General features: G+C 36.1%; 5 protein-coding genes and 3 pseudogenes across 8 annotated transcripts; 5 read left to right on the top strand and 3 right to left on the bottom strand.

Annotated features, from left to right (window-relative positions):
• Nucleotides 1-11,000: 11,000 nt before the first annotated feature.
• Nucleotides 11,001-14,824, bottom strand: LOC111805210 (beta-amyrin synthase 1-like). The gene is given in 14 exon segments (XM_087128450.1): nucleotides 11,001-11,247; nucleotides 11,341-11,424; nucleotides 11,500-11,902; nucleotides 12,020-12,066; nucleotides 12,180-12,239; nucleotides 12,330-12,428; nucleotides 12,517-12,639; nucleotides 13,016-13,129; nucleotides 13,224-13,412; nucleotides 13,581-13,832; nucleotides 13,904-14,182; nucleotides 14,250-14,386; nucleotides 14,389-14,431; nucleotides 14,593-14,824. Coding segments are annotated over 14 exon segments (2,142 nt in total). The 5' UTR covers nucleotides 14,794-14,824; the 3' UTR covers nucleotides 11,001-11,136.
• A 6,504-nt stretch (nucleotides 14,825-21,328) lies between these two features.
• On the bottom strand, nucleotides 21,329-25,220 carry LOC111783856 (beta-amyrin synthase 1-like; annotated as a pseudogene). Its single transcript, XR_015422970.1, has 12 exons — nucleotides 24,972-25,220; nucleotides 24,631-24,882; nucleotides 24,273-24,461; nucleotides 24,065-24,178; nucleotides 23,766-23,885; nucleotides 23,578-23,700; nucleotides 23,333-23,431; nucleotides 23,182-23,241; nucleotides 23,026-23,072; nucleotides 22,526-22,922; nucleotides 22,357-22,440; nucleotides 21,329-21,584 (listed from the first exon to the last, which is right to left on the bottom strand). The product of XR_015422970.1 is annotated as a beta-amyrin synthase 1-like (transcript).
• A 13,154-nt stretch (nucleotides 25,221-38,374) lies between these two features.
• Nucleotides 38,375-102,289, bottom strand: LOC111783853 (lupeol synthase-like; annotated as a pseudogene).
• On the top strand, nucleotides 52,762-57,793 carry LOC111783854 (beta-amyrin synthase 1-like; annotated as a pseudogene). The gene is made up of 13 exons (XR_015422904.1): nucleotides 52,762-52,990; nucleotides 54,570-54,766; nucleotides 54,834-55,111; nucleotides 55,185-55,436; nucleotides 55,605-55,793; nucleotides 55,901-56,014; nucleotides 56,194-56,313; nucleotides 56,379-56,501; nucleotides 56,648-56,745; nucleotides 56,845-56,904; nucleotides 57,004-57,050; nucleotides 57,167-57,570; nucleotides 57,661-57,793. The product of XR_015422904.1 is annotated as a beta-amyrin synthase 1-like (transcript).
• Nucleotides 75,917-80,348, top strand: LOC111783869 (beta-amyrin synthase-like). The gene is made up of 14 exons (XM_023664702.2): nucleotides 75,917-76,255; nucleotides 77,024-77,230; nucleotides 77,299-77,577; nucleotides 77,667-77,918; nucleotides 78,106-78,294; nucleotides 78,389-78,502; nucleotides 78,680-78,799; nucleotides 78,864-78,986; nucleotides 79,070-79,168; nucleotides 79,259-79,318; nucleotides 79,414-79,460; nucleotides 79,557-79,959; nucleotides 80,035-80,118; nucleotides 80,194-80,348. Exons 1-14 carry the CDS (start codon nucleotides 76,055-76,057, stop codon nucleotides 80,302-80,304), a joined length of 2,289 nt encoding a protein of 762 aa, XP_023520470.2. The 5' UTR covers nucleotides 75,917-76,054; the 3' UTR covers nucleotides 80,305-80,348.
• A 4,130-nt stretch (nucleotides 102,290-106,419) lies between the features above and the next one.
• Nucleotides 106,420-110,950, top strand: LOC111783870 (lupeol synthase OSC3-like). The gene is given in 15 exon segments (XM_087128516.1): nucleotides 106,420-106,635; nucleotides 107,805-107,984; nucleotides 108,058-108,336; nucleotides 108,408-108,659; nucleotides 108,802-108,922; nucleotides 108,925-108,986; nucleotides 109,093-109,206; nucleotides 109,292-109,411; nucleotides 109,477-109,599; nucleotides 109,688-109,786; nucleotides 109,876-109,935; nucleotides 110,024-110,070; nucleotides 110,176-110,578; nucleotides 110,659-110,742; nucleotides 110,819-110,950. Coding segments are annotated over 15 exon segments (2,256 nt in total). The 5' UTR covers nucleotides 106,420-106,434; the 3' UTR covers nucleotides 110,930-110,950.
• A 5,277-nt stretch (nucleotides 110,951-116,227) lies between these two features.
• Nucleotides 116,228-120,286, top strand: LOC111783868 (beta-amyrin synthase-like). Of its 2 annotated transcripts, XM_087128514.1 has the most exons (14): nucleotides 116,292-116,524; nucleotides 117,052-117,231; nucleotides 117,305-117,583; nucleotides 117,677-117,928; nucleotides 118,103-118,291; nucleotides 118,386-118,499; nucleotides 118,584-118,703; nucleotides 118,768-118,890; nucleotides 118,969-119,067; nucleotides 119,157-119,216; nucleotides 119,302-119,348; nucleotides 119,444-119,846; nucleotides 119,939-120,022; nucleotides 120,100-120,286. In XM_087128514.1, the coding sequence occupies exons 1-14, from the start codon at nucleotides 116,324-116,326 to the stop codon at nucleotides 120,208-120,210; spliced, it is 2,262 nt and encodes a 753-aa protein (XP_086984640.1). In that variant the 5' UTR covers nucleotides 116,292-116,323; the 3' UTR covers nucleotides 120,211-120,286. The 2 variants fall into 2 exon arrangements, with proteins under 2 accessions (XP_086984641.1, XP_086984640.1); XM_087128515.1 differs by lacking the exons at nucleotides 119,939-120,022; nucleotides 120,100-120,286 and having other exon boundaries at nucleotides 116,228-116,524; nucleotides 119,009-119,067; nucleotides 119,444-119,546.
• A 17,549-nt stretch (nucleotides 120,287-137,835) lies between these two features.
• On the top strand, nucleotides 137,836-138,519 carry LOC147790373 (uncharacterized). Its single transcript, XM_087128662.1, has one exon. It carries the CDS (start codon nucleotides 137,836-137,838, stop codon nucleotides 138,517-138,519), a length of 684 nt encoding a protein of 227 aa, XP_086984788.1.
• Nucleotides 138,520-144,179: the final 5,660 nt, after the last annotated feature.

Genomic DNA, 144,179 nt, shown 5'->3' with positions numbered 1-144,179 from the left:
TCATTTAATTTCTAATCAAAAACTAAATAATTGTAACCAATTTAATTCCTTTAATAAAATAAAAGGAAGATGTAATCTCTTCAGATGGCATATCTATGGAGGCTTATTTATAGTTTGGTCAACGTTATACATACTAAATCTATATATATGGTAAATGACATATAAAGTAAATAGTTATGTATAGCAAAAAGTTATATCCGGTATAGTTATATATAGTAGATGGTTACATCTGGTAAACCTATATGTATAATAAGTTGAACCATATATATCCTGTCAGGCAGAGCTTTGAAAATGAACTTTTCTGTATTCTCTATATTCTCTCTTACGGTACATGCCTGAAGCCATCAATACAAACCTTTAACCATATTCTACTTGCATTTTCTTTATCCTATTCTTTGTGTTCATCTAGATCGAGTGTGTGTTGTTGTGCGATCCTAACAACGGGTATCAGAGCTAAGCGAAATTCACCACGATCTGTGAAGATGGAAAGCTTAAAGATTGGAATTGAGAAGTTCGATGGATCCGATTTCGGTTTCTGGAAGATGTAGATTAAAGATTATCTGGACCAGAAAGATTTTCACGAACCCCTATTGGGGGTGAAGCCGAATACCATGACCATAGATGTAACGACCCTAAATTTCCACATATCTAGAGTCGCCACTAACGTCTCATGCTCATCCCTAATGCAGAATAAAAATCTAAGCATGCTCATCTTTATTAGCGGAAAAATTTAAAAACTTCAGAATACATTAAAACATTGGAAAACACTGCCGGACTTACGTGTTTCAAATATCGTGCTGGAGTTCAAAAAGATAAAATAAAATGATTACAAATTAATTAATATAAATGAATGAAATGCAAACGCCCTATCCTAACCAAGACTAGGAATAAAATATGCAATTATCCTATGCACGCGCCACAGTCTCTGATCACGATGCCACCGTCAACCGTACATGGGAGCCTTGCCTTTACCTGAAAAACAATATGGCACACGACCTGAGTATTTCGAAGAAATACTCAGTAAGTGACCCCACTATAGGGGCCATGCTAATGCAAACACATGCAATCATGAATAGGGACCTATCTCTAATCATCTTAGGGGTGGCCTCCAGTCTCGGACAAATTGGATGTGTAGTACTTCCCTACACACGACTCACACGTGCGAGTGTGAGTCCCCAGGGCGCTCGCACACCCCCTGGACCCTCTGGTCAAGCTAATCTGTAGCGACGTCCGGAGGTCAGCGGAACCCCATAGTGTCATGCGCCTCATGAACACCCTCATCTGTGTGCTTTCGCACCTGTGCGCATTCGCGCTCATCATAAGGTGCGCGTCCGCACTCATCATCTCTAGGGGAAGTAGCCCTATGCTTATGAACATACAAAATGCATGAGGTCCCTCTAAATCCATCGTAATGTCTCTTCTGACACAACCCTCTAGTCTCATCTCTTTGTTACTCTAGGTAACGCATATCGTGGATATTTATATTAATATCATTTTCATGCTCTTAGGGTTGTGTCCTACGTCGATCTAACGACATGATGCAATATGGCACTCATCATCATCTAGCATGCTCAATATGGAAAACATCATCATATTAAGGTAAAAATCATGCAATCATCATGCTCATCATAATGCCACAACGTGCGTCAAACATATTAAGCGTCACTCAACAAAATATGTATAAACTGGCACATATCATCAAGCATCATACAATCTATTTAGCCTATCCTATAGTAAGGCCACTTACTTGGTTGGCCTCGGCCGAAGTACTCCCTAAATAGCTAAACGTAAGCTCCCGTTCCGTGAGAGCTGCTTCCTACTTCGCTGGGTTTGTTTCCTATCACGCCGTTCACCACTTTCCGTTAGTATTTCACAATTAATTTACCTATAATTTAATAAATGTGAAATACGGCTCTAAAACGGACTCGGATACCTTAATCGGGGCCGAAAACAGATCCGGGAGGGTCGAAACAGTGGAAACCGGGCTGAAAACAGGTAAGCCGAGCCGAACAGCCGCTGGAGCCGCCGGAGGAGCCGCCGGAGCGTCACCGGAGGGAGCCCGAGCCGTTTGCGCCGAGCCGAGCCGAGGACTGCCGCGCCGCTGTGTGACACGTGGCAGTAGCAGAGAAAGCCACGTCGGGCGGTAGTGTCGGGTCGAAGCGCGGGTCGGAGTCCGGTTCGGGTCGTGGTTCGGGTCGCGGGCTGTGGAAGGCTACTGGGCCAAGGCTAAACGTTGGGCCTCGGCTTACTGGGCTGGGCCGCAGGTGTTTGGTTTGCAGGCCGGCTCAATTGGACCGTGGGTCTAGTCTGGGTTGGTTCAACTGAACCGTAGCTTCTGGGCCGGTTTGAGGTTTGGGCCGCTGTAGTTGGGCTGGGCCGAAGGTAGAGGCCAAGGGAGGAACGGGCTGGCTCTCCCGGGTTCTGGGTTCGGGTTGACCCGGATCCGTGGATCTCGTCTTCCTTACCCGACTTTGGCCGATTTTCTGGCGAGTTTTCTCTCTCCTTCCCGCGGCGTTTTCGTTGCCGATTTCGGTCCTCTTCCTTCTCTTTTCCTCTTTGTTCGTCGTCCTTCTTTCCTTTTTGGGAGTTTTGCGGCCTAAAAGCTCCTAAAAGCCATAGATCTAAGAATCGATTAAGAAACCTAACTTTCCGACCTCGGTTACCGACGACGACGCTTACGAAATAACACCAAATGCCCCTGAGTTATTGTGCTTTCGTTAGGGATCTCTCTTACGGTAGTAAGAGGTTGTTTGGTGTCGGTTTAAGGGTGGTTTGAGGGCTCGTCGGAGAAACTGGACACTCGCCGACGTTTGTCCGAACTCTCTCTTTCTCTCTCGAAATTTTCTCTCTTTTCTCCCTTTGCAGGCGTTCTGAAGATGCTGGGCTGAGGGTGGGCGTGCTGTGGCCGTTGTTTCGCGTGGGTTCCGCGAAACTCGGCGGTCGCCGGAAAACTCGCGGGTTTTCCGGCGACTGAGTTTTTTTTTTTTTTTTTTTCTTTTTTTCGTTTTCATTTATTTATTTATTTATTATTAATATATATATATATATATATATATATATATATATATATATATATATATATATATATTTTTCTTTCTTTCTTTCCCGGGTCGTTACACTATTTAAAGGATATCAATATCAATGATAATATACACTTTCCCAATTATATTTTCTATCTCATTCTTAACATTCTTATACTTGTCACAATCATATCGTTACATGAATGTACCTTAGTCATATCGTTACAGGAACATATCCTAACGCTATCGTTCTATAAATCTATTATAATCTTTTCCCTTTCTACCCATAACCTAACCATATTCTTTTATCAATCTCTCATATCCATAGCACTTCGATACGTAGCCTAACCTAAATGTTTCATGCACATATCTTATTTCTATCGCTACATTACGTTTAGTGCATTCTTTTCGTATCCTATCTCAAACATATCATTGAACACATCGTACTGTAAGTATTATCATACAATTCACATATTGTAACATATACATAACACAACATAAGCATATTAATTCACAAGTAATTCACACATATCAATATATATGACACGTGCAAAACCACGGGCACGTGTCAACATCAAATATAATCATGCCGATAGTAAGGCCACTTACCTGATTAGGTAAGACTGGTGTCACTAATTTATCCTTAACAAAGTTCAATTTTGTCCTTTGTATCCAAGTCAACGTATATGAACCATGACTTCAATTTCAATTTCAATTCTCTAAGTTTTACAATGGTCCATGTGTTAGACTTCATGTGGTCATTAGATTAGAGATTTTCATGTGGTCATAAGAGATTTTATGAGTAGAGTCTTGGAATGTTATATATATATATATATATATATATATATATATATATATATATATATATAATTCTATTTTTACTAAATATCTTATTTTCTATTCTTATTGTAGGAAAGATATTGTTACGGAATAAAATTTAATGGAGTTTTTTGTGGTCTCATATTTCCGGTTTCATCTTTTAATTTTCTTTTTTAATTTTGTTCACCAAATGTTTCGTCAATCTTCCTATTTATTTTCACTATGTAAACGGATAATACTCTTCTTGTATTTATTTTCATTCTATAAATAGATATTATTGGCCAATTTTCTAAATATTTTTACTTCCAAAATTTTCTTTTTTCTTTTCTTTCCATATGCATTTCCTTATTTTCTCTCCGTGTATTTCCTTCTTTTATTCTATATTATTTTATTTTAATTTGGTTTTTCCTTTTATTTTTCTTTTATTTTATTTTAATTTAATTTGATTAGCACTCTAATCATATTCATGACCAATTTTAATCAATTGTTTGGCTAGTGATTTGAGGTTGTTTATTAACTGAAATATTATTGATTCTAACGTGATTTCTAACTTAAAATGCTAATAAAAATCTAATTGATTGGATAAGGGAAAATGAGATCTGACTTAATTCTTATTTCCTGTAACGCTAACTATAAAGTATAAGGAATTCTGAAAGATTTTCCATAAGAATAACTAAAATCTCGAATCTGGATTATATTTGTGTATAATTTTTGTTTTTTTTTTTTTTATCAAATATGACATTTTTTATTTTTGTTTGTTTATTCCTCCAGGAAGATATTATGACTTGTTGGTTGAGGAGAGATAGGGTTGGGATGTGAGTTGAGTGGAGAGAAAGTGAGTAAGTTTTTTTTTTTAACCTATATATATTTTTTTTTATAATCCTTTTTTTTTTCTTTTTTTTTTCTTTTTTTTTTTTTTTTGAGCTATTACAACAAAGAAAAAAAAATCGAACTTTCTTAAAGATAAATTGGTGACACCAGCTTAAGCTAATCAGGTAAGTGACCTTACTATCGGCATAGTTATATTTGATGTTGACACGTGCCCCATGCTTCTGCGCGTGTCATATATATTGATGTGTAAATTGTTTATGGATCAATATGCTTATGATATGATGTGTATATGTTATATAATATGTGAATTGTATGTTAATACTTATGGTAAGATGCGTTCAATGATATGTTTGAGATATGATGCGAGAAGGATGCACTAAACTTAAAGTAATGATAGAAGTAAGATATGTTCATGGAACGTTAAGCTTAGGTTACGTATTGAAGTTTTATGGATATGAGGATTGATAAAAACTAATGGAGATGTATTCCTTACTTATAAACCTATGATCATTCCCTAAATTAGCCAATGTGGACGCCCTCCCAACAATCATCAACAATCCTCTCCTCGAACAAAGTACATTATAGAGCCTCCCATGAGGTCTATGGAGCCCTCGAACAACCTCCCCTTAATCGAGGCTTGAATCATTCTCTAGAGTTTTCGAACAAAATACACCATTTGTTTGACACTTGAGTTACTTTTGACTACACCTTCGAGGCTCACAACTTCTTTGTTCGATATTTGAGGATTCTATTGATATGACTAAGTTAAGAGCATGACTATGATACCATGTTAGAAATCACAACTCTCCACAATTGTATGATATTGTCCACTTTGAGCATAAGCTCTCATGGATTTGTTTTGGGCTTCCCCAAAAGACTTCATACCAATGGAGATGTATTCCTTACTTATAAACCGATGATCATTTCCTAAATTAGCCAACGTGGGACTCCCCCCAACAATCCTCAATAGCATGCTATTAAACCACTATCCTAGGAAGCTGGACCTAATGGAATAGATTATGAGTTACGGAAAGAGATTAAAATAAGAAAATTAAATGTACTTTGAATTGAACGATTATGAAATTTACTTTAGGTTGAGATTATGATATTGTATGTACATGAACAGAGGAAGAAAATTTTGTGAAATCTACACTGCGGGTGAAGATGTACATTATCTTCCCATCGAGCATGTGTGTTAATGTTGCATGAATTATTGCATGATAATTCCACTGTGTGCCTGTATTTTCTTTCTTTAGGATAGGGAGGAACAATGAACCTAGACTACGACACTAGAGACTAATCGACTAGACAAAGACCTAGAAAAAAATATCTCTAGAAGACAGTGCATTTAGGGTCGCGAAAGGGTGCCAAACGGGTCCAGACTCCAGTATTCTAGACCACGACAAGTTTAAGAGGTCTTGCGCGAGAATCCTATTGATGAGTGAATCCATGTCTAACCCATCAAGACTGGACCTAGAAAACATAATAGGACACCATGGTAACCATGAACAACCGAGGTAGCTCTCCGGGCTTGAGTAGTGTGAATTGTTAGGATCGCACAACAATACACACACTCGATCTAGATGAACACAGAACATGATAGAGAAAATTGCAAAGAGAACTCTGGCTTAAAAGAATTTGTATTAATGAGTATGTATAAGAGAGAATACAGAGAATAGAAAAAGTACATTTTCAAAGCTCTTATATATAGTTCAGTTTATTATATATAGCTTTACCAGATTTAACCATCTACTATATATAGCTATTTACTATATATAACTATTTACCATATATAGCTTTACCGGATATAGCTTAGCTATATATAACTATTTACCATATATAGCTTTACCAGATATAGATATAGCTTTACCGGATATAATCGTTGACCAAGTTATAAATAAGAGAGCAGACTCCATAACCTAACATGAATAGTGTCACTAGAACCTTCACTTTTCTCTCTACTTCGATACCGTATTGTCGAGGCTCTACTACGAGTCTGGGATCCTCGATGTAATGACCCAAGCCCACCGTTGGCAAATATTATACTCTTTGGGATTTTCCTTTTGGGTTTCCCCTCAAGGTTTTTAAAATGCTCTGTTACGTAGAGGTTTCTATACCCTTATAAAGAATGTTTTGTTCTCCCCCCCAATCTATATGGGATCTCACAATACTGTAATGACCCTAGATTTTCACTTCCCAAGAGTCTCTTCCGTCATCATCATCTATAATCATATGCGAAATTAAACGTTTAAAACTACATCATAAAACATAAACTTCGTCTTAAAATACTGCTATGGACTGACGTGTTCGAAAACATCTTTTAAATTATCCAACGCAATACTAAATAAAACAAATAAACGTTAAATTTCAAAACACCCTATTCTAACCTAAGCCTAAGAAAATAAGTACAACTACCCTATGCATGTGACATAGTCTCGAATTGCAATGACGTCGTCAGAACTATAAGGATGTCTTGCCTTTACCTGAAATAGAGTAGCACACGACTTGAGTATTGTAAGAAATACTCAGTAAGTGACCCCACTATTGGGGTCGGGAAATGCAAACACAAGGAACTCATGATTTAGGGATCTATCATTTAAAAACCATCATTGGGGCGATCTCTAGTCCAAAAAAAAAAAAAAAAAAAAATGGATGTGTAGTACTTCCCTACACACAACCCACACATGCGAGCGTGGATCTCTTGGCGATTCGCACCCCCTGGACCCATCATAATCGAGCAAGTTGATCGTAGCGACGTCCAAAGATCAGAAGACCCCTAAGTGTCATGAGGCATGATCATGATCATGATCATCATCATTATAGCGTACGCATCCGTACTCATTATCATAAATGGGAAGTACCCCGATGTATATGTACACACAAAATACATGAGGTCCCTATAGTTTTCATCTAAATCGTGTTTGCGACACAACCCCATACACCGTTCATATATTACTCTAAGCAACATGTAGGTGTTGGTCTTCATACGCTCATTATCATTAACTTCAATTAGGGTTGTGTCTTTAGAAAAATAAATCATTGTCATAATGCATCATGACATTCAATACATGCACGTCATCTTGATATGGAATAACATCATGCTAAACCTGTTGGGATTTATGCCCTAAAGCCTCGTATTTAATTATTTAATTTTTAACAATAATTTTTATTATTTTATTTGTAATTTAATTTTTATCCATTGTATGAAAATCCAAAGTTATTAATGTAATCTTGAACAGTATGTGGTTGACATACAAGAGGATCGTGTTCAAGTACTAACCTAAAGAGTCTATAGTGTATGGATAAGGTTAGGTGTCTTATCCTGGTAACACTATTGATACCGCTCACTTTGTAATCGTTACAAATGATTTGGTCCAAATCGTTCATGTATTGATACCGCTCACTTTGTAATCGTTACAAATGATTTGATCCAAATCGTTCATGTGAAGACATGTAAGTGGGGGTATCCTATACTATGAGTTTGTATAAGACTGGATCGAGAAATTTCTAATCTCTCTTTATAAATCCATTAATTGAGAAGATTAATATTTCACATGATAATCATATGCGACTCGATCTTAATCCTGAGTGAGTTATGAACTCCTGTCTGTGAGAGCTTGTCCTTTAATTTACATGGTGAGAGTCGCTCTTTAGCCGATTCAATATGTCTACCATTTTGGAGACTTGACCAAATAGGGAGTTGAGAACATAAAATCATGAGATGGAATTCACTCATTTCCATATACGGAAAGTAGATGAGTTGTTCTCTTAAGTACTGATTTCAGGACTTGAACAATGGGGCCCCACCCTCTCATTGGCCCGAGAGGGACTTGGTTTATGATTGGACCATAAACAAATTGTTCATTAGAGAATCAGTGGTACTTAAGGCGAAAGATGTAATTACAAGGGTAAAACAGACTTTTGACCTAGCTATAATTATGAACAACTCGTGAAGAATCGACTTGCTTGTAATGGTTATATCAATAGACATAACTTGTCCTGTAGTGCATAAGAGTGCAACTCTAGATCTATAGTGGAGTGACCTATAGTTAATGAATGAAAATTGATTAATTAAAGAGTTTAATTAATTAATTTTATATCATTGAAGCTTATAATCCGTAGGTCCATAAGGTTGCCTTGTTAGCTCAGAGTAACATTAAAAGGTTCAAAGGCAATTTGAAGTGTTCAAATTGATATTTAATATAAATGGAAAATAAATATAATTTGAGATGTCAAATTAATATTTAATATATTAGATATATTAAATAAATAGAGAAAATATATTTAATTTGAAGGATGAATTACTATTTAATATATTAGAAATGTTAAATGTAAATGGAGAAAAATATATTAATTTGAAGAGTTCAAATTAATATTTAATATATTAGATATATTAAAAAGAAAAAATATATTTATTGTATTTGATAAATTAAATCTTAAATCAACCCATGTAGTTTGATACATTAAATAAAAATATATCTAAAATTTGAATGAGATTTAAATTAATTAAATATATATTAGGATATCAATACATACCTTAATATAATTTGTATAAGGTATTATATTCTAATATATTAAATATGTAAATATATTATTTGACCAATATTCTCCTAGAGACCCTATAAATAGGACCCTCGGGTTGAGTCAAAACATACGAATCTCCCACTCTCTCGGGAGAATGAAATTACATCTCCAGAGAATTCTCGAAACTCTTCTTCTCCAATCCCTTTAGGATTTTCTTTCAAGAGGCTCCCAAAAGCCTTGGCCTTGTGTCGAGTCATAGCAAGGTAGAACTCGTGGAATATGAATAACGTTTGCATGGTTGGAATACTTCAAGAAGTCTTCCAAGCTAGGGTTTCTACAAAGGTAGAGTTTTTGCTATTGTATTTATTGCTTTTCTTTTCATTCTTAATAAAATCAAAACGGTTCCTAATGCTTCCGCTACGTGGATGAAGAGTTCATTCCCTTCAAAACCATCTCATCATCATACAATTTTATGTCATCATATTACATACATCATCATCATTATGTCGTCGTCATCATCTTATCATCATCATGTATGTCATCATAATATCATACATCATCCACATTATGACATTGTCATCATGTCATCATCACACAACATCATCATCATATCATCATCAAATAATGTCATTATAATATCATACATCATCATCATTATGCCATCATCATTATATCATCATCAAATAACGTCATCATAATATCATACATCATCATTATTATGCCATCGTCATCATATCATCATCAAATAACGTCATCATAATATCATACATCAACATATAAAGCATAAATGACACGTGCAAGAACCACTAGGCACATGTCGTCATAGATAAGACAAGTCTTCCGACCGAGCCAATTGTAAGACCACTTACTTGATTGGCATTAGCCAAAGTTTCTATCTAATTCTGGACTAGCTTGCCATCGTGCCTTCAATTCTTTTCCACTTGGATTGAGGTGCTTCAACCGTGATGTCTCTTCTTAAAGACAATCTTCCCTCCACTAATTAGAATTTTTTTTTTTTTTTTTTTTTTTTTTTTTTTATTTTATTTTAAGGGGAGGAATGAGGAGAAAGATTTTTGGATTGTGGAATTGAGGGATGTTACAACCATTTTTTTCTTTTTATTTTTTTTTATATTTTTGTTGTTGTTACAATCGAGCTAGGCTTAGTCGGACAGGGTAGTGTGACTCGTGGCCGACCTAGTGGAGATAACAAAGGGTCTCCTAAACAGGACCTCTGAGTCGCAATTCCGTCCCTGAGCTGGGGAGCGTGGACCACATAAGTTGACCTAGTAGCTAATCGGCACACAGGGGATCGCAACCACCCAATTTTATTGGTGGTATGGTCCCGTGGAAGGGTTGTTAGCTACCCTCCATGAATGATGTTCAAAGAGCTTTAGATTTAGATACAACCTTATTGACCCCTCAGTTTTACTTATGAGGTCGTACCTCAATTTAGAACACTGATCATTCACTGCATAAGTAACGTAAGCCACCTAAGTTGTATAAAATGATGATTTGAGACCTAATATGTACTCACTAGAACTCAAAGCAAAGGCCATGAATACTTACAAGGTTAAGGATGCGAAAAGAGCATACAAGTAGGTTGCTTACAGAATATTCTTATAATCATCTCTTTCTACATTTTTTTAGATGAATGATGTCGCTGATCTAGGCAGGAGGGTGTACGGGAGTCATGAAGCCACATAGAAGTGACCTGGGGCATTTAGGAATCCATATAATAATGCATAGCTACATATTTTGTACCCCATAAAATTCTCTTATGAAATTTCATATACTACATGAACATTGTTTATCTCTTATTACAAGCTTTCATTGTATAATCGGTTGGTCTCACCCTTAATTTCAAGTCTCAAGTGACATATATAGTATATGGAGATGTAATGAAAAAAAAAGCTGAAAGCGGGTTACATAAATTTAGTTGAAACTATGGCAATGAAATCCTATTACAATACTCTGCGAGTGCCCACAATGGAAATACATTCCTGTATAATCCATAGTGTAGCATGCATGTGCTCATAAATACTCCTGCTATATCCTGCCATTACAAATAACTCTTTTTTTTAATATAACAAATGATTAATAAAGTAAAAGTTATAGTTTAACCAAAACACACATTACAATAACCAACCTGTTGAGGGTAATCACCATTTTCCAGTTGAGAATTAATTAGTAGCTTTGCTGCACCGTGAAGAGGAGTTGGGTCTCTCTTTTCCTACATACGAATTTGTTGATTATATATCTAAGCTTTACGTACTTATAATAATTGAAGTAAAATAGTAAAACAAACCTGCTGAGAATGGATCAAAGCCATTAAAGCAAAGGAAGTTTGAACGAGATTGGAAGAATTTTGTGGAAGAGGAATGTATTTCTTTTGTGTACATGAAATGTGACTCTCACCCCACCCACCGTCTGGACATTGAATTTTAAGAAGAAACTCCACAGCTCTTCTTAGTGTTGAGGAATTATTATACGTGTTTCCAGTTGCCGTTAGTCCTTTTATAGCAAAATATGTTGCATAAATGTGAAAAACTCCCCAATTACCATACCACGATCCATCCTCTTTCTGTGTTTCTTCCAAATACTTTACTGCTTTACTTAAAAATGTCTCTATCTCTTTCTTTCTATGACTTGGAAATAGCTTCGTAAACAGAACAAGTGCTTGTATCGACGATGACGTGCATTCTACATATCTATTTTCACCCATTCCATGATTCATCACAACGGAAACAAAACAAATAATAATCAGTTCAATGTCATTTATCTGTATGTAATATTTTTCAAGTAATATTCTTAGATTTTCTACTTACTCGAGCTCCAATACCGTATATTCGAAGAACTCTACTGGATTTAGTAGCTAAAAGTATAAGATGAAACAAAATAATGATATTAATTAGTTGTCACCATTTTTTTTAATCATGTATTTAAGTATTGTTTGAGAAAATAATTATCAAATAAGGCCTTAGTTACTTCAAACCACGATGGTACAACTCCGGTAGGCTCCCAAGCTGAGACACCACCATTTTTTGCCTATTTATTTCACAACAAAATTCACCAATTCATCGTTAAGTTAACAGGAAAAAAATAATTCTAAGGCAAATTCGAAATTACAATTCTTACTTGAAGGGAAAGTATGATATCGACTGCTTCAAAAAAGCACTGTGGTTCCATTGGATCTCCTACGATGTTGGAAGGCATTGTCGAAAATATCAAACAACACTGACACGTCATTTATATATATATAAGAGATTAATATATTTATTTAAAATTTAATGTATTTTTTATGGAAATTATGAAAATAAAATACCAGTAAATTTTCCGCAGTACAATCAGAAACTTGCCATCCATGATCTCGATCAGAGAATGTCCAACTTCCTTTAGATATGTGACGATACATACTTCGAAAATCTCCGGAAGGATTCTCCCTAACCTTTATATTAGTATACATTAAAAATAATATAAACAAATATTTATTGAAATTAAAGAATTTCAGTACCTGCGATTGTTTAATGAAATCATGTCCTTTCTTAAGTGTCTCTGAAAATTCATCACGGAGATTTGTTGCTAGAAGAGCTTGAATGGCCAAAGCAACATCCCATGATTGACTACCAAAACTCTATGCTCGTGTACGCATATATATGTATATGTTAGTACTTTATATATTTCTCTTATTATTTCCTATGTATATTTATAATAAAGTTTCATTAAAATTTATTTGAATGTTGGATGGAAACTTGTGATTTGACTAAACATAATATTTATTTATTTATAAATTAGTTAAATATTTAATAATGGGCAAAACATACTTGCATCTTCATTCCATCTTCAGCAATCCATAAGTAATCTTTGATTCTAGCAAGATGTTTCTTATAAGCTTCTCCATTAGGATCATCAACCCAACAAGCAAGTGTAAACAATGGCTGCATGTTCAATACCCCTCCACCATATTAGCTCAATTACATTTATTCATATAATGTTATTAACTATAAAAGAAAAAACAAGTATGAAATTAACCTTTTCAACGCATCCAATTGTAATGTAATGACTATTATGATCTTCATAATCAATATGACATTTAGCTACTTGAAGAGCTTTATTTCTTATCGTTTTAAAGGCCCAACTATTAAGAATGGGTTCTCCAAAGTATTGAATAGCATCCCATGTGAGCTTCTGAAACAATGAACGTTCAAAGCATTTGTCTTCCTGCATCATCATATCCAATTCAATCAAAATAATCAAAGTCTAATACCGTACATGAAATGAAAATGATCAATTTCTACACGGAGAAATCTCAAATCTTTTAGGATGAATATTGATTTGTTCTTTACTAATGCATTGTGGTAGAGAGGATTGAATGGTTTAGGGACATACCTTTGCACAAAAATGGCGGGTTGGGCCCCATTTAATGTTATTGTAAGGTTGGGTATAGATTTCTTGACGTAATTGAAGAATGAGAGGGGTGAGTGGTCCAACAAATCGCTTTCCAAATAAATATGACATAGGAAGAAGTGTCAATCTAGAATAGCAAAACAAAGTTCGAGGAATGAAAGGAAGTAATTTCCCTAACAACCAAAATTCTGGAGGCATGGGGTTTGCTCCCTCCCACTCATAAACACCCAAAATCTACATAAGTAAATTATAAGTTTAGTTCCTCAAATCAAATCAAATAAGGTAGAGATATATATAGTACTAACCGAGAGCCAAATCTTTCCCCAGGAGGGTATGTAAAGAGCACCTCCATGATCTAGAATCCATTTTCGAGCTCTACAACACTCATCTTTGTCAAGTTCTTCTCCCAACAAACGGAGTTGAATATAGTTAAAAACAGTGCAAAACATACAACTTTGTCCCACAATGTCCAATCCCCATCCACCATCTTCATTTTGATGACAATATGCATAGCGAAGGATTTCCTTTCGGTGGTGCTCTGAGAATATGATGCGGAGATGTCCCGTAATATACAACGAAAATACCTGAAAGAAAAGGGTAATATTGTGGTAGAATTATATAAGATAAAATGAATAGAAAGAGGAAGAGTACCAATGGAGGGAAATAAAACATAGGGCCAGCGTTTTCAGCAGGCCAATGGCCGTGGGGGCTTTGTAAGGCTGCAAAGAACTTGGTGGCTCTTCTCATTGCAATGCTCGCTGTTTCCTTATTAACTATTGCTTCCTCCACTTTACTGTTGGAATTGTTTGCTTGAAATTTCTCTCTCTTAGAAACTGCATTTTCATAATATTCAATAACTTATTATAACTCCATTTAAATTTTTATGTATATATTTAGTGAACTTTGTCGTCAATTAGAACTATAAAAGAAAATTAGAGTAAATTCCTAATAGATGAATATTTGAAATGATTTATATAATAATTAAAGAGAGAACCTGAAATTTCCAAAACAAATCACCGTTGCACTGGACTTTGAAACGATTATGGTAATAATTTTGACGGGCTTCTTCCACTTGAGCTCGCTCTTCTGGAGTGCCTTCATCAGGCTCAAAATCCCATGTTTGTCTTCCCACAAAGTTGTTGGAGCTGAATAAGTACGGATCATTTGCTCCTTCTCCCAACTTAAGTCTCCACATTTTCACTCTCTCGATTGTGCCTTTCGATACAAATTTCTTTTACTTATATATAGATGAGGGGTATTACGTTTACGTCCATGGCCGACATTAGTATTTTTATATCCACATAGGAAATTATCAATATTTCTATGAATAAATTATAATATGTATAATGAGTATTTAAACTTTTTTTTTTTTTAAAGAAAAATCATTTCTTTCAATATATGAGTTCTTTCAAAAGTATTTATGACATTATAATTTTGTCCTCTGACGCATAATTGATAAAATTTAATGTTCATACTATAATTTTTATGTTGATGTACGAGTATTATTATTTTTTCTTTTTTGTTTTAATTATTAAAGTGGAAGATTTAATTATAACTACCACCCAACCCTAATAAATTCGATGTCGAACACATCCATCAAAATATTACTCGACTATGGCCCTCAATTATTAGCCCACAAATTAGTTGTATGCTTCTATTCCTTTTCAAAATAATGGGTTAAAATGACTTTTCGACGTTACAATCGATAACTACGTTTCTTTTGTTAAATATAATATTTTATAATAACTGTAAATAACGTTTTCAAATTTTTTGTAATTGATTCCAAATTATTTTAACTTAGAGTTGGTTTGAAATAACTCAAATTTTAAGTACAAGAAAAAGGAAACGAAAAAGAATTTGTGAGCTAAACGAACCGAGTCATTACTAAAAACGTATTTTCTTTATTTAAAATTTGAAATATGTTTAAAGTGGACAAAATAAAAATATTTTCGGTAACACTTAAGCCAGAAAAGTAACGAACCTTCCTAACTTTTCCATTTACTTTTTAAACCGACGAATTTTATTAAAGGTTTTAGGGGCTGAATTTCACGATGTAATAGAAGAGTAAAGTTCTCAAAGACTCATAAAATATAAAATAGTGAAAAAAAAAAAAAAAAGTCAAGTCAATGGTCTAAGTCCAAAGGGTATTTTAGTAATTTTATTGTGTTTAGAATTGATGAGTAACCATTCTAGAAATGAAGAGGGAGGAAAGAAAAGAAAGAAAGAAAACGAAAGGAAAGAGCGGGCGAAGGATTTTTTTTGGAGATAAAATGAAGAAATTGTTTTCCATCTTCAAATCCGACGAGTTTGGGGCATTTTCTGGTCGAGCATCGTTCAAAGAATTTGCTCAGGATGTTATTATGCATAGATCTGAACTTTTGAGTCACTGGAATCGAATCAGTTTTCGAGGGAGAACCGAGAGTATGATAGATGCAATGCTTCTAAAAATTGTTTTAATTGCATTAGGACATCATTTTGAATAAATTTTGTGAAGGAATCCATGAGAAATGACACTTGAAAAATTGGTGTTTAGTTCAACGTTCAAAACAGTAAGTTTTAAGAAATCGTCCATATTTTAAATGTGCTTATGTTTTCCAACCGATGAAAATTAGAAGCAATTGGGAAACTTATGAAATCCCCCGAATTCTAGAATTTAGGAAATTCAAAGGAAAATAAGATGCGTCTTGGTACAGAAATAGCGAGAAAAAAATCAAAGATGTGCATTGGAGAAGATTCGAAACCAAGTTAACGAGTGTGGGGCACACGCAAATAGTGACACGCATTAGGAAGAGAAAATTTGAGAATAGGAGCGGCAAAGGCTCATACAGTACTTGTATGGATCACTAGGATATGGTTGCATGTGAACATGAATGCCTTATATAACCAGAATATACAGTTTACAACATTGGAATGAGATCAAATAATAAGCATGATACACGTGTTATATGAGATTTTATAACGGTATACTAATACGAATTTAGGAATTTTGAATTGAGATTGAGAATTATACTTCAGATGATTAAATGCTTTATATCCTTTCTTAAGTATTCATAAACGAATTTAGATTGACGGTTTTACGATGACTAAGATCAGGACACTTCTATTAGACCAAGAACTTGAGCATCATGAGATGTGATTAGAGAACTGAACCCTAGTGCCCCTATAATTAGATTAGCACCGAGAGCTAGCCTAGAGTGTCCAAGATTTAAAGTATTTAGATGCTTTTGTTGGATATGACTCTTGATCGAAATATACCGAAACAAATAACTGAAGCATAATGAACAACTTGAGGGTAGAATTTTTATGTACTAAGAGCTTTAAGCACTAATACTTTTCAATTCTTTTGTTTTTGTGATAGAGCTACATCTAATGAGTATTTATAGTGGAGAAAGAAATAGCAAATTTTCTAAAACTTTCTCCATTAACAAGTTCTCTTAAATAAATTACTAAACTTGCTCCACAACTTAACAATTAATTGCTCCATAAGTTAGTTACTTCTTTGACTAAGTTATGCTTATTGACTCATAATCTCCTCGGTAAGCTTGACCTTGATCGAGATTCTTCACTCCCGGCAACTCCCACATCTCTACAAACTTAACCCTTGTTAAAGCCTTGGTGAGAGTAAACGCACATTGGGTGCATATGAACTCCACAACGATTTGTCTCTTTTCGATACACTCACGGATGAAGTGAAAGCGAGTGCAATGTGTTTGTTGTGTCCGTGAAATACAAGATTCATCATTAATGCAATCGTAGATTTACTGTCAACATAGAGAGTTACCAGCTTGAGTTCACTTTTTGTCCATTCGCTCAACAAATTTCTCAGCCACAATGCTTGGCACGATGTCATAGTTACTGCCATGATTTCAGTCTCACGGGAAGATAGCGTCACGGTTCATTACTTCTGAGATTGTCAAGAGATCAAATTTCTGTTGAGATAAAATGTCATTCCTACGGTGTTTTTTTTTTCTTCTGTTGTCAATGTCTCTAGCTAAATCACTATCAATAAACCATAGAGAAAGGGCTTAACCATTTGATGATGCCTCATCGTAGGCTTTTCTATGTACATACTCACCATTCTAACATCATATGAAAGGTCCAGACAAGTATGAGTCAAGTACCTCAGACTTTCGTACTTAATAGAATTCACCAAGCTTCCTTTGGCATCTTTCCCAAGTTATAACTTTGCTTCCATAGGATACTTGGTCAGGCTGCACTCTATCATCTTAAATTGCTGCAACACCTTCTTAGCATAAGTCGATTGCTTTAGTAAGATGCAATCTTTCTTTTGGTCTACTTTAATACCGAGGTCGTTCGTGAATAACCTGAGATTAATCATCTCAAATTATATGATAATTTGCTGCTTGAACTCTTTGATGTCTTTCACACTTGTACAAGTGTCAATCAAGTCATCAACGTACATACAATTATGAATGTAATGGTCGTATAAAAAAATATCAGCACAGTCGTTGGTGATTCGCAAGAATTTTAGCGAGCGCCGAAATTATCGCACCTCACTCGGACACACACCCTCCCGACCCCCACGAAACGCCAAACAGATTCACACCTTCTGCCACACGCTCCGGATCCACTACAAGGGCGAAACACAAGGAGAAATGTGTGAGAGAGAGAATTCGAAAGCTTTTTCGGTGAGACCAATGTTAGATAAAAATCCGTGATTTTCTTTATTTAGTTTTTCCATGTTATTAGTCAAATTAGTGAATTGAATCTTTTCTTTGGACCATTTGACATACACGTCGAATGGATTACCATTAGCTGGCCATTTGGGCCATGTTTAGGGGCACATTTAGTTCGCCACTTAGGCCATTTTGTAGAATTGTTATTTAAATATCTCAATCTAATGAGAAACAAATTACCATGTTTTTTTAGCGTAAATCCCAAAGCTTCTGTTCTCTTTCTATTTCTGTTATTTTCTTGCGCTTTCTGTTGTTTTTCTTCCAACAAATTTTTGGCTATTTCTCCTCCGTCAAATGATTTACTCTCACGTCGATTTGCTCAGTCAAAAAACATCAAGTGGCATTAGAACCAAGTTAATCTATCGGTGGTATATAATTGTGTAGAAGCCAAGTTTATCAAAGTCAAATTGATTAGCTTAATTGGTTAGAATGTCAACCTAACAACGCACAAGTCTCAGGTACTCAAGGTAGTAAAACTACACTAAAGCATGAAAATACACATGTCGTGGGGTCCATCCCGAATAGGCTCACACACTCCTCCACGCCACCGCCGAGTGTTGGCGTCTCCATCACCACCACCAAGAGGCTGGTGCTGCAAAGACGGACGTCAAGTTGTCATCGAGCGAATGATCAAGGAGACGACCGCCTTTGTGCAGTACTTGAGCGAATGATCAGTGGGCTTCATTGATGCACATCAACCTACAGGCGCAAGGGTTGTGGCACGCCGTCGAGCCGTGGAGGAAGGAGAAACGATCGAGTATCGGAAAGACTCGGCTCTTTTCATGGTGAGCGCATTGATCTTATCCAACGTCCCCAATTTCGATTCCTAATCGACGGCGTAACTTCTCTAGTGAGCCTCGTCGGTGAGGGGTCGATAGATCCCGATGAAGAGGACCGACTGAGGAGCGCTGAAGGAGGAGCGAGTGTTCGCTCAAATCGGCGAGAAGCAAGAGCACCGACAATGGGTCCTCGACACAGGGGCAACAAACCATATGACCAGGGCCAAAGCAAGAGCACCGACAATGGGTCCTCGACACAGGGGCAACAAACCATATGACTAGGGCCAAGTCTGCGTTCTCCGAGCTTGCCACACGAGGCTTGGTACAACAAGAAGCCAGCGGTACATCATCTCTGAGTGTTTGGCTACGTTGCATACGTGAAGATCACGCATCCCTACCTCGCCTAGCTCGATCCCAAGAGGTTGAAGGTCGTCTTCATTGGCTTCAAACCCAGGAGCAAGGCCACCAACCACAACTTCTACTACTCCCCCTATACAAGTGAAGTTCGCAACACCACGTACTGCGGACTCGACGCTGGATGCTGATCTAGATGATGGTTTGGTAGAGGATTGAAGACCTACTAGGTGGAGGTGAACCATTGGGACTAGTGATGCGCGAGCTCGAAGAAGAGGTGGCCGAAATGCATGCATCAACGTATCTGCAGCAGTCTCAGGAGTTTCTTGAGTATCTGCTACAACATCACTAGGTGATTTTTTCCGCAACTCAACCTCAACTCCCACTGGCTTCGTTGTCTTGGAACCTTGCTCCACATCTGGTTCCTCAGCAGTAGTCTCAGAAGTTTCATGAGTATCTGCTACAACATCACTAGGTGAGTTTCCCTGCAACTCAAGCTCAACTCGTACTTGCTTCATGGTCTCGGAATCTTGCTCCACATCTAGTTTCTCAGCAATAGTCTCAGGAGTTTCATGAGTATCTGTTACAACATCACTAGGTGAGTTTCCCTGCAACTCAAGCTCAACTCCCACTTGCTTCGTGGTCTTGGAACCATGCTCCACATCTGGTTCCATTTCCAACCGCACTTTCTTCAATTCTCAGGCAGTTCTTGTGAAGCTAACTCATTTATGCTTTCTCATAACGCAGTTCTCACAAGAACCCACATCAACAGATTTCAGACCTTCTAAAACTTCTTTCGCAGCCAGCGTCTTCATTCCTTTCACGCTTATATGCCCAAGTCTATTATGCTATAGACTTGAATTTGAAGCACTCTCAACAACAGTAGCTATGTTCATACACCCTGCAGTGGTGTTTAAGGTTCCAGATTTTGAGCCACGTGCTACCATCGTAGCACTCTTCATAATCTACCACGAACTCTTCCCTAACTTTGTTGCATAACCTATGCTGTCCAACTGACCAATAGAGATCAGGTTCTTCTTGAGACCAGGAATATATCTGACATCCTTTAATGTCCACTGATTTCCTGATGGAGTTTTTATGTAGACATCTCCTTTTCCTTTAATCTCCAAATCTTTGTTGTCGGCAAGATACACCTTCTCGAAATTTCCAGATTTGAAATTCCGTAACAACTCTTTATTTGGAGATGAATGAAAAGATGCTCCTGAATCCAAAATTCAGGATTCAATCGAACTGTCCACGTTGAGGACTAGAGCATCCCCCATGTCTTCTGCTGAATTTATAGAATCATTATCATCTCCAGATTTGTGATTCGGCTTCCTCTTTAGTCTTGTACAATCTGTCCGAAAGTGACATTTTTCTCCATGACTCCAACACGTTACGTTTGGTCTATTTGGAGATTTTTCTCGGTTCTTTGATTTTGATCGCCCTTTGTTTGAGCCCTTCAGCTTACTTCTTCCCTGTTGGTCAATACTGAGAGCACTACCAAATGAATTTCCAATTTCTTGTTTGTGAATACTTTCGCTAAGAACTACATCTTGAATTTCATCAAACTTCAGTTTATCAGGTCCTCAGGAATTGCTGATTGTGGCAACAACAGTATCCCATGACTCAGGCAAAGATGACATCAAAATCAATGCTTTAATTTCATCCTCGAAATTAATTTCCACCGAACTCAGTTGACTTATGATCATATTGAATTCATTTATAGGGTCAACAATAGATCCACCTTCAGACATCTGTAGATTGAACAATCTTTGCATCAAATATACCTTGTTCATAGCCGACAGTTTTTCGTACATATTCGACAGCGCCTTCATCAGATTTAACGTTGTCTTCTCCTTGATGATGTTAAACGTCACGTTTTTGGATAGCATCAACCAGATCAGCTCTAAGGCTTTTCGATCCTTGAGCTTCCACTGCTCCGTGGTCATGGTATCCGACATCACTCCCAACAGGGGTTCATGAAGACCTTTCTGATACAGATAATCTTCAATCTACATTTTCCAGAAATCGAAATCGGATCCATCGAACTTCTCAATTCCAATATTTGAACTTTCCATCTTCACAGATCGTGGTGACTTCCGCATAGCTCTGATACCAGTTGTTAGGATCGCACAACAACGCACACACTCGATCTAGATGAACACAAAGAACAGGATAGAGAAAATGCAAGGAGAAATCTGGCTAAAGAATTTATATTCATGACTACAGAGAGAGAATACAGAGAATATAGAAAGTACATTTTCAAAGTCTGTCCGGCGATATATATAGTTTAGCTTACTATATATAGCTTTACCGATATAACCATCTACTACATATAACTATCTACTATATATAACTATCTACTATTTACGACAAATAGCTTTTTACTATACATAGCTATTTACTATTTATGACATTTTCATTTGTATGTCATTTACTAAATATAGCTTTACTATGTATAACCGTTAACTAAGATATAAATAAGCCCCAGCTCCATGACCAACTCCAAAAAAAAAAAAAAAAAAAAAAAATTTAAACATTGCAAAAAAAAAAAAAAAAAAAATTCATAAAATCTTCTTGTTTCTCTTATTACAAGCTTTCATTGTATAGTCGGTTGTTCCCACCCTTAATTTCGAGTCTCTAATTTTGGGCTATGACTTATATAGTATATGGAGATGTAATGAAAAAAACCTGGAAGCATGTTATATAAATTTGGTTGAAACTATGGCAATGAAACCTTATTATAATACTCTGCAAGTGCCCACAATGGGAATAGTTCTTGTATAGTCCATAGTGTACCATGCATGTGTTCATAAATACTCTACTTATCTCCGCCATATAAATAATTCTCTTTTTTAATATAACGAATTATTAATTTAACAAAAGTTATGGTTTAACCAAAACACACATATTACAATAACCTACTTGTTGAGGGTAATCACCATTCTCCCGTTGAGAATTAATCAATAGCTTTGCTCCACGGTGAAGGGGAGTTGGGTCTCTCTTTTCCTACATACATACGCCATTTCTTTATTATATATATAAAAAAAGCTTTACGTACTTATAATAATTGAAGTAAAAGAGTAAAACAAACCTGTTGAGAATGGATCAAAGCTATTAAAGCAAAGGAAGTTTGAACAAGATTGGAAGAATTCCCCGGAAGAGGAATGTATTTCTTTTCTCTACGTGAAATGTGACTCTCTCCCCACCCACCGTCTTGAATTTTAAGAAGAAACTCCACACCTCTTTGTAGGGTTAAGGAATTTTGGTAAGTGTTTCCAGATGCCACTAATCCTTTTATAGCGTAGTATGTTGCGTAAATGTGACAAATTCCCCAATTTCCATACCATGATCCATCTTCTTTCTGCGTTTCTTCCAAATACTTTACTGCTTTACTTAAAAACGTTTCTATCTCTTTCTTTCTGTGACTTGGAAATAGCTTTTTAAATAGAAGAAGTGCCAAAATCGACGCTGACGTGCATTCTACGTATCTAATTTTATCCATCCCATAATTCATCACAAGGAAAACAAAACAAATAATAATCAGTCCAATGCAATTTACGTGCATGTAGTACTCTTAGATTGTCTACTTACTCAAGCTCCAATATGGTGTATTCGAAGAACTCTACTGGATTCCGTCGCTAAAAAAGTATAAGATAAAACAAATTAATGATATTAATTAGTGGTCTCCACTCTTTCAATTTTTTAATGATTGTTTGAGAAAATAATTATCAATAAGGCCTTAAATACCTCAAACCACGATGGTACAACTCCGGTAGGCTCCCAAGCTGAGACTCCACCATTTTTTGCCTATTTATTTCACAACAAAATTCACCAAATCATTAAGTAAGTTCACAAGAAAAAGATACTTATAAATCAAATTCCAAATTACAATCCTTACTTGGAAGGATAGTATGATATTGACGGCTTCAAAAAACCATTGTCGTTCCATTGAATCTCCTACTATGTTGGAAGGCATCGTAGAAAATATCAAACAACACTGACACATCATCGTAGAAAATATCAAAATACATGGCAACACTGACACTTATAACTCAAATTTGGTTTATATATATGTGAGAGATTAGTAAATTGACTTAAATTTTAATATCTTTTTATGGAAAGTATGAAAATAAAATAAAATACCAATAAATTTTCTGCAGTATCATCACAAACTTGCCATCCATGATCTTGATCGGAGAATGTCCAACTTCCTTTTGATATGTGACGATACATACTTCGAAAATCACCCGAAGGATTTTCTCTAACCTTTATATGAATATACGTTAAAATAATATAAACAAATATTTATTGAAATTAAAGAATTTTAGTACCTGTGATTGTTTAATGAAGTCATGCCCTTTCTTAAGTGTCTCCGAGAATTCATGGTGGAGATTTGTTGCAAGAATTGCTTGAATGGCAAATGCAACGTCCCATGATTGACTACCAAAACTCTGCTCGTATACATATATGTTAGTCCTTTATATATTTCTCTTATTATTTGCCATGTATATTTATAACAAAGTTTCATAAATCATCTATTGAAATGTTGGATTGTAATTGATATTTTAAGGCAAAGATTATATTTATTTGTTTATAATTAGCGAAGTATTTAATAATGGGTAATACATACTTGCATCTTCATTCCATCTTCACCCATCCATAAGTAATCTTTGATTCTAGCAACATGTTTCTTATAAGCTTCCCCATTAGGATCATCAACCCAACAAGCAAGTGTAAGCAATGGCTGCATGTTCAATACCCCAACACCATATTAGCTCAATTACATTTATTCATATAATGTTATTAACTATAAAAGAAAAAAGAAGTATGAAATTAACCTTTTCAACGCATCCAATGGTAATGTAGTGACTATTATGATCTTCATAATCAATGTGACATTTAGCTATTTGAAGGGCTTTATTTCTTATCTTTTTAAAGGCCATACTATTAAGAATGGGTTCAACAAGGTATTGAAGACTATCACATGCTAGCTTCTGAAATAAAGAACGTTCAAAGCATTTGTCTTCCTGCATCATTATGTCCAATTCAATCAAAGTAATCAAAGTCTCATACTATAAATGAAATAGAAATGATCAATTTCTACCCATACAAATTTGAAACCTTTTGAAAGGATCGATATTGATTTTCTTTACTCGTGCATTGTTGTAGGGAGGATTGAATGGGTTAGAAACGTACCTTTGCACAATAATGGCGTGTTGGACTCCATTTAATGTGATTGTAAGGTTGAGAATAGATTTCATGGCGTAATTGAAGAATGAGAGGGGTTAGAGGTCCAATGAATCGCTTCCCAAATAAATATGACATAGGAAGAAGTGTCGATCTCGAATAGCAAAACAAAGTTCGAGGAATGAAAGGAAGTAATTTTCCTAACAACCAAAACTCTGGAGGCATAGGGTTTGCTCCCTCCCACTCGTAAACTCCCAAAATCTACATAGTTAAATTATAAGTTTAGTTTCTTAAATTTGAGTTACGTTGTTTCAAATAAAATAGTATAGACGTATATATACAGTACTAACCGATAGCCAAATCTTTTCCCAAGAGGGTATATAAATAGCACCTCCATGATCAAGAATCTATTTCGGAGCTCTAAAACACTCACCCTTGTCAGGTTCTTCCCCCAACAAACGAAGTTGAATATAGTTAAAAACAGTACAAAGCATACAACTTTGTCCCTCAATGTGCAATCCCCATCCACCATCTTCATTTTGATGACAATATGAATAACGAAGGATTTCCTTTCGGTGCTCTTCTGAGAATATAATGCGGTGATGTCCCGTAATATACAACGAAAATACCGGAAAAGAAAAGGGTAATATTGCCGAAGAATTATATAAAATAAAATGAATAGAAAAATGAAGAGTACCAGTGGAGGGAAGTAAAACATAGGGCCAGAGTTTTCAGCAGGCCAATGGCCATGGTGGCTTTGTAAGGCTGCAAAGAACTTGGTGGCTCTTCTCATTGCAATGCTCGCTGTTTCCTTATTAATTATTGCTTCCTCCACTTTTACTATTGGAATTGTTTGCTTGAAATTTCGCTCTCTTAGAAACTGCATTCTCATAATATTCAATAACTTATTATAATTCTATTTCTAAATAAATTAGATTTAAATTTAGGAAAGTACCAATAGGATCATTAAAGTTAGAAACTTAAAATAAATAAATATTTGAAATGATTTATATATTAATTAAAGACAACCTCAAATTTCCAAAAGAGGTCACTACTGCATGGAACTTTGAAACGATTATGGTAATAATTTTGGCGGGCTTCTTCCACTTCAGCTCGCTCTTCTGGAGTGCCTTCATCAAGCTCAAAATCCCACGTTTGTCTTCCCACAAAGTTGTTGGAGCTGAATAAGTACGGATCATTTGCTCCTTCTCCCAACTTAAGTCTCCACATTTTCACTCTCAATTGTGCCTTTCCATACAAATTTCTTCAACCTATATATAGATGCAGGTATTACATTTATATCCACATAGAAAATTATCAATATTTCTATTATACTTAAAAAAAAAAAAAATTGGAATGAATTATAATATGTATTAATGAGTATGTAAACTTTTTTTCTAAAAAAATTCATTTCTTTTAATATATGAGTTTTTTCAAAAGTATTTATGACACTATAATTGATAAAATTTGTGTTCAGACTAGAATTTATATTTTTCCTCGAATCTTTCAGATCCAGTGGAGACGGGGTAGGGCCTGTAGCTCAGAGGATTAGAGCACGTGGTAATTATTAAAGTGGAAGGTTTAATTATAACTACCACCCACCCCTAATAAATTCAATGTCCAATACTTCAATGTCCAATACATCCATTATTTTACTTGAATTGGTAACTCGACTATGACCCTCAATTATTAGCCCACAAATTAGTTGCATCGTTCGATAACTATATTTCTTTTGTTAAATATAATATTTTATAATAACGATAAATAACGGTTTCACACTTTTTGTAATTGATTCCAAACTATTTTAACTTAGAGTCGGGTTGAAATAACTCAAATTTTAAGTAAATAACACTGTTCTTCCGTACGATTGAAAATAAAAAGAAATTGTGAACCTTTTTATATAAATAAAGAAAAATACATAAAAAAAAAAAAAAAAGATGAAACTTCATCTATATTGATGAAAACCACTGAAATTCTTCTATCAATCCGACATTGTAGACCTAAACCAACCGAGTCATTACTAAAAACATGTTTTCCTTAGGTTAAAATTTGAAAATATGTTCTAAAGTGGAAAAAATAAAAATATTTTCAGTAGCACTGAAGCTGAGGCCAAGAAGGGAACAATCCTTCCTAACTTTTCCTTTTATTTTTTAAATCTACGGATTTTATTAAAGGCTTTAGGGGCAGAATTTCATGACGTAATAGAGTAAAGTTCTTGAGATATACTCAAAGACCCGAAAATATAAAATAGTGAAAAAAAAAAGTCAAAGTCAATGGTGTAACTCCAAAGGGTATTTTAGTAACTTTTTGTGTCTAATCTAAATAGGTAATTGATGAGTTACCATTCTAGAAATGAAGAGGGAGGAAAGAAAAGAAAGTAAGAAAACAAAAGGAAAGTAAGAAAACGAAAGGAAAGAGAGGGCTAAAAATTTCTTGGAGATAAAATGAAGAAATCATTTTCCATCTTCAGATCCGACGAGTTTGGGGCATTTTCTGGTCGAGCATCATTCAAAGATCTGAACTTTTGAGTCACTGGAATCGAATCGGTTCTCCATTTACGAGTTTTTAGATACTATTTTTCCTAAGATCCTTGAATTAAGTAGATGCAATGCTTCTAAAAATTGTTTTAACTGCATTAGGACATCATTTTGAATAAATTTTGTGAAGGAATCATAGAAATGACACTTGAAAATTGAAAATTCGTTTAGGGTTAAAAACAGTAAATTTTAAGAAATCATCCCATAATCGTCCCTATTTTAAATGTGTTCATATTTTTCCATATTATATTTGATGAAATATGATGAAATAAATTTTATTAGATAATTGTACTCAATCTCCCAACTTTGATTCGAATTGAGTTAGATATTAAAAAAGATATGAAAATTAGAAGCAATTAAGAAACTTATGAAAACTCCCGAATTCTAGGATTTAGGAAATTCAAAGGAAAATAGGATGTGCCTTGGGTATAGAAATAGCCAGAAAAAAAAACCAAAGATATGTGTTGGAGAAGATTCGAAACCAAGTTAACGAGTGTGGGGTGCATCCAAATAGTGACATGCATTAGGTAGAGAAAATTTGAGAAATAGGAGTGGCAAAGGCTCATACAAACATGTAAGTAGCCATTTAAAATTCTTTTGAACAGTATTTAATGGATATCCATGGATCACGGTACCATGTGAGCATGAATGCCTTATATAACCAGAATATGCATTGGAATATTCTAGTTTAGGGCATTGGAATGTGATCAAATAATAAGCATGATATATGTGTTATATGAGAACATTTGAAATGCCTCTAGCAAGAGATTTTAGAACGGTATACAACATAATATGGTTCTGCTATGTTAGGAACTCTGAATTGAGATTGAGAACTATACTTTAGATGATTAAATGTTTTATATCCTTGCTTGAGCATTCATGAATGAATTGAGATTGACAGTTTTATGGTGACCATGATCAGGACGCTTTTAGTTAGTAGACCAAAACTTTTGAGCATCATGAGATGTGATTAGAGAACTAAACCCTAGTGTCCCTATAATCAGAGCTAGCCTAGAGTGTCCAAGATTTAAAGCATTTAGATGCCTTTGTTGGATATGACTCTTGATTGAAATATACCAAAACAAATGACTGAAGCAGAAGAACGAACAAGTTGAGGTGAGAGTTTTTATGTACTAAGAACCTTAAGCACTTATACTTTTCAATTCTTTTGTTTTTGTGGATAGAGCATAGATCTGAGGAGTATTTATAGTGGAGAAAGAAATAGCAAATTTTCTAAACTTTCTCCAAGTTCAAAACCATTAACAAATTCTCTTAAATAAATCACTAACTTGCTCCACAACAACAATTTATTGCTCCATAAGTTAGTTACTTCTTTGACTAAGTCATGCTTATTGGCTCACAATCTATCCAGTAAGCTTGACTTTGTTGGAGATTCTTCACTCCCAGCAACTACTACATCTCTGCAAACTTAACCTTTGTTGGGGCCTTGGTGAGAATAAGCGCACATTGCTATTTATCTGGTGCATATGAACTCCACAACAATTTGTCTCTTTTCGATACACTCACGGATGAAGTGGAAGCGAGTGCAATGTGTTTGTCGCGTCCATGAAATACTAGATTCTTCATTAATGCAATTGTAGATTTATTGTCGACTTAGAGAGTTAACTGCTTTAGTTCACTTTCGGTCACTTCACTCAACAAATTTCTCAACCACAATGCTTGACACAATGTCGTAGTTGCTGCCATGATTTCAGCCTCACAGGAAGATAGCGTCACGATTTACTGCTTCTGAGACTGTCAAGAGATCAAATTTTTGTTGAGATAAATTGTTATTCCTGCGGTGTTTTTTTTCCGTTGTCAATGTCTCTAGATAAATCACTATCAATAAACCACATTTCTTCGGAACCACACCCTATTTAATACTTCAGCCTGTAGTTTGTGGTTCCCTTCACACAATGGAGAAAAGGCTTAACCATTTGATGATGCATCATCGTAGGCTTTTCCATGTACCTCCTCACCATTCCAATAACATATTGAAGGTCTAGACAAGTATGAGTCAAGTATCTCAGACTTCCGTACTTAATAGAATTCATCGAGCTTCCTTCAACATCTTTCCCAAGTTATAACTTTGCTTCCATAGGATACTTGGTCAGGTTGCACTCTGTCAACTTAAATTGCTGCAACACCTTTAATAAGATGCAATCTTTCCTTTGGTATACTTTAATACCGAGGTAGTACGTGAATAACCGAGATCAATCATCTTAAATTCTTTCATCATTTTCTGCTTGAACTCTTTGATGTCTTCCACACTTGTACAAGTGATAATCAAGTCATCAGCATACATACAACCATGAGTGTAATGGTCGTATAAAAGAAATATCAGCACGATTGCCGGTGACTCGCAAGAATTTTAGCGAACGCTGGAATTATCGCACCTCACTCAGACACATGCCCTCTCGACCCCCACGAAACACCAAAAACCCTCACACCTTTGGCAACACGCTCTAGATCCCCTGCAAGCGTGAAACACAAGGAGAAATGTGAGAGAGAGAATTTGAAAGCTTTTTCGGTGAGAGCAATCCCACAAATCCGACATCGAAAACACCAACCCACACCATGAAAGGGACCACCGGCGACTGCACGTACACAAGAGGTAAGTTTTCAAGCCTTATCAACGTCCCTCTTCATCAGAAACGAGATTTTGGGTTTTGGATTAGGTACGAGTTTTCTCCCACGAACGTGGGTTTTGGTCTCACTCCGACAGCATCTTCTTCCTCAACCCTGAGCGTTTTAACCCATTCACGCAATCAACCCACATCCCCCTCTTCTTTAAAGATGGCTTCGAAACCACATGGTTAGCGTTGTCTTTCGCCGTCTAACTCGGTTGTACTTTTGAGCGGCGAGCAGTGTACGAAGCTGCAACGAAACGTGTTTTTTTTTATTAATATCATTATTTATTCCGTTAACCGCTTGGTATTACACATTGGAACAACATGGATTATTTGCATTGGATCTATATAATTGATTTGTCACAAAACTTCATTTTTTCAATGAACTTCTCATCAAGTTCTTGAACTCTGCTCGATCTTCGGCCACGTGGTTGCTCATTTCGTTTGTTGTTTTTAGATAATCGGCCAGGAAAATCCTTTCTTTTCGGTGAGAGGAAATGGTCGACAGGAGGTTGTTGGAAGAAAAATAAAATGTGTAAAATAACAAAGAGAGAGAATGACTGAAATTTTGACTGCGCTTACAATCAGGTTATTAAATCTTGTGAACAGATTTCCTATTTAAATATAACCTATCCTAAAAATGGCTGTACAGTGCCCAACTATCTGTGCCACTCCCTACAAAATTGCCGTCTAAAACTTTGGTGATCCAAAGGTTGTAAGTGGCCAACTAAATCTGTGCCACTCCCTACAAAATTGCAGTCTAAAACTTTGGTGATCCATTCGACGTGTTTGTCAAATGGTCAAACGGAGGTATTCTGAAATCGTGTGAATTTAAATAAGGAAAAACTCAAAAAACTTAGGTTTTATCTAACAATCTTCTCCTAAAACCTGTGGTATATCTACCTTATTTTGTTTGAACTCCGATTTGAGCCCTATGGCTCGGTGTCCCTGGCGGCATGTCCTCCAGCCTCCACGTCTTGTTCGGCCACCTCTTCTTCGAGTTGGCGCACCGCCAGTCCAGGTGGTTCACCTCTTCCTAATAGGTCTGTCCCTGGCGGCATGTCCTCCAGCCTCCACGTCTTGTTCGGCCACCTCTTCTTCGAGTTGGCGCCCCGCCAGTCCAGGTGGTTCACCTCTTCCTAATAGGTCTTCCATCTTCCGGTACCTGGCCGAGAGGTTGACTGGTTGCTCTATCTCCAACTTTAAGATGTAAAGGCGTAACGGAGGTATTCTGAAATCGTGTGAATTTAAATAAGGAAAAACTCAAAAACTCAGGTTTTATCTAACAATCTTCTCCTAAAACCTGTGGTATATCTACCTTATTTTGTTTGAACTCCGATTTGAGCCCTATGGCTCGGTGTCCCTAGCGGCATGTCCTCCAGCCTCCACGTCTTGTTCGGTCACCTCTTCTTCGAGTTGGCGGCTGCCAGTCCAGGTGGTTCACCTCTTCCTCATAAGTCTTCCATCTTCCGGTACCTAGCCGAGAGGTTGACTGGTTGCTCTATCTTCAACTTTAGGATGTAAAGGCCGTCGTCGATCATCGCGGATCCTAAGTAGCCTGCGCTTGATGAAAATGTGGCAGCCGGCCTTATCGAGTTGACCCAGGCTCACAATATTAGCCTTGAGTCTCGGGATGAAGTAGACGCCGGTCAGCTTGTGATGATTGCCTCCCTTGCCAACGAACAGGATGGTGCCGTGCCCTTCGATCTCAATGACGGAGTCGTCGCCGAATTTCACCGTCCCGCGAATCCCCGAGTCAAGCTCGGAGAACGCAGACTTGGCCCCTGTCATATGGTTTGTTGCCCCCGTGTCGAGGACCCATCGTTGGTGCTCTTGCTGCTCACCTCTTTCACTGATTTGAGCGAACACTCGCTCCTCCTTCAGTTGAATTGGCTCCCCAGCCGGTGCCTTTGTTATGCACAATTGGAACTCTTCCTCGGGTTCGACGCTCACCGGAGCAGTTATGCCGTCGTCGATTACCACATGGGCCTTCTCGGCCGTCTCCTTGTTCCTGAGCTTGCTCCAGCAATTCTTGCTCAGGTGACCTCTCTTCCCACAGTACGAGCACTGGATTGGCTCGTTGCTCTCGCCGGTATCGTCAGGGAGCTTTAGGCGTGCAAGCCATTCCTCCTCAGTGAGGAGTAGACGACCCTCCTTGTCGTCAGCTGAAATGGTATTTTTCTTCCGCTGCTCGACGTTACGCAGTCTTCCGGTCACCTCTTGGACGACCTGCAGCATCTTCTTCACGATTTTCTGTCTTGCTGATGCTGCCACCGAGTGTGGTGATGCTGTTGGAGAGCCCCGTGATCCACATTGAAAAATCATCGTATCTCTGAGAGCTCCTTCCGCAGCTGCTCGATGTTGGATTTCCGCACTCGCTGTACACCGACCTGACGGGATTTGATTCCCTCCCAGGCCAATTGCGCGGTGCGCTTGGTGGAGAGAGATGCCAGCATCTCTGGGGGCATAGATTGTAATATGGCGGCGAACGCCAGCCGATCCTCCCGATACTCAATTGTTTCTCCTTGTCTGGGATCTGTGCCCCCAGACAAGGCCCATGTGGCTCAATCCGAGGAGGACGAGCCAGCTCTCTTCATGGTAAGTGCATGCGTCCCCAATCTAGATTCCAAATCCACGGAGGTGGAGGTAATCAACGACGACATCGAACCCGAGAAAGAGCTCCAGCTGGGCGTAGCAAAGACGACACCAGCTGGGGAGCCAATTCAACTAGAGGAGGAGCGAGTGTTCGCTCAGATCGGCGAAAGGGACGAGCAACACGAGCATCGGCGATGGATCCTCAACATAGGGGCAACAAACCATATGATTGGAGCTAGATCTGCATTCTCCGAGCTTGACTCGGGGATTTGCGGGACGGTGAAATTTGGCGACGGCTCTGTCGTCAAAATCGAAGGGCGCGGCACCGTACTGTTCGTCAGCAAGGGAGGCGAGCACCGCAAGCTGACCGACGTCTACTTCATCCCGAGGCTCAAGGCTAACCTTGTGAGCCTGGGTCAACTCGATGAGACAGGCTGCTTCATTTCCATCGAGCGCGACTACTCAAAATCTGCGATAATCAACGACGGATGCTCACGCAGGTTCGGCGCACGACAAACCGTCTTTACATCCTTGAGTTAGAGATAGAGCAACCCGTCAGCCTCTCGGCCAAGACCAAAGAGGTATCTTGGAGGTGGCACGCAAGGTACGGGCACTTAAACTTTCCTGCCCTAGAAAAGCTACAAAAGGAGGAGTTGGTGCACGATTTGTCGGCAATCAAAGGCGTGAACAAACTGTGCGACGGGTGCCTCATCAGCAAATAGAGGCGCACACCCTTTCCGTCTCGAACATCCTACCGTGCCGATGAGCCGTTGGAGCTTGTACACGGCGATATCTGCGGGCCCATCAAACTGGCAACCCCAGGCGGTAGGAGTCTCTTCCTCCTGTTAGTCGATGACAAAAGCTGCTTCATGTGGCTGACCCTGCTGCAAGCGAAAAGTGAGGCGGCAGAGGCAGTGAAGCGCATTAAAGCGCGAGCGGAGGCCGAATGTGACGAGATCGGCATACAGACTGAGGCGGAGAATTCACCTCGACAAGTTTCGGTAAGTACTACGACGAGATCAGCATACAACGGCACCTAACGGTGCCCTACTCCCCCCCAACGGAACGGAGTGGTGGAGCGCCAAAATCAGACCATCGTTGGGACAGCGAGGTCATTGTTGGTGACGGCCCGGATGCCTGGGAGATTCTGGGGAGAGGCAGTAATGACGGCCGTCTATCGCCTCAATCAGTCGCCAACCCGAAGCCTCGACGGGAAGACGCCATATGAGGCCTGGTACAACAAAAAGCCAACGGTACATCATTTCTGCGTTTTCGGCTACGTCGCATACATGAAGGTAACACGTCCCCACCTCACCAAGCTCATTTTTGGCTGCGTCGTCTTCATCAGCTATGAACCCGGGAGCAAGGCGTATAGACTTTATGATCCTGTAGGGGGCGAGCTCACGTGTCTCGCGACGTCGTCTTCGACGAAAGCACCTTCTGGCAGTGGAATGACGAGATCGAGGCAGACCATAATCCAAATAAATTTACGGTGGAGTACCTCGTCACCGAGCCGGAAGAAGGAGGAGCCCAGCATCAGGAGCCGTCACCGCCGCCAGCAGGTGCACCCCCTGAACCAGTGGAATTCGCAACACCACGATGCTGATCTGGAGGCTAGGTACCAGAGGATGGACGACCTAGTGGGAGGAGGTGAACCACCTGGACTAGCAGCGCGCGAGCTCGAAGAAGTGGCCGAACTACATGCCATCAGTGCAGATGAACCGAACACCTTCGCCGAAGCAGAAAAGAACCCGTGCTAGCTGAAGGCAATGCAAGAGGAGATGACATCCATCACTAGAACCAGACGTGGAGTCTGGAGGATATGCCACCGGGACACCGAGCCATAGGGCTCAAATGGGTCTTCAAACTAAAGCGCAACGAAAAAGGAGAAGTTGTGAAGCACAAGGCTCGTCTGGTGGCGAAGGGCTACATCCAGAAGCAAGGAGTGGACTTCGAAGAGGTAGTTGCGCCAGTGGCAAGGTTAGAATCCGTTCGTCTCTTGCTGGCAATTGCGGCACATTACTCTTGGGAGGTTCACCATATGGAGGTAAAGTCTGCTTTCCTTAACGGAGAGCTGAAGGAGACCGTCTATGTCTGACAACCACCTGGCTTCCTGGACAACAAAAACCCCGATAAGGTACTGTGCCTGCACAAGGCACTCTACGGGCTTCGACAAGCCCCACGAGCCTGGAACGCGAAGCTCGACAGTACCCTATGTCACTAAAATTCAAACGTTGTGCCTCTAACATGGCATGTACACGCACGACCATGGCAAGCAGCGACTGATCGTGGGAGTGTACGTCGACGACCTCATAATCACTGGAAGCGACGTGGAAGTCCTCGAAAGGTTCAAGAAGGAGATGTCAAAGAACTTCGAGATGAGCGATCTCGGCATTCTCAACTACTACCTCGGCATCGAAGTGCAACAGAATTCTACCGGCATCTCCATCTGCCAAAATGCATACGCAAAGAAGTTGCTAAACACAACTGGGCTTGTGGACAGTAATCCTACAAGGACGCCAATGGAGGCCCGATCTAACTAAGGAAGGCCGGCACTACGACGAAAGTCGACTCCACCAATTACCGCAGCATTGTCGGGAGTCTACGCTATCTGGTAAACTCTCGTCCTGATCTTGCTTATTCTGTTGGATATGTGAGCAGGTTTATGTTAGCACCTAGGGAGGAGCATCTAGTGGCTGTCAAGCGCATCCTGCGCTATGTAGCCGGAACCAGAGGCTGGGGTGTAAGATACTGCGCAGGGAGAGGAAAGGAGAAACTCAAGCTGGTCGGCTACAGTGATAGTGACATGGCCGGTGACGTTGATGATCGTAAGAGCACCAGCGAAATGATCTACTTCCTCTCAAGCGGCGCGATCTGCTAGCAATCAACAAAACAGAAGGTAGTTGCTTTGTCTTCCTACGAAGCAGAATACATCGTTGCTTCGATGGCAGCAACACAAGGGGTCTGGCTTGCGCGACTAATGGAAGAACTCATCGGGAGAGAAAGCGATCCACCAATGCTATACGTAGACAACAAAGCTACGATCTCCCTGATAAAAAATCCAGTTCTTTACAACCGGAGCAAGCACATAGAAATCAGATTCCACTACATTTGAGAATGTGCAGATCGAGGGCTCATCAAGATTGATTTCATCCGAACAGAGGAACAACTTGGAGACATTTTCACCAAGTCCCTGGCGCGGGTAAAATTTGAAGAACTACGCTAAAAAATCAGAGTTCAAATAATAAGGTAGATATAGCACAGCTTTTAGGAGGAGACTGTTAAATAAAAGCTATGTTCCTTATTTTGTTAGGTTGTTTTTACCTCAAAACTTCTGAATTCACGCCAATGGAAGAGCGTAATTCTAGTTGCCATTTTTTGGTCAACTTGGGCGAAGTCTTCGCCCACTTTTCTATTGTTGTGTAATTAGTTTTTCTATTTTTGTAACTAGATTTTTTATTTAAACGATTCAACTAAAGAGAAATAAAACATCGAGTCTTCAGCAAATCTCAGCGAATATTTCTCCCTCTCTCCTTTTACTTCCGCTATTTTTTCTTACGAAGAAACCTTCGGCCAGTTTTTCGTCGACATTTTCCTCCGAATGGCCAGAGTCAACATCATCAGTCGTTGCACCAATAAGTATAGCAACAAACTCAAAAATTTCCGATGATGAAGATGAATCACGACAACCCAAAATGCGAAGTTTGCGAGACTTGTATGATTCAACAAATGAGGTATACCTTGTATGTCTTCTGGCAGATGCTGAAAATGTCAGCTTTGAAGAGGCGGTGCGAGACAAGAAGTGGCAAACTGCCATGGATGAAGAGATTAAAGCGATTCATCGTAACAATACATGGGAGTTAACAGAATTACTGGTAGGAAGACAACTCATTGGTGTGAAGTAGGTGTTCAAGAAAAAGATGAATGCTCAAGGCAAGATAGAGGGGTACAAGGCACGACTTCTTGCGAAGGGATACAAGCAAAAGGCGGGAATCGACTATAACAAAGTGTTTTCTCCCGTTGCAAGAATGGAGACAATCCGATTACTCGTTTCCCAAGCGGCTCAATTCAAATGGCCGATTTTTCAAATGGATGTCAAGTCGGCATTCTTGAATGGTGTGCTTGAAGAAGAAGTCTACCTCGAACAACCACCCAGGTACATGAAAATTGGAGAAGAGAAGAAGGTACTAAAATTGAAGAAGGCGCTTTACGGGTTGAAGCAAGCACCGTGAGCATGGAATACTTGTATCGATACATACTTCAAGGAGAACGGGTACAAGCAATGTCCCCATGAGCATGCACTTTACAGAAAGAAGAGTGGAGGTAATGTGATACTTGTTGTTTTTTTATGTCGATGACCTCATTTTTTCAGGCAACAATGATGAGATGATAGAAGAGTTTAAAAGCACAATGACACGAGAATTTGAGATGACAGATTTGGGCTTGTTGAAGTTTTTCCTTAGTTTGGAGGTTAAACAAGGAGAGACGGGTATTTTTATATCATAGGAGACATATGCAAAGGAGATCTCGAAGAAGTACAAGATGGAAAATTGCAACCCGGTATCAATACCAATGGAACTAGGTGCAAAACTCTCAAAGTACGATGAAGGAGAACGAGTAGATCCAAATAGGTACCGAAGTCTGGTAGGAAGCCTTCGGTATCTTACATGCACAAGGCCAGATCTTTCATTAAGTGTCAGCATTATAAGCCGGTTCATGGAGGAGCCGATTTATTCACATTGGAAGGCGTTGAAGCAAGTCCTATGATACATCCAAGGAAAGATATCACTTGGGTTATTCTACTCGAAAACAGAAAATTACAAGTTAGTTGGTTATACTCTGACAGTGATTGGTGCGGAGACATAAACGATCGGAAAACTACATCGGGTTATGTATTCTTTATGGGCAACACAGCATTTACTTGGCCTTCAAAGAAACAACCGATAGTGACACTCTTTACATGTGAAGCTGAGTATGTGGCAGCATCTTGGTGTGTGTCACGCGATATGACTTAGAAATTTGTTGAGCAAGATGAAGCTAAAGCAACGAGGTGCAACCGTGATTCAAGTTGACAACAAATCAACAATTGAGTTGGCAAAAAACCCAGTGAACCATGAAAGAAGCAAACACATTGACATTCGTTTTCACTTTATTCGAGATGACATTACAGCAGGAGCATTTAAGTTTACGGGAGAGTTTTGTTGAATAAACATTAAATGCCATTTTTAGTCGAGTAGATTTTAAATTGAAAAAGTTAATGGGAAAGAAAAGGCTAATAGCCTCGCTAGGAATAGTGGCTTTTCGTGGGTAACTAATCAGTGTTTTTTTTTTGTCTATCCACTCTCGACGTCTCTTTCACAAATACACGAAAATTATTTCACAGTCACCATGCTTGATTGTGTGCCACTCGCCTTGTGCCTGTAAGTGTCGCATCTTTATTGTGCATGTTGCGTAGTTACTCTTTGTGAGTAATGGGTGTTGGAGCGTTGCAGTCCCCTCCTTTTCACTCTTTATCATTGTAATATCTCCTCTGGTGACTTTGTATGATGACGACATCTGTCTAGAACCTAGTTCTGATATCAAATGTTGGATATGACCCTTGATCGAAGTACACCAAAATAAATAACTGAAGCACAAATAAGTAATTGAGGGGAGAGATTCTTTTTACTAAGAACCTTAAACATATATGTTTTAACTCTTTTGTTGTCGGGAATAGAGCATATAAACACTAACAAATTTTCTAAAAGTGCTAAACTGTCAAGCTTATTGACTTTTTTTTTATTATTATTATTTAAGTTGAACCAATTGGAGGGTGAAAGTCAAACCTTTAACCTTTTTTTCATATATTTTCATTAATAGAAACCCTAAGATAAAAAAGAATTAAAAGTTGAAACATGTATGTCCAATTAAAATGTAAGAGTAGATGGAGATGTAATGGTACAAAAAGCTAAAAGCATGAAGAATTAATGGTTTACATGAATTGGGTTGAGACTATAACATTGAAACCTTATTACAAAACTCGGCAAGTGCCCACAATGAGAATACGTTTCTGTATTGTCTATAGTGTTGCATGCATGTGTTCATCATTACTCTAGTTATCTCCTGCCATACAAATAACTCTATTTTTTAATTTAACAAATTTTGAATATAACAAAAGTTATAGTTTAACCAAAACACACATTACATTACAATAACTAATGAGGGTACTCATCATTCCCCAATTGAGAATTAATCGGTAGCTTGGCCACACGGTCACGAGAAGTTGGGTCTCTCTTTTCTTATCTACACCATTTGTTGATTATATATATATATATATATATATATATATATATATATATATATATATAAGCTTTAAGTAATAATTGAAATGAAAGAGTAAAACAAACTTCTTCCTCATCAAACTCATTAAAGCCAAGGAAGTTTGAACAAAATTGAAAGAATTCTTAAGAAAAGCGGATGTATTTCTTTTCTTTAAAGACCTGTGATTCTTCCCAACCTTCCATCGGGACATTGAATTTTAAGACGAAACGCCACACCTCTTCGTAGGGTTGAGGAATTATGGTAACTATTTCCAGTTGCCACTAATCATTTTATAGCGAAGCATGTTGCGTAAGTGTGACAAATTCTCCAATTCTCATACCACGATTCATCATCTTTCTGTGTTTCTTCCAAATACTTCGCTACTTTTCTTTAAAATGTCTTTTTATCTCTTTCTTTCGGTAACTTGGAAATAGTTTCTTAAAAAGTACAAGTGCTTGCATCCATAATGATGTGCATTCTACATATTTAATTTCACCCATTTCATTATTCATCACAAGGGAAACAAAACAAATAATAATAATCAGTCCAATACAATTTATCTGCATGTAATATTTTTTAAGCAATGTTCTTAGATTATCTACTTACTCGAGCTCCAATATCGTGTGTTCTAAGAATTCCATTGGATTCAATAGCTGAAAAGTTTAAGATACAACAAAATAATCAAATTAATTAGTTGTTATGATTTATCATGTATATACACACATATCAATTACATATGACACATACGAAACAACGGGGCACATGTCAACATGAAATTTAACCATGCCAACCGTACAATCACTTACTTGGATGACCTTAGTCGAACTTCTATCTAACTCCAAATTAGCTTGCATTCGTTCCTCGAATTCATTCCCACTTATGTCAAGTTGCTTCCCCCAATTCAAGATGTTCACCAAATTATTTTCGGTAATTTTAATTCCTAAATTTTATTAAGTATTTAACAAATTCTTAATCTTTCAATTTAGATTTAATATTTCTTCACATATAAATATGTATAATGACTAATTACATACTATTTATTTATACTATAATTTTGAGAATTATTTTATAAATGAGAATATATGTTTGTTATTATATTTACGGGTATCAACCATTTATTTTTGAGATCTTCCTCTATGTTTTTCATTCTATTCTATTCGTGTGTTTTAATTAAGTTGATAGATATTCTTAGCCAATATTTAATGGATTTTTACTCCTAAATCTTCTCTTTATTTTCTGTCGGTATTTTTTTTCTTTTGATTCTGTCATCAATATTCTTTGTATTCTCTATTTCCTTTTTCTTTCTTTTGATTCTATTGTAGACCAATTTTAATTTGGTTTCATACATTTTCATGAACCAAAACTCAAGATAAAAGTAGTTAAAGTTTGTCGGATAACTTTATCTAGTGGGACGAACGAGACGTCTTTAGGATTCGATTTTTTCATGAAACCTCTTCCTTATCTTCTCAAGCTTAAGAAATCATTTTGGAAGAATGAATTTTCGTGGATACCTCCAATTTCTCATTTGAACCTCACATATCCATACATCTTTTTCTACAAATTTTGGGACTTATTGGGCAACCCGATAGAGAGCTCCTCACTCCTCGAATTCTTCACGAATCTTTCTCCTCTCAATGTCATGAAAATTATGGTATCCTTTGATTGAAGCTTGATGGACCGTGTGTTAGAATTTGGAGTTTCCCCCAAATTCATAAATAAACCAGACTTGATAAGTGTTTCTTTGATTACCCTCGATCATGAGCTTTTCGCTTTTCATGATCTTCCTAAAAAATACTTCTCATCATCCCATAATAAGTTTGACATATGTTTGAGTCATGAATTTTCTTATAGCTTTCAATTGGATTTCAAAAAAAAAAAAAAAACAAGAACTTCCTACATCGACCATGAAACTCGAATTGGCAAATATATTTGGACAATTTTTTTTAGCTCTCGAATCTTTCATCAATCTTATTTGAGAGTTTATCTAGAAATGTGTAGGAGCTCATAAATACCCATAAAGTAGAAGCTCAATTATGTTGATTTAGACACTCTCAAGCTTCTATTCTTCTCCAAGATGTTCCTCCACGCTTCCTTATTTATAGCCCAAGCGTTGGTTTTCATGGAAATCTCTAGAATCGAGTTAGGTTTTGAATCAAAGATACTGAAAAGCCCTTTATCTACATCATTCTTAATTCCAACCGTTGGATCTTAGGTTCCACATGTCTATTTATTGTGGTTCAAATTTGGGGTGACGTGGACGGGAAGATCTCTCTAAAAGTTAGATTGACTCTAAATGGTTCATTCTTAAACTTTCTAGATAAGGCAATAGCATTTTTGTAAATATCTTGAACTTCCAAGTATAGTTTCTAATTTATTTTTCAAATATTTTATTATTTTTTCTAAAAAATCAAAACTTTTGTTAAATTTTTTTTACCACTTTTTTGGTCACTTTTCTCTTTTTGTGCCTCAAATTTGAAAAAATTCTTAAAAAGATGACCTTTTTGCTTACTTTTTCCTTCCTAAACCTTATTCAAAGGTGTTGATCCTTATAGAAAGTTATTAGGCTTTGAAATCGCTTAGTTCCTTGTCATTTTACAGGTGTTTTACGTTTGATTTTCATTTTGAGAAAAACTATACGTTTAAACTTTATTTTAAATTATTGTACGTGAATATCAATTCAAATAACTATTGAAAATGATAAGAAGAAGAGAAGCAAAAGTTGAAACATGTAGGTCTAATTTAAAAGAATATATATGTATATATGTGTATATATATATTTTGTAACATCCGAGTTTAGTAGGTATGAACGACTAGTTGCTTCCCTTTTTTAAAATTAAAAAAATGTATAATTATAGAATTATAAGATTTTATTGTAGGCCAAAAAGACCGAAACTCCAGTCGTTGAAGAAGGAAAACATGCTCGGGATAGTTGTGGAAAAAAAAGTCACTATGCCCCGTTCCTACTTGAGGGGTTTGTAGGGTATGGACATGACAAGAAAGAGAAAAAAAAGAGAGAAGAAGAAAGATATTGAGGTTTTGGAAGGGAGAGGAAGTGGGAAGTGAAGAACTGCCCCAAGTCCGTCATTGGAGATCGATCCAAGGCAAGAGAACTTCAAATCGCGGACTATTCTTGGTGCTAGAAGAGAAGTTTGGATGGTGGATTCACTCATTCGGGCAAGAAACCTAAAAACACATTAAGGTACGGTTATGACTTTTTCGTTTTGGTTTTATGTAGATCTGAAGCATTTCTAGAGTGATAGACCTTGAATCTATGAAGTGATGAAGTAAAAGCGTATCTATATAGGTTTTTGAAGAAAACTCAGACGAAAATCAGAGTCCAATCGAAGAACGGATGTACCAATCAAGAACAGGAAACGTGGGTTCTTTCGTAACTTTGAAAGTCCTTATTTCATCTTGAGTTCAAGTAAAAATTATAAGAAAAGTATGTCGGCGTAGGTAAACTAAAACTCTACGATTTTGGTGAAGAAGTCAAATCAATCTGAGTTGGGTGCATTAAGTCACAAAAATCCGAAGAAAATGGTTTAAACACAAAATCTTAACACCTTATGAAAAAAGTTGTTTCCCACGGAGAGAGAAATACACAACCATGCATCACCCAACGTACAGAGGAGCGCGGAGGACGTCACGTGGCAAAAGGGCGACTCGATACTCAAGCGATAAGAACCACATCCGACCGCCCGCATCTAACCCATCCACTTTGGCAAAAGGATAAGCATGGATGTTTTAGGAATCACGTCAACTTTGAGCACATGCTGTTATGACTTTGCTCTAGGTTTCCCCAAAATGCCTCATAACAATTGAGATGTATTCCTTACTTATAAACCCATGATCAGTTCCTAAATTAGCCAATGTGGGACTCCCTCCCAACAATCCTCAACAATCCTCCCCTCGAACAAAGTACACTATAGAGCCTCCTGTGAGGTCTATGGAGCCCTCAAACAACCTCCCTTTAATTGAGGCTCGACTCTTTCTCTAGAGTCCTCGAATAAAGTACACCATTTGTTTGACATTTGAGTCACTTTTGACTACACCTTCGAGACTCACAACTTCTTTGTTCGACATTTGAGGATTCTATTGACATGACTAAGTTAAGGTGGCTCTGATACCATGTTAGAAATCACAACTCTCCACAATGGTATAATATTGTCCACTTTGAGCATAAGCTCTCATGGATTTGCTTTCGGCTTCCCCAAAAGACTTCATACCAATGGAGATGTATTCATTATTTATAAACCCATGATCATGCCCTAAATTAGCCACGTGGGATTCCCCCAACAATCATCAACCCCATGCTATTAAACCACTATCCTAGGAAGCTGGACCTAATGGAATATATTACATGTTATGGAAAGAGATTAAAATAACAAAATTAAATGTACTTTGAATCGAACGATTATGAAATTTACTTTAGGTTGAGATTATGATATTGTATGTACATGAAAGGAGGAAGGGGATTTTATGAAATCTGCGCTCCAGGTGAAGATGCACATTATCTTTCCATCGAGCATGTGTGTTAATGTTGCATGTTAATTCTACTAAGTGATTTCCTGTATTTTCTTTCTTGAGAACGGAAGGAACAACGAACCTAGACTAGGGCACTAGAGACTAATCGACTAGAAAAACACCTAGAAAAAGATATCTCTAGCAGACGGTGCATCTAGACCATGACAAGTTTGAGAGGTCTTGCATGAGAATCCTATTGATGAGTGAATCCATGTCTAAGCCATCAAGACCTACCCTAGAAAACCTAGTAGGACACCATGGTAACCACGAACAAGGTAGCTTTGAGCTTGAGTAGTGTGATTAGTGTCACCAGAGCCTTCACTTTTCTCTCTACTTCGATACCGTATTGTCGAGGCTCCACTCCGATTCTGGGATCGTCGATGTAATGACCCAAGCCCACCATTGGCAAATATTGTCTTCTTTGTGATATCCCTTTTGTTGGATTTTATGTCCTAAAACTCATAGTTTGTAAACAAAAACATATTCTATTTTTGAATAAAGTTATTATTGATGTTTATTCATAAAGATTGTTATTGAATAAAGTTAATTTTACGATCATTAATCGAAATCCAATCAACTAAGAACACTCTGGCTATAGTATGATTACTTGAACTATATGTAGAGACATAAGAGTGAATCAAGTCCAAGTATATAGTCAAAATAATCTATAGTACAGGGATAAGCCTGAGTACCTTATCCTAGGGACACTATGGATGCGCCCACTTTTGTATATGATGTAAACAATGTGATCACTAAATTGTACATGTGGAGACATGTGAGTGGGGGTGCATAGTACTGCATAAGATCGAACGATGAAGAAAACCACTCTCACTTTATAATGTCATTTACTGTTGAGACTGATTTTTTCATTCGATGACCCAGGTAACTCGATCTTAATCATGAGCTAACTATGAACTCCTGTTTATTCAAAATTATCCTTAGATTTGCATGGGGATAGTGGCCCGAGTTCTCCGACTCAATAAGCCTCCCATTTCAGGGGTAAGACTGGGTGAATAGCTGGGGACATAAGGTGTAAGATGGAATTCACTCCTACCCGCTTTTAGGGATAGTAGAGAGGTTGTTCCCTTAAATACTGATTCGAGGTTTTGAACAAGGGGCCTCACCCTCTCATTGGCTCGAGAGGGATTCGGTTTGGTGGTTAGACCACAAACCAATTGTTCATTAGCGGATCAGTGGGACTTAAGGAACAAGAAGTAAATTTAGGGGTAAAAATGGTAAAATGACCCAGCTCTAGTTACGAACAACCTGTGAAGGATCGACATACTAATCATGGTTATATCAAATAGACATAAATATATCTATAGTGAGGGCAATGCAACTACTAGGCTATAGTGAAGTATCCTAGTAGTTAACGAATGTTGGTTAACAAGGTTAATGAGTTTAGCCGGTTAATCTCGGATCGTTGGAGCCCATGATCTGTAGGTCCATTAGGCCCCCCTACTAGCTCATATCAGACTAAACCTTAGAACAGTGTGACGAGTGAATTCGAAGTGTTCGAATTCACATTAGGGAATATGCGCTAAATATATACGATATATTTAACCGCATTTTGTTTTAATTACGAATTAAACAAAAGGAGAGAATGGGAGATATTTAAATAAGATTTAAATGTTTTAATTATAAATAGGGATTCATAATCCATATGTGCCGGAGTTGATTGGGATTGACATTTGATTTAATGTTAAATATTAATTAAATTGTTTAATTAATTCTTTAATATTATTTTAATTTAAAATAATTATTTAAATTAATTGTTGAATTAAAATAAAGCATTTTGACTTCACTTAATAGAAAAATTCATGTTTGAGTCGGTGGAGTATTGAGTGTGAAAATTTGGTTAACTCAAACTTGTATGCTTCCCACATAATCCCATAAATTTGAGTGGAATCTTGAGTGTCAAAATTTGGTAATCTCAAGTTTGCATGAACATTCAAATATGACTCTATAAATAGAGTGACCAATGTACATGTAAATTCTGCTTGAAAAACTCACTTCAGATCTAAAATATAATTGGGTGTGATTTCTTAAACTCATACGGAATTCTTTTCATTTAATCTTTAATTCAAAACTAAATAATTGTAACCAAATTAATATTATTTAATAAAATAGAAGGAAGATTTAACATAGGACTACTGACCTCTTCAAATGACATATCTCCCCTGGTGCCCAACTAAATCTGCTTAAACCTTTTGTTTTTTTGTTTTTTTTTTTTTTTCTATTTGTTTTTGTAGTTTTTGTAGAAAGGAAGAAATTCTGGGTAAATTAGTTGTTTTTACAGAAAATGAATTTACTGATTTGTTGCCAGATTTATCTTTAGGGAAGGAGTGGTGAGAGATGGAAGGAAGAGGAGGGATGAAATGTTTTTCTTCTTTTAATTTTTATTTATTTATTTATTATTTTATTATTATTATGATTATTATTATTATTATTATTACTATTTTATTTTATTTTTCCGGTTGTTACATTTATGCACCCACTGTCAATCAACCAATTCTAGCTTGATTCTTTGCTTGAGGAACAAGTGATCACAAACAATTGATCTTCTTCTTCTTGATCAGCTACCTGCGCATCTACTTCTTTCACCTGGCCTTTGACTTTGCAGATCAAAGTTTCATGTCCAAGTTGATTGCATTTGGGGAAGAAGGCGTCAGGTCTTCTCCAACACTTGTATGATGGATGACCTTTCTTCTCACAATGGCGTCAAGGTGGATAGGATTTCTTTTGGAACCTCCTCCTTATGTCTTCTGATAATTGAAAGATGAATCTCCATTCGTCGATTGGTTTTTGAAATTTTTCTTGTTTTTATAACTGATGTTATTTTGATGCTTAACAGGTAAGGCACCTTCAATCACCTCTTCTTGCCTCATAGACCTCATTTGCTCTGGTGCTTGTAAAGCATTCAAGAGCTCTATAAGAGAAATCTTTGACAGGTCTTTGGTGTTCTCCAGAGTAGTAATGGTGGCTTCAAGCTTCTCTAGAATAGTGACTATCAGCTTTTCAACAATCCTGGAATCATTTAACATAGAACGAAGCAATCTCACCTTGTTGGCAATACTGAGGAGTCTGTCATAGTACTCTTTCACCGACTCAGACTCCTTCATCTTCTGCAACTCGAAATCCCTTATCAAATTCAGGACTTTCATTCCACGAATCCTCTCATCTCCTTCATATTCAGCCTTGAGGTAATCCCATATTTCCTTTGTTGTCTTGAGATACAACTGCAAATAGGCAAGCTTTTGCCTTTGATTTTCATGTCTTCTTTTCCTTTTATGCTTTGATTTGTGATACAATAGGATTTGCTCGAAGTGGAGGGACCTCGTAATCCTCTTCTTCTACTTCCCAAAGATCCATTTGATAAGTGTCTCTATCAAAGATTATGCAACAGCTGAAAAACTGGATTCTCTTTCCATTTTGATCTCGCAGATCCCTTAAGAAGATAGCTCTGATACCAATTTGTTAGTCAAAGGATGAGTGATTGAATGGCTTCGTAATCCTCTTCTAGTACTTCCCAAAGATCCATTTGATAAGTGTCTCTATCAAAGATTATGTAACAGCTGAAAAACTGGATTCTCTTTCCATTTTGATCTCGCAGATCCCTTAAGAAGATAGCTCTGATACAAATTTGTTAGTCAAAGGATGAGTGATTGAATGACTGATGAGAAAATTATATTATGAAGAGCAAGAAGGCTTTATAGAAAAATTTGTATTACTAAGAGCAAGAAGAAGGCTCTATAGAAAAAATTGTATTATGAAGAGCAAGAAAAAAAAGTACTCTACCAAGTACACGTCCAAAATGCAGTATTACCACACAAAGTACAGCCTCCAAAATGCAATATAACCTCAAGAGTACCCCCTCCAAAATGCTATATTACCTCCAAAATGCTATATTACCTCCCGAATGTAATATTACCACCTAAGTACACACTCGGCCGCACACACACCCACAATCTCCTATGAAAAATTAGAGAGTGTGTACTTAGGTGGTAATATTACATTCGGGAGGTAATATAGCATTTTGGAGGTAATATAGCATTTTGGAGGGGGTACTCTTGAGGTTATATTGCATTTTGGAGGCTGTACTTTGTGTGGTAATACTGCATTTTGGACGTGTACTTGGTAGAGTACTTTTTTGGCTCTATAGAATATAAAAATATGTTAAAAAATCTACCTAAAAATCTGGAAAAAAAATAATAATAAATAAATAAATAAAATCGGGTAACAAAATCAAATCAAAACTAAATAAACTCCTGAGATTTAATCCGATACTAACTAACAGCAATCTAAACAAACACGGGATCTTTAACAGTCACGTTCGTTTAAGGATTTTCCGATCTCTAGCATCGGTCTATGGTTAAATCTTCTTCTCTTGCCTCAAAACTTTAATGGCTTTTCTTTCTCCTCATTGTATCACTTTATTCTCATCTCTCTCTAATTGCAGGTCTGAGCAAAGGGGAGCGATCAGACCCCTTAAGAGGTGAGTGGGGAAAAATTACCGTTTTGTCCCCCCATTGACCTAGACCTTAAGGTTATTGAAGATTCAGCCTCTAAGGCTCCCAAATAAATCTTGAAAGCTTGAGTTTTTTAAACAAAAAAAATCAACTTAACGAGAAGATCGAACCTGTTGGGCTCGGGTATTACAATAACATTAAAGCTTATACATATAATATTCAAACTAAACAAACTTTGAACAAATGTCAATTTTCGATGGCATTTTTTTAACTGACTAGGGAGTTTGCTACCTCAATTATCATGCAAACCCACTCTATACTTTTTAAATATAGCCATCTCTATCTTTCGACGAAGTTTTCCTAATATGAACTAAGACATCTCAATCATACAATGAATTTGAAGGAAGTTGTGAAGCACAAATTACCACAAGATAAAGTCAAGTTCGATTAAAGTTGAACTCAAGTTACAATTAATTTCACATTAAAAAGAATCAAGTCTTGCAAAAAGGGCAGACATACTTCAAATGGGACTTCATTTTATTCTTAGATGGTTACAAATTTTTTTATGGATGATTAAAATCTTGATTTATGGTGTTCCATCAATGCGTTTTAAAATTCGAGAATTTTATTTATTTCTTTTTAGGTTACATTTATATAGTGTCTAATTATGGTCATAAAATATGAAGGTTACAAACTCTTGAAATGCATCATGAAAAGCGAAGGGTTTCATTTTGAGACTATATAAAGCATGTGCTATCATTGTAGAGGAGACACGAGTGTCACAATCCATGGAGTGATTGTGCCCCCAAGCAAGTCATCGAGGATGATGACTAGTTTAAATGGGGGAGAATGTCACAACCTAACTATGAAGATAGTAGGTTGTAATCCTCACGTTACAACAAGCAAAGCAGCGACCCTCATGTGGTGCCCATCCGGCCTAGACGAGTGTCATGATGTGACCGAAGAAGACGGTGCATCAACTAAAACACCACACAAAGTTTGCACTGAAGAGAAGGCCAGGAATAAGCAAGACAAGGACCACGAGTAGACAAGAATGTCAAAGACAGACTTGATAAAGGGTCAGGTAAAGCCCCGGGCCTTAACCTCAAAATTTGGGATTTCGAAGGGAATTAGGGCATGTGGTTCTATAGTTAAGTCCATCCATATGAAATATGAATGTTTGCAAAATTTGGTGTCAATCGAACACTAGACAGGTGCTCCACGACATCGTATGACCATTCGCCAAAATGACGTCTACTGGAGGAGTGTTGAAAATGCCTCAATATGTACCTTAGTGGGAGACATGATTTCAACTCTCCACCACCCATGGGCCCTATGGCCTAAGCGAACTACCATGTGACACATGCGTGTGTCACAATGAGGGCGGGTGTGGGCTTCGGTGTTTTAGAGTGATCTGATACTAGGCCAAGGCGAAAAGGTTTGTTGGAGTTTCTGACTTGGTCTGCAACGTTATAGCTAATTAATAGACAGTAGTTTTCTATTTGTTTTCAAATAGCTAATTTGTAGGAGTTATTTCTTTTTTGATTTTGTTTGTTTATTATTCTATTTTGTAAGGCTTTATAAAAGTCGTAGTTAATCCTTCAATAAAGATAATTAGTTCCCTTTATTTGGTATCAGAGCCAGTAAGGACCTCAAAGAAGAAATACACAAATGGAGTGTTTGAGAGGAAAAACACTGAACAAATGGCAAGTGATTCAGGAAGCTTTGCTACACCATGTGTTCCTAAATTCGATGGAGACTATGAGCATTGGAGTTTGGTCATGGAAAATCTCTTGCGTTCCAAAGAATATTGGAGTGCTATTCAATCTAGTTTCGAGGAACCAAAAGGAAACGAAGCACTAAGTGCAGCCCAGCAAAAGGCAATCGATGAAAGAGGCTCAAAGATCTCAAAGCAAAGAATTATCTCTTTCAATTTATTGATGAGTATTTTGAAAACTATCATTCAAAAGGATACTACTAAGCAATTGTGGGATTCAATGAAACTCAAGTATCAAGGAAATGGTAGAGTTCAGCAAGCCCAGCTACAACGACTTCGCAGAACATTCGAAACTTTAGAGATGAAAGCAGGAGAAGGTGTTTCTGAGTATTTTACAAGAATTATGTCTACTGCTAATGACATGAGGATTTGTGGAGAACATATGCCGGATATCAAAATTGTTGAGAAACTACTTCAAAGTCTCACTGATAAATTCAACTTCGTAGTATGCTCAATTGAAGAATTACAGACATCTTTGTTTGTACATGAACAAAAGGTGATTGATAAGAGGACTAAAGAGCAGATTCTGCCGGTGGAGAATGTACCAAGGTATGGACAAGGAAGAGGCAGAGGGACATTTCAGAGAGGAAGAGGTTACTCTAGAGGACGGGGAAAAGGTAGATCTTTTGTGAACCGGTCGGCCATCAATTTGAATGTCCGGGCTTAGAAAAAGAAGCTGTCAATTATGCTGAATTTGACGAGGAGGAAGAACTACTATTGATGGCGTACACAAAGAAAAGTAAAGCTGAAAGAGAAGGCATTTTGTTTCTCGATTCCGGGTGCTCAAATCATATGACAGGGGCCAAAACATGATTCGTTGAGCTTGACGAAAGTTTCAAACACACTGTCAGGTTGGAAAATAACTCAAAATTGGCCGATGAAGGAAGAGGCAGTGTCAGATTCGCCGTGACAATGTCTACTATGTTCTCAATCTCACCAACAATTTGCTAAGCGTAAGGCAGCTACAGGAGAAGCGCTTGGTGATCTTAATCAAAGAAGGAACTTGCAGAATTTATCATCAACAAAGGGGCCTGATAATGAACACACAAATGACGGCGAATTGCATGTTCTCAGTTCATGCAAAGATGAAGTCATTGGTTGACAAATGTTTGAAAATAGAAGATGAAGACTTGGAGGCTCTATGGCACAAGAGGTATGGGCATTTGAATAAATTAAAGGAAGCTAGTTTGCATAGTTTGCAATGTTGGGAAGCAACAATGGCAAAAATTTCCAAAGAAAAGCAGATGGGAGAGCATCAAACAAACTAGAATTGATTCATGGAGATCTTTGTGGACCCATCACTCCACTGTCACAGGGTAAAAGGTACTTGCTGGTATTTGTAGATGATTTTTCTCCCAAAAACATGGATTTATTTTATTGCATACAAATTAGATGCTTTTGAAACATTCAAAAAATCTTGTTGAAAATTAAGTAAAAACAGCCATACATGAACTCAGAACTGATTGGGGAGGACAATTTACGTCAAATGAATTCAACAAGTTTTGCAAAGATAACGGGATCAAGCGACAACTAACAGCTGCTTACACTCTCCAGCAAAATGGAGTTGCAGAAAGAAGGAACCGGACCATCATGAATATGTTACGGTGTCTTTTATCTGAGAAAGAGATGTCGAAGAATTTTGGCTGAAAGCAGCTAGATGGACAGATTATGTTCTGAATCGCAGTTACACAAAGGCAATCAAGAACATGGTTCCTGAGGGGAAGTGGTTGGGCATAAAACCAAATGTGGAATACTTCAGAGTCTTTGGTTCAATTGCACATGTCCATATTTCCGAACAGAAGAGAACAAAACTTGATGATCGAAGTCTCAAATGCGTCTTACATGGAGTTAGTAATGACTCTAAGGCCTATCGTCTGTATGATCCAGCAATAAAGAAGATAATTGTGAGCAGGGATGCCATATTTGAAGGAGGTGCAAAATGGGACTGAAATTCAAGTACAAAAAATGCAGAGCAGGATGTGTTGGCTTGGGGAGATGATGATAATATTGCTGCAGAAGAATCGGAAGGAGGAGAGACTGATGGAGAAGTAGATTCAAATGAAGAAGCAAATGACAGGTTAGAAGAAATCCAAGAAATGGATGAATCTTCCCAGAGTTGCCACAACAAACAAGACAAAGGATAAAGTCAGTTTGGATGTGCGATTATGAAACAGGTGAACACCTATTTGAAGAAGAAGAAGTTGAGGAGAGGTTTGTTTTTCACATCTCCAATGATGATCCTGTGAACTTTGAAGAAACAGTCAAGGAAAGAAGTGGCAGGAGGCTATGAAGCTTGAAATTCAAGTTATTGAAAGAAATCAGGCATGGGAGCTTGTGACATTGCCACATTAAGCAAAGAAAATTGGTGTCAAGTGGGTCTTTAAGACAAAACTGAATGAAGAAGGCAAAGTAGACAAATGTAAAGTGAGACTCGTCGCTAAGGGATACTCGTAGAAGGCTGGAGTAGACTACAATGAAGTTTATGCACCAGTAGCTCGATGGGATACAATCAAAATTCTGGTGGCAATAGCAGCTTAACATGGATGGTCCATCTATCAACTTGACGTCAAAAGTACTTTTCTATACGGTGCATTAAACGAGGAGGTATATGTTGATCGGCCTGAAGGTTTTTCAAAAAGGGAGAAGAGAACAAGGTTTGTCGACTGAGGAAAGCTCTCTACGGCCTGAAACAAGCACCGACGGCATGGTTCAGCAAAATCGAGAGCTATTTTAAGAATGAAGGATTTGAGAAAAGTAATTATGATCACACCTTGTTCTTGAAGAGAATTGGAAGAAAATTGTTGTTGGTTTGCCTATACGTAAATGATTTGATTTACACAAGAGATAATGAGAATATGTGCAAATATTTCAAGTTATCAATGCAACAGGAGTTTGAGATGACAGACTTAGGGAAAATGAAGTTCTTCCTTGGAGTTGAAGTTTATCAAAACGAAGGAGAAATTCATTTGTGCCAAAAGAAGTATGCTAAGGAAGTATTGGAAAGGTTCAATATGTCGAATTGTAATGCTTAAAGAATCCGATAGTACCTGGCACCTTCTTGTCAAAGTCAGGCAGCAAAAGTGTCGATGCAACATTGTAGAAACAACTAGTAGGATGCTTAATGTACCTTACGGTAACTCGTCCTGACTTAATGTTTGTGGTTTGCTTGATTTCTCGTTATCTGGCTGATCCCAAAGAAGAACATATACTGATTGCTAAAAAGGTACTGAGATATTTAAAAGGCACATTAGATGTTGGAGTTTATTACAAATGGAGTAAGGATGTAAATCTCTTAGGATACACAGACAATGATTATGCGCGAGATATTGACGATAGGAAGAGCACTGGGCTATGTTTTCTTCCTAAATGGAGCAACAATATATTGGAGTTCAAGGAAGCAGGGAATTGTCACACTATCATCTACAGAAGCTGAATATATAGCTGCCACTGCAAGTGCATGTCATGATGTTTGGCTTAAGGAAATTCTGAAGGAGCTAGGTGTTCCAAGTAGTGAGTGCATCAATATCATGTGTGACGGTAGTTCAGCAACCAAACTGTCTAAGAACCTAGTTATGCATCGAAGGACAAAACATATTGATGTTAGATATCATTACTTGCGAAATTTGTCAACTAATGGGACTGTGAGGTTAGTATTTTGCGGAACTGAAGATCAAGTGGCAGACATAATGACTAAACCAATTAAGCTAGATCAATTTTTGAAATTCAGAGGCATGCTTGGAGTTGGACAACTTGAATAAACTGATGTTGTTTCAGCATACTTTAATTTAAGGGGAGGAATTTGTTGGAGTTTCTGACTTGGCGTGAGAGGTTATAGCTAATTATTGGCAGTAGTTTTCTATTTGTTTTAAAATAGTTAATTTGAGGGAGTTGATTTATTTTTTGCTCCCGTTTGTTTGTTATTCTGTTTTGTAAAGCTTTATAAAAGTAGTAGTTATCCTTCAATAAAAATAATTAGTTCCGTTGGGGTCGATTTGCTGTGCTATCGGTTTTCCTCTTTGGCGTTGCAGATTTGGACCCAAATTCGAATTCGATGGGTTCTTTCTTCTTTGCCTGATTTCCTACGTTTTCTCGTTTCTCTTTCTGTCTCCATTATGTGTCGTTTCTCGTTCTTTTTTCTCTTCTACCTCTCGATCAACCTCCCTTCTTCCCTTCCACGAAGTTTTGGGACTTAATGCCTAAAACGACAAACCATGAGATCCTCAAAAATAATTCTACTAATTACAATTTTAATATTCTGTTACAATTTTTGTACGACATTTAAAAATAATTCTACTAATTCCAAATGTAAATTTTTGGATTATTGAAGCAAAGCATTTAAATATTTTATTATAATCATCTCTACTAAATGCTTCTTCATTGTAAAAAAAAAAAAAAAAAAAAACATATTAAATCAAATATACTTTATAAAAATGATTTTTATCTATTTTAAAATATTATATTTAACCAAACAAATTTAGTTGGAAAAGTTATTTTAAGAGATTATTTTGAAAAATTATATAAACATGCAATTAATTTGTGGACTAATAATTGATGGCCATAGTCGTCCTTCAATTAAAATGATGAAGTGTTGGACATTAAATTTAATACGGGTGGGTGGTTGTAATAATTCATTTACATTTTTTTTAAGTATAATAGAAATATCGATTACTTTCTACTTTTGGATATAAAATAGTAATGGAAAGGTTGACGTCACCCATGGACGTAAATGTAATACACTCGTGTATAAATAGAAAAAATTTGTATGGAAAGGCACCATTGGGTGAGTGAAAATGTGGAGACTAAGGGTGGGAGAAGGAGAAAATAATCCATACTTATTCAGCTCCAACAACTTTGTGGGAAGACAAACGTGGGATTTCGAGCTTGATGAAGGCACTCCAGAAGAGCGAGCTGAAGTGGAAGAAGCCCGCCAAAATTATTACCATAATCGTTTCAAAGTTCCATGCAGTAGTGACCTCTTTTGGAAATTTGAGGTTGTCTTTAATTAATATATAAATCATTTCAAATATTTATTTATTTTAAGTTTCTAACTTTAATGATCCTATTGGTACTTTCCTAAATTTAAATCTAATTTATTTAGAAATAGAATTATAATAAGTTATTGAATATTATGAGAATGCAGAGCGAAATTTCAAGCAAACAATTCCAAAAGTGAAAGTGGAGGAAGCAATAATTAATAAGGAAAGAGCGAGCATTGCAGTGAGAAGAGCCACCAAGTTCTTTGCAGCCTTACAAAGCCCCCACGGCCATTGGCCTGCTGAAAACGCTGGCCCTATGTTTTATTTCCCTCCATTGGTACTCTTCCTCTTTCTATTCATTTTATCTTATATAATTCTACCACAATATTACCCTTTTCTTTCAGGTATTTTCGTTGTATATTACGGGACATCTCTGCATCATATTCTCATAACACCATCGAAAGGAAATCCTTCGCTATTCATATTGTCATCAGAATGAAGATGGTGGATGGGGATTGCACATTGTAGGACAAAGTTGTATGCTTTGCACTGTTTTTAACTATATTCAACTTCGTTTGTTGGGGGAAGAACCTGACAAGGATGAGTGTTTTAGAGCTCGAAAATGGATTCTAGATCACGGAGGTGCTATTTATACACCTTCCTGGGAAAGATTTGGCTCTCGGTCAGTACTGTATATATCTCTACCTTATTTAATTTGATTTAAAAGTTATTAAACTTATGATTTAACTATGTAGATTCTGGGAGTTTACGAGTGGGAGGGAGCAAACCCTATGCCTCCAGAGTTTTGGTTGTTAGGAAAATTACTTCCTTTCATTCCTCGAACTTTGTTTTGCTATTCGAGATTGACACTTCTTCCTATGTCGTATTTATTTGGGAAGCGATTCGTTGGACCTCTAACCCCTCTCATTCTTCAATTACGCCAAGAAATCTATATTCAACCTTACAATCACATTAAATGGAATCCAACACGCCATTATTGTGCAAAGGTACGTTTCTAACCCATTCAATCCTCCCTACAACAATGCACGAGTAAAGAAAATCAATATCGATCCTTTCAAAAGGTTTCAGATTTGTACGGGTAGAAATTGATCATTTCTATTTCATTTATAGTATGAGACTTTGATTACTTTGATTGAATGGACATAATGATGCAGGAAGACAAATGCTTTGAACGTTCTTTATTTCAGAAGCTAGCATGAGATAGTCTTCAATACCTTGGAGAACCCATTCTTAATAGTATGGCGTTTAAAAAGATAAGAAATAAAGCCCTTCAAATAGCTAAATGTCACCTTGATTATGAAGATCATAATAGTCACTACATTACCATTGGATGCGTTGAAAAGGTTAATTTCATACTTATTTTTTCTTTTATTATTATCATTATAGTTAATAATATTACATGAATAAATATAATTGAGCTAATATGGTGGAGGGGTATTGAACAATGCAGCCATTGTTCACACTTGCTTGTTGGGTCGATGATCCTAATGGGGAAGCTTATAAGAAACATGTTGCTAGAATCAAAGATTACTTATGGATGGGTGAAGATGGAATGAAGATGCAAGTATGTATTACCCATTATTAAATACTTCGCTAATTATAAACAAATAAATATAATCTTTGCCTTAAAATATCAATTACAATCCAACATTTCAATAGATGATTTATGAAACTTTGTTATAAATATACATGGCAAATAATAAGAGAAATATATAAGGGACTAACATATATGTATACGAGCAGAGTTTTGGTAGTCAATCATGGGACGTTGCTTTTGCCATTCAAGCAATTCTTGCAACAAATCTCCACCATGAATTCTCGGAGACACTTAAGAAAGGGCATGACTTCATTAAACAATCACAGGTACTAAAATTCTTTAATTTCAATAAATATTTGCTTATATTATTTTAACGTATATTCATATAAAGGTTAGAGAGAATCTTTCAGGTGATTTTCGAAGTATGTATCGTCACATATCAAAAGGAAGTTGGACATTCTCCGATCAAGATCATGGATGGCAAGTTTGTGATGATACTGCAGAAAATTTATTGGTATTTTATTTTATTTTCATACTTTCCATAAAAAGATATTAAAATTTAAGTCAATTTACTAATCTCTCACATATATATAAACCAAATTTGAGTTATAAGTGTCAATGTTGCCATGTATTTTGATATTTTCTACGATGATGTGTCAGTGTTGTTTGATATTTTCTACATGCCTTCCAACATAGTAGGAGATCCAATGGAACCACAATGGTTTTTTGAAGCCGTCAATATCATACTATCCTTCCAAGTAAGGATTGTAATTTGGAATTTGATTTATAAGTATCTTTTTCTTGTGAACTAACTTACTTAATGATGAATTGGGGAATTTTTGTTGTGAAATAAATAGGCAAAAAATGGTGGAGTCTCAGCTTGGGAGCCTACCGGAGTTGTACCATCGTGGTTTGAGGTAACTAAGGCCTTATTTGATTATTATTTTCTCAAATAATACTTAAATACATTATAAATCATTAAATATCATTATTTTGTTTTATCATATATTTTTCAGTTATTGAATCCAGTGGAGTTTTTCGAGTATACCATATTGGAGCTCGAGTAAGTAAACAATCTAAGAATATTACTTGAAAATATTAGAGGTAGATAAATTGCATTGGACTGATTATTATTTGTTTTGTTTCCGTTGTGATGAACCATGGAATGGATAAAATTGGATATGCAGAATGTACGTCATCGTCGATACAGGCACTTGTTCTGTTTACGAAACTATTTCCAAATCACAGAAGGAAAGAGATAGAAACATTTTTAAGTAAAGCAGTACAGTATTTGGAAGAAACACAGAAAGAAGATGGATCATGGTATGGAAATTGGGGAATTTTGTCACATTTACGCAACATACTTTGCTATAAAAGGATTAGTGGCAACTGGAAGCACGTACCAAAATTCCTCAACCTTAAGAAGAGGTGTGGAGTTTCTTCTTAAAATTCAATGTCCAGACGGTGAGTGGGGAGAGAGTCACATTTCATGTACAGAAAAGAAATACATTCCTCTTCCACGGAATTCTTCCAATCTTGTTCAAACTTCCTTTGCTTTAATAGCTTTGATCCATTCTCAACAGGTTTGTTTTACTCTTTTACTTCAATTATTATAAGTACGTAAAGTTTTATTTTTTATATATATATAATAAAGAAATGGCATATGTATGTAGGAAAAGAGAGACCCAACTCCTCTTCACCGTGCGACAAAACTATTGATTAATTCTCAACCAGAGAATGGTGATTACCCTCAACAGGTAGGTTATTGTAACGTGAGTTTTGGTTAAACTATAATTTTTATTATATTAAAAAAGAAAGTTATTTATATGGCAGGAGATAGGTGGAGTATTTATGAACATGTGCATGCTACACTATGGAGTATATAAGAACGTATTTCCATTGTGGGCACTTGGAGAGTATTGTAATAAGGTTTGATTGCCATAGTTTCAACCAAATTTATGTAACATGCTTCCAGCTTTTTTTCATTACATCTCCATATGCTATATATAATATATAAACGTTTTAACTTTTGTTTTTCTTATTTTTATCGTTTTCAATAGTGATCTGAATTGATATTTGCATACAACAATTTAATATAATATTTAAATATCATATAAATATTTGCACATGATAATTTTTAATGGATCATAATGAAATGAAAAGGTTAAAAGATTTGAATTTCTTTAATATTGTTGGGCTAAAAAAAATTATAATGTAACAAGAACTAATTCAACCACTCACTCCTAGACTATCTTAACCCACCAAACCTTCCCCGTATTCACTTAATCGCCCAACTGACTCCATCCCACACTCACTTAAGGTCATATCCCAATTGCCATAAGAAATTTCTTCCCAAAATGTCAAAGTCATTAGTTGTGCTGCTAAACGAACAATACCTTAGGGCCATATAAGCCCACACCCATGCTCAAAACTTAGACCCTTAACTTTGCTAGGTACTATGCTACTATGTTCTAAGTGATCATGACCTCTCGACACGGAGTGTGTTACGAGGACTTGATTCCTCTTTTAGGTGGAATGCCCTATGTCATAATTTACGATGCGATTTTCACCCCATTAATTCATCGAGAATGATGATTAGCTTAAGTGGGAGAGAGTGTCACAACATCTCTAAGAAGATAGTAGGTTGTGACCCCCCACACTCAAACTAACAAGACAGCGACTCTCAAGTGGCAACCATCCGACTACGTGAGGGTCGAGATAGACAAGTGCAATGGTGCGACCGAGGAGGATGATGTATCGTCCAACACACCAAGAAGAGTGTGCATTAAAGCCAAGTTGAAGCATAAGTAAGGTTGGAGAGAACAAGGGACACAATTGTCGAAGTCAGGGTTTAGATATCTATGAGTTAAGTTTCAGATTATGATATGAGTTAAGTCTGTCTATATGAAAGATAAAATCTCACCAAATTATATCTACTCCAGAAATATTAGAATTGTCTTAAAATGTACACTAGGGGGAGGCATGGTGTCAACACTCCACCACCCCTGGACCCCATGACCTAAGCGAGCTACATGTGTATGTCATAGTGTGGGTGAGCGTTGCAAAACAAGTGTCTCAAGTGAGTTCCTTTGAAATAGATCTTTCAAGAATGATGCTGGACAACATGGGTGTGCGACATTGCATCTCAGCCTATGTGTCAGACGTTAGTATATGCACTCGCTATTTCGCACGGATATGATATGATATTCTGGATAGATGGATGTTCGAGATGTTCCAATGAGATGAGTAAGAAAATAGGGTCAACCTGTTCCGTGACATGGGATGACATTACGATGCACGGGTCGTATTTATGGAAACCAAGATGATGACTGAGATGCGACGTTGCACATGAGTGACCTTGGTCTAGAGCAGAGGCAAATTCGAGCCAAATGACTTGGCCTAGTGCAGAGGCAAGTCGTCTAGAGTCGCAGATAATTAAACTTACATGCACGGGTGATGTGTGTGATAGAACAAGTTTGGATTCCACATGTGTTGTATTTGTTGGCAAAGGAGAGCATCATCTAAAGTCTGAAAAAGTGACAGAGAAGGGAAAACAATATGAATGGGGTTTGAGTTCACCTTAAGGCTTGTCATGAGCAAGTCAAGATCATGATGTTGCATGGTTGAAGAAGTACGGCCGTGACACCTTACACCATATCTTATGTGTAGAATGTCTTGATGGGCCTCATGTTTCTCTCACCTACCTACATGAGATGTCTTGCATAATGTCTTACTAACATGATATTATGACCATGTTTTGCACCAACCGTATGACCACATCCGTCTTTCATGGAGACTAATCTAGGCCACTTTAGGATAGCAACCAAGTCGACCATATGTCATAAAACAAATCAAGCTTTATGTTATGCCCCAAGTTACTCAATAAGATATAGTACCTTAAAGCATGGACATGATTAAAAGCCTACAAGCAGTCTATTCACTAAGTCTTTATACTCATTTCATGTTATTTCAAGTAATATTAATATATTAGATATATTAAATATAAAAGAGAGAATAAATTGAATTTGAAAGGTTCCAATTAATATTTATATATTAGATATATTAAATAAATAGAAAAAAAATATATAACTTGAAGGGTTCGAATTAATATTAATATATTAGATATTAAATATAAATGAAAACAATATATTAAATAAGTGTTCAAATTAATATTTAATATATTAAATATATTAAGTATATTAAAATATATATATATATATATATATATATATATTTATTGTATTTGATATAATTAAATATTAAAACAATTAATGTATACATTAAATAGTTAAAATTTGAATGAGATTCAAATTAGTTAAATATATTAGAATGTTTTATAGTATTTAAATATGATTATTTGGCAAAGATTATCCAAAGACTCTTAGGCTAAAGCCAAGAACATACTGATCTATCACACTTTCTTTCGAGAATGAAACTCTTCTCTAAAGAATTTTCTTGAAACTTTCCTTCTTCAATCTCTTTCACGATTTTCTTTCAAGAGACTCCCACAAGTCTTAGCCTTGTATTCGATTTATAGCAAGGAACATCTTGTGGAATGTGGAAACCGTTGAAATATTTCAAGGATTCTTGCAAGCTTGGAATAGTTAAAGAAATCTAGCAAGTCTTACTCTCATATTTATTGTTTTCTTAATAAAATCAGAACAGTTTCGAGTGCTTTCGCTTTATGGATGAAGAGTTTATTCCCTTCAGTATTGTCCCCTGGATTCGGATTCAGTTTCGAAAAGCATTCTTTGAAAAATACTACCCACGAGTGGAAATGTTTACGAACCCATAGGCCTCTTTTAAGCCTCAAGCAAGGGGAGGAGACCATGAAGGAATATGATTTGGAATTCACAAAGTTATCATGGGCTTAAAAGGAGGACATCCAAAGATCAGCTGTGGCTCATGCCTCAAGGGACACAACACCACCTGGAAAGCTGCCATCTTATTAGACATGCATAGGCCAAAGACAAGAAGATAAACAAAACCCTGGTAGGTCAAAAGAGGTGATTCGACAAGTACTAGAGGACAAGCAAGAGACCGAATAAGAGGAACAACAAAGAAACCAACCAAAAAGAAAAGCCAGAAATGCCATAAGCATCATGAAGGGGAATGCCTAGCAGAAATAAATGCATGCTTCAATCGTGGCAAGGAGGCCATCAAATTGTTGATCGTCTATATTGCATAGATCAAGGCAACAAGCAGGCGGGCCAAAACCATGAAAGTTAGTGACCCCAAAACAAGAATCAGAACCAGTAGGGCAGAGGAGCACGTCCACAGACTCGAGCTGCTGCACATGCTACTACGGCTAGGAGGGTCGACGAACCTAACATAGTAGTCACAGGTACTCTTCTCATCCTTGACTAGTTCGCTTATGTTCTATTCGACTTGGGCTCTACTCACTCTTTTTTATCAGAAGAGTTCGCTAGACAAGTTAAGCTAGAATTAGAATACCACTTTGTTGTAATTTATGCTCTAAAACCTAGTAATTAATTATTTAGTTTTTAATCATAATTTTTATTATTTTATTTGTAATTTAATTGTTATCCATGGTATAAAAATTTACGGTTATTAATATAATCTTGAACGGTATGTGATTGACATACAAGAGAATCGTGTTCAAGTAATAACCTAAAGAGTCTATAGTATATGGATAAGGTCGAGTCTCTTATGCTGGTAACACTATAGATACGACCCACTTTGTAATCGTTACAAATGATTTGATCCAAATCGTTCATGTGCAGACATGTAAGTGGGGGTATCCTATACAATGAGTTTGTATAAGACTGGACCAAGAAATATTTAATATCTCTTCATAGATCCGTTAATTGAGAAGTTTAATATTTCACATCATGATCATATATGACTAGATCTTAATCCTGAGTGAGTTATGAACTTCTGCCTGTGAGGGCTTGTCCTTTACTTTACATAGGTGAGAATGACTCTGTTAGCCGATTCAATATGCCTACCATTTTGAGTACTTGACCAAATAAGGAGTTGGGAACATAATATCATAAGATGAAATTCACTCCTTTCCATATAAGGGAAGTAGATGAGTTGTTCTCTTAAATACTGATCTCGGGACTTGAACAATGGGCCCCACCCTCTCATTGGCTCGAGAGGGACTTAGTTTATGATTGGATCATAAACAAATTATTCATTAGAGAATCAGTGTACTCAAGGTGAAAGATGTAATTACAGGGGTAAAACAGAGTTTTGATCCAGCTGTAATTATGAACAACTCTGAAGGATCGACTTGATTGTAATGGTTATATTAAAGGACATAACTTGTCCTGCAATGCATAAAAGTGCAACTATAGGTTTATAGTGGAGTGACATATAGTTAATGAATGAAAATTGATTAATTAAAGAGTTCAATTAATTAATTTTATATCTATAATTGTTTGGTCCATAGCAACACTTTAAAAAAAAATTTGAAGGATTTAAATTGATATTTAATATATTAGATATATTACTTATAAAAAGAGAAAATAAATTTAATTTGAAATGTCAAATTAATATTTAATATATTAGATATATTAAATAAATAGAGAAAATATATTTAATTTGAAGGTTGAAATTAATATTTAATATATTAAATATGTTAAATATACATAGAGAAAAATATATTAATTTGAAGACTTTAAATTAATATTTAATATATTAGATATATTAAAAGAAAAATATATTTATTGTATTTTATACCATTAAATATTAAATCAATTAATATATTTTGATAAATTAAATATTAAATCAATTAATGTATTTTGATAAATTAAATAAAAATATATTTATATTTAAAATTTGAAGGAAATTTAAATTAGTTAAATATATATTAGGATATATTGTAATATCTCAATATGATTTGTATAAGATATTGTATCCTAATATACTAAATATGAAAATATAATATTTGACAAATATTTTCCAAGAGTCCTTATAAATAGGACCCTCGGATTGAGCCAAAGACATACAAATCTCTCCACTTTTTCCAGGTAATGAAATTACATCTTCAAGAGAATTCTCGAAACTCTTCTTCTTCAATCCCTTTGGGATTTTCTTTCAGGAGACTCTCACAAGTTTTGACCTTGTGTTCGAGTCATAGCAAGGAAGATTTTGTGAAATGTTTTAAAACTGCATGGTTGGAATATTTCAAGGTGTCTTGCAAGTTAGGGTTTCTACAAAGGTAGAATTCTTCTTAATTCTTAATAAATCATAATGGTTCTCAAATGCTTCTGCTATATGGATGAAGAGTTCATTTCCTTCACAGTTATCATTTCAAAGCCGGGCGGCAAGGTGCTAAAGGTGATGTTGATAGCCCTAGACATGAATGGCTTCAACATCGTCTTAAGTATAGAATAGAAAACAAAAAAACCTTATTTACATAGACGGTCGAGTAAACGAGGTAACGTTCAGGCCTTATATGAAGAAAGTATCACATATAATGGGGAGTACTCGAGACATTCCAAGGAAATCGGTCATAAAAGCTAAGAAGTTGAGGAGAATGGACATTTTTAGCCAATATCACTTAAACAAATAAATATAATAAAGTTGATATTGACTTGTCCTACCTACTAATAGTAAGAGACTTTCAAGACTTCTTTCTCGAGGAATTACTAGGTCTCCCAATCACAGAAATAATGTAATAGCCACAAAAAAAAATAATAATAATAATAATAATAATAAATAAATAAATAAATAAAAATAAATAAACAAATAAACAAATAAAAGTAATTATAGAAAAAAATTACTTTAAAAAAAATAATTAATAAATAAATAAACAAAAAAAAGAAAGAAAGAACCACCCTTCTCCCACTTCTCTCTACTGACCTTTCCTAGTTATCCTTTCTCAACCCATTCTTAGCTAAAAAGAAACAGAAAAACAAGATTTACTGGAGAAAAAATGAGAATGTCCTTTTACGAGATTCACCGGAGATTAAAGTTAAAGTGAAGGTAGATATGATCAATTAGGTATATATTAAATTATGGACCTTATGGACCTACAGATTATAAGTTCCAATGATATAAAAATGATATAAAATTAATTAATTGAACTCTTTAATTAGTCAATTTCTATTTATTAACTATAGGTCACTCCACTATAAACCTAGAGTTGCACTCTTATGCACTGTAGAACAAGTTATGTCCATTGATATAACCATTACAAGCAAGTCGATCCTTCACGAGTTGTTCATAATTACAGATGGGTCAAAAGTACGTTTTACCCATGTAATTACATCTTTCACTTAATTATTTTAAGAACCTCTTGGTGTACGTCTTGGGTGGCTCTAGATTGGCTCATGGCTAACCTAAACGAGTCTCATCTGGTAGTGATAACTCAACATCCACACATCCAAGCACAACACCCTCTTGGATGTCTACATAGGACCCTACGGAACTGCTTGTAAGCCCTAGTGTGGTAGCTTGTCTCCCTTCAGCTCAGGGTTGATTCCTCACATGTATGCATAATATCCTAACTTCAGGTATCCCTTGCAACATACTAAGTTTCCAGCTGATCTAAATTATTTGTATCGAGTCTTTTTTGTAGTTAACTTTGCACTCATGCTCACCACTTTTTCATTAATGGCTCATTTATTCTAATTAGTAACCATGAAATAGATTATTGTGGTTCAACATAAAAACAATATCAATTTTCATAAATCGGAATTAATTGAACATTAATTGAGTTATTTGGTAAAATTTCAGAACATTTATGCTGAACCATTTTGCTGTACTAAATCTAGAAACAACCCTGCTACCAAATTTGAAAACAAATTTCTGGATGCTAAAGCAATTTAGAACGCAAATTTTTTGGGGATGACATAGAAATTATAATCCACATCAGCAACCCATGTGACATTGATTACCAAATTAGGAACACTCTAAGTGGACAACTTACTTCTTCTCAACCTAAATGGAAGCCAAAATATTACCTAAAAAGAAGGGAGAGACACAAAATGGGAAAAAATAAAATAGACACACTAGACGGTTATGTTGTTGTGAAACCAGAAAGGAAGAAGAAGAACGCTAATTCATTGGTTGTTGACAAAAGAAGGCAAAGAAAACGAAGAAAGATAAATTAAGGCAAAGATGTGTACGTGAGACATCAAATGAATGGAACTTTCATTAAAGGACAACAACAAAGCTTCGTAACTCTCTAATCCTTTACTTTTTTTTTTTTTTTCTTATTTTATCAATTTTACATGATTAAGATGTAGATTCCTTTTTTTTTTGGTACAGTTTATATGGAGAGCTAAACCTTACATGTTTGTTTAGTTCGTCCCTTTACATACATAGTTGGTTTCTTATTCGAAAGAAGAGAGGGATAAAATTCTCTTTAATACTCTAATTCCATTGCAAAGATACTTGAAGGTAATTAAAGGGTTATAAATAATTATTGATCTAGAGCATTATTAATAGAAATTATAAAACGGTTATGGAAGTAATCACCATGCATGGCCCTCGAAAATGGGTTTGAAAATCTATTAAACAGAGATAAAATCTACGACAAAGTTAACAATTTATCTATTTAATTTCTCTTGACCCAACTTTTCTCATTATTGTTGATTTTCTCATTATTTTCTGTTTTTTTTACACCAGATGATACTCTGCACAATTTCTGTTTAAATAGTTTAACTCAGCAACACTCATTTGAATGATACCACAACTTACTTAATTTCCAACAGCAAAAGTAACCAAAAAGATAGGTTCCATGTGAAATTGATAATTTGCTTATTACTTGCTACTTGTGATAGAGTATACATGCACTTATTCTTGTAAATTTTACACTATTTTAATTTATACATTCACGAGTGATCACCTTATAATCCATTCAAAAGTAAATTCTCATTTCCATAGTGACGGGACTTCCTCTCTTTAGATGGTGAAGGTGTGGCCATAACTTTATCCTTATTCTGTTGTCCTCGACTCCCGAGTTTGCTAGTCTACCGTGACAGTTCCACATCCTTAACTTTGTGAGCCCCCTCTTCCTAACCTAAGGACAACTATTAAGGTGGTCACATATTCCTATTAACCACAAGTTTATAATGAGCTTGAACCTCTACTCTGAAGTCGAAAGCAACTTTTTATCTTTAGGTGATCTTTCACGGGGAATGTCCCCTCTAAATATCATAGTGCACTTTTGTGATTTTAGAAGTCTTTTAACTCGAACTTAGTTGTCGAAGACTCCAATAAAACTTTTGTAAGACCTGAGCTCCGACCGAAAATTTTAAATTTAATTTTACCTTTAAAAGTCAAACTTTCATGGGTCTTAGAGACCAAATTTTGAGACGAGGCAGGAGAGAAAAATTATTAGAAGCAAAGGAGGAACTTAAGAAAATTATAAAAGAAAAAATGGTGGAAAATTAAAAATATGGTCAAAGTCAACCCGAGAGGGGAAACTTGGTCATTCTGCCCTTGGAGGGGAAAAGAAAAGAAAAAGAAAATGAATAGAGAGAGAGAGAGGTAGACGTCGCTCCAACAGCGAGGAGTTAGATTTCGGCCCAGCCTTCTTCATGAAACCTTCACAGAACCTAGAGGAGAAGTATTCTGGACCTTTGAATCGTCCAAAACCGTCAAGAAACGAGAAAAATTCGAAGGTAGTGCTTGAATCTTTATTCTCGGATTTCCTTCAGATTTGCGAATATTAAGAGTTAGAATCTAAAATTGGAGTATATTAATCTAGGGAGAATTACGCTCATAATCTATGAAAGAAGTTGTATTCGATTCGGATAAAAAATAAGAGTTCCAACATACGTCAAAGGAGGTAGGTATTATTAATGTTTCTTGTCATCTTTGGACTAAGTTAATTATCTATGTGATTAGAAATAAATTACAAGAAAAATACCTACTAGAAGGATATAAACTTTAAAAATATTGTGAAGGAACTGTGTTAATTCAAGTTACGTAGAAAGAAATATGAAAATGTGAAGAAAATGGAAAAATATTGTACTCTGAAAATCGTAGCACTAAGGAGGCGGCTGGGACACGTGTTAGGTGGGGAAGGGGCAGCGCATCGCCGGAGAAGAAGGGCCACGTGTAAGCATCCAGAGGCAAAGAAAAATCAACGAAATACCTCGCGTCGGGTAGGATTCGAAGGCCGGCAGCCCGCTACCGGAGTCCATGACCCGGGAACCCACACGCGACCCGAATTGCCGACTTGACTCCTTGTGGCCACGCGTCAGCGTAAGAGAATTCAGATTTCTAGTGCACGCTTCCAAATTTGAACCCACGCACTCGTTACTGACTGACCAACCCGAGCGCGCCACGTGGTAGCACCAGAGCGCGCGTCCTCCTCCCTCAGGCGCGTTCGCAGGTGCGTGTGGAGTTCCTCTCTGGTGCATGGGAGCGCATGCAGGGTGTCACAATCACACTCTTGATGGTAGTGGACTTTCGATTGTGCAGCACTCACTTTCCAACGACAAGTGAGCTAAGCCAATTCGTTCTTGCGTCGCCCTATGGCCAAGCGACGTATGCTCGAGCCTCTGACCTCGATTTAAGAGAAGGTTTTAGAAAACGAGGGTAGAGAGAGATTTTTGAAAGAGACGTTGTATAAGTAAGCAAGAGAGTAACAACAACGGCTCACAGTATATAACCTTGGGTAGGGAGACGTTGACAACTAGTCATATCCCCCTATAGTACATTATGAGACATTTCATATCTGGCAGACCTAGACATGATTTTTCTGAAACGTCATACTTCTTAAAACTACAAAAGAAAAACACTAGAACATGGAAAGACATAAAGGGGTTGGCTTCTTTTTCAAGATATTCACCTTGATATTGACTCATGCAAACACCTTCCGTAGGGGGACGGTCCAAAAGCTGCCACGAGGCCCCACATGAATCTCACGATGTGAATCAATAATAGAGAACGTAGGATATCTTGACAAGTGTCCTTAATATCTTGATATCTTGACAGACGTCTTCTCCCACTAAGTATTTTGAAATAGGGTTTTCTATTACTCAAACAAATTAGGCTAATCTCATTTATGTAAGTTTCCAATCTACCCTTTCATAACCTTTATGTTGGTTGGATTGTTTTGGACGTGAATTACTAAGTTTTTAAATTATTAAAAAACTAATCACATTGTGAGGATGCTTAATGAAATTAAATAAAATTTGATTAATTCAACTCTCACGTCAGTTCCCAAATTGAGGTGTTCCTTTTGTGTCAGCTTAAATACTGCCTAATTAGAACTTTCCTTAGACAGAGCTCCCTTATGGTCAATTTTTATTTGAAATTCATTAATCTTTAATTAACTATTAATTATTAGATTAATGAAGTGTATTAACCCTATTATAAACTAATTAACTTCTTAGAATAATCTTAAAATTCTAATATTTTAAACTCTTTAAAATCAAATTTAATAGATTAATTAAAATTCTAATCCTATTAAAATATACCTTATGAGGTAAATATCATGCATTAATTTAAGAAATAAATATCTTAATTTAATTTTTCAATTTATTTTCAAGCCTAACCATTATACTCAAATGTATATGGAAAATCATGTTTATTAGAAAATCATTTAATTCTATTAAAAAACAATCTAATCAAAATTTTCCAAATATAACATTTATATTAAAAAATAAATAAAATGCATGATTATGTTTAACCTAGAGTGGGATTTTGACCTAAATGACATACCTTATGCATTAAATCAATTAATTTAAAACACACATTATATGCATAATTAATTAAAAAAAAAAAAAAGCAAAATTGGCCGACATATTTGGCATATCCTAGAAATTGAAATTAGATTAAATTACCATAATTTAAATCCAAGACATCTTGGTCTTCAAGATCTTTTCTTTGGAACAATTCTAGATTTAATAAAATTAAATTTTAAGATCTCTCCGACAATTCAAAATTAAATTTTAAGATCTTTTTCAGGTTGTAATAATTCTAAATTTAATAAAATTAGGGTGAGAACAGATATTTTCTTATAGAACTATTCCAAATGTAATAAAATTAGGTTGAGTTCTTTCTTAGGGAACTATTCCAATGTACATTTTTTTTTTAACCATTCAAAATATTTTCCTCGAAACTTCTCCAAATCTACATTTTTTTCTTGGAGAACAATTCCAAAAATAGACGTTTTCCTTTTTGGAACCATTCCAAAGATAGTAAAATGAAGATTTCAAAAATCCTGAATTACCTATGAAAGCTAAAGTCTCTTTTCAATTTACAATAAACATAACCTATAAAGGTATACATTTGTCTAACAAATCCGTCAATTTCGCAAATCAATATTACACATATCACATATATAATTTTAAATACAATACCCACAATACTACTTTTCATTCAAAATAAAAATCAATAGGCTCTGATACCCATGGAAGAAAATGAACTCTTCATCCACATATCTCAAGCATTGGGAACCATTTTGATTTTTATTAAAAATTAAAACAAAAGCAATCAATACTAGAGTTTTGTAGAGACCCTAGCTGGCAAGGAAGTTTTCCAAACTTAGATAAATGAGATTAGCCTAATTTGTTTTAAATTAATTGATTGAAGGCATAAGCTATGTCATTTAGGTCAAAATTCCACCTTAGGTTAATCATAATCATGCATTTTATTTATTTTTTACTATACATGTTATATTTGGAAAAGTTTGATTAGGTTGTTTCCTAATAGAAACATGTACATTTGAGTATAATTATTAGGCTTGAAAATAAATTGGAAAATTAAATTAGGATATTTATTTCTTAAATTAATGTATGATATTTACCTAACAGGACTAAGGTATATTCTAATATGATCCGAGTTTAAAAAGCTAGAATTTTAAGATTATTTAAAAAGTGAATTAGTTTATAATAGGATTAAAGACAATTTAATTCACGTATGTTCATTAATCTAGTAATTAATAGTTAATTAAAGATTAATAAATTTCAAATAAAATTCACGGTAAGGAAACTTTGTCTAAGAAAGGTTCTGGCTAGGGTGAGGTATTTAAGCTGAAAGAAATGGAACACCTCTCCCTGGGAACTGACCTCAGAGTTTATTTAGTCAAATTTTATTTAATTTCATTAAGCATGTTCATAATGTGATTAGTTTTTTTAATAGTTTAAAAACTTGATAATTCACATTAAAAACAATCCAACCAACTTAAGGGTTATTGAAGGGAATGAACCCTTCATCCACGTAGTGGAAGCATTGAGAACCGTTTTGATTTTTATTAAGAATTAAACAAAAGCAATAAATATGAGAGTAAAAAACTCTATATTTGTAGAAACCCTAACTTACAAGTTGTTGAAGTTTTCCAACCATGCAAAAGCTTTTCAACATTCCACGAGATCTTCTTTGCTATGACTCGAACACTAAAAGATTGGAGAACAATAGTTTCGAGAATTCTCTTGAGATGTAATTTCATTCTCCAGAGAAAGTGGAAGAGATTGATGTATTTTGGCTCAACTCGAGGGTCCTATTTATAAGGACCCTTGGAGAATCTTTGCCAAATACCCTTGGAGAATCTTTACCAAATAATATATTTGCATATTTATGTTAGGATATAATACTTTGTACAATATGTATTTCATTAATTTCAATCTCATTCAAAATTTAAATATATTTTTATTTAATGTCTGAAAATACATTAATTGATTTAATATTTAATTATATTAAATACAGTACATATATTTTTTCTTTTTAATATATCCAATATATTAAATATTAATTTAAACTTTTCCAATTAATATATTTTTCTCCATTTATATTTAATATATCTAACCTATTAAATATTAATTGGAATACTTCAAATTAAATATATTTCCTCTATTTATTTAACATATATAATATATTAAATATTAATGGTTCAGCATTGCTATGATCTAGCAAGAGATCTTATCAACATACAGATTATAAGCTCCAATGATATAAAATTAATTAATTAAACTCTTTAATTAATCAATTTCCATTTATTAACTATAGGTCACTCCACTATAGACCTAGAGTTGCACTCTTACGCACGGTAGAATAAGTTGTCTATTGATATAACCATTACAAGCAAGTCGATCCTTCACGAGTTGTTCATAATTACAGATGGGTCAAAGTCCGTTTTACCCATGTAATTACATCTTTCACCTTAAGTACCATTGATTCTCTAATGAACAATTTGTCTATCATCTAATCATAAACCAAGTCCCTCTCGGGCCAATGAGAGGGTGGGACCCCATTGATCAAGTCCCGAAATGAGTACTTAAAGAACAACTCATCTACTTTCCTTATATGGAAAGGAGTGAATTCCATCTCATGATATTATGTTCCAACTCCCTATTTGATAAGTCCCCAAAATAGTAGGCATATTGAAACGGCTAAAAGAGCCATTCTCACCCATATAAATTAAAGGACAAGCCCTCACAGGCAAGAGTTCATAACTCACTCAGGATTAAAATCGAGACGCATATGATCATCATGTGAAATATTAATCTTCTTAATTAACGGATTTATAAAGAGATTAAATATTTCTTGGTCCAATCTTATACAAACTCATTGTATAGGATACCTCCACTTACATGTCTCCACATGAATGATTTGGATCAAATCATTTGTAACGATTACAAAGTGGGCCGTATCAATAGTGTTACCAAGATAAGGCACCCAACCTTATCCATATACTATGGACTCTTTAGGTTATTACTTGAATATGATCCTATTGTATGTCAACCACATACTGTTCAAGATTATATTAATAACATTGGATTCTCATTTAGTGGATAACAATTAAATTACAAATAAAATAATATAAATTATTGTTAAAAACTAAATAATTAATTACGAGGCTTTGGGCATAAATCCCAACATCATATATACTGATATGTGTGAATTATTTGTGAATCGGTATGCTTGTGTTATGTTTATGTATATGTTATAATATGTGAATTGTATGATAGTACTTACGGTGTGATGTGTTCAATGATATGTTTGAGATATGGTACGAGAAGGATGCACTAAACGTATTGTAACGATAGAAGTAAGATATGTTCACGAAACGTTAAGGTTGATGTTCACGAAACGTTAAGGTTGTTAGGTTACGTATCGAAGTGCTATGGATATGAGAGATTGATAAAAGAATATGGTTAGGATATGGGTAGAAAGGGATGAGATTATGATAGATTGATAGAACAATAGCGTTAGGGTATGTTCATGTAACGATATGACTGTGATAGGTATAAGAATGTTAAGGCTATGATAAGTTAGGGAACAATATGACCACGAAGTGTTTACGATATCATATGATTATGATATGACATGTGAGTGATGGATGTATATATATTGTGAAATGATATGAAGACGATATGAAATATGTTATGGTACGAGATTTGTGATATATTAACATGTTTATGATATGATGTATTGTGATGCAATATGTTATGGTATGATACGCATATGATGAAAATTATTATGTTTGAAAGCATGGAATGTTATGATATGATACAATTATGTAATTTGAATGATATGATATGATTGACATGCAAAACGACGAACTAGCATAAAATACAACCCCAACATATGCATGAAAGATATGATAAGTGATATGAAAAATGATATGAGATGTACGGAACGCAAGTGGGGTTGTATTAAATGATAATGAAAATGAAAAAATGTTGGGACTTCATGCATTATTGTGTGCTCATGCATTGGGGGATACTCCTTACCCTTCATGATAGTATGGACGCGTACGTTACGAGGCAGGAATACGATCATTATAGTTATCATAATGTTGTGATGACCGAGCAAGAATACGATCATTATGGTTAACCTAATGTTGTCGTGACGGTTACTAGTTCTAACGGGTGTCTGGCTTAAGGAGCTCTCGGAGTATGCTCACTTGACAAGGAAGGTGGCCCAGTGGTGTGCGAATTGACTAGTGAGTGCATACTTGCACGTATGAGCTGTGTATAAAGTATATGGTACACATCCAAATTACCCGTTAGGATAGTACCATAGAAAAATGGATTTAAATGATAGGTCCTGTCATTGCATTAGCATGTTCTTGCATTTAATCCCAATAGTAGGGTCACTTATTGAGTATTTCTTTAAATACTCAAACCATGTGCTACTACATTTTTGAGGTTAAGGCAAGACATTCCTATACAGCTGACGACCGCTACTCAAGACCATGGCACATGCATAGGGTAGCCGTATTTATTTTCTTAGACTTGGTTTAGAATAGGATGTTTTTTAATTTAAACGTTTATTTATTTTATTTAGCCTTTTGTTGTGTCGTTTTTAAATATGTTTTCAAAACACGTAAGTTCATGGCTGTGTTTTAAGCTCGAAGGTTATGTTTTATGAAAGTTTAAATAAAGTATTTCTGCATTCAATGTTTATGATATGTATAGAGTAGCGATTTTAAATCAAGTAGAAAATTCCAGGTTGTTACAAATAAACTTCACGATCGAACTAGAACTAGGGATGTAACACCTACGATAAGAATTAGCTGCCCATGTAACCCCTAAAATAAGAATAAGCCGTGTAACACCTAAAACATCCAAGGAAATGATTAATGGATTTAAAAAAAAGTCATTTCAAAGACATTATCAATAATTAAAGGAGTTAAAAAAGGCATTTGGAGAAGGATTAGAAACGAAAACGTAAGCAAAAAGGAGGAAAATGTCATTTTTCTCATTTTTAAGAAACTTTTAGAATTGAAGAAATGACCAATGAGGGTTAATTTTTTTTTTTAAAAAAAAGTTCAGATTTTTTTAGAAAAAATATTAAAATAATAAAAAGTAGCATATTACAAATATGCCTATAACGTTCTACTTAATTACATAATTGCCATCGATGAAAATCAGATTTGGATTCTATAACGTCCATTATTATCTGTATCATCCCATTCAACCGGTTAAATTGAGCTGAAATTTGAACATGTTTGAGAAGACTCACAATTTCTTAGACAGATAAATGCATTCAAAAGATGTGTTTTTACGTTCTTAGGTTCTTAAACTTTAATTAAAAAAAATTTCGAACCATTTTCTATCCCATCTTCTTTTAAAAGCAAAAATCACCTAAATGCCCATCACCTAAATGTCCAAATATAAACAAAATGGGTAATACTTAAATTCATAATGTTAGACGAACACGACTCTCATATATGGTATGATATTGTCCACTTTGAACATAAGTTCTCATGGGTTTGCTTTAGGCTTCCCTAAAATGCCTCAGAGTGTATTATTAGATTATAAACCCATGATCATTTCCTAAATTAGTCGATGGAGTACTTCCATCATCCAACACATAAATCATACCTTCGATTTCAGACCGATTTAGGCGATTCAAAAGCTTATAGCAAGAAAACAATAACGTTTTGAGCAACTTTTTCTAAACGACGCTGCTGGACCAAAAATTGCCCCAAACTTGTCATATTTGAAGATTGAAATCGATTTTCTATACTTTTTTCCAAAAAACCTCAAGCCCTTTCTTTCCTTTTCTTTTCCTTCTTTTATTTTTCCCTCTTAACTTCTAGAATGGTAACCCATCAATTATCTATTTAGGTTAAACATGGAAAATTACTAAAATATCCCTCGAGCTTTGACCATTGACTTTTCCTTTTTTATTATTTTATTTTTATGTTTTTCACGAGTCCTTGGACATATTTTAAGAGCTTTTCTCTTCTACTACATCATAAAATTCATCAATTTGAAAAATGAAAGGAAAAGTTAGGAAAACTCGTACTTTCATAGCCTCGGTGTTACATCTAACATGTAAATTTTTGAGAGCACGATAAAGAGCCTTAGCCTTATAGTTACTACACCTTGGTCCATGATTTGACGTTTGGTGTCAATGAGGTAGTATGGGTTGACCATTACTCCATGGGGACAGTTGGGGAACAACTCTTAATTGTGAACTAACTCAATTGATAAGGGTCTACTTATTATAGAGATGTGTTGTCACCATCTATGACTATTGACATAATAAACAATACTATTATGGGAGCTTTGATTGTGCTTAGCAAGTCCGTTAGGTATTATTGTGAGAGCTTTAAATAATGTATAGTAGCAAACTTGTTAGGTACTATTGAGGGAGCACCGCTTAACACTCAATAGTAGACATTATGGAGCCTTTTGAAATCGAAAAGATTAGGGTTTTAAAGACTTAATGCTCAATAGTAGGCATTACGTGAACAGATATCATAAAAGTATCCAATTTTATGGCTGTGCAAACTAACTGTTGAGATATGGAGCATGCTCCCTATTTATATTAAAAAACTGAGATATATATAGTAGATATTTATATATAGTAAGTAGTATATCTGTTAAAACTATATATAGTAAATTGAAAACATGTATATCCCATAGACACAACTTTAAAAGTACTTTCTCCGTATTCTTAGTTATTGTACATACACATGAAGTATCAATATAAACATTTATCAATATTCTTCATTGTATTTTTTCTCTCCTATTTTTTTGTGTTCATCTAGATCGAGTGTGTGCATTATTGTACGATCCTAACAACTTGTACGAGGCGAAATTCACCATGATCTGTAAACATAAAAAGCTCAAAGATTAGAATTGAAAAGTTTGATGAATCCAATTTCAATTTTTAGAAAATGCAAATTAAAGACTATCTCCATCAGAAAGATCTTCACTTATTTTAATGGATTATTTTGGAAAGTAATAAAACATGCCAACTAATTTGTGGACTAATAATTGAGGGCTGTAGTCCAATTTTGTCGATTCAATATAAATGATGGTTGTGTTGGACATTGAATTTATTAGGAGTAGGTGGTAGTTATAATTAAACCTTCCACTTTAAAAAATAAAAAATAAAAAATAAAAAAGCATCATTTTAATAATGTATGCAAACGGAACCAACATAGAACATTAGAACTCTTTAGAGTAAATTTTTTTTAATCATTTTTTTTAATAATTCATTGGATTTTTTTTTTTTTTTTTTTTTTTTTTTTTTGAAGTATAATGAAAATATTGATTATTTTCTCTTGATTTTATTTATATGTGAAAATGTTGACGTTGATACGGAGGCACATAAAAGTAATATCCTCGTCTATATAACAAAAAGACATTTGTGTGGAAAGGCACAATTTCGAGAGTAAAAATGTGGAGACTTAAGCTGGGAGAAGGAGCAAACGATCCATACTTGTTCAGCTCCAATAACTTCGTGGGAAGACAAACGTGGGACTTTGAGGTTGATGAAGGCACTCCAGAAGAGCGAGCGGAAGTGGAAGAAGCCCGCCAAAATTTTTATGTGAATCGCTTCCAAGTTCAATGCAGCAGTAACTTTTTTTGGAAATTTCAGGTTTTCTTTAATGATTGCATAAATCATTTTAAGTTTAAATCTATTTTTAGTCGTGTTTTACTTTCCTAAGTTTAAATCTAAATGGGAATAACTACCGTGTTTAGTTATTTAATATTTTTTTTCCGATATCAAATATAGTTTGATAGGTTTAAAAAATATGAAATTTAATTTATTGGACCTCCTCTATCTTCCTACCCTTTGCATATTCCTTCCTACTCACCACCAGTTGCATAAGCTAGAGCCGGAATGAATCCATTTTTATAAGAATGTGAAAACTTTTTTCTAATAGATCCGTTTTAAAAACTTTGAGAGGAAACTCAGAAGGAAAATCTCAAAGAAGATAATATCTGGTAGCGGTAGACTTGAATTGTTATAAATCGTATTAGAGGCAAATACGGGGCGATGTGCTAGCGAGGAGGCTGAGCCCCATAGGAGGTGGACACGAGGTGGTGTGCCAGCAAGAACGCTGGACCTTGAAGGGGGTAGATTGGTGGGAGTCCCACATTGTTTGAAAAAGGGAATGAGTGTCAGCGAGGACGCTGGCCCCGAAGTAAGGTGGATTGTGAGATCCCGCATTCGTTGGAGAGGAGAATAAAACATTTTTTATAACTGTATGGAAATCTTTCTATAATATACGCGTTTTAAAAACCTTAAAGAGAAGCTCGAAAAGGAAAATTTAAAGAGGACAATAATTTCGTTAAAAAGAAACAAATGCGAGTAGGTTGGAAATGAAGTTATAATAAGTTATTGAATATTATGAGAATGCAGGTTCTAAGAGAGAGAAATTTCAAGCAAACAATTCCAGTAGTGAAAGTGGAGGAAGGAATAGATGGGGACGAGAAAGTAGCATTAATTAAGAAGGAAACAGTGACCATTGCACTGAGAAGAGCCACCAAATTCTTTGCAGCCTTACAAAGCCACCATGGCCATTGGCCTGCTGAAAACTCTGGCCCTATGTTTTACTTCCCTCCACTGGTACTCTTCCTTTTTCTATTCATTTTATCTTATATAATTCTACCACAATATTACCCTTTTCTTTTCAGGTATTTTCGTTGTATATTACGGGACATCTCGGCATTATATTCTCAGAAGAGCATCGAAAGGAAATCCTTCGTTATTCATATTGTCATCAGAATGAAGATGGTGGATGGGGATTGCACATTGTGGGACAAAGTTGTATGCTTTGCACGGTTTTTAACTATATTCAACTCCGTTTGTTGGGGGAAGAACCTGACAAGGATGAGTGTTTTAGAGCTCGAAAATGGATTCTAGATCATGGAGGTGCTATTTATATACCTTCCTGGGGAAAGATCTGGCTCTCGGTTAGTACTATTTATATACGTCTATACTATTTTATTTGAAACGGCGTAACTCAGATTTAACGAACTAAACTTCTAAGTTAACTATGTAGATTCTCGGAGTTTACGAGTGGGAGGGAGCAAACCCTATGCCTCCAGAATTTTGGCTGTTAGGAAAATTACTTCCTTTCATTCCTCAATGTTTGTTTTGCTATTCTAGATTGACACTTCTTCCTATGTCGTATTTATTTGGGAAGCGATTCGTTGGAACTCTCACCCCTCTCATTCTTCAGTTACGCCAAGAAATCTATACTCAACCTTACAATCACATTAAATGGAGTCCAACACGCCATTATTGTGCAAAGGTAAGTTCCTAAACCATTCAATCCTCCCTACAAAAATGCACAAGTAAAGAGATTATAGAATTTCTACACAAATCAATATTCATCATTTCAAAAGTTTGAGATTTCTATGTGTAGAAATTTATCATTTCCATTTCAAGTACGGTATGAGACTTTGATTATTTTGATTGAATTGGATATGATCATGCAGGAAGATAAATGCTTTGAACGTTCATTATTTCAGAAGCTCACATGGGATGCTATTCAATACTTTGGAGAACCCATTCTTAATAGCTGGGCCTTTAAAATGATAAGAAATAGAGCTCTTCAAGTAGCTAAATGTCATATTGATTATGAAGATCATAATAGTCATTACATTACAATTGGATGCGTTGAAAAGGTTAATTTCATACTTCTTTTTTCTTTTATAGTTAATAACATTACATGAATAAATGTAATTGAGCTAATATGGTGGAGGGGTATTGAACATGCAGCCATTGTTTACACTTGCTTGTTGGGTTGATGATCCTAATGGAGAAGCTTATAAGAAACATCTTGCTAGAATCAAAGATTACTTATGGATTGCTGAAGATGGAATGAAGATGCAAGTAAGCATTACCCATTATTAAATACTTCGCTAATTATAAATAAATAAATATAACCTTTGGTCTTAAAATGACAATTTCAATCCAACATTTAAATAGATTTATGACACATTGTTATAAATATACATAGCAAATAATAAGAGAAATATATGAAGGACTAACATATATGTATACGAGCAGAGTTTTGGTAGTCAATCATGGGATGTTGCTTTTGCCATTCAAGCCCTTCTTGCAACAAATCTCCATCATGAATTCTCGGAGACACTTAAGAAAGGGCATGACTTCATTAAACAATCACAGGTACTAAATTTTTTTAATTTGAATAAATATTTTTTATATTATTTAAATGTATTCTAATATAAAGGTTAGAGAGAATCCTTGCGGTGATTTTCGAAGTATGTATCGTCACATATCAAAAGGAAGTTGGACATTCTCTGATCAAGATCATGGATGGCAACTTTCTGACTGTACCGGAGAAAATTTACTGGTATTTTATTTTGTTTTCATAGTTTTCAAAAAAGATATTAAATTACTAATCTCTCATATATATATATATAAATGACGTGTCAGTGTTGTTTGAGATTTTCGACCATGCCTTCCAACGTCGTAGGAGATCCAATGGAACCACAATGGCTTTTTGAAGCTGTGAATGTCCTACTATCCCTCCAAGTAAGGATTGTAATTTCGAATTTGAGTTAGAATTATCTTTTTCTTGTCAACTTAGGGATGAATTGCTGAATTTTGTTGTCAAATAAATAGGCAAAAAATGGTGGAGTTCCAGCTTGGGAGCCTACCGGAGTTGTACCATCGTGGTTTGAGGTAGCTGAAGCCTTATTCCATATATAACTATTTTGTGAAGCAATACTTAAATACATAATAAGTCATCACAACTAATTAATATAATTATTTTTCAGCTATTGAATCCAGTAGAATTCTTAGAATATACGGTATTGGAGCTCGAGTAAGTAGACAATTTAAGAATATTACTTGAAAACATATTACATACGGATAAATGACATTGAACGGATTATTATTTGGTTTGTTTTGGTAAAATTAGATATGTAGAATGCACGTCATCGTCGGTACAAGCACTTGTTCTGTTTACGAAACTATTTCCAAATCACAGAAAGAAAGAGATAGAAACGTTTTTAAGTAAAGCAGTGAAATATATGGAAGAAACGCAGAAAGAGGATGGATCGTGGTATGGTAATTGGGGAATTTGTCACATTTATGCAACATACTTCGCTATAAAAGGATTAGTGGCAACTGGAAACACTTACCATAATTCCTCAACCATACAAAAAGGTGTGGAGTTTCTTCTTAAAATTCAATGTCCAGATGGTGGGTGGGGAGAGAGTCACATTTCATGTACGCAGAAGAAATACATTCCTCTACCAGGAAATTCTTCCAATCTCGTTCAAACTTCTTTTGCTCTAATGGCTTTGATCCATTCTCAGCAGGTTTGTTTTACCCTCTTTTACTTTATAATTATGTAAAGCTTATATATAAAATAAATAAATGATGTATGTATGTAGGAAAAGAGAGACCCAACTCCTCTTCACCGTGCAGCAAAGCTATTGATTAATTCTCAACTGGAGGATGGTGATTACCCTCAACAGGTATGCTATTGTAATGTGTATTTTGGTTAAACTATAACCTTTATGATACTAAAAGAGAGAGTTATTTGTATGCAGGAGATAGATGGAGTATTTCTGAACAGTTGCATGCTACACTATGGACAGTATAGGAACGTATTCCCATTGTGGGCACTTGCAGAGTTTTGTAATATGGTTTCATTGCCATAGTTTCAACCAAATTTATTTTACATGCTTTCCACTTTTGTTCATTACATTTCCATATACTATACATGTCACTCGATACTCGAAATTAAGGGCGAGACCAACCGATTAGACCATGAAAGCTTGTAATAAGAGATAAACAATGTTCATGTGGTATATGAAATTTCATAAAAGAATTTTATGGGGTACAAAATGTATGATATAGCTAAGCATTACTATACGAATTTGTAAATGTCCCAGGTCACTTCTCTGTGGCTTCATGACTCCCATACACTCTCGTGCCTATATTAGCGACATCATTCACCTAAAAAAATGTAGAAAGAGATGATTATAAGAATACTCTGTAATCAACCTACTTGTAGTCTCTTTTCACGTCCTTAACCTGGTAAGTATCTATGGCCTTTACTTTGGGTTCTAGGGAGTACATACTAGGTCCTAAATCATTATTTTATACAACTTAGGTGGCTTACGTTACTTATGCAGTGAATGATCAGTGTCCTAAATTGAGGTACGACCTCATAAGTAAAACTGAGGGGTCAATAGGGTTGGATCGAATCTGTAAAGCTCTCTAAACATCATTCGTGGAGGGTAGCTAACAACCCTTCCACGGGACCATACCACCAATAAAATTTGGGGGTTGCGATCCCGTGTGTCGGTCAACTACGAGGTCAACTTATGTGGTCCACACTCTCCAACTCAAGAACAGATTTACGACTTAGAGGTCCTATTTAGGAGACCCTTAGTTATCTCCACTAGGTCGGGCACGAGTCACACTACTCTATTCGACTAAGCCTAGCTCGATGTAACAAAAAAAAAATGTTGTAACATTCCTCAATCCCGCACTCATAAAACTTCCTCCTCATTCCCCTAAAAAATAATAATAATAATAATAATCAAATTTCTTCTTATATACCATAAAAGTTTTCCTCACATCTTAGCAATTATACAACAGCACCACAGTAGAAATTCTCCATGAGTTCTGATTAGTAATGGAATGATTGTCTTTAAGAAGAGATCGTCATAGTTGAAGCACCACGGTACAAGTGGAAAAGAATTCGAGGGACAAAGACAAGCTAGTTCAGAATTAGATAGAAACTTTGTATAAGGCCAACCAAGTAAGTGATCTTACAATCAACTCGGTCGGAAGACTTGTCTTATATATGACGACACGTGCCTAGTGGTCCTTGCACGTGTCATTTATGCTTTATATGTTGATGTTTGATATTATGATGACGTTATTTGATGATGATATGATGACGATGACATAATGATAAGGATGTATGATATTATAGTGACATTATTTGATGAAGATATGATGATGATATTATGATGATATTGTATGATGATGACATGATGACGATGTCATGAGGATGATGTATGATATTATGATGACGTACATGATGATGATGACGACATAATGATGATGATGTATGTTAATATGATGACGTAAGATTGTATGATGATGAGATGGTTTAACATGATATTATTCCATATCAAGATGATGTGCATGTATTGAATGTCATGATGCATTATGACGATGATTTATTTTTCTAAAGATACAGCCCTAATTGAAGTTAATGATGATGAGCGTATGAAGACCAACACCTACATGTTACTTAGAGTAATATATGAACGGTGTATAGGGTTGTGATACGAAGATAATTTAAAGATGAAAACTATAGGGACCGCATGCATTTTGTATATACATATACATTGGGATACTTCCCCATTTATGATGATGAGTATGAATGCGTACGCTATGATGATGATGATGATGATGATGATGATACCTCGCATGACTCTCAAGGGTTTGCTGACCTCTGGACGTTGCTACGGTCAACTAGCTCGATTATGGTGGGTCTAGGGGGTGCGAACCGCCAAGAGATCCACGCTTGCATGTGTGGTCCGTGTGTAGGGAAGTACTATACATCCAATTTTTTCAGATGGGAGATCACCCTTATCATGGTTTTTAAATGATAGGTTCCTAAATCATGAGTTTTTTGTGTTTGCATTTCTCGACCCCAATAGTGGGGTCACTTACTGAGTATTTTTTAAAATACTCAAACCGTGTGCTACTTCTATTTCAGGTAAAGGCAAGACATCCTTGTAAGGCTGACGACGACATCAAAATTAGAGACCATGTCACATGCATAGGGTTGTTGTACTTATTTTCTCACGCTTAGGTTAGAATATGGTGTTTTGAAGTTTAACGTTTATTTATTTTATTTAGTATTAAGTTGGATCATTTAAAAGATGTTTTCGAACACATAAGTCCATAGTAGTATTTTAAGATGAAGTTTATGTTTTATGATGAAGTTTTAAACGTTTAATTTCGCATATGAGTATAGATGATGATGACGGTAGAAACTCTTGGTAAGTGAAAATCTAGGGTCGTTACAGTATTGTGAGATCCCACATCTGTTGGGAAGGATAACAAATCATTCTTTATAAGGGTATAGAAACATTTCCATAGCAGAGCGTTTTAAAAACCTTGAGGGGAAGTCCAAAAGTGATGGTGTTACTATAACACGTGCAGAAGCAATTTGGATCAGGCACTCTAAGTACATCAATTATAGTAAATTAGCTAGCATGTTCAAAAGCATTAAAACTCAATGAGTTTGAATACTAACCTTTCGTAGTTCAAAATTTCTTTTTCCTCACGAACCGGTTTCGAACCACCACTAATGTCTTCCCTACTATTCTCCGGCCTTAGAACGGGATTGTGGAATCCGGTGAGTGACTAAACTTTATATAAATTATAGGAAAAGAATATAACCAAATGAATCGATTAAATTAAAAGCTAAGAACATAATTATTAACTAAATCAGGAGGAAGACAAAGGAAATAAGAAAAAATGAATAGAGATGGAAATACAGAACACTGTTAAGGGAAAAGAAAAGAAAAAACAAATAAAAAATAAAAAATAAAAAGGGAAGATTTGGAAGTAGGAATAGATTAACAAAATTGCTATCTCCTTACAGTGAAAATAATTACAGTGGAAGAGGGAAGATTGAGGAAAGATTGGTTGAACAGAATTTAAAAATAAAATAGGAAATATTAGAGGGCATGGAACTCCATTAAATTTTGTCTAACAGTAAATATCAGAATTTTAACAATGTAAATGAGAGAAATAATTTTATAGAGTTCAAACTTGAAACTGATGTCATGGGCTCACATAGGTTGACTTGGATTTCAAATGACGGAATCGAACTATCATTAAGGATATATTCGTGACGACTTAAGCTAACCAGGTAAGTGACCTTACTATCGGCATGGTTATATTTGATGTTGACACGTGCCATGTGGTTCTGCACGTGTCAATATATTGATATGTGTGAATTGTCTGTGGATCGATATGCTTCCTATATGTTATGTTATGTTATGTTATGTGGATTGTATGATAATAATTATGGTACGATGTGCTCTAGGAGATGTTTGAGATAGGATACGAGAAGGATGCACAAAACGAAATGTAACAATAGGAGTAAGATACGTTCATGAAACGTTAAGGTTAGGTTACATACCGGAGTGCTATGGATAGGAGAGATTGATGAAAGAATACAGTTAGGTTATGGGTAGAAAGGGATAGGTTTGTGATAGATTGATAGAACGATGGCGTTAGGATACGTTCTGGTGATGATATGACTAAGGTACGTTACGTAATGATATGTCTGTGATAGGTATAAGAACGTTAAGGCTATGGTAAGTTAGAGAACCGTATGACTATGAAGTGTTTACGTTATGACTTGTTTATGATATGATGCATTGTATGCTAGATTATTGTGCTTAAGTACGTAGTTATGTGAACGTGAATGGATGCTTTTAGTCTGATGTGATGTGTAATGCATGTAACGATGTGTGGTCCTTGAACGATTATGGCTTGTTTGTATGAATATTTGAATGTAACTGCATGAATTGTATGACATGAAATATGGTAAATTGCATGAAACATAACCCCGTTAGGAATATGTATGATATGTAAAGAAATGAGAATGAGAATGAGAATGACATGTAAGCATGAAAACGTGACAGGGGGTTATGTTCATTAATGATAACTGTAGGACTAGTGGGACCTCATGCATATTGTGTGCTCATGCATTTGGGGGGATACCCCTATCCCATCACGAGGGTACGGACGCGTACATCCAATGGTAGGACAACGATCGTTATGCTTTGCATAGCGCTGCCGTGATGGTTCTAGTCTTAACGGGTCCCGGTATAAGGGCTCCCAGAGCATGCCCACCGGCTAGGGACAGTGGCCCAGCGGTGTGCCAACTAGCTGGTGAGCCCATACTCGCACGTATGGGCTGCGTGTAGAGTATATGGTACACGTCCACGATTACCTGTTAGGATTACATCGTAGGAAAAACGAAACGAAACGAAACGAAACGAAAGATAGGTCCCATCATTTCATTGCATGTGATTGTTGCATAACCCCGATAGACGGTCACTTACTGAGTATTCTAGAAATACTCAAGCCTCGTGCTACTTTACTTTTTTCAGGTTAAGGCAAGGCACTCCTATACGGTTGACGACGGCATCACAACTCGAGACCATTGCGCATGCATAGGGTAGTGGTATTTATTTTCTTAGTCTTAGGCTAGAATAAGATGTTTTTTTAAACTTAAACTCTTATTCATTTTATTTAGTCTTTTGTTGTGTCGTTTTAAAGATGTTTTCGAAACACGTAAGTCCATGGCTATGTTTTAAGATAAAGATTATGTTTTATGGAATTTAAATGAAGTCTTCCGCATTTAATGTTTATGGTACGTATATAGTAGCGACCTTAAATTAAGTAGAAAATTTCGAGTTGTTACAATAAATAACATGACATATGACAATGAGTTTTTTGAGGAATTAAGAGACACTGAAGTCAAGAGAGTGATGATTGACAATGGTGAACACTTGGAAGTCAAGGGAAAAGACACAATAGCTATAACAAGCTATGAAGCTACAAAATTTATTCCAGATGTTTTATTTGTACCTAACATTGATCAAAATCTCTCAAGTGTTGGTCAGTTACTTGATAAAGGCTATAAAGTGTTGTTTGAGAATAAGCAGTGCTTGATCAGATATGTTAGTGGCAAAGATTTGTTCAATGTCAAAATGAAAGGAAAAAGCTTTGCTCTAAATCCAATGGAGAAAGAGCAAATGACCTTTATATCCAGAGCTAGTGCCACTGAAATTTGGCACAAAAGACTTGGCACTTTCATCATCGAGGTTTGCTTCATATGTAGTCAAAGAAGCTGGTAGAAGGACTCGTTGACATTGTTGATGACATGTCTCTTTTCCGTGCTTGTAATTTTGGGAAGCAACATAGGCAACCCTTTCCTAAACAGGCATGGAGAGCCTCAAAAAAGCTGCAGCTGGTTCATACTGATCCTTAGCGAACACCATCATTAAATGGTAATCTTTATTACATTTTTTTTTATTGATGATCTAACAAGAATGTGTGATCTTCTTGCTGAAGCAAAAGTCAGAAGTTGCAGGTGTATTTTGGAAATTCAAAGCCAGAGTTGAGAATGAAAGTGCATGCTTGATTCAGACTATAAGATCAGATAATGGCAAGGAATACACTTCATAAACTTTTAACAGGTTTTGTGAAGAGGTTGGAGTTGAACATCAATTGACAGCACCATTCACTCCTCAATAGAATGACGTAAGTGAAGGAGGAATAGATTCATTATGGAGATGACGAGATGTATGCTTCATGAGAAGGATCTTCCAAAATGCTTTTGAGGCAAAGCAGCAAACACTATTGTGTGCTTGCAAAATCGAATTTCAACAAAAGCTGTGAAGGACATGACATCATTTGAAGTTTTGTATGGTTACAAACCTTCTTTAAAGTTCCTTAGAGTATTTGGGTGTCTTTGCTTCACTTACATTTCACAGGTCAAGCGTGATAAGCTTGACAAAAAGGCAGAAGCTGGCATCTTTGTTGGGTATAACACTATATCTAAAGCTTACAAAATTTTTCCACCATACACTAGTCGTGTTATTGTGAGCCGAGATGTTCATTTTGCTGGAAATGAGCAATGAAATTGGGAAGAACTGACGAAGATGAATAAGATTTCTAATGCACCAAACAATTTACTCTTTGGTAGCATGTTAGAAGAGTCTGAAGATGAACAAATAGAAGAGTCTAAAGATGAACGACAAGAAGAGTCTGAAGATGAACGAAAAGATGCTTTGGTTGATGATGCACCTGTCAGAGGAGGAGCTTTCGATGATCGAGAAAAACAAAACCTGGGAGTTGGTTGATCGACCTCTAAACAGAAAGATAATTGGAGTAAGATGGGTGTTCAGGAAAAAGCTTGGAGTTCGCAGCATCTATACAAGAAGGAGTGTTAAAGATCACGTATTTTTTTAAGATTGTTGTCAGTTAGTATCCGATTAAATCTCCTTATAATTAGGAGATGATTTAGTTTTGATTTGATCTACTGGTTTGTTACTAGATTTTCTGTAGATTTTTAATTGTTACTAGATTTTCTGTAGATTTTTAAGTAGAATTTTTAATATCTTTTTATATTCTCTATGTATAGAGCCTTCTTGCTCTTCATAATACATTCTTCTCATCAACCATTCAATCACTCATTCTTTCACTAACATAGTTTTGATTTGATCTACTGGTTTGTTATAGATTTTCTGCATATTTTTAAGTAGAATTTTTAATATCTTTTTATATTCTTTATATATAGAGCCTTCTTGCTCTTCATAATACAATGTTCTCATCAACCATTCAATCACTCATTCTTTCATTAACAGTGACATTTCCACCTAAACCTTGACATGGTGCTCTCACAAATTGCACCTTCCTATTTCATCAAGAACGTCCAAGAACTTTAGGTTAGTCCACGAATGTCTAATCGAAATGTTTATCAAGATTTTTGTGTGTTAGCGGCGTTTTTTGTGTTGATTCTTGGACTCATACCCTCATCAGTGTTATCTCCTTAAGTTTTGGAGTGAAGTTGGCCAATATTCTCGTTGGAATAAGAGTTTCAAGAAAATGCGATTTTCAGTAAGAACCCGTATTTTCCCCCAAATTCAAAATCGAATAATAAGAAAATTATATTGTATGAGCAGAATATGAGATCTACAATGTTCGTGAAGAAACTTTGTTGATTTGGGTTATAGATTGGAAGATAAAAAAATTCGAAGCAAATAGATCGAAAACGTGAAAATCCTAATGATCTGGAAAATTGAAAACATGCAGGAGGAGAGAGAGAATCACCGCCACACGTCACCCAACATACGGAGAAGTGCAGCAGAGTTTGTGAGTGAAACATGGCACAATTTCGTTGGAGAACCGTGTCACAACCATACTATGAAGAGAGTAGGTTGTGACCCTCACATCATGGCAAGCAAAGCGGCGTCCCTCAAGAGACACCCATCCGGCCATATGTGGGCTAATATAGAAGAGTGCCATGATGCGATCGAGGAGGACGATGCATCATCCAACACACTACCATGCAAAGTGGGCATTGAGGACAAGTTGAGACATAACAAGACAAAGACATTAGAATAGACATGAAAGACAAGATAGGCTCATTGAAGGGCCGGGTAGGGCCTCGAGCCTTAACCTCAAAAGTCGGGGTTTCAGAAGAAATTTGGGCATGCGGTTCGGGAGTTAAGCCCGTCCATATGAAATATGAATGCTCGCCAAGATTGGTGTCAATCAAACACCGGACAGACAATGCACGACACCATATGACCACTCACCAAAATCATGTCTACACCTGGTAGAATGAAAATGGCTCAAAATGTACTGTACGGGTACCATGGTGTTAGCTCTCCACCATCCCTGGGCCCTGTGGCCTAAGTGAGCTACCCTGTGGCACATACATGTGTCACAGTGTGGGCGAGCGTGCCTAGACGAGTATCTCGGGCGACTTCCTTTGAAATGGGTTTTTGAAGGATGGTACCGGGTGTTAGTTTATTTAATCTTGTATTAACCGTAATTCATTTGTATTTGCTGTTTGTATTTTAAATTATGTTAGTTTTAGTATTTGTGGCTAAGGTCAAGGGAAGTTATTAGCAGTTATTAATGTGTGGCTAAGATGGTAAGAAGTTAGTTTTTCTTTCTGTCTATATATGTACTGTGTAACAAGTTGAATAAAATAAGTAAGTTGGTTTTGTTTATTTTCTAAGTATTGTCTCTCTTAGAGAATAACGTTATTGTGCAAAAATCACTTTCTTGTATGTGTGTTTCTGTCACCGGGCGGCACGGGTGTGCTGGTATTGCGCCCTAGTCTGCATGTTGGAGGTTGCTACATACACCCGCTATCTGGTACGGTATCCGTAAATGACTCAGCATGGACATGGGAGGGCCTATGCCTTGATAGAACCCAGATGGATGGATGTTCGGGAAGTCCCGATGAGATGAACGACACGCGGGCCCATTCTTGATGGCATGACCGAACGTGTTATGATGGCCGATGACACCCCAAGACTCGGGATGGCATCAAGACATATGGACCCTGTCGATAGGGATCGAGATGGCAAGATGAGATGCGACGTTGTATTGAGAGACATTGGCCCGAGCAGAGCCAAGGTCGAGACGAATGACTTGGTCTAGTGTAGAGGCAAGTCGGATGTGTCGCAAACGATGGAACATGCACGCGCAGGCGGCGTGTGTAGTTGAACAAGCTTGGATTCCGCACAAGCGATGTTCGATTGGCGAAGACAAACCTCGCCTAAGGTCCAACGAAGCCACAAAGTCGGGGCGAAAAATATATATGGGGCTTAATTTCCCTTAAGGCTAGTTGTGAGCGTGTCAAGATCACGACGCCGCAAGGTAAAAAATGTAGGACCGTGACAAACCGCGCCCTACTAGCGAGAAGACACGCATTAGTGCACGGATTCGGGTTGGCCCATACCCGAACCGACGTTCTGCATGCGACCTAGTAACCGTGTGAACGAACCGCCCTGAATCGCTTCGACTCGTCAGATTTGAGCTGAGTTGATCCACGACTGTGCAAAACCACTATGCGTAATATGGGCGTGTTGAAACCATGCTAAGTACCCTCTTGAGCGTGTGAACGGTGCGTATAAGTGCTGAGTAGTTCTTTTTCCCTCGTTCGGCCTCAGTTTGCTTGTTTTTGCCCCGATTTCAATACTGGCATTATTATTCTATGAATTAGGACCCATCAAGAAAAATTCAGAAGTTTTAGAACCCTCTCCGACTATAAATTCAAGCTCAAGAAGGCACGCGTCAACTAAGTAAGAAACCATTTGGATTCCCACGAGCAGTACTTGTAGGAACAACTTTGAATAGGCATGTATGCTGTCAAATTGATAAACCTAACTAGCCGGACCTAGCATATTAACATGTAAGTCATGGAAATGAATTAATTAAGAAAATCAATGGGCTCTAGATATGATTGACTATGGAATTACTTTAGATTGAGAATGTGATATGGTATGTATGTATGCATGATAAAGGAGGGAAGGAAATTTGTGAAATCTGTGCTCTGGGTGAAGATGGACGTTATCTTCCCGTTGAGCATGAGCATGTTTGTTAATATTGCATAAACTGCTGCATGTTAACTCTAGTGCATGAATCCTTGTGTTTTCTTTCTTGTTGATAATAGGAAGAAACTACGAGCCTAGACTAGGGTGCTTAAGACTGAGTAGACTAGACAAAGACCTAAAATGAGATACCTCTAGAATACCGTGCATTTAGTTCCGCGAAAGGATGACAGGCGGACCCAGACCCTAGTATAACAGATCACGACAAGTTTGAGAGACCTTGCACGAGAATCCTAGAGATGAATGAATTCAAGTCTAAGCCACAAAATTCGCCATAGAAAGACTTAGTAGGACCCATAGTAACTGTAGACAAACGAGGTAACCCGCCAAACTTGAGCAGTGTGGATAGTGTCACCAGAACCTCCACTTCCCTCTACTCCAATAACGTACCGTTGAGACTGAACTCCGATATTGAGATCGTTGATCTAGGTATTGCCGGACAGGGTAGTGTGATTTGTGCCCCGACCTAGTGGTGATAGCTAAGAGTTCTCCTGAATAGAACCTCTAAGCCATAGAAACTCGTCCCTGATCGGGAGAGCATGGAACCATGTAGGATGACTTAGTAGCTGATCGGCACACAAGGGATTGCAGCCCCCCGATTTTAGTGGAAGTATGGTCCCATGGGAGGTCATCAGCTAACCTCCACGAATGATGTTCAGAGAGCGATATTGATTCAGGTCCAACCATACTGTCCCCCCAGTTTTACTTATGAGGTTACGCCTCATTCTAGGACACTGATCATCCACTGCATAAGATGGACAATGTAACGACCCGAAATTTTCTACTTAATCTAAGGTCGCTACTGTATACGTACCATAAACATTGAATGCAGAAGACTTCATTTAAATTCCATAAAACATAACCTTTATCTTAAAACACAATAAAATAAATAAGCGTTTAAGTTAAAAATATCCTATTCTAGCCTAGGTCTAAGAAAATAAATACCACTATCTTATGCATGTACCATGGTCTCGAGTTGCGATGTCATCGTCAGCCGTACAGGAATGCCTTGCCTTAACCTGAAAAATGTAGTAGCACATGGCTTGAGTATTTAAAGAAATACTCAGTAAGTGACCCCACTATTGGGGGTTAAATGCAAGAACATGCGAATGCAATGACGGGACCTATCGTTTCAATCTATTTTCCTATGGTACTGTCCTAACGGGCAATTTGGACGTGTACCATATACTTTACACACCATACGTGCGGGTATGGGCTCACCAGTCTGTTCGCACACCGCTGGACCACTTTACTTGTCGCGCGAGCATACTCTGGGAAGCTCCTTAGGCCAGACACCCGTTAGAACTAGTAACCGTCACGGCAGCGCTATGCAAAACATAAAAAACCTACCCCTGCCATTGGATGTACGCGTCCGTATCCTTGTGATGGAATAGGGGTATCCCCCCAAATGCATGAGCACACATAATGCATGAATTCCCCAATATTTCTACTTTTATCATTAATGAATATAACTCCGCTATCATCTTTCATGCTTAACATGTCATTTCTCATTTTTCAGTCTACGTATCATACATAATCCTAACGGGGTTACATTTCATTTCATTTATCATGATATCATGTCATTCATAACATGCTGTATACATACAATTTAGAAAACATAACATGCTGTATACATACAATTTAGAAAACATAACAGTCCATGCTTTTAACATGTCATTTCACAACGTGCAATTCATACAACAATTACCTCAATGGTCACATAAAACAATCTAAACATAACATATCACATCACAATATATCGTATCATAAACATGTCATATCATAAACACTTTGTGGACATATCGTTCCCTAACTTATCATAGCCTTAACGTTCTTATACCTATTACAGTCATATCGTTACGTGAACGTACCTTAGTCATATCATCACAGGAATGTATCCTAACACTATCGTTCTATCAATCTATCACAAACCTATCCCTTTCTACCCATATCCTAACCATATTCTTTCATCAATCTCCCATATCCATAGCACTCTGGTATGTAACCTAACCTTAACATTTCATGAACGTATCTTACTCCTATCGTTAAATTTCGTTTTGTGCATCCTTCTCGTATCCTATCTCAAACATATCCTTGAACACATTGTACCATAATTATTATCATACAATTCACATATTATAACATAACATAAACATAATATAAACATACTGGTTCACAAATAATTCACACATATATATGACCGTGCAGAACCACAAGCACGTGTCAACATCAAATATAACCATGCCGATAGTAAGGCCACTTACCTGGTCAGCTTAAGTTGTTGTCACGAATGTATCTTTAATGAAAGTTCGATTTTGTCCTTTGAAATCCAAGTCAACCTATATGAGCCTATGGCACCAGTTTCAAGTTTGAACTCTATAAAATTATTTCTCTAATTTACATTGGTCCATGGTTAAAAGTCTTGAAATATTATATATCTATAATTATATTTTTATTAAAAATCTTATTTTTCATGCTTAGTGTTGTATAAAAAAAAGTATAGAGTTATTTGAAGTTATTCTGGGCTTTACTGCCCTCCCTATTTACTTTTTCTCTCTATGTTTAGTACGTGGTTTTTAATATTCTTTTTCTTTTATCGGTATCTAGTGTGTTGTCATTTAATTCATGTATTCCAAATTTTGAGTGGATCCCTGTTTCCAAATCCTTCTTTATCTAAGTGTTTATTGTTCACAAATTTTATTGGTCATTCTATTTTTAATCTATTTATTTGGGTACTTATATAAATTTAATCTAATATTACAAATCTGACTTGATGTACTAGAATTCGTATAAATGATTAACATTTAGTTTCTAACTCAAAGCTAAACCATTGTAATAATTTAATGAATATGACTGATTTCTAAAAAAGAAATAGGATAAAAGAAAATGAAGATTTAATATATACTGATCAAATCTATCTTCACGTAAATCTCGGTTAATCTAACTCGGTAAAAGCCATTATCATTTTTTTCCTCAACTAAATCTGATAATTGTTGTTTTTTTTTGTTTCTTTTTGCAGTAACAGTTATTTTCTGGCGTAAGGATGGGTTGAGAAGAGATAATTGTGGGGATGGATGAGAGGTTAGTGGAGAGAAGGGGAAAGGTTGTTTTTCTTTTTTGTTTATTTATTTATTTATTATTATTATTATTTAGTTATTTTTTTTTAATAATTGTTTTTATTTGTTGATTTCTTTATTTATTTCTTTATTTATTTATTTATTTTTTTTTTTTTTGGGCTTTTACATTGCAAGCTCCTAAGTTGTACACAAGACCGTTGCAGCTTAGTTCCCACTCTGTAGAACTCCTAGACAAGGCCTTGGATATCTACTAAGATATAGATGCGAAAAGAGCTTAAAAGTAGGTTGTTTACTGAGTATTCTTTTTACTCTTCTTTTTCAGGTGAGTGATGCCACAGATCGAGGCAGGAGCACCTACAGAGTCTTAAAGCCACAGAGGAGTGTCCCGAGATTTTTTAGAGTTTGTACATGTTCGTGTACATGTACCCTATACATATATTTTTTCATGAAATACATCCACTACTTGAGTACTTTGTTTTGATTTTAATTCTTCATCTTAATTGCTAAATTTTTTCCATAATTTCTTCTTGTCTATCTATTTTTATACGTTTTCATTGCATAGTTTGTTAGTCCCGCCCTTGATTTCGAATCTCAAATTTTGGATGATGACAGTTATATGTATAAACTCTAATGTTAACTTTGTAAGGTATTAGGTTGACTTGGATGGTAAGGTAAGGGATGTTCATAAATTTTAGTTTCCAAAAATAATTTGAATGTAATTCTTAAATTTTGTTAAGTTAATTGTTTGATCATTAGTATTCAACCTTATAAAAAAAAAAAATCTTTACCACGGTTGATTTTCATTTTGAGAACAATTATATGTTTAAATATTATTTTAAATTATTGCATGCAAATATCAATTTAGATCATTATTGGAAACATTGTATACATTGTATGTGAATATCAAGATCACTATTAAAGAAGAGAAGCAAAAGTTGATGGAATGTAATAAAATCTCAAAGCATGTTAAATAAATTTGGGTGAGACTATGGCAATTAAACCTTATTACAATACTCTGCAAGTGCCCGCAACCAAAAGACAACGAAAATACGTTTTTATATAATCCATAATGTAGTATGTATGTGTTCATAAGTACTCAACCTAACTCCAACTCCATACATACAAATAACTCTTTTTTAAATACAACAAATTGTTAATATAATAAAAGTTATATTAACATATTTATTTATAAGTTAGGAATTACTAAATTTATAGTTTAATGAAAATATGTTACAATAACCAACCTGTTGAGGGTAATCACCATTTTCCAATTGAGAATTAATCAATAGCTTTGTCGCACGATGAAGAGGAGTTGGGTCTCTCTTTTCCTACATACATACGTCATTTCTTTATTATTACTATAAATATATATATAAGCTTTACATACTTATAATAATTTAAGTAAAAGAGTAAAACAAACCGGCTGAGAACGAATCAAAGCCATTAAAGCAAAGGAAGTTTGAACAAGATTGGAAGAATTCGGTGGAAGAGGAATGTATTTCTTTTGTGTACATGAAATGTGATTCTCTCCCCACCCACCGTCTCGACTTTTAAATTTTAAGAAGAAATTCCACACCTCTTAGTAGGGTTGAAGAATTTTGGTAAGTGTTTCTAGTTGCCACTAATCCTTTTATAGCGAAGTATGTTGCATAAATGTGACAAATTCCCCAATTTCCATTCCATGATCCATCCTCTTCCTGCGTTTCTTCCAAATACTTTACTGCTTTACTTAAAAATGTTTCTATCTCTTTCTTTCCGTGACTTAGAAATAGTGTTTTAAACAAGACAAGTGCTCGTATCGACGATGACGTGCATTCTACATATCTAATTTTACCCATTCCATAGTTCATCACAAAGGAAACAAAATAAATAATAATGAGTTCAATGCCATTTATGCGCATCTAAAATTTTTCAAGTAATATTCTTAGATTGTCTACTTACTCGTGCTTCAATACTGTGTATTCGAAGAACTCTAGTAGTTAAGAAATATAAGATAAAACAAAATAATGATTTTAATTAGTTGTTATGATTTATGATGTATTTAATGTATTTAAATATTGCTTCAGAAAATAGTTGTGAAAATAGTTGTGTATTTAAGTATTGTCATCCATAATCTTGATCAGAGAATGTCCAACTTCCTTTTGATATGTGACGGTACATACTTCGAAAATCACTCGAAGGGTACTCTCTAACCTTTATATGAATAATATGAACAATTATTTATTCAAATTAAACAGTTTTAATACTTGTGATTGTTTAATGAAATCATACCTTTTTTTTAAGTGTCCCACGCAATTCAGGGTAGAAATTTATTGCAAGAATTGCTTGAATGGCTAAAGCAACCTCCCATGACTGATTACCAAAACCCATCTCGTATACATATATGTTAGTCTTTTATAGGTTTCTCTTATTATTTGTTGGATATATTTATAACAAAGTTCCACAAAAACATTTATTTGAATGTTGGATTGAAATCCACATTTTAAGAACAAAAGATTATATTTATTTATTTATAATTAACCAAATATTTAATAATGGGTAAAACATACTTGCATCTTCATTCCATCTTCACCAATCCATAAGTAATCTTTGATTCTAGCAACATGTTTCTTATAAGCTTCCCCATGAGGATCATCAATCCAACAAGCAAGTGTAAACAATGGCTGCATGTTCAATAACCCTACACCATATTAGCTAAATTATATTTATTAATATAATATTATTATCTATACCGATAATAATAAAATAAAATAAAAAGAAGTATGAAATTAACCTTTTCAAAGCATCCAATAGTAATGTAAAACTATTATGATCTTCATAATTAATGTGAGATTTAGCTATTTGAAGGGCTCTATTTCTTAGTTTTTTTAAGGCCGAATAGGCTCTTCAAAGTATTGAACCGTATTCCATGTTAACTTTTGAAATAATGAACGTTCAAAGCATTTGTCTTCCTGCATGATCATGTCCAGTTCAATCAAAGTAATCAAAGTACATGAAATGAGTTCTCATACTGTACATGAAATGGAAATTATCAATTTCTACCCACATAATTCTCAAAGTTTTTGAAAGGATGAATATTGATTTGTGGGTAGAAATTCTATAATTTCTTTACTAATGCATTGTGGTAGGGAGGATTGAATGGTTTAGGAACGTACCTTTGCACAAAAATGGCGGGTTGAACTACATTTAATGTGGTTGTAGGGTTGAGTATATATTTCTTGGCGTAATTGAAGAATGAGAGGGGTGAGGGGTCCAACAAACCGCTTTCCAAATAAATACGACAGTGGAAGAAATGTCAATGGAGAATAGCATAACAAACTTCTTGGAAGAAAAGGAAGTAATTTTCCTAACAACCAAAATTATGTAGGCAGAGGGTTTGCTCCTTCCCACTCATAAACTCCTAGAATCTACAAAGTTAAATTATAAATTTAGTTCCTTAAATTTGAGTTATGTTATTTCAAATGAAATAGGGTAGACGTATATATATAGTACTGACCGAGAGCCAAATCTTTTCTTAAGAGGGTATGTAAAGAGCACCACCATAATCTAGAATCCATTTTCGAGCTCTAAAACACTCATCCTTGTCAGGTTCTTCCCCCAACAAACGCCATCAAATATAGTTAAAAACAGTGCAAAGCATACAACTTTGTCCCACAATGTGCAATCCCCGTCCACCATCTTCACTCTGATGACAATATGCATAGAGAAAGATTTCCTTTCGGTGCTGTTCTGAGAATATGATACAGAGATGTCCCGTAATATACAACGAAAATATCTGAAAAGAAAAGGGTAATATTGTGGTAGAATTATATAATATTGATTAGTCTTCTAAAATCATAATGTTGATTACCAAACTACAATAAACCAATTATGATTATTTGATATTAGAAAGAAAACTACTAATAAAAAAAAATTATATAATAATTAAAGAGAATCTAAAAATTTCTAAAATATGTTATTATTGCATGGACTTTGAAACGATTATGGTAATAATTTTGGCGGGCTTATTCCACTTCAACTCGCTCTTCTGGAGTGCCTTTATCAGGCTCGAAGTCCCACATTTGTCCTCCCACAAAGTTGTTGGAGCTGAATAAGTATGGATTATATGCTCCTTCTCCCACTCTAAGTCTCCACATTTTCACACGCCCAATTGTGCCTTTCCATACAAAATTTTTCTATTTATACATGAGGGTATTACATTTACGTGCATGGGCCGACGCCAACCTTTTCATTAGTATTTTAAGTATATTTCTATTATACTTAAAAAATCTAAATGAATTATTACAACCACCAACCACCTAATAAATTCAATGTCCGAACACATCATGATTTTAAGATCGATTATGGCCCTCAATTGTTAGAACACAAATTAATTGCATAAATTAATGGCATGTTTATATAACTTTTCAAAATAATCTCTTAAAATAACTTTTCCAACTAAATTTGTTTGGTTAAATATAATATTTTATAATAGATAAAAATCATTTTTAGAAAATCTATTTAATTTAATTTCTTTTTTTCTTTTTTTTTTTTTTCTTTTTTTTTTTTTTTACCATGAAGAAGCACTTAGTAGAGATGATTATAATAAAATGATGTAAATGGTTTGACTCAAAAATCAAAAAATTTATTTTTGTAATTAGTAAAATAATTTTTTTAAATGTCGTACAAAAACGGTAAGGGATATATATATAGATATAAAATCAATGCGGTCGCCGGCGACTCGCGACTCGCGACCTCCATGGATCTCCAAACACTCCCACATACTCCATAAGATCGGAGTGGGGGCGTGCTATGAAATGAGTACTGCATAAGATCGGACCATGAAGAAAACCACTCTCACTTTATAATGTCGTTTACTGTTGAGACTGATTTTTTCATTCGATAACCTAGATAACTTGATCTTAATCCTGACCTAACTATGAACTCCTGTTTATTCAGAATTATCCTTAGATTTGCATGGGTGAGAGTGGCCCGAGTTCGTTGACTCAATAAGCCTCCAATTTCAAGGGTAAGACTGAGTGAATAGCTGGGGACATAGGGTGTAAGATAGAATCCACTTCTACACGCTTTTAGGGATAGAGAGGTTGTTCCCTTAAGTACTGACTCCAAGTCTTGAACAAGGGGCCCCACCCTCTCATTGGCCCGAGAGGGAGTCGGTTTGGTGGTTGGACCACAAACCAATTGTTCATTAGAGGATCGGTGGGACTTAAGGAACACGAAGTAACTTTAGGGGTAAAACGGTAAATTGACCCATCTCTAGTTACGAACAACCTGTGAAGGATCAACTTACTAATCATGGTTATATCAAATGTTCATAAATATATCTATAGTGAAGGGAGTGCAACTACTAGGCTATAGTGGAGTGTCCTACTAGTTAACGAATGTTGGTTAACAAGGTTAATGAGTTTAGTCGGTTAATCTTGGATCGTTGGATTCGATGATCTGTCCATTAGGTCCTTCTACTAGCTCATATCGGACTAAACCTTAGAACAGTGTGACGAGTGAGTTCAAAGTGTTCGAATTCAAATTAGAGAATACACACTAAATATATACGATATATTTAACCGCATTTTGTTTTAATTATGAATTAAAGAAAAAGAGAGAATGGAGATATTTAAATAAGATTTAAATATTTTAATTATGAATAGGGATTGACTTGATTGGGATTGACTAATAAATATTAATTAAATTGTTTAATTAATCATTTAATATTATTTTGATTTGAAATTAATTATTTAAATTAATTGTTGAATTAATCATTTAATCTATGTTTGAGTCCGTGGAATATTGAGTGTTAATTTGGTTTAACCAAACTTGCATGTTTGCCACGTAATCCCACAAATTTGAGTGGAATTTTGAGTGTCAAAATTTGGTAATCTCAAATTTGAATCAACATGCAAATATGACTTTGTAAATAGAGGGATCAAGTTACATGGAAAGTTTGCTCAAAAAACTTTAAGAAAATCTCTCAAAACCCTCTCTTTACATATACTAAATTCCTACCAAGTTTAGTCACTCACCGGATTCCACAATTCCGTTATAAGGCCGGAGAATAGAAGGGAAGACACTAGTGGTGGTTCGAAACCGGTTCGTGAGGAAAAAGAAATTTGAACTACAAAAGGTTAGTATTCAAACTCATTGAGTTTTAATGCTTTTGAACATGCTAGCTAATTTACTATAATTAATATACTTAGAGTGCCTAAGATTCAAATTGCTTCCCCACGTGTTATAGTAACATCATCAGCGACTACCCTATACATATGTCATGGTCTCAAGTTGCAATGTCAGTCGTATAGGGACACCTTGACTTTACCTAAGAAGAAGTAGAACATGGATTGAGTATTTTAAGATATACCAGTAAGTGACCCTACTATTGGGGTCAGGGAATGCACACACATGCAACTCATGATCTAGGGACCTATCATTTAAAAATCAACATAGGGGTGGTCTCCAGTCTCGATAAAATTGGATGTGTAGTACTTCCCTACACATGACCCACATGTGCGAATGTGAATCCTCAGGGGGCTCGCACACCCCCTAGACCCTCTCTGGTCAAACTAATATGTAGCGATGTCTGGAGGTCAGCGAAACCCCATAGTGTCATGCTCCCGTGAACACCCTCATCGTCATACTGTGTGCGTCCGCACTCATCATCATAAATGAGGAAGTAACCCGATATATATGAACACACAAAATGCATGAGGTCCTTATAGTTTTCATCTTTAAAGCACAACCTTATACACCGTTCACACATTACTCTAAGTAACATGCATGCATTAGCTTTCATACATTCATCCTCATTTGTTTAACTAGGGTGGTGTCTTTAAAAACTTCTCATCATAATGCATCGTGTCATTTAATACATGCACAACATCTTAATATTGAACATTGTCATATGAAGTCATTTCATCATCATACATCTTGCATCATCATCATCATGTACATCATAACATCATCATATAAGATCATCACATCATTATCTAACGTCATCAAGTCATCATATAACATCATCACACATCTAATGTCATCAGGTCATCACATAACATTATCACATCATCATATAACATCATCACATCATCATCTAACGTTGTCACGACATCACATAGTATTATCAATCATCATATAACATCATCACATCATCATATAACATCATCGCATCATTATCTAACGTCATCATATAACATCATCACATCATCAAATAACATAAAGTAGAAATGATACGTACAAGGGCCACTGAACACGTGTCGCATACATAAGACAAGTCTTCCGACCGAGCCGATAGTAGGGTCACTTACTTGATTAGCTTAAGTTATTGTCACGAATTTATCCTTAATGAAATTTCGATTCTGTTCTTTGAAATCCAAGTCCACCTATGTGAGCTAATGACAAGTTCGAGCTTCTATAAAATTATTTCTCTAATTTACATTATTCCATGTGCTAACTTCATGCGAGCATTAAAGAAGCATTAAAGTCTTTGCATGAAGTCTTTGCATGAATAAAGTCTTGAAATGTTTATATATATTTGTTATAACATTATTTGCAATCCATTTGAAACTCTTTAACATTTTCCAAATATTTTCTTTCCTGGTAGGGTGTGTTTCCTTTTTTTTTTCTTTTCTTTCAATTATGTTCACAATCCACCATATTTTATCTCGGTTTGTTTCCTATTTTTAGCAAATTTTTAATCTATTCTTACTTTTTCTCTAAAATTGGCTACCCATGTATTTCCTAAAACTAGAGAAAAGTTTTGTCATTTAATTTCTAATTCAAAGGTAACTAATTGTAACAAAAAATCATCCAATAAAATAAAAGGAAGATGTAATATATGACTAACCTCTTCAAATACGTATCTCTTTGGGGCTAAACTAAATGTGCTTCACCAGTTATTCTAGGGAAGAAGCGGTGAGCGGTTGGAAAATTGGTTATTTTTTTTTTTCTCTTATTTATTTATTTATATTGCTTAAAAAAAATTTTTGTACCGTTGTTACAATGATATTATGACACATCGAGATGACTGGATGCTCTTATATATGGAAATGGTCATGTTCTTAGAATCACACAATAAACGCACACCTTCTATCTAGGTGAACACAAAAAAACAGGAGAGAGAAAATGTAAAGAGAAATATTGGCTAAAAGATTTGTATGAATTAGTTTAGGAATTTACACTAGAGAAAGAATAAGAAGAAGGCAGAAAGTATATCTTCAAACCGCTACCTCATATATACTATCTATATATAGCTTTACCAAATATAACCACTACTATATATATACTATCTACCATATATATCTCTACCAATATTTTACTGCTAGTATAGCTTTACTCTATATATCGGTATATATCTACCATATATCTCTAGTAGTTTTTTACTATAAATAGTCATATATGACTATTTTCCACGGATAATTTTACTATCTATAACAATTGAATTACCTATAAATAGGTTTCAGACTCCCTGTCCTAATAATTTTCGCACTTGTAGACTGATATAGTCAATCAATAATCTCATTCTCAAACGACTATCAATAGCTTCACTGCACCATACAAATTAAGGCTTTGCACAACCTCAATGTTCCAACATCACCACATTTTGTTAACATGTTTGTTGGATTCTTTGCACCCTCTATCTTCTCCATAACCCTAAACCTTAAACCCTAAACCTTAAACCTTAAACCCAAACAGATCACCATCTTCCACTAACCTACAAATGAAATAGTATCGTCTTCTGTGTTTTGTCTTTGAATGATAGACTGGGTTCATCACCAACTATATGACACTCTGACTATCTGTACAAAAAATCTTCTCATGCTACTTCCTACCCAATTCGTTTAGATAGTCTGTCATCCATAATATCTTCTTTCCAGCTTTAGTTATTTCCACGTACTCAGCCTAAGTAGATAAAATAGCAACACATTTCTGAAGTCTAAAGATCCTATCATCCATGGCTTGCTCCCACTTGGTTGTATCCTCCAACTGTAGGGCGTCATCAAAGGGCTCTGATTCCCCTTCATTAGTTAGCAACAGAATGGGTAATGAAGGTACATACCTATCTGGTACTCTAATAGCTCTAGATGATCTTTTCAACCTGCTCAGTTGTCACTTGTTCCACATCTGGTTCCTCAGCAACAGTCTCAGAAGTTTCTTGAGTATCTTCTACAACATCCCTCTGTGAATTGTTCTGCAATTTAACCTCAACACCCACTTGTTTCTTTGTCCTGATACATAACAGTTTCATCAAAATTCAAGTCACATTGTCTCAAAACTTTTCAGTTCTTGTCATCCCAAAATTTGTACTCGAACATGTCAGAACCATAGCGTATGAAATAGCACTTCACAGCCCCAGCATCAAGCTTGTCACTCTTCTGTAGATCAACACGAACATACATAGTGCAGCCAAAAGTCCTCAAGTGATAGTACTTGAGTTCTTTTCCTATTCACACTTCTTTTGGCAACTTGAACTACAAGGATACTGACGACCCTCTATTGATAAAGTAGACTGTTGTATGTACAACATCGGCCCAGAATGTCTTCGACAATCTACAATGAATCCTCATACTTCTTGCTCACTCATTCACTGTTCTGTTCATCATCTTAGCAACACTATTTTGTCTTACTTTACTAGAAACTATCCACGGTAATCTAATTCCCTCAGCTGCACAAAATGCTTTGAATTCTGAATTTTCGTACTCTTCTCCATTGTCAAACCTCAGACATTTGATCTTTAAGTCAGTCTAATTTTCAACTTCATCTTTCTACTTCTTGAAGGTGGCAAACATATCTGACTTGTGTTTCACAAAATAAATTCACATCTTCTTGCTGAAATCATCGATGAAGGTGACGTAGAATTTTGATCCTCCAAGTGAGGAAACTGGAGACGATCCCCAAACGTATTTATGACCATATCCAACTGCACTTTCTTTAGTTCTCTGACAGCCTTTGTGAAGCTGATTCGTTTATGTTTTCCTATAACATATCTCTCACAAGGACTCATATCAATAGATTTCAGACCTTCCAAAACTTCTTTCTCATCTAGCATCTTCATTCCTTTGACTCTCACATGTTCAAGTCTATTGTGCTATAGACTTGAATTTGAAGCACTCTAAGCAACAGCAGCCATGTTCATACACCCTGCAGTGGTGCCACGCACTACCACCATAGCACCCTTCACAATCTTCTACGAACTCTTCCCAAGTCTATTGCATAACTTGTATTGTCTAACTGACCAATAGAGATTAGGTTCTTCTTGAGATTAAGAATATATCTGACATCCTTTAATGTCTATGGATTTCCTGCACAAGTTTTTATGTAGACATCCCCTTTCCTTCATTCTCCAAGGCTTTGTTGTCGGCATAATACGCCTTCTCAAAATTTTCAAACTTGAAATTCTAGAACAACTCTTTATTTGGAGATGAATGAAAAGATACACTTGAATCCAAAATCCAGGATTCAATCAGACTGTCCACGGTGAGGATTAGAACATCACCAACGTCCTCTACTGAATTTATAGAATCATTATTCTCCTCTGATTTGTGATTATGTTCCTTTTTGGTCATGTATAATCTGTCCGAAAATGACATTTTTATCACAACTCTAACACGTTACATTTGCTCTGTTTGGAAAAATTTAACGGTTTTTTATTTTGATCAGCCTTTGTTGGACTCTTTGATTTACTTCTTCCCCTCCAGTTAATACTGAGAGCACTACTAGATGAATCTCCAATTTCTCGTTTGTGAATACTTTCGCTGAGAATTACATCTCAGATTTCATCGAACTTTAGTTTCTCAAATCATCAGAAACTACTAATCAAAACAACAACAGTATCCCATGACTCGGGTAAATATGACATCAAAATCAATACTTTAATTACATCTTCGAAATTAATGTCCACCGAACTCAGTTGACTGACAATTATATTGAATTCATTTATATGGTCTGAACAGATCCACTTTCAGACATTTGTAGATTGAACAATCATCACATTAAATACACCTTGTTCATAGCTGACAGTTTTTTGTACATATTCGACAACGGTTTCAACAGATCTGACATTGTCTTCTCCTTGATGATGTTGAACGCCATGTTTCTAGACAGCGTCAACCATATCAACCCTAAGGTTTGTCGATCCTTGAGCTTCCACTGATCCTTGAGCTTCACCCCCAACAGGGGTTTGTGAAGATCTTTCTGGTACATATAATCTTTAATCTGCATCTTCTAGAAACCGAAATGGATCCATCAAATTTCTCAATTCCAATCTTTGAAATTTCCATCTTCACATATTGTGGTGAATTTCGCCTAGCTCTGATATCAGTTGTTAGGATCACACAACAATACACACTCGGTCTAGATGAACACAAAGAACAAGAGAGAGCAAATGTATGAAGGAATATTGGCTAAAGAATTTGTATTGATGACTTTAGGAATATACACCAAGAGAGGATACAAAGAAGGCAAAAACTACATCTTCAAATCAGTGTCTGAGGGATATATATAGTTTCAGTTTACTATATATAGTTTTACCAGATATAACCACCTATTATATATATACTATTTACCATATATATCTCTACCATTTTTTCATATAAATAGTGGTTTACTATGTATGACCATGTTCCATATATAGTTTTAGTGTCTATGGCAATTGAATAAGCTATAAATAGGTATCAAACTCCATATCCCAACACATGGGTCTCTTGAACAGGACAATTGCGCTATAAACTTGTCTTGAGAGGGGCGTGGGACCACATAGAAAAAGTCTGTGGTAACTTACTAGATAAGAATGTGATGAGTCTACAAGTAGGTTACTTACTCAGTGTTTTTTATACTCACCCCTTTCTTTTTTAGGTGTTCATAGGCGACAAGGTGGGAGAGTATTCAAACAAAGGATGTGGTCCTAGAGGGCCAGTCTTGTCTTTGTATTTTGTTTGTAATTGTATCCCAAACTCATTCTACATTTATATTAAACAGAACAATAACGACTTGTAATTGGATTTCATTTTGAGTTTAGTTAGGGTGTTTTTTATTTTAATTTGATTTACTGTATTTTAATCTTTTATTTTATTTTCTTTTGTCTTTTTGGCCACAGTTTAAGATTCCAAGCCTAAAAAATTGGGTCATGAGAAATGTCCTTACCAATATTTGTTTTGCTTCCATACATTATGAGTTTTCTAGTATTTGCTGTAAGGACACTATTTTTCCTTTTAAAATAAAGTTGCTACTACACGCATGACATACATAATATATTTGAAAAATCCTATAAAACTGTTTACTAAAAAATTGATATGGATATACATTCACAAAGAAAAATAATTTAAACTAACAATAGAGTTTAAAAGAAAAGCAATGCCTTGATCTAACCTAAGGGCTAAACATACAATCAAAATGCGACTACGCTGACTTTATTTCCATGGTCTCCATAGGGACGCCATCATCTGTATATGGGGACATTACCTTTACGTAAAAAAAGAAGTAGTCATGACTTAAGTATATAAAAATACTCCGTAAGTAATCACACTGTTAGAGTCGGAAAATGCAGTTACATGCAATCATAATAGAACCTATCTTTCCATAAAACTTTTCACTGGTCTATGTTTTCCAGTTCGATTAGGGTTTAATGTGTATTACTTCTCTACACACAGTCGACGCACACGTACATGTATCCATTAGAAAAACTAGTTACATACCTTTTAGACATGACTACGAGGTAGCGCATGCTCACACTTCTAGAAGCCACAAAGGAAAAGGAGCGCGTATAAAATCAAAGTGTAAGCGTTCGTACTAGTTATAACGAAAGTATCCCAATGCAAGATATTTTAACCAATTATTTTGAAAAGGAATAGAAGCATGCAACTAATTTGTGGGCTAATAATTGAGGGCCATAGTCGTGTAAAGTCGATTCAGTTAAAATGATGGTTGTGTTGGGCATTAAATTTATTAGGTGGTGGATAGTTGTTATAATTAAAACTTCTATTTTAAAAAATAAAAAATAAAAAAAGTTGGACTTAATTTATTTACGTGTCAGCTCCGCAAGAAACCAACATAGAATATACGTAGGCAGTAGGTGCTTTGAAGAAACTAAATTTTTTATCGCATTACACATTCCAAATAAAACTATGATGTCTAGAGGTTACACTTACAAACATTAATGACAATATCAATAAAATCATGACCCCGAAGAAAAAAAAAAAAAAAAAAAAAACTAAAATTAAGTTAAGTAGGTAACGGTCCAAGTCCACGGCTAGCAGATATTGTCTGCTTCGAGCTTTTTCTTACGGGCTTCCCCTCAAAGCTCTAAAACTCATCTCCTAGGGAAAGATTTCTACACTCTTACAAAAGGTGTTTCGTTCTCCTCCCTACCAACGTGGGATATCATAAAGTACTCATTTAAAATATTTAGATTAATTTCATTTGTTTAATAATTCATTGGATTTTCTTTTTCTCTACCAAGACATTGACATAACGAACATAAAAGTAAAACCCTCGTCTATATAAGTAGAAAAAATTTGTATGGAAAGGCACAATTAAGAGAGTGAAAATGTGGAGACTTACCGTGGGAGAAGGAGCAAATAATCCGTACTTGTTCAGTTCCAACAATTTTGTGGGGAGACAAACGTGGGACTTTGAGCCCGATGATGGCACTCCAGAAGAGCGAGCTGAAGTGGAAGAAGCTCGTCAAAATTATTACCATAATTGTTTCAAAGTCCCATGCAACAGTGATCTCTTTTGGAGATTTCAGGTCCCCTCTTTATATATTATAAAAGTTTTTTATTTTCTAAAATCAAATATAGATTTATAGGTTTAAAAATGATTAAATCTAACGTTAGTATGAGTTTAAAATGATCTTTACATGCATGGAATGTCTCATTTGAAAGAGAGTTTGAATATTTGAAGTTAGAAGGGACATGATTCTTTACGAAGAACAAAACTTAGTAACCCTTCTTCTTCAGCTTCTTATTTTACCATATATGTTTGAACTTATAAGATTCCATTTCATAATAAAATCCAATTTTTTTTCTCAATTCAAAATTTTGCTAAGATTTCAAGTGACCCATTTCGAGTCGTCGAATAACCTCCCCTTAATCGAGGTCCAGGGATTCACTCCCAACAATCATCAATAATCCTCCCCTCGAACAAAGTACACTATAGAGCCCTCAAACAGCCTCCCCTTAATCGAGGCTCGACTCCTTCTCTGGAGCCCTCAAACAATGTACACCCTTTTTGAGCTTAAACTCTCATGATATGATATTCCATACATATAAACTCATGATCATTCCCTAAATTAGAATGTGAGACTCACTCCCAACAATCCTCAACAATTGTTAGTAGTTTACTTCAAAAATATCCTTGAAATCTTGATAGTGTTAAAAAAATACCCTTCAACTTTAAAAACTTTCATTAAAACCCTTCAAATTTTTAAAAAGGTTAACAAAAAAAAAAAAAAAACCTTCTTCGTTCGTACTAACACCCTTTAACTTAAAAAAAAATAATAATAATAAAATAAAATAAATAAATAAATCTATCGAACCCCTCATAGATTATAACTTTTTAATTTTAATTTTAAAAAGTTCATAAGTATTTTTAAAACATCGTACTATCATATTTTTTTACTTTCAAACAAATTTAAAAAGGTGTTTTCAAAGTTTTTAAAAAAGTTTTGAAATTTAAAAAAAAGTTTAAAGATATTAATAAAACTTTTGAAAATTTAATTTTTTTTTAATTAGTGAAGGTAAAATGGAGGATTTACTTCATATTTTGAATTCAAAACTTTATGAGTAAATTCAGTCTACGTCATCATTAAATGTAAAATTTGGATGGATCTAGACATATATTTGATTGGTCTACTTTATCAATAAATGTGTATTTAAATAAGTGTTTGAAGGGACATACTTCTTTTATGAGGATCAGTTTCTGAGAGAGCGAAATTTCAAGCAAACAATTCCAATAGTGAGAGTGGAGGACGTAATAGATAAGGAAACAGCGAGCATTGCACTCAGAAGAGCCACCAACTTCTTTGCAGCCTTACAAAGCCCTCATGGCCATTGGCCTGCTGAAAACGCTGGCCCTATGTTTTATTTCCCTCCATTGGTACTCTTCCTCCTTCTATTCATTTTGTCTTATATAATTCTACCACAATATTACCCTTTTCTTTTCTTTTTAGGTATTTTCGTTGTATATTACGGGACATCTCCACATCGTATTCTCAGAAGAACACCGAAAGGAAATCCTTCGCTATGCATATTGTCATCAGAATGAAGATGGTGGATGGGGATTACACATTGTGGGACAAAGTTGTATGCTTTGCACTGTTTTTAACTATATTCAACTCCGTTTGTTGGGAGAAGAACTTGACAAAGATGAGTGTTGTAGAGCTCGAAAATGGATTCTAGATCATGGAGGTGCTCTTTACATACCCTCCTGGGGAAAGATTTGGCTCTCGGTTAGTACTATATATATCTCTACCTTATTTGATTTGATTTGAGGAACTAAACTTATAATTTACTTATGTAGATTTTGGGTGTTTATGAGTGGGAGGGAGCAAACCCCATGCCTCCAGAATTTTGGTTGTTAGGGAAATTACTTCCTTTCATTCCTCGAACTTTGTTTCGCTATTCTAGATTGACACTTCTTCCTATGTCATATTTATATGGTAAGCGATTTGTTGGACCCCTCACACCTCTCATTCTTCAATTACGTCAAGAAATCTATACTCAACCTTACAATCACATTAAATGGAGTCCAACTCGTCATTATTGTGCAAAGGTATGCTCCTAAAACCATTCAACCCTCTCTACAACAACAATTTACGAGTAAAGAACAAATCAATATTCATCCTTTCAAATGGTTTGAGATTTGTACGGTATGAGACTTTGATTACTTTGATTGATTGGACATGATGATGTAGGAAGACAAGTGCTTTGAACGTTCTTTATTTCAGAAGCTTGCATGGGATGCTCTTCAATACTTTGGAGAACCCATTCTTAATAGTTGGGCTTTTAAAACAATAAGAAATAAAGCCCTTCAAATAAACGTCATATTGATTATGAAGATCATAACAGTCATTACATTACAATTGGATGCATTGAAAAGGTTAATTTTATACTTCTTTTTTCTTTTATTGTTATAATTATAGATAATAATATTATATTAATAAATATAATTTAGCTAATATGGTGGAGGGTTATTGAACATGCAGCCATTGTTTACACTTGCTTGTTGGATTGATGATCCTCATGGGGAAGCTTATAAGAAACATGTTGCTAGAATCAAAGATTACTTATGGATTGGTGAAGATGGAATGAAGATGCAAGTATGTTTTACTCATCATTAAATATTTGACTAATTTATAAATAAATAAATATTATCTTTCGATTTTGTCATACATACATGAGCAGAGTTATGGTAGTCAATCATGGGATGTTGCCTTTTCCATTCAAGCGGTTCTTGCAACAAATCTTCACCACGAATTTTCAGAAACACTTAAAAAAGGACATGACTTCATTAAACAATCACAGGTACTAAAATTATTTAATTTGAATAAATATTTGTTTATATTATTTTAATGTATACTCATATAAAGGTTAGAGAGAATCCTTCGGGTGATTTTCGAAGTATGTATCGTTACATATCAAAAGGAAGTTGGACATTCTCTGATCGAGATCATGGATGGCAAATTTCTGATTGTACTGCAGAAAACCTATTGGTATTTTATTTTATTTTCATAGTTTCCATAATAATATTAAATTTTAAATTAATTTACTGATCTCTTGTATATATAAATGACATGTCAGTGTTGTTTAATATTTTCGACCATGTCTTCTAACATAGTAGGAGATCCAATGGAACCACAATGGTTTTATGAAGCTGTGAATATCATATTATCCCTTCAAGTAAGGGTTTTAATTTGAATTTGCCTTGCAATTATTTTTTTCTTGTGAACTTAATGATGAATTGGTGAATTTTGTTGTGAAATAAATAGGCAAAAAATGGTGGAGTCTCAGCTTGGGAGCCTACCGGAGGTGTACCATCATGGTTTGAGGTACCCTAAGGCCTTATTTGAGAGTTATTCTTGATAAATCATAACAACTAATTAATAGGATTATTTTGTTGTATCTTAAACTTTTCAGCTATTGAATCCAGTGGAATTCTTAGAATACACGATATTGGAGCTCGAGTAAGTAGACAATCTAATAACATTACACGAAGATACATTGCATTGGACTGATTATTATTATTTGTTTTGTTATGTTGTGATGAACCATGGAATGGGTAAAATTAGATATGTAGAATGCACGTCATCGTCGATACAGGCACTTGTTCTGTTTAGGAAGCTATTTCCAAATCATAGAAAGAAAGAGATAAAAACGTTTTTAAGTAAAGGAGTGAAGTATTTGGAAGAAACTCAAAAAGAGGATGGATCATGGCATGGATATTGGGGAATTTGTTACACTTACGCAACATACTTCGCTATAAAAGGATTAGTGGCAACGGGAAACACTTACAATAATTCCTCAACACTAAGAAGAGGTGTAGAGTTTCTTCTTAAAATTCAATGTCCGGACGGTGGATGGGGAGAGAGTCACATTTCATGTATACAAAAGAAATACATTCCGCTTCCTGGAAATTCTTCCAATCTTGTTCAAACTTCCTTTGCTTTAATGGCTTTGATCCATTCTCAGCAGGTTTGTTTTACTCTTTAAATTCAATTAGTATGTAAAGCTTATATATATATATATAATAAAGAAATGGCGTATGTATGTAGGAAAAGAGAGATCCAACTCCTCTTCACCGTGCAGCAAAGCTATTAATTAATTCTCAACTGGAGAATGGTGATTACCCTCAACAGGTTGGTTATCGTTATGTGTGGTTTGGTTAAACTATAACTTTTGTGATATTAAAAAAGAGAGTTATTTGTATGACAGGAGATAGCTGGAGCATTTATGAACACATGCACGCTATACTATAGACTATATAGGAACGTATTCCCATTGTGGGCACTTGCAGAGTATTGTAATAAAGTTTCATTGCCATAGTCTCAATGCTTTTAGACTTTGTTTCATTCCATCTCCATATATATATAAAAGATATTTCAACTTTTGCTTCTCTTTTTCTCATCGTTTCCAATAGTAATTTGAATTGATATTCGCATACTACAATTTATATTAATATTTAAACATCAAAATGAATATTCACACATGATTATGATTTGAATTAATAATTTCCACGGGTCATATTATCTATCATAAAGAGTTAAAAAAACAATTACGAATGTATTTTTTTTTTTTTTTTTTTTAAGAACTAATTCTTCTATCTCAACCTACCAACCCTTTCCCACATTCACTCAGTGGCCCAACTGACTCAATCCCATGCTCAATTAACGTCAAATCCCAATCGTCATAATAAATTTCCTCCCAAAATGTCAAAGTTGATTAATTGCCTTTGCTAAACGAACAATACTCTAGGGCCATATAAGTGCATACTCATGCTCTAAAGTTATGACACTTTTCAAGTTTGTTTGTACTATGATACGTACTCTAAGTGCTCATGACCTTTCCACACGTAGTGTGTTATGAGGCCCTGATTCCTCTTCTAGTGGAATGTCCTATGTCACAATCTACAATGTAAGTCATCAAGGATAATGACTATTTTATGTGGGGAGAGTGTCATACCATCATTAAGAAAATAGTAGATTGTGACCCTCACATACATACTAACGAGGTAGCGTCTCTCAAGTGCAACCCTTCCACACCCACATGAGGGCTGTAACAACATAGAAAAAAATTGTGGTCGCCGAAATTCTCGCACCCACCTCGGTCTCACACCCACCCGATGCTCTTGCTTCGCTAAAGCAATCCCCCGAACGTCAGAACGACATTTCAGAGGAGAGACAAGGTCGCCAGAGAAAAATTGCCTGGTGAGCAAGACGACGTCTCGGGTCCAATACGCTACCTGCAGCCCAACTTACAACAAACCGAAAAATCGACCCACTTTACCTTCAACTCAAACCATCTGCAGCTAGCCCGTTAGTAGGCCTGCAGCCCGTGATCACCATATTCTCGAGGCTCAAACCGCAGCCAGCCCAAACACCTGCGATCTGCGCCTCGACCCGAAAACGACCTGCACACGCAGCTGCTCCCTACTACAACTCGTGTCACCATCTGCAGCGTGCACCTCTTCGGCTCAATCGACTTAAACGGCTCGACTCGACTCCACGACTCAGTTTCTTGGATATTCGGCTCGGTATTCACTTTTCAGCTTGATATCTAATATGTTTATCTTCAAGTGATTGATTGTGTGTTCTCCCTATACAGCTTGTTTATCTGCACAGAACTAGAATTAGGATACTAGAGCCAGACTATCTAGACAATGACCTAGGTTAGGACACCTCAATAGAGTGAGAACCTTAGGATTGTGAGCAGCTATTAGAGGGTCTACACCCTAGTGCTCCGAACTAAAAAAGACTCAAGGAGTCATAAAAGAGTACACTAGTGTTCCGTGTTAAACCACCCTAGCTGCTTTATGAACCTAGTAGGCCTCTGTGGCAATTTATGATGACCAAGATAGTGTTTAGATTGTGTTTTCCATGCTTTAAGTGAGATAGGAATATCTCCCAACCAAAGCATGGATGAGTGGACCAAGTTAAGATTAGGGCACTAGAGCTAGAGTGGTTTACACGTTAACTTAGGTCAATACGTTTTCAGTAGACCGAGTACTCTAGAATAGAAAGTAGCGATTAGAGGTTTAGACCTGAGTGCATCCAAAGATCAAATTAGCCCAAAGAAGTCAATCCCCAACCTCCTGAAAATGTGAGATGAGACTTAAACCGCCTAGATGCCCCTAAAGACCTAATAAATCTCAATGGCAAGGACGATTAAGAAAGCCTACAAGGCCTAGAAGTAGTGTGACGATGTCATCCAAGTCTTTGCCTCCTACCTCCTCTAGTATACCTTTAGCACCAAGTCTTTGACTCTACAACCGTGTGGAAAAGTTGCTAGCTAACTTTTTATGGAGGATGTCAAACAAGCTAGTTATCATATTATCCTAACATATTTTATGAGATAATGTCTCAACTCAGGATACGGGTCATTCTACTGCTATTGCTATGCGAGCTAACTAAGTTTAAGAACAAGAAAGTAATTCATCCTAAATATGAGATTTGACACAGTAGATTAACGGCACCAGAAATGAGTAAACCTCCTCCAAACATAAAGTAGGTTTGTGAAAAGCATAAGATCTGCTCTAAACTTCGAGGTCTTCTTAGAAACTCAAATAGCGGTAGCACTAGACCTGAACTTCCTAGAGCCCAGAAAAAGTCTATGGTAACTTACTAGGATAAGAATGCATCGAGTCTATAAATAGATTGCTTATTTAGTGTTTTTTATACTCACAATTTTTCCTTTTTTTTTATTCATAGGCTACTAGTCAAGGTGGGGGAGCATTTGAATAAAGGGTGTCGTCCTAGAGTGTCAGTCTTGTCTTTGTATTTTTTAATCTTTTGTATTTTATTTTTAATTATATCCCAACCTCATTCCCGAATTGTATTAAACACGAACAACACCAACTTGTAGTTGGATTTATTTTTTTAGTTTAACTATGGTGTGGCTTGTTTTAGTTTGATTTAAATTTTACTATATTTTTATCTTTTATTTTATTTACTTTTATTTTTGTCTTTTTTGTCACGGTCTAAGATTTGAAGCTTATCTTTTATTTTATATGCTTTTGTCTCATGTCGCTGCTGCATGCATGACATACCTAATATATTTAGAAAATCCTATAAAATAGTTTACTAAAACGTTTGTGTGGACACTGTTCATAAAGTAAAATCATTTAAACTAACAATAGAGTCAAAAAAAAAATAGCAAAATTTAAATAATAAGAATTTAAAAGAAAAGCAATGCCCTAATTTAACCTAAGGGCTACAATATATAATCAAAATGCGATTAAGCGGACTTTATTTTCATGGTCTCCGTAGGGACATCATCATCTGTATATGAGTACCTTACCTTCATGATGAGATAAGGAATCAATACAAGGGGAATAAAATTCGGATTACCTTGTTGATCGAATATCTCAAGGCAAGAACATTGTTTGAGATTCGAATCACTCCACAAGCAAGATCGATCATGTCTAGCTTGAATGATTCTTGTTGATCAAATATCTCAACGCAAGAACACTTGATTGAGATTCGAATCACTCCACAAGCAAGATTGATCATGTCGAGCTTGAATGATTCTACATGCAATCTAAACTACATAGAATTGCAAAGAAACTTAGCCATTGGCTAAAGAAAAGCACAAATGCTTTCTTTCTATATTTTCCAAGTCTCTTACAAATACAACATACATGGCTTTATATAGCCTAAAAAATGAAACTATGAGAGGCTCCAAGAGTTGTAACATTCCTACTTAATGGCCATAATTAGCCATTATGTAATTGTAACTTGTAACCTAAAGTAAATAAAAAGTTTTAAAATACTACAATAACTCTAAATTACTCTAAATTGTAACGTAACCCACCCAGAATTTACAACAATCAAACTTTATTCTTCTTCAATGTAGCAGAATTGAAACATCTTTTCATAATTTTGACAACCTTTTCTTCACATCTTCATTGAAGTATATTGTATGATTGATGTCTCTTGGTTCATATCATTCTCCACTTCTTCAAGAGGATTCGTCCTCGAATCTATTTGTGAAACTTTGCTGCAAAAAATAAGTTATGGAAATACGAAGGACCTCACAACACTCTCCTCACGAGTATACACTCAAGGAAATTTTAGGACACTCTTTTTACACTCAGTTACACAAATGAAGCTCTCTTTCTCACCTCTCAAAATTTTAAATAGAGCAAAGATTGAATTTTGAACTCTGGGTCGATTAAAAACTAAAAAGATGAAAATAAATAAAAATCAAATTGAGAAGAAACGCAAAGGAAACATATATCCGATCTTGAGCCTGAAGCTCTGATACCAAATGATAAGATAAGGAATCAATACAAGGGGAATAAGATTCGGATTACCTTGTTAATCGAATATCTCAAGGCAAGAACATTGTTTGAGATTCGAATCACTCCACAAGCAAGATCGATCATGTCTAGCTTGAATGATTCTTGTTGATCAAATATCTCAACGCAAGAACACTTGATTGAGATTCGAATCACTCCACAAGCAAGATTGATCATGTCGAGCTTGAATGATTCTACATGCAATCTAAACTACATAGAATTGCAAAGAAACTTAGCCATTGGCTAAAGAAAAGCACAAATGCTTCTTTCTATATTTTTCAAGTCTGCTTACAAATACAACATACATGACTTTATATAGCCTCAAAATGAAACTATGAAAGGCATTCGAAGAGTTGTAACATTCATACTTAATGACCATAATTAGCCATTATGTAATTGTAACTTGTAACCTAAAGTAAATAAAAAGTCTTAAAATACTACAATAATTCTAAATTAATCTAAATTGTAACCCACCCAAAATTTACAACAATCAAACTTCATTCTTCTTCAATCTAGCATGAATTGGAACATCTTTTGATAATTTTGACAACTTTTTCTTCCCATCTTCATTGAAGTATATTGTATGATTGATATCTCTTCGTTCATATCACTTCACCTAAAAAAAGTAGTCATGACTTAAGTATGTAAAAATACTTAGTAAGTAGTCATACTATTGGTGTCGTAAACTGCACTTACATGTAATCATGATGGGTCCTATCTTTCCATACAACTTTTTCTTGGTCTCAGGTAAGGGTTGAATGTGTATTACTTCTCTCCACATTCTACACGCGCGCACATAAATCAATTAGGCAGACTCAGTACATACCCCAAAAGTCACAAAAGAAAAGGAGCGCATATAATATCATGGTGTATTCGTCCATACTAACGAGAAAGTATCCCGATCCAAATTATTTTTCGAAAGTAATGAAAGCATGGAATAGTATGTGGACTAATAATTGAGGGCCATAGTCTAGTACCGTCCATTCAATTAAAATGATGGATGTGTTGGGCATTGAATTTATTAGGTGGTGGGTGGTTGTGATAATTAAACCTCCCACTTGAATTTTTTTAAAAATAATAATAATAATAAAGTGGACTTAATTCTTTGATACAAAAGGAACAACCTAGAATATTAGAAATGTTGTAAGGTGAATGTAGGTAGTAAATGATATGAGATTACAAATTTTATTACACATTCCACATAAAATTATGATGTTTATATAAATATTAGAGAATAAGTTAATATTATAAACATCTTACCCTTTTAAATAAGTTTAAATTACTCATCGTATTTTTCTTTTTGGAAGTATCGGACTTTTTTCACTTGATTACGTTGACAAGACGGATGAACAATAAAGTAATACCCTTGTCTATATATACAAAAAAGACATTTGTGTGCAAAAGGCACAATTGAGAGAGTGAAAATGTGGAGACTTAAGTTGGGAGAAGGAGGACACGACCCGTACTTATTCAGCTCTAACAATTTCGTGGGACGACAAACGTGGGACTTCGAGCCTGATGATGGCACTCCAAAAGAACGAGCTGAAGTGGAAGAAGCCCGCCAAAATTATTATCAAAATCGCTTCAAAGTCCAATGCAGCAGTGATCTGTTTTGGAAATTTCAGGTTTGCTCCAATTAATTAGGATATAAATCATTTCAAATGTTTATCAATTTTAAGTTTTTAACTTTTCCTAAATCTAAATTTGTTTTGTGTTTAGTTTTTTCTTTTTCTGATATAAAAAATAGATGGATAGATTTAAAAGATATTAAACATGGTACGAATTTAAAATGATTTTAATATTATATCTAAAAAAATATTGATGAAAGTTTAAAAATAGTATTAATACCCTCAAATCATCTTTAAATTTTTAGTATTTTTAAAAAGATGTTCTTAAAGTTTTAAAAAATGTTTAAAGGTGATTTTAAATGTTATTCCATCTAAAATTTAATTAAAAATATTATTTTGAGATTTTTTTTAGATAAATTGTAAAGATACTTTTATTAATTTAACCCAAATTTAAAACTTTCAGTAAATTTAGTCAACTTCATCATTAAATGTAAAATTTGGAAGGAACTAGACACATATTTATTTGGTCTACTTTATCAATAAATGCGTATTTAAATAAGTGATCGAATACATCCTCCATGCAGTTTCTAAGAGAGCGAAATTTCAAGCAAACAATTCCAATAGTGAGAGTGGAGGACGTAATAGATAAGGAAACAGCGAGCATTGCACTCAGAAGAGCCACCAACTTCTTTGCAGCCTTACAAAGCCCTCATGGCCATTGGCCTGCTGAAAACGCTGGCCCTATGTTTTATTTCCCTCCATTGGTACTCTTCCTCCTTCTATTCATTTTGTCTTATATAATTCTACCACAATATTACCCTTTTCTTTTCTTTTCAGGTATTTTCGTTGTATATTACGGGACATCTCCGCATCATATTCTCAGAGCACCACCGAAAGGAAATCCTTCGCTATGCATATTGTCATCAAAATGAAGATGGTGGATGGGGATTGGACATTGTGGGACAAAGTTGTATGTTTTGCACTGTTTTTAACTATATTCAACTCCGTTTGTTGGGAGAAGAACTTGACAAAGATGGGTGTTGTAGAGCTCGAAAATGGATTCTAGATCATGGAGGTGCTCTTTACATACCCTCCTGGGGAAAGATTTGGCTCTCGGTTAGTACTATATATATATATACGTCTATACTATTTTATTTGAAATGGCGTAACTCAAATTTAACGAACTAAACTTATAATTTAACTTTGTAGATTCTAGGAGTTTACGAGTGGGAGGGAGCGAATCCTATGCCTCCAGAATTTTGGCTGTTCGGAAAATTACTTCCTTTTATTCCTAGAAATTTGTTTTGCCATTCTAGATTGACACTTCTTCCTATGACATATTTATTTGGGAAGAGGTTCGTTGGACCCCTCACACCTCTCATTCTTCAATTACGTCAAGAAATCTATACTCAACCTTATAACCACATTAAATGGAGTTCAACACGCCATTATTGTGCAAAGGTATGCTCCTAAACCATTCAACCCTCCCCATAACAATACATGAGTAAAGAAATTATAGAATTTCTACCTACAAATCAATATTCATCCTTTAAAAGGTATAAAAATTGATAATTTCCATTTCATGTTAGGTATGAGACTTTGATTATTTTGTTTGAATTGGACATAATGATGTAGGAAGACAAATGCTTTGAACGTTCATTATTTCAGAAGCTTGCATGGGATGCTCTTCAATACTGTGGAGAACCCATCCTTAATAGTTGGGCCTTTAAAACGATAAGAAATAGAGCCCTTCAAATAGCTAAATGTCATATTGATTATGAAGATCATCATAGTCATTACATTACAATTGGATGCGTTGAAAAGGTTAATTTCATACTTCTTTTTTCTTTTATAGTTAATAACATTATATGAATAAATGTAATTGAGCTAATATGGTGTTGGGGTATTGAACATGCAGCCATTGCTTACACTTGCTTGTTGGGTTGATGATCCTAATGGGGAAGCTTATAAGAAACATGTTGCTAGAATCAAAGATTACTTATGGATGGGTGAAGATGGAATGAAGATGCAAGTATGTTTTACCAATTATTAAATATTTTACTCATAATAAATAAATATTATCTTTCATCTTTACAATATATACACACACGAACAGAGTTATGGTAGTCAATCATGGGATGTTGCTTTTGCCATTCAAGCAATGCTTGCCACAAATCTCCACCATGAAAATTCCGAGACACTTAAAAAAGGGCATGATTTCATTAAACAATCCCAGGTACTAAAATTTATTAATTTGAATAAATATTTGTTATATTATTTTAATGTATATTCATATAAAGGTTAGAGAGAATCCTTCCGGGAATTTTCGAAGTATGTATCGTCACATATCAAAAGGAAGTTGGACATTCTCTGATCGAGATCATGGATGGCAAATTTCTGATTGTACCGCAGAAAATTTACTGGTATTTTATTTTGTTTTCGTAGTTTCAAAAAAAAAAAAAAAAAAAATTACTTATATATATATATAAATGACGTGTCAGTGTTGTTTGAGATTTTCGACGATGCCTTCCAACGTCGTAGGAGATCCAATGGAACCACAATGGTTTTTCGAAGCGGTCAATTTCATACTATCCCTCCAAGTAAGGATTGTAATTCGAATTTGCCTTATAATTATCTTTTTCTTGTTAACTTAACGATGAATTGGTGAATTTTGTTGTGAAATAAATAGGCAAAAAATGGTGGAGTCTCAGCTTGGGAGCCTAGCGGAGCTGTACCATCGTGGTTTGAGGTAGCTTATTCCATATATAACTATTTTGTGAAGCAATACTTAAATACATAATAAATCATAACTAATTAATATAATTATTTTTCAGCTATTGAATCCCGTGGAATTCTTAGAATACACAGTATTGGAGCGGGAGTAAGTAGACAATTTAATAATATTACTTAAAAAATATTACATACGAATAAATGACAATGAATTGATTATTATTTATTTTGTTTTGGTAAAATTAGATATGTAGAATGCACGTCATCGTCGATACAAGCACTTGTTCTTTTTACGAAATTATTTCCAAGTCACAGAAAGAAAGAGATAGAAACATTTTTAAGTAAAGCAATAAAGTATTTGGAAGAAACGCAGAAAGAGGATGGATCGTGGTTTGGTAATTGGGGAGTTTGTCACATTTATGCAACATACTTCGCTATAAAAGGACTCGTGGCAACTGGAAACACATACCATAACTCCTCGACCATACGAAAAGGTGTGGAGTTTCTTCTTAAAATTCAATGTCCAGACGGTGGATGGGGAGAGAGTCACGTTTCATGTATGCAAAAAAAATACATTCCGCTTCCTGAAAATTCTTCCAATCTTGTTCAAACTTCCTTTGCTTTAATGGCTTTGATCCATTCTCACCAGGTTTGTTATACTCTTTTACTTCAATTATTATAAGTACGTAAAGCTTTTATTTATATATATATATATCATAAAGAAATGACCTATGTATGTAGGAAAAGAGAGACCAAACTCCTCTCCACCATGGGGCAAAACTATTGATTAATTCTCAACTGGAGAATGGTGATTACCCTCAACAGGTAGGTTATTGTAATGTGTGTGTTTTAGTTAAACTATAACTTTTGTGATATTAAAAAGAGAGTTATTTGTATGGCAGGAGATAAGTGGAGTATTTATGAACACGTGCATGCTACACTATGGACTATATAGGAACGTATTCCCTTTGTGGGCACTTGCAGAGTATTGTAATATGGTTTCATTGTCATAGTCCCGACCCAAATTTATTTAACATGCTTTCCGCCTTTGTTTCATTCTATCTCCATATATTTATATATTCTTTTTAAATTGGACATACACGTTTCAACTTTTGTTTCTAATCGTTTACGATAGTGATCTATTGATATTCGCATACAGTAATTTTAAATAATATTTAAACATCATATAATTTCTTGCAAATCATCAATGTTTGTGGTGAGCACCGCAAAATCATCTGCTGATTAAGCACCGTAAATCATCCATGTTTTTCCTCTCAACGATAAAATCAAGAACATATTCATTATCAAGATGTTTGTGACGAGCTATCCAGATTCCGTCAGTAGTAGGTAGCCTCCTATATCTTGAATTGGCAATAGATATTCTCAATCATTCTCCTAGACCGAGAACTGTGGTTGGCAAACTGTTCTCGATCGTCCAATATCATGACTACGTTATAAGCATCTTCAAATTTCTCACCAAAGCTCAAAGGTGGCATGCTCAAGATGTTCGTATTTTCTTTCACAACATTTTTGCGAGATTCGGTGATGGAATGATTAGATGATGAGTAAGCTTTCAAGTTAAAAGATGTCTCTCCATTATCACTAACAACCATCTTTAGCAAATGCCCTTCATTAGAAGAACCTGTCAACTTATTTTCTCTTCCAACGACGTCTACTTGACCATAAACAAGATCTTCACAAAGGCGACATAAGACTATTGGCCAAAGTGATAAGATATCCTTGTTCGAGTTAATCTCTCTAAAGGAATCAAGAACTTGATGCTTATAGTAGTCCATGCACATAAACCTCTCAAGTAATTCAAGGAGAACATCGATCTTGGTGTTCTTAAATATCAAAATTTTCTTTTTGGCAGAATCGGCCAAATCCATCTTCAAAATTTCGGAGGTTAATTTAACACATCCTTATTACATTCACTAGTCTGATTAGTCAGGATATTCACTTATTCCAATCAAATTAAATGGGATAAATTACCAATCTTGGAGTAAATCATTTATGCATGAACCAATAAGTGATGATATTCCCTTGTTCCAATCAAAGTAAGTGGGACAAGTTACCAACACTGGAGTAAATCATTTATGCATGAACCAATAAAACCACATTGGGAGACAGCTCTTTGAGTTCTGAGATACATCAAAGACGGTTTACTTTTAGGGTTTTGCATCTTCCCGTGAAATTCAATTATTTTTTGGAAGTCTAAAAAGCAAACCAATGGGTCCAGATCATCAACAGAAGTCGAGTATCGAGCTATGACAAATACTTGTTTAGAGTTAACTTGGCTGAGATATATTCTTCAAGACTTGAAAGCTCCGCTGTCCAAACCAGCATTGTTGTATTGTGATAATCAAGCAGCATTGCGCAGTCAATCCAATTTTTCACAAACATATGAAGAACATTGAAATAGATTTCCATATGGTTCAGGAAAAGTTACAAGTTGGAATCATCAAACCATGTTATTTTTCGACTAAAATGCAATTGTCAAATGTTTTCAGTAAAGAGATGGAAAGACAACAATTTGATTTTCTAAAACACAAGTTGAGTGTGATTGACATCAACTCTCCAACTTGAGGGGACTATTAGAATATCAAGATATTTAGGAAATATATTATTATTAGTTAAGAAATATATTTAGGAAATATCAACTTGAGGGGACTATTACAATCCACAATGTGATTTTGCCACTAGTAAGTCATCGAGGATGATGACTAGTTTAAGTGGGGGGAAAGTGTCACAACATCGCTAAGAAGACAGTAGGTTGTGACCCCACATACAGACTAACAATGGGGCGACCTCCAAGTGGTGCCCATTTGGCCACATGAGGGTCAAGACAGACAAGTGTCATGATGCAACCGAGGAGGATGGTGCATCATCCAACACACCAAGAAAATTGTGCATTAAAGCCAAGTTGAAGCATAAGTAAGGTTGGAGAGAACGAGGGATACGAGTGTTGAAGACAAGTTTGGAGAGGCATGATGTCAGGTCATAAACTCAAAAGTCAGGATTTCGATATGAGTTTCGACATGCGACTTTAGAGTTAAGTTTGTCCACATGTAAGATGAAAACTCATCAAATCATGTCCACAAAGTCGTACGACCGCTCGCCAAAATCACCTATACTCTAAAAGTATTAGAATTGCCTTAGAATGTACTATAGGGGGAGGCATGATGTCGGGTCTCCACCACACTGGCCCTGTGGCCTAAGCAAGCTACATACATGTGTCACAGTGTGAGCGAGTGTTGCGAGACGAGCGTCTCAGGCGATTTGCTTTGAATTTTATTTTTCAAGGATGACGTCGAATGACATGGGTGGGCTGACATTGCATCCTAGCTCATGTGTCGGAGGTTGGTATATGCACTCACTATTCAGCATGGAGATGAGAACCTGGATAGATGGATGTTTGAAATGTCTTTATGAGATGATGACATATGAGTTGGTTCCGATACACATGTCCAAGCAAGCCAAGATGGTCAAGCTGTCCCAAGACATGGGATGGCATGAATATGCATGGGTCATATTTTTTGGAACCAAGATGATGATTGAGATATGACGTTGCACATGAGTGACCTTGGCCTAGAGAAGAGGCAAAGTTGAGTCGAATGACTTGGCCTCGTGTAGAGGCAAGTTGGCTAGAGTTAAATGTATTTTTTTACATGCACGCACGAGTGGCGTGTGTGGCAGAACAAGCTTGGATTCCACACGAGTTGTGTTCGGTTGGTGAAGGAGAAGAAAAAAAAATATCTGTCAAAGTCAACCGACATTTTGCTCATCATATTATTTTTGGGGTACGTTGTAGAAAGAAGGAAACAAGGGGCTAGGGTTTTGAGGGAAACAAGGAAGAACAAGATTCGTCCAATCTGACAATTGGATCGAAATTAACCTAGTAGTCTTCATGAAAAGTATTCACTAAGTCAACAAGCAAAGGTTTGGGTGTTCGGATTGTTCAATTTTCCAAGAATCGAAAAGAACAAAGGTGAGTTCTACATATTTTTAGGTCTCGATTCTTCTCAAAATCATTGAGCAGGGGGAAAATTTGGTATTTGGATATTATTTGCATCAACGATTTGGCCAATCATTCATGATTGGTTCTGACACGCCATGCTTCATAATTGGAAAAACGAGCACTGTGGAAATACATCCCACTCAGCTGACTTTACTTGATTGAATTTTGATTCGAGGAAACAAAAGCGTGGAGCTGAAATAACTCACTCAAAACACCTTTTAAAGGATTACGTGGTACGATTAGATCGAATAAGCCGATCCTTTTCCTCGTTCGAGAATCTCCTCCCCTCTTCCATTCTGTCCCGAAGAGTGACCGGGACCAATTCAGTCACGTTTTCATTCATTTGGAATCTGGGCTCTTCTATGTCTTTTTTATTTACTTATTTTTCCCTCTTTTTTTTTTCTTTTTTTATTCCCTTCGATCATTCCTTAAGTCCCATAGATTTGATCCTGTAGAATCTGACCATTCTAAGGCATTGGTCTCTATAACTTTAGTATGTCGATCTTGGAGTAATTTCACACATTTTGCATGAAGGAATCTAGAACCGAATAGCATGAGAAGTAGGATATCCGAGAAGCCTCCAAGAATGGTAAGAAAGTTGGTTTTAGCCAATTTTGGTGTTGAATAACTTTGCTTATAATTGATTAGAAATATCAAGAAAATACCTTCATGGAGATAGAATAAAACTCTACAACTTTCAAGAAAAATACCTCCTTTAAGCTCTTGGTATGAAATACGATAGGATATGATATATGCATATTGAGAATTGTTATGTCTAGAAGCATTGAATGTTATGATATGACATATTTATGTAACTTGAATGATCTGATATGATTGACATGTAAAACGGCAAACTAGCATGAAATACAACCCCAGTGTATACATGAAAGATATGATAAATGATATGATAAAACAGCATGAGAAAGGATAGAAATTGAATTTTTCTTGCAAGCGTTGAGCAACTGGTGGAGAGATGCATCTAGCACCTCTACTGACACGCATTGACGGTTGACCCAAAAACCCGACCCGCGCTCGATGAAGCAACCCAACGACCCGCGATCCAACCCGAAAGCTACCGCCAGTCCCTGTACGACACGTCACACCCAGAAAATTCGAGGGGTAAGTCTACGTCTATTGGGGTTCGAACGCGCCTCTACCCGCGCGTGCACCCTGCGCGTGGGGAATTGTGCAGGCGCGTGGGAGTCCCCTGTAAGCGCGTGTAAGCGCGTGAGTGTCCTGTTTTCACCCGTTTTTCGTCCCGATTCCAGTGCTAATCCTATTTTACTATGAACTAGGTGTCTGAATAGATAATTTATAATTTTGGACTCTGTTACGACTGTAATCAAGCTCGGGAAAGCACGCGACATACTTGTAAGTAACCACACAGATTTAGGAAGTAATACTTGTAGGGTGCGCTTGGTTTTGCATGCATGCTAGAGCAAATTATCCCTGAGTGGCTAGATCTAATGATCCTCTGTACTTAGGGAATTAAAAATATATCTATTGGACTTGCTGCCTTGATGAGATTTCATACTCGATGTTGGTATGCTTGCTGGTCTATCTTACTACTGCTTTTATTTGTTCATACTAAGTTTTCGGACGGGAGAGTTCGTGTATCTGTGCTCCGAGTGTTGATGGATGTTACCGCCCCGCTGAGCTTGTACGATTGTATGTATTGTTAATCATACATAAACTCCTGTTGAATAATTTGTGTATCTGCACTCTGAGTATTGATGGATGTTACCGCCCCGTTGAGCTTGTATGATTGTATGCATTGTTAATTATACATGAATTTCCGTTGAATAATTTGTGTATCTGCGCTTCGGGTGTCGATGGATGTAACCGCCCCGTTGAGCTTGTATGATTGATGCATTGTTAATCATACATAAACTCCTGTTGAATGATTTTGTGAAGTTATGATATGATTGATAAGCTGTAGTGGTGTGCTACGCCTATGGTGAACTCTTGTAGGGATTGAGTTGGGTTTAGTTTGGGACCCTCCTGATGTTACAGTCCATGGTGTCGTGAGCGACGCTTAGAGGGAGAGACCCTCTAATCCTGGATTGTTATTGTAAGGATTCGAATTTTTGTTTTATTTATTTTAGATTTTATGCTAAGATTTTATTTTTACTGCCAAAACAAAAAGAATTATGAGCTGGAAAATGTACGATTTCTAGCACGGAAATTACTACCTTAATGGAAAAGTTATAAAGACCTTTTATATTCTCATATTCAACTCTCTTCCTTCCTTGGAAACGACTTTGACTCTCCAAACGTTTCGAGTTCTCGAGGGTGTCTGAAGTATGGGAAAAACCAAGAGTGTTAGAGGGGAAAAGCATGTGGTGGTTCGTGGGTTTTCGAGGAGTTCTCGAAATCGATTAGCGTTGCTGTTTCGGAGAAAGAAATCGGGTGGAAGTAAGCATCGACGTCGAGATCGCTGCGTTGAAGAAGGTAGGCCGCCGGAACTGAAGGAGGAAGACACCACGTCACCGTCGTCGGAAGTGGGTAGACTGTGTCGTCATCGGCAACAGCAGCGGCGCACCTTCGTTTAGGGTTATCAAGGTCTTCCGGGTGAGGAAGACGAAAGATTCGGGTCGGGCTACTTCGTCTCTAGCCTAGTCCATAGACGAACATGGGCTGCGCTCATTCTGGCCCAATACGAGCCCAGCAAACGCGTGCATTGCTTTGCACGCGTATCCCGTGGCAGCTCAGCTCGGCTCCGTCCAAACCCGCGGCTCGGCTCCGTCAAATCCCGCAGCTCAGCTTGGCGGCTTAGTTGGTCGGGTCGGCAGCTCGACTTGGTGACTCGATATCACTATAATATATCGATTCCAAGGTTTTCGACCCTTCCGAAGCTTTTTCTGCCCTCAGTTTTACCATCCGAGGTCAGTATGGTCCCTAAACGTTAAAGACAGATTAGATCGGGGGTTTATTTTAATAAATAGCATGAGGTTTAGCTAGGGTACCTTATGAAAGGTTCTAAATTCTTATGTGGTTATCATAGGGCATATTTAACTGCTGAGACTAGATCGTTGAGAGTGACTTCAACCAAGACCATCGAGGTAAGTGACCTTACTGTTGGAGTTAGCTTACTACGTGTTGTATGATGGTGCGTGCCCTGTGGCCCCTGCATGCACCATATTTATGTGATATGATTATGTGATGTATGAATTATGTTGACTGTTGATTGTTGACTGTTTATGTTATGTGAAGTTATGAATGAGATGTTAGTATTATATGCCATGAATATGTTGATCGATGTCATAGATACACGTAGAATTATCGAGTCATGTCATGAGATGTTTATGTAATATGCCATGTAATGTAAGTCATGTGAGATGCCATGTGATGTAAGAAACGTAAATGCGATGTTAGCACTGCTTATGTAATGCCATGTTAGATATGTTAAGGGATCTCATGCATATATGTATGTCACGTGCATCGGGATTCTTCCCCTTTATGATACGAAAGAATGAAATACGATATTTATGTTCGCCATGATATCATGCGGGCCTTTTCTGTTCTGTGGTGTCCGGCTACGTGTAACACGTTTTGCCCGACCAAGTCAGGCCCAGGGGGTATGTTTACGAGCCCGCCTGGTGGGTTCATGTACACGTACATGGGCCATGTGTGAAGGAGTACCACACATCCAACCCTACCCGGAATAGAAAAGCGCCCAAGGCTATGAAAAGTTTATGAAAAGTTAGGTCCCGCTCATATGTTGCATGTGTTTGCATTCCTAACCCCAACAGTGGGGTGACTTACTGAGTATTTCATAAAATACTCAAGTCACGTGCTACCTACATTTTTCAGGTAAACGCAAGGCGCCAATGTACGGTTGACGGCGAAGCTGAGGCCACCATGAAGTTGGAGACGGGATATTTTTTTTTTTTTGGAGTTTACTTTTATTAGACTGTTTTAAGTTATAGCATTTAGTATTGCTTTATTTGGATTTATTTTGAATTCAGTATTGAAGGTTTATTTTCGGAGTTTAGGTTTTGTTTTGGATTCATGAATATTTATGAAAGACTCTTTCAAGGTTATTTATGATGAGCTTTCGCTTAATGAGATAAGTATGCATGGATGACGTCACTAATTAGGTTAAAGAAAATTGGGGGCGTTACAGTTATGGACTTGGAAGTCTTGATTGAGTGAATCTGGAAGCTAGAACCCCTAACTTAATAGTTTTAACTACCCGTGAGATATAGAGAACCACATTAGGACCTCGAGGTGTAGAGAGATGACCTCTTAGCCGACAGTATCTGGTTTAGCGTTCGAGTATGCCCCGCTTCCCTTCCTACTCCATTGTGGTACTGTTGAGCTAGGCGAGACGCCAGTTAGGGAGATGTTACCCTCCCCTTCCTACTCCGGTGTGGTACCGTTGAGCTAGGCGAGACGCCAGTTAGGGAGATGTTACTCTTCCCTTTCCTACTTCGGTGTGGTACCGTTGAGCTGGACGAGACGCCAATTAGGGAGGTGTTACTCTTTCCTTCCTACTCCGGTGTGGTACTGTTGAGCTTGGCGAGACGCCTGTTAGGGAAGTGTTACTCGGTGGTAGATCGACTACTCTGCATGGGGATCTGTCTTATGGTAAGATGTTGATCATGCGAGTGGGTCAAGGTCGCCTGCATGATGGGTCTGTCTTGTGGATGGACGTTGACCATGCAATGACTAGTTCTAGCTGGGTTGTACGAGGGGTACATGTAGTTATGAGGGAGCACCTCATCCTCAAACGTTGAAATACCGCTTCAAAGGTTAAGTCCTTCCACCTCGATCTGTGTACTGAGAGTATTGAGACTCTAGGGTCTAGAGTATAGTTGGTGGTTCTCTCCTAAACTTGGATGCGATTAAGAGCCTACAAGTAGGTTGCTTATTGAGTATATTTTTATACTCACCCCGTTTCCCCTTCTTTTTTTCAGGTACCGGTCGAAGTGGGGAGGTGTCAGATAGCTGCACTGTCACAGAGGGGTGTCGTTCTGGAGCGTCAGTCCCTTGTCGGTTTTTTAGAGTCTTTTGTATTTTTCTTCATAATTGTATTTCCCGTTTGAAATATTTGATTTTAATTTTGTATTTAATTTTGGTGTCGTTGACTCCTTTTTTTCTTGTTTTAAATTTTATCAAATTTTCATCTCCTATTTTATCTTCTTTTTAATTTTATTTGTTTTCGATTTTGTCCTTTTAGTCACGATTCGGTTTTTCGAAGCCTCAAAAACCGGGTCGTGACAATGGTATACATCCAAGATGCCTGTTAGGGGAGTACCGTAGGAAAATAAACTATTATAATAGGTCCCATCAATGCATTCACATGTTCTTGCATTTAACTCCAATAGTGGGGTCACTTACTGAGTATTTCTTTAAATACTCAACTCACGTGCTACTTCTATTTTAGGTTAAGGCAAAGCATTCCTGTACGGCTAACGATGACATCACAACTCGAGATCGACCATGGCACATGCATAGGGTAGTCATTTTAAAGGTGTTTTCAAAACACGTAAGTCCTTGATTGTGTTTTAAGATGAAGATGACGTTTTATGAAAGTTTAAATGAAGTATTTCTGCATTCAATGTTCATCATACGTATACAGTCACGACCTTAAAGTAAGTAAAAAAGTTCAAGTCGTTACATACTATCCTCATGATAAGTAAAAAAGTTCAGGTGGTTGACCGTTATTCAAATTGATATAGCCGAATCTTACAACAAAGACTTATTGGTCATTCCTCTCTTAAGAGAGTTTTAAATAACTTCCTTAATTTGGATAATGATTGCATTGTTTAATCAAACAAAGGAGACTAGTATATTACTAGTAGTACAAACGTTTTATGCATGTCTTTTTTAGCTTTCATAATAAATTACATATTAATAGTTGAATATAGTTAAAGTTAACTAAATTTGTGATCATAAATTTAGATCAAATTTGGTTGATAATAACCAAACAAAGAGTAAATAAAATGTCATTGGTGCCATGTTTTAGTTTTTATTCTTTTGTTTTTCAAAGATAAAGAGATGAATTTTGACAAGACAAACCCTAACAGCTGAGATGAATTACTAATATCAATATAATTATTAAATGTATAATATTTTATTAATCTCTCAAATAAGAAATGTGGTCAATATTAGATATAATTAATTTTGGGGTGAAATTTACCAAATGTTTGTGCTACTAGTAATACACATGCAATAAGTGTAAGTTGTTTGACTGAAACAATGTCCCTATGGTGTAACTTAAAGAATTTGAATCGAAGCTATCTCCAAAAAAAAAAAAAAAAAAAAAAAAAGTTTTTAACTCAATGCAGGGACGGAAACCATCCATCAACACCATTATCTCCTATTTTAATATTACTTTTGAAAGTTAATTAGTATTGTATGGATGGTAAGATTATTTTTTTAAGTTTTTTCTAAAAAATTTAAGGGTACTAACATACTTTTAAAAATTCATGGATATTTTTTTAATGTTAAAGAGGTAGTTTTGAAACCCTTTTCAAAATGCAGGAGTGTATTTGGAAAAAAAAAATTAATAGTTTCTATCTAAAATGTAACGATCCCAAAATTTCTACGTACTCAGAGCTACTAACGTCTCATGCTCGTCTCTTAGTGCGAAAATATAGCTCTTAAATGCTCATCGTAAATAACATAAAATTTGAAAACATTCAGAACACTTTAAACTTCTAGAAAACATTGTTGATCTTAAGTTTTTCAAAACATAACTCTGAAATTTAAAATTAAAACAATAATAATTATAAATGAAATAATTTAAAAAATGAAATGCAAACGGCCTATTCTAACCTAAGACTAGGAATTTAAACATGCAACTACCATATGCATGTGCTATAGTCTCTATTTGCGATGTCGCAGTCATCCATACACGGGCGCCTTGCCTTTACCTGAAAAATGATATGCCATACGGCCTCAGTGTTTCGAAGAATGCTTAGTAAGTGACCCCACTATAAGGGAACATACTAATGCAAACACATGCAATCATGCTCTTGGGACATATATCTTTTCTCTAGGAGTGACCTCCAGTCGAAATACTCAGTAAGTGACTCCACTATAGGGGTCATGCTATGCAAACACAAGCAATCATGCTCGTGACCTATCTCTATTCTCTAGGAGTGGCCTCTAGTCGAAATACTTAGTAAGTGACCACACTATAAGTAGGAGTCATGCTAATGCAAACACATGCAATCATGCTCTTGGGACCTATCTCTATTCTCTAGGGGTAGCCTCCAGTCGAAATACTCACTAACTGACCCCATTATAGAGGTCATGCTAATGCAAACACATACAATTATACTCTTGGGACCTATCTCTATTCTATAAGGGATACCAATGACCTAAACACATGCAAACACATGCAATCATGCTAATGAATTGCTAATAATATTATATATCGTTTAATCAATATAAATATTAAATATTTTAGAGTTAAATGTCTGACCGTTTAGTAATCTTTCAAATAAGAAATATGCTAGAGATATTATAATCAAATGTATTATAATGAGTTGTGTGGAACTGGTGCTTGGATGATTTGGACTAGCGATTGAGGATACCAATGACCCAAAGGTGCAAAAAGTTGGAAGGATGCCCATGGAAAGGAATCTTGATTTATTCATGTATATCTCATTTACTCGAACGTCACATTTGTTATCGTTATATTATATATGTGGATATAAAGATTATATGTAAAGTGGCTAAAATTTTAGAGAAATACTCGTATATATTGTCTTTCGATTTTTTTTTTTTTTTTTTTTTTTTTTTTTTTTTTTTGTTTGTTTGTTATAGTTGGATAAAAAAAAAATTCTCATATTGGATTTAAAATGTCTCAACATGTCCAACACGTGTCAATTAGGGACACGAGAATAAGTTAGTCACGTGCTTTCTTTACATCCATTTAAAATAATTTGAAAGCTAACACATCAAATATTATGATTGACTAACTACAACTTAAATTTTGTAATTTAAGGGGTCGTTTAGATCAAAGGAACAAAGATGGGAAGAAACATTGAAATGAGAAATAGAAATAAAAGCCTTAAATTGTAGTAGAGAGCGTGATAATAAGTTTTTCTCCTGCTTTTTTTACATTGGTCGAAGAGTATTTAATACGTTTTCAGAATTAAAGGTTTCTTTTTTCCTTCTTTCTCCTTTCACCCTTTTAAATTCAAAATGTTAAAGGTGAGAATGGAGAAATTAGAAAAGAGCAAGGAAAGGAAAAAAAAAAAAAAAAAGTATTATGTCCTATTTATGTCTTAGATTCTTTTAAAAATGGCATAAAATCTTGTCTGTGTGGTGTCATAACTGTGTCTCATTTTAGTATATCATGTTCTTGGAGTTCCTTAACTATTGGGTTTCCAAAAATTGATATACCAACCTAAAGATAAATTAAATTAACGTTAAAATGAAAATCGAAACTAATATAATTACACCTTGAATTGATACTATTTTAGGGTCTGTTTAGTCATGTTCCTCAAATTTTTAACATTTGCCCAACCACAGTGTTTTTTTATAACTGTTTTGGTTTTTTATTACTGGCGTGTAGAAAGTTTGGAAATAAAAAATAATTTTTTATTTTCTTTTCTACACCATAAATAAATTTTTTTAATTATTTTAAAAGAAAAATACATAAAAAAATATATATATTGGATATTTAATTAATTTTTAGAATTTATATTCTCCTAATATATTGTTATGGTATAATTAAGAGTTGAATTTGACAAAATTTGAAGGCAAGAAAAAAAATAAGCACATAACTATGTGATTATTTTATTGTGGTTCATGTCATGTCATTTTTATAGTTAAAAGACAGTAACACCCTTTATACGTAGAGAGAGGGTTTAGTGTAGGGGAGAGAGCAAATCTAATGCTTAGGGAAATCCTTGAGAACATCTTGAAAGGATAAGAGCCTAGACTGATTCAAGGGATGCATATAGGACGCCACCTTCACAATATATGACCAAGGAGTACTAAAGAAATTTATAACTTCTATCACAATAATATAAATTATGCGAGGCCAACCATCGTCAATCAGACCGGACAGACCGTTCACCACACGCTTGTAAATGAAAGGAAGTCCAGTCATATTCTTCTCTTCCACTGCAAACCTTCCAACTCTTTGCACTTCTTCTTCATTAACATCTTTAATTGGAACTAGATTTGAAGGCAACTCTTCTCCACAACTCATTTTGGAACAACTTTGATAGATAGTTTCAATAAACTTACTTTGCTCGTGAATACTTTGGAGTTCGATATTTATAGTTCTGGCTGAACGCTACTCAAATAGATATAGTCGAATCTTACAACAAAGACTAATTGGGCATTCCTCTCTTAGGAGATAATTTGAATCAAATTATTTAATTGGGATGAGGACTGCATTGCTTAGTCCAACAAACTGGACTAGAGTACTATCAGTACAAACATTTTATACGTGTATTTTTTACTTTTAGTAATAAATTACACATTAATTAAAAAATTATTCATGTATTTTGTATATCTAAATTCTCATTTTTTTATTTTACAAATTCTCTAATAATATATAGATTAAAATTTTATTAATTTTATATTAGAAAGAAATTCAAAATCAATAAATTTATGGACTAATATATTTAAAAATAATTTAATGGGTATATTACTCTAAAAATTTGTTAGAAGATAAGTGTTTGATATGTGGCCAATAAATGTTGAATTTATATTTATACTTGTAACAACCCTAAAATTTTATTTACTCATAGTCGCTACTAACTTCTCATGCTCTTCTCATGCTCTTTTAAAATGCGGAATATAACTCTTAAAAGAAAACACCATCTATAGTATAAATGTCGAAAACATTTAAAACATCTTCTAACTCTTGAAAGCACAGTCATGGTCTTACATGTTTAATACGTAATACTGAAAATTTAAAGAAAATAAAAACAATACAAAATAATTTAAAACAATCAAATGCAAAACAACTTATTCTAACCTAAGACTAGGAATTTAAATATAAGTCTACCCTATGCATGTGACAAAATCTCTACTTACGATGTCATCGTCATCCGTACATGGGCGTTTTGCCTTTACCTAAAAGAAATGATGTGACACATAACCTGAGTATTTCGAAAAATTCTTAGTAAGTGACCCCATTATACAAGTCATGCTATTGCAAACACATGTAATCATGCTCTAGGGACCTGTCTCTATCTCACCTCATATTAGGGGTGGCCTCCAGCCTCAGACTACTATGAATGTGTACTACTTCCCTACGTACGACCCACATGTGTGAGTGTGAATCCCCAGGGGGCTCGCATATCCCTATACCCTCTCTGTCAAGCTAGCTGTCTGTAGCGACGTCTGGAAGTCAACAAAACCCCTGGTGTCATGCTCCCCACGAACACCCTCATCATCATATTGTGCGCGTCCACACTCAACATCTCTAGGGGAAGTATCTCTATGCGTATGTACATACAACATGCATGAGGTCCTGTCCGCACTCATATCTCTATGCTTCGTGCATCAAACATATTAAGTACGTTATACATTGTAATATAACGTACTTAATAATAGTTACATGTCTATATCAAGTCGAACGACACATTTTTTAAGTCGTGAAGCCACGCCGAGCCGCGTTATGCCGAAGGAGTCAGTGTCCGCATGCACGACACGTCTCTTGGAATGTATGAAGCCATGAATGAAGGTTTCAGACTACACCACTTGGAACATAAGAAACCTTTGGTGTAGGTTTTAGGCTATACCACAGGGAATGTATGAAGCCCTAGAAGCATTTTCAGACAACTTGTCGCTTGGAACATTCAAAGTTTTGGATACAGATTTTCAAGTTCATGTTTTGTACCGTAAATCTTAGGGCTATTGTCTTAAGGAACAAAACGAGGAAAAGAAAAAGAACAAGAACAAGAATCAAGGATAAAAACAAAGAACAAGACTAAGAAAAAGGAAAAGGAAAAGAATCAAGAATAAGAGCGAAGAACAAAGGATAATAACCAGAACGTGGATCAAGATCCAAATTCTCAAGAATAAGAATCTAGAAACTCATACCTAAAGTCATTAAATCAGAACCAAGGTTAAGAACTAAAAACTTAAGACCAAGATCCTTTAGGTAGACCATGAAAACAACTCAAAAACAAAACCTAAAGGCTTAGGTTCTCAAGATAAGAACAAGAACATGGCAAGAAAGAGTGTGGCACCCCAACATCAACTATGGACATGATTAAGAGTCTACGAGTAGACCACATACTACGTTTTGTACTCACTCAAGTTCCCTTTACTTCGTGTTTTATGTTTTCAAGTTCTTAAGTCGCAATTCGTGAAAAATTATCTCATGACATAATGTTTAATCCTTCTTGAGTCTTTCATAATTACAACTAAGTCAAAGGATTGTATTACTTCTATAATTATATTTTTCACCTTAAGTAGCACTAATTCTCAAATTAACAAAATGTTTATGGACATGATTAAGAGTCTACGAGTAGACCACATATAACTAGCGTACAACTTCATACGATACAACTAATACATCATCATATAATTAGCGTACAACTTCATACGATACAACTAATACATCATCATATAATTAGCGTACAACTTCATACGATACAACTAATACATCATCATAACTCATACATCATCACAGCTCGTACATTATAAATGGTAACTCATACAATTTCTAGTCTATCGTATAGTAAGACCACTTGGTTAACCTTGGCCGAAGTATTCCCTAATTAAAAATTTAATTAACGTAAGCTCCTGTATCTCAAGAGCTGCTCCAAAGGTTGTCGGGGTTCATTTTCTATCGCACCATTCATCAACTTTCGTTAGTACATCACATTTAAATTTTTAATCCAACTAATAATTGTGAAATACAGCACTAAAACGACCTCAATTACCTTAAAAAAATGAAAATAGATTCGGGAGGGTCGGAATGGTGGAAACCGAGCTAAAATTGGAAAAGCTGAGCCGAAGAATCGAGAAAGCCGTCAGAAAGCCACCGAGCGTTTAAGCTCAGCCGAGCCGAAGGGCTGCTTGCACCGCTGGGTGACACGTGGCAGCAAGAGGGTGAGCCACAATAGTGCAGGCGTCTAGGGTCGAGGTGCGGGTTGCAGACTAGTTCGGGTCGCGGTTTGGGTTAGCTCGTGGGTGGTCGACTGCAGGTGGGATGCTGGGCTTCGGTTAGCGGGTTGGGCTGCAGGTAAGTTTGGGTCATGGATTAGCAGGCTGGACTGTGGGTCTCATGTTGGGATTTTTGTTCTAAAGCCTCGTAATTAATTATTTAGTTTTTAACAATAATTTTTATTATTTCATCTGTAATTTAATTGTTATCGATGGTATAAAAATCCAAGATTATTAATATAATCTTGAACAGTTTGTGGTTGACATACAAGAGGATCATGTTCAAATAATAGTACATCGATAAGGTTGGGTGCCCTATCCTGGTAACACTAATGATACAGCCCACTTTGTAATCGTTACAAATTATTTGATCCAAATCGTTCATGTGGAGACATGTAAGTGGGGGTATCCTATACAATGAGTTTGTATAAGACTGGACCAAGAAATATTTAATCTCTCCTTGTAAATCAGTTAATAAAGAAGATTAATATTTCACATGAAGATCATCCATTAATTAAGAGTATTAAAATAGGTTTTTTTAAATAGATGTATGACATGCGAGTAAAAGAGGGGTATACGAATTAACCGAAACCACATCTAAATGATTGGTGGCTCAATCATAAATATTTCATGGTTAAGCGTGCTTTTTTTGAGAATTTTCCTAGAATGCATGTGAGCGAGGATAAAACATCCTAAAAAGATTCGTGTTAGTTTTTTCTTTTAGACACCAGAAGTAAGTAACGTGACTATGCTAAAAAGAAATGTCAGGACAATCTTCAGGAGAGAATAACTACTTTTTTTTTTCTTTCTTTTAAGATAAGGAACAATTAAAATTCATTTTTACCTACGTTTGAGTGAAAGTGATACCTCATTTTTAGTTAACTATTTTTAGGTAACTATTATTCTATTAAACGCACACAATTAGAGTGAGTGGGAAGTACAGGTCGAGTGTAAGGGCCTGAATTAAGTTGCCCACATCTTTTCATTTTTAGGATGTAATTTGTTATTTAAATATCTCAATTAATGAGAAATGAAATCAATAATTTGTTATTTAAATATCTCAACAAGTTATTTAAATATCTCAATTAAGTGCCTAAATTAAGCGCATACTTTCTCTCTGTGTTATTTTTCCATTATTTTTTTCCAACAAATTTCCTTCGGCCATTTTTTACTCGATCGACGATTTTCTTCGATTGTCAGAAGTCAACAAGTGGTATCAGAGCCTGGTTTAATCCACTGGTGATATATCATTGCGGAGGAGCCAACATTATCAACAACCAAGTTGAATAGCTCAATTGGTTAGAACGTCGACCTAACAACACACAGGTCTCGGTTCAAGTAGAAGAAAATGCAAGGCACTACAGTACCCGATGCTGACGAGGTCCAACTACAGAGGGCGCTAGGGTTGTTGGGGTCCAACTACAATGAGGTGGGCCTTGTTGATGCACGGGTGAGCCATTTGAGTGGGCCTTGTTGATGCGCGTCAACCTACAGAGGGCGCTAGGGTTGTGGGGGTCCAACTACAATGAGGGGTGGGCCTTGTTGATGCACGGGTGAGCCAATTGGGCAAGACCCTCTTCCTCCTGCTGGTCGATGACAAAAGTCACTTCATGTGGCTGATCCTGTTGCACTCGAAAGGTGAGGCAGCAGAGGCGATTAAGCGCATTCAAGCACGAGCGGAAAAAAGATGCAAGTGTTGTGTGTGTCGTGTAGCACCGCATGCCCATGAAAAGCCAAACCAACTTCTCCCTACCCAAGGTTATATACTATGAGCCGTTGAAGATGCAGTGTTGTGTGTCGTGTAGCGCCGCATGCCCATGAAAAGCCAAACCAACTTCTCCCTACCCAATGTTATATACTGTGAGCCGTTGTTGTTACTCTCTTGCTTGCTTATATAACGTCTCTTTCGAAAATCTCTCTCTACCCTCGTTTTCTAAAACCTTCTCTTAATTGGCCAGAGGCTCGACTAATACAGGATCCAACAAACAGAAGTTTCCAGACCCCAGACCCTTCAAAGGGAACCGGGACGCCAAAGAGTTGGAGAACTTCATCTTTGATGTCGAATAGTACTTCAAAGCTACAACGGTGGGTCAAAACAAAAATACATGAGAAAAAGATTCAAGATCTAGCTACTGCAATTGCCAGCATCGAGAGGCTCCTAGACTTTGGGAACGAAGCGAGTTTCCAAAGAAAAACGAAACAGGCCCCAAACACTGGGGGCAAAACATATAGACCGCCACATCATCGAAATGAAGGCCCCAATAGACTAAACGAAAGTAACAACAGACCAAGTGGGTGGACAGATAGACCTCCTCAAAATAATCAAGCGGGGACGTCTTGAGGACCTTACCCTTAAAAGAACTACCCGACGACACCTTTACAATGCCTGTTGTGTAAAGGCCCCCACAAACTACCCTACTGTCCTCATCGGGCCTCTCTCAATGCAGTTCAAGTGTCCATTCAAGAGAGAAATGACACAGGAGTCGAGACTACGCCAGACAAGAGGGAAGATCAGGACAACCCCCAAATGGGTGCGCTTAAATTCTTGTCAGCGCTCCAACGGAAGGTCGACCCAAAGGAGATAATAGAGAAAGGGCTCATGTTCGTAGATGCAACAATAAACTCCCGGCCAAGTAAGAGCACCTTGATAGACTCAGGTGCGTCCCACAACTTCATCGCCGACCCAGAAGCACGAAGATTGGGACTCACCATACAAAAGGACCCTGAAAAAATGAAAGTTGTCAACTCCGAGGCCTTGCCTATTGTGGGAGTTTCTAAAAGAGTCCCCTTCAAATTAGGGACCTGGACACGAGAAAGGGACCTTGTCGTGGTTCGCAAGGATGACTTCAACGTGGTACTTGGGATGCCACTGGCGAAATGCTTGGTGATCACCGACCACAACTCCACAGTGATACCTGCAAGCATCAAGCAACCAGGTAGTCTTAGAATGATCTCGGCCATACAATTGAAAAGAGGACTCGCACAAGAGGAACCTACATTTATGGCTATACCCCTGATGGAAGAAATCACCATTGAGGAAACTGTTCCAAGCGAAATCAAGGATGTACTAGACAGTTATGCTGACATAATGCCAGAGAGCTTACCACAAACACTACCACCCCGTCGAGGCATTGATCACGAAATTGAACTCCTCCCCGGGTATAAACCCCAAACAAAGAACGCATACCGAATTGAGGAAACAACTAGATGAGTTGTTGACGGCAGATTCATCCGTTCATCAAAGGCACTGTACGGAACCCCCATACTAATTCAGAAAAAGAACGATGGGACGTTGCGTCTGTGCATAGATTATAGAGTCTTAAACAAGGTGACGGTACGCAACAAATACCCACTGTCGATAATATCCGATTTGTTTGACCAGCTTCACGGGGCCAAATACTTCACAAAGTTGGACTTACGATCAGGGTACTACCAAGTACATATCGTCGAAGGGGACAAGCCCAAGACGATGTGTGTAACAAGATATGGGGCCTTTGAATTCCTGGTAATGCCCTTTGGTTTGACAAACGCCCTAGCTACGTTCTGCACGTTAATGAACTAGGTTTTTCACGAATACTTGGATCAATTCGTCTTATTATACCTCGACGACATAGTTATACGAATACCCTGGACGAGCACAAGGTGCACCTGAAGCTAGTGTTTGACAAGGTGCGGCAGAATCAGTTGTACGTCAAGAAAAAAAAAATGTGCCTTCGCACAAACATGTATCAACTTCCATGGACATATCAACAGTGGTGGACAGATCAGTATGGATAGCGATAAGATAAAAGCTATCCAAGATTGGAAAATCCCTACTTCAGTATCCAATGTGCGATCCTTCCTAGGATTGGCAAACTACTATAGGCGGTTCGTCAAAGGGTTTTCACGACGAGCCGCCCCATTAACAGAACTTCTATAGAAAGACCACCCTTGGTCATGGTCAAATGAATGTCAAATGGCCTTTTTAGATCTGAAGGCAACCATGATGAAGGGTCATGTCCTCGGATTAGTAGATGTTACTAAATCGTTTGAAATAGAGACGGATGCTTCCGAATTTTCCCTAGGCGGTGTCCTTATTCAAGAAGGCCACCCCATCACTTATGAAAGTCGAAAGCTCAATGATGCTGAAAGGAGGTACACTATTTCCGAAAAAGAAATGTTGGTTGTGGTCCATTGCCTACGAGTCTAGAGACAGTACCACTTGGGATCACAATTCGTAGAGAAAACTGATAACAACGCCATTTGCCACTTCTTCGATCAACCGAAATTGACGGCAAAACAAGCCCGGTGGCAGGAGTCATTGGCTAAATTTGACTTCAAATTCGAACACAAGGCAGGAAAGAGTAACCAAGAAGCCGACGCGCTGAGTCGAAAGGGCAAACATGCGGCCCTGTGCATGTTAGCCCATATTCACTCAAGTAAGATCGATGGATCGATGCGCAATCATCAAAGAACATTTACATAAAGACCCATCGGCCAAAGTCATCGTTTTACTAGCCAAAGCTGGGAAGACACGACAGTTTTGGGTCGAGGGAGACCTTCTAATGACAAAGGGAAACAGACTATACGTTCCAGGAACAGGAGAACTGAGAAAGAAGCTCATTCAGGAATGTCATGATACCTTATGGGCCGAACACCATGGGTGGCAACGAACATATACCTTATTCAAAAAGGGGTACTTTTGGCCAAATATGCGAGACAACATCATGCAGTACACCAAGATGTGCCTCATCTGCCAACAAAACAAAGTCGAGAAAGCCAAAGTCTCGGGACTCTTAGAACCTCTACCCATGCCAACAAGGCCTTGAAAAAGTATGTCTCTCGACTTCATAACACACCTCCCAAAAGTCGGAAAATATGACGCCATCTTGGTTTTCGTAGACCAATTCTCAAAATACGCGACGTTCGTTCCCACCCCCAAATTATGCTCAGCTGAACTAACAGTCCAATTATTTTTCAAACACATTATAAAGTTATGGGGCATTCCATCGAGCATCATCAGCAATAGGGATGGTAGATTCATCGACACATTCTAGACCGAGTTATTCGCCTTCTTGGGAACGACTTTAAACATCTCCTCGAACTATCATCCTCAAACCGATGGACAGACGGAATGGTTCAACTGCTTGCTCGAAGAATACTTACGTCACTTCGTCGACGCTCGCCGGAAGAACTGGATACAAATGCTAGATGTCACCCAATTCTGTTTCAATTGTCAGACGAGTTCGTCTACGGGAAAGAACCCCTTTGAAATTGTAAGTGGACGACAGCCGACTTTGCCCCATATTATTGATCATCCTTATGTAGGAAAAAACCCTCAAGCTTAAAATTTCACCAGAGAATGGAAGCAGACAACAGATATAGTCCGGGCATATTTGGAAAAAAACTTCCAAGCATATGAAGAAGTGGGCGGACAAGAAGCGTTGCCCCTTCCAATTCCGAGCAGGAGACCAAGTCCTCATCAAGTTGAGACCAGAACAGATCAGATTCTACCGCCGAAAGGACAAGAGACTAGTTTGAAAATATGAAGGCCTGGTTGAAGTTCTTAAAAAGATTGGGGCTACTTCCTACAGAGTTGCACTACACGTATGGATGAAAATCCACCCAGTAATTCATGTGAGCAACTTGAAGCCTCATCACCCTGACCCAGACGACGACCAGTAAAATGTAATCACGAGACCGAGCATCGATCTGAAACAAAGAGACACCAAAGAAATAGAGGAGATCCTAGCCGACAGAGTTAGGAAGATAGGAAGACCCATACGGAAGATTCGCGAATTCCTTGTCAAATGGAAGAATCTCCCTATGGAGGAAACTAGCTGGGAACGCGCCGAAGATCTGGACTCCACCGCCACCCACATCGCCAGGTTTGAAAGTAGTCAGTTGACAGAGACGTCAACCAATTAGGTGGGGGAGGATATCACGGTCATGCTCGTCCAAGGCATGTTGTCCATGGCCGCATGCCCATGACAAGCCAAACTCTTTCCATGTTCTAGTGTTTTACTTTTGTATTTATAGGGAGTATGACGTTTTGGAAAAATTATGTCTAGGCCTGCCAGACATGAAATGCCTCAGAATGTACTATAGGGGATATGACTAGTTGTCAACTTCTCCCTACCCAAGGTTATAGACTGTGAGCCGTTGTTGTTACTCTCTTGCTTGCTTATATAACGTCTCTTTCAAAATTTATTAGATATATTAAATATAACGGAGAAAATAAATTTAATTTGAAATGTTAAATTAGTATTTAATATATTAGATATATTAAATAAATAGAGAAAATATATTTAATTTGAAGGATTCAAAATAATATTTAATATATTAGATATGTTAAATATAAGTGGGGAAAAATATATTAATTTGAATAATTCAAATTAATATTTAATATATTAGATATATTAAAGAAAAAATATATTTATTGTATTTGTTACAATTAAATATTAAATCAATTAATATATTTTGATACATTAAATAAAAATATATTTAAAATTTGAAAGAGATTATAATTAGTTAAATATATATTAGGATATCTTATAGTATCTAAATATGATTTGTATAAGGTATTATATCCTAATATATTAAATATGCAAATATATTATTTGGCAAATATTCTCCAAAAGTCCCTGTAAATAGGACCATTGGGTTGAGCCAAAGGGATACGATCTCTCCTATTTTCATTGGAGAATGAAATTACATCTCCAGAGAATTCTCGAAACTCTCCTCTCCAATCCCTTTGAAATTTTCTTTCAAGAGGCTTCCACAAGCCTTGACCTTGTGTTCGAGTCATAGTAAGGAAATCTTGTGGAATGTTGAAGAACTTCTGCATGGTTGGAATACTCCGAGGAGTCTTGCAAGCTAGGGTTTCTACAAAGGTAGAGTTCTTACTCTCGTATTTATTGCTTTGTTTTAATTCTTAATAAAAATCAAAACAGTTCTCAATGCTTCTGCTACGTGGATGAAGAGTTCATTTCCTTCAATCGAGGTTTCTGAGGTGGTGGTTGGAATTTCGTCGATTTGGCCTCGATGGGGCGTATCTTTCCTACAACAACTATTGGCTCTAGATTTTTCTCTTCCTAAGGTTCCTCCAAGACCTTGGCCATCCTAAATGCCTCTTCTTAGGCTTTTGAGTCAAATGCCTCCACAATACGGCGGGCTTTCGGGTTTAGTCTCAACAAAAACTTCTCTGTCTTCTTTTTCTCAGTGTCTACTAGTGACGGTGCGAACCTCTTTAAACTCACAAATTCCTAAACATATTGGTCTAAGGTGCGTTCGCCTTGGGTCAGGTAATAAAATTCTTTTTGTTTCTTGATGCAGGTTTCCTTCAGATAATACTGTTTCAGGAAGGCTTTCTTAAATGTATCCCATGTCGTGATTCCCTCTCCTAGGTTGATATTATTTTGTTATCCGTCCACCACACTTCTGCGTCTTTTTGTAACACATATTCGCACAAGCTACTTTGTGGTCGTCCAAACACCTCATTGATTCAAAGGTCGTTTCCATATTTGAGATCCACATCTGAGCTGCTGTAGGATCTTCCTTTGAACCGAAAAATGAACGGGGGTCATACCGTTTGAAATCTCATAACCATTTCGCCCCTCTTTCTAGCTGCAAATTGTTGCCTTGTTGGGTGGCTATCCTTGTAACCTATTGTGTAACCGTCATTGCGGTTCGTTGTGTGGCTACCATTGTTTGCATCATCGCCTGAAATGATTCCCACATTAATCGTGTAGTAGGATCCAATCCAACCAATGGTGCTACCGGAGGGGTGCAGCTTGTGGGGGATGTGCGTTTTATGGAGGGGGTGCAGCTTGTGGGGGACGTGTGTTTTATGGAGAGGGTGCAGCTTGTGGGAGAGGTGCGTTTACTAGAGGGGGTGCAGCTTGTGGGAGAGGTGCATTTTCTGGAGGGTGATTAGCTTGTGAGAGAGGTGCATTTTCTGGAGAGTGTTCAGCTTGTGGGAGAGGTGCAACAACTCGTCGGGGGTGTATAGGTTGTAGATGTTGGGTTTTATGTCCTAAAACTCATAGTTTGTAAACAACAAACATATTCTATTTTCAATAAAGTTATTATTGTTGTTTATTCAGTAAAGATTGTTATTGAATAAAGTGAATTTTACGATTATTAATCTAAACCCAATAAACTAAGAACACTCTGGCTATAGTATGATTACTTGAACTATATGTAGAGACATAAGAGTCGATCAAGTTCAAGTATATAGTCAAAATGATCTATAGTATAAGGATAAGGCTGAGTACCTTATTCTGGGGACACTATGGATGCGGCCCACTTTTGTACATGATATAAACAATGTGATCACTAAATTGTACATGTGGAGACATGTGAGTGGGGGCGTCCTATGCAATGAGTATTGCATAAGATCGGACCATGAAGAAAACCACTCTCACTTTATAATGTCGTTTACTGTTGAGACTGATTTTCTTTTCATTCGATAACCTAGGTAACTCGGTTTTAATCCTGAGCTAACCATGAACTCCTGTTTATTCGAAATTATCCTTAGATTTGCACGGGTGAGAGTGGCTCTAGTTCGCCGACTCAATAGGCCTCCCATTTTAGGGGTAAGACTAGGTGAATGGCTGGGGACGTGGGGTGCAAGACGGAATTCACTCCTACCCACTTTTAGGGATAGAAGAGAGGTAGTTCCCTTAAGCACTAACTCCAGGTCTTGAACAAGGGGCCCCACCCTCTCATTAGCCTGAGAGGGATTCGGTTTACGGGTTGGACCACAAACCAATTGTTCATTAGAGGATCAGTGAGACATAAGGAACAAGAAGTAACTTTAGGGGTAAAACAGTAAATTGACCCAGCTCTAGTTACGAACAACCTGTGAAGGATCGACTTACTAATCATGGT

Source organism: Cucurbita pepo, chromosome 11 (assembly GCF_057944985.1).
Source record: "Cucurbita pepo subsp. pepo isolate OVF chromosome 11, ASM5794498v1, whole genome shotgun sequence".
In the NCBI taxonomy this organism is placed as follows: domain Eukaryota; kingdom Viridiplantae; phylum Streptophyta; class Magnoliopsida; order Cucurbitales; family Cucurbitaceae; genus Cucurbita; species Cucurbita pepo.
The sequence above is the reverse complement of the archived record's forward strand: the minus strand, read 5'-3'. Positions and strand labels throughout refer to the sequence as shown.

Coding starts and splice junctions, on each gene's coding strand:
- LOC111783869 (XM_023664702.2), top strand. CDS start 76,055: ATGTGGAGACTTAAGCTGGGAGAAGGAGCAAACGATCCATACTTGTTC. Junction 77,919..78,105: donor CACGCCATTATTGTGCAAAG/GTAAGTTCCTAA, acceptor ATGATCATGCAG/GAAGATAAATGCTTTGAACG. Junction 78,800..78,863: donor ACTTCATTAAACAATCACAG/GTACTAAATTTT, acceptor TCTAATATAAAG/GTTAGAGAGAATCCTTGCGG.
- LOC111783868 (XM_087128514.1), top strand. CDS start 116,324: ATGTGGAGACTTAAGTTGGGAGAAGGAGGACACGACCCGTACTTATTC. Junction 117,584..117,676: donor GGGGAAAGATTTGGCTCTCG/GTTAGTACTATA, acceptor TTAACTTTGTAG/ATTCTAGGAGTTTACGAGTG. Junction 119,068..119,156: donor ATTTCATACTATCCCTCCAA/GTAAGGATTGTA, acceptor TGAAATAAATAG/GCAAAAAATGGTGGAGTCTC.
- LOC147790373 (XM_087128662.1), top strand. CDS start 137,836: ATGGGTGCGCTTAAATTCTTGTCAGCGCTCCAACGGAAGGTCGACCCA.